Here is a 144,179-nt window from a genome sequence, read left to right on the forward strand (position 1 = left end):
ATTCTAATGTTCACTCAAGGCTGCAAAAGCCTGGTCCAAATCAAGACTCTTCATGACGCATCCACCACCCCCGACCATGTTTCTAAAACCCCCCAGGGATTCTAATCCACAGTAGGGCTGAGAACGGCTACTTTACGTGGGGCAAACAAACAAACCAGAAAAAACAGATAATAAGATAGCAGTCACCATATTATTATAATTTTTTTAAAGTCTATGTTTGCATAGGGGAAAAAAGGCGGAAACGATAGGCTCCAAAATGTTAACAGAATTCTTTCTGGGAGATGGGATTACAAGTCATTTTCTACTTATGTTTTCCTTGACTTTCCTAAGTTTTCCACCTAATTATTCTTGAAATCAGTGAGGAAAACATCCCAGCGAAATTGTTTTATAGTCAATACTAGAAATATCAAAGTGGAGAAATATGGCGCCATATTTTGCCCAAAGTAATGAATCTCTAAGCGTACAACTTCATCAGGATATCAAATTAAATCCTATAAACTGACTCATTGTTTGATACATAAGGCTGGCTTCATTTGCTATCTTTGTCTTCTTTATTAGACCCTCCAACATTATTCTGTTGATCGTGCCCTTCTTCTGCAGAGGTTCTCTAAAAACTATTACTTGAAGGCATCCTCAGTCACTTACTGCTAAGGGATTTGATGACATTACATAAATATGCATTTCCCTGCAAAGAGAGACACTTACCTCCGAAATCCAAGCATCGTCACTTCCCAGGAGAGCACAGCTAATGTGGGGATTTTACAAATGGCATTTCCTTTATGTCAACACAACCTCCAGCTTCCTTTTCTGAAAGATAGTCTAAGCTCCAAGCTGAAAGCGGGCGGTGCTCTGAGACTGACTTCAGTACGGATATTTTACGGTTTAACGCTAAACGATTTTGACGGGATAGATTGAAATCATAGAATTTTCTCCCTCTGGCTTAAAAAAACTACTCAATAGGGTGCAAACAAATAACTCCAGACAGCACAATGTGTCGGATACTTGATGATTCTAGATAAGTGGGCAATTTATTTAATTAACACTATAATGTTTTTCTTTTTATTGAAACAGAAAGTATCCTCTTTCATCAAAAGGAGTTGGTCATGGAAAGTTGGATACCTTCTATTTTGTACTTAAACTGCATTTAAAAAGAATTAAAAATTGCTTTGCTCTTACGCCAGGCCTCAGAAACCTTTCTAAATATCGGCATACTTTTAGCGAGGTGGTTTTTTTATTGCTTTGGTTCTTAATACGTAACACAGGAAAACACCTACATGAAGTTAGGCCATCTCAAAGGTATGCGTTAGAGTTTAATTCAATTACTTAGCACGTGTCAGGGACTGAGCCAGTCTAAGATGACTCCTGGATCCCCGAGATACGGGAATCCAGAAGTCATTTTTAAGGAATTTACAGGTTGCAGGGGAGATGCATATACATCACTAAAAAAGCCAATCATTAAATGAGAAACCCAAAGAGGCCACGGTATACAAACAAAAATGCTATGCAAACACAGAAAAAAAATGGATAAAATAATCTAAGCCAGAGAGAAATACAGAGTTGAATGGATACTGCCGGCAGCTCTGGGGCTACCTCTGAAGGGAAGACTGGATTTCAGTAGTCAAGAAAGGGGGGGGTGGGTGGGAAGTGGGGAGAAAGGGCAGGAAGATATCCCACTTCGACTGAACAGGGGAAATACTGGTTCATGGGCAGAAAAGTACACAACATGTTCAGACCTAAGTAGATAGTTAGATGGAGCTGGTATCCTGAGGCATGGAAGGATTTGGACCAGCTTGTGGATGGTCTTCAGTAGTGAGCTGCGGAGGCTGAATGTTAATCTGTGGGCAGTGGGGAGCTGTTGAGGGTTTCTGAGCACGAAGAGGGTGTGATCAGGATACAGCTGCATTAGCTGTGCTCTGGCAATGGTGTGAAGGCTGCGCTGCAGTGAGGAGAGACAGGAGGCAGGGAGACCAGGTGAGAAGCTGCTGCCGTGGACGGATGTGAGGTGATGAGGCTCTGGGTTTGGGAAGAGCAGTCGAGATGTCACCATACATGCAGTCGGAAAAAGATGCCCACAGCTGGCTCCTGTGACCACTGCAGCACTCTCCTGGTGACACTTCACTCGGCCTTTTCTCACTTCTTGCTTTACTTTTTCCCTTCACTCTTGCTGCCCTGGAACTGTACCCCGTACAGATTGTAAACCGTCTATGGCACACAGCTCATAGACTATTCTCTGGAGAACTTGAGCTAAAACGAGTAGCTTGTGATTACTCTTTCTGTGTTACATCTACAAAACAGAACCCAACTCCTTTCTCATTGCAAAAAAAAAATTCAAGTTGATAAAGAGCAAAGACCTACTGTATAGCACAAGGAACTATATTCAATATCTTGTAATATCCTATAATGGAAAAGAGTCTGAACAAGAATAGATATACATATATATTTGTATAACTGAATCACTTTGCTGTACACCTGAAACTAATACAACATTATAAGTCAACTATACTGCAATGAAAAAAATTTTTCAAGTTGAAAAATCTGACCCAAAAGTACACAGAAATATCCCTTTTAGGATAAAGGGCAAGTAACATGACTTTTTACACTGTTAAAACTTAGTTGGCAAGAGGAACTGTGAACCGAAAGGGATAAAATGCATTGGCTCCTCCATAACGCCTGTCCCACAGAACATTGCCTTCCCCAGGCCCCATCCGCCAACGTACAGCCCTCCCACTGAGTTCCAGAGTGGTGAGAGGAGCCAGAGCCTCAGTTAGACCAGGTCAGTCTGGCACTGAAGTGGCTCAACTTCCCTGCAAGTGGGACTGAGAGGGTGCTGGAATACAAGGCAGACACGATGGCCTTCAGCCTCTCCATTAGGCTCTTAGCCAAGGACCAGTGAGGAAGGAGAGGTCAAGAGAAAGTGAGGAGGTACATAAATTAGGTGAGATACAACACCTTTCACCCAAGAATACATTTTAGTCCAGAATCTTAACTCTTTACCAAACTTCGTGCTGTCTTCAAATAATGCAAAAATCGATGATCAAAATTCTGCTTGGTCGGAGAAAAAGAAGCCGTAGGAGATTCTAGATCTTGGGCAACCTTGTGAAAATTGGATACATCATGTACCACACCATTTCCAAATTTCAGAAATGGTTTTCTCATCTGTTGCTCGCAGCACCTGTGCTGCATGGTAAAAAGCTAGGATTGAGGTGCTAAAGTACACTCCGGGACCTATCATATTTCAGGGATTCTGGACTGCATGCACAGAGTCACTTACTTTGTGTGAACAGCAAACACTTTACATGTATGTATTCAAATTCTTCCCAGACCCCCATGTTAGGTACTGTTATCACTCCTATTTTACAGATGAGGAAACTGAGGTTTAAGGTGATGAAGAAATATACGCAAGGTCACATAGTAAGTAGCATAGTGGACATCTGAACCCAGATCAGATTAAAGTCTGTGTGGTCTGCAGATTGGCTGCCTTTTAGCAAACTGTTATTGATCTATGATGAGATCAGGAGCTTGGGCCAGAATATAAGTTCAATACATGAATAAGAACATTGTTTAATTCATCTAAATTTTTTGGTATCAAAATTTTCTCAATAAAGTAAGCAGAGCATTGATTTACGTTCTGGTGCCTGTTTCTTATCTTGTCATGAATCAGCACATTGCACTAAAACTACAATGACTCCTAGAAAGACAGGGTCTTAGTTTACTGTAGAGCCTTTCTTCTTTCACATCTATGCGGGAAGAGTACTAAAGTGCACTTAGTTTGTCTTGAGACAGAAGTAACTCAGAGGATCCCAGCTACTACTCTAGGCAGTCTGCTCCAAGTTTTTCAAACCTCCTGGTCATTTTGAATATTCTTCTTTCTGACTCCCAAAGAAACATACATTTTAGAGGAAACTGGCAGTCTTAAAATTGGCCCAGGGAATTTTTTGTATGGTATCATTGCCCAGGACAACCGAGGTGATCGGGACCAGCTCTTCCTCCCTATTGGCACCTGTCAGCATCCATTCCTATATTCAGGGGCTTAACCAGTTGCTTCCTTTCCTCACATGATTTTCTGCCCTCATTTAAGAAAACATATTTCTAAACATATGCCTGCTCTGTGATCCAGCAATTCCAAGAGAAATGAGTGTATATGTCCAGGAAAAGATGTGTATAAGAATGTTCGTAGCCACTTCATTCATGGTAGCCCAACTGGAAACAACCCAATGGCCATCAGAAGGACAGTGGATATGTAAATGGTACATAAATTCAGACAACAGACTACTATATAGCAGTTATAAAGAACAAAGTACTGATATATACACAACATGGGTGAATTTCACAGGCGTGATGACGACCACAAGTAGCCATACACACAGAACTATGAATCTATTCATAAGAAGTTTAAAAACAGGAAAACTAATTTGTGGTGATGGAAATTGGAGTAAAAGTTACTCGTAGGGTGTGTGGGGTGGGTAGAGATTGGTAAGAGGCACAAAGGAGCCTTCTGGAGGGTTGGAAATGGTCTATATCTTGATCTGGAAACTTCGAAATGTGAAGAAACCTTTAAAAAATACTCCAAAGGGAAGAAATATTTAGAGGATTTGGGGATTCAGTTAAACCCAAAATGTACACATCCACTGACTCAGCAATTCCACTTCGAGAAATTTCTCCTAAAGAAACTGCCACGAATATGCACAGATTTAGCATCAACATACTTGCAGAGCCCTGTTTATAACTGGGAAAAAATGGAAATGACCTCAATTTTCGACAATAGGGACTTGGTTAAAGAAATTATGATTAAAGAGGAAAAAAATAAATTATGATATGGTCATACAGTGAACTACTGGGAAGAAATAAAAGATGAGTTTGTAGACTGGTGGTTAAGAGTGGCGGAGGGAAGCGGGAGGGGCAAGAGAGGGGGAGGGGATTAAGAGAGACAAACTATGTGCAAAATAGATAAGCTACAAGGATATATTGTACAGCACGGGGAAATATAGCCATTATTTTGTAATAACTTTAAATGGAGTATAATCTATAAAAATATTGGATCACTATGTTGTACACCTGAAACGAATATAATATTGTTAATCTACTATACTTCAATTAAAAAAATAAAAATAAAAAAATTTTAAATCCTTTTAAAAAAAAAGATGAGGTTGTAGAAAATATTCAATGTCATGAAAAATGTTAATACTTTGCTAAGTGAAAAGTGGTAGGTTACAGAACAGCATGTAAAATATAAATCTATTTGTATTTTCAAAGTTTGTATGTATACATACATTGTAACATATATAAAATACATATATATGTATTATGAATATATATTGATATTATATATAAAACACTGAATATAGATTCACCCACGTGTTAAACTCTGAGGTTATATTGATAGTATGGATAATAGTTCATTTTCATCTTCGGACTTTTAAAATTTTTTTCACGTATTTTCAATAATGAATATTTATTACTCATGTCATCAGAAAAACATTAAAGTCTGTGGGCTGTGTGCCCATTAAATAAAGTCTGTAGGTTTCTAGCAATATGAAATGCAAGTGAGGTTATTAGACAAAACCAAAATTGCATCATTATCTGTGAAAGAACGTAAATCCATCAACCAAATATCAAATGGGTAAATTAAACCACTCTGAAACCAGCGATTATACCCTGAGTGACCTCACAGTAGCATACCTTCACCAGTTTGGAATAATAATAAATATCTAGCCTGGTGTCAGTAATTCTCTGTTAGAGGAACCTGGAGCTGAACTCACTTACTTAAAAACCATCTACGATTCCCAGTTGCCAATGCTTACTGAAATTTTTGATAGAGATGAATAGCGATCACAACACAGTTTTAAACCAAGATTTTTTTTCCCTTTGTCACTTTTACCTCAAAGTTGTCAATTAAACCAAAGGGAAATTTCACTGCTCTGAAGTTTCACAAAGAGTTTCGCTCCTATCAGTAGTTTCAATTCTGTATTGTCAGTTTCTTCCACTCATCACTGAATACTCACAGACCTTAAGACAGAGATTTCTGTTCTTTTAAGAATATAATGGGAACCTAGTGGCAAGACGGGAATAAAGACACAGACCTACTAGAGAATGGACTTGAGGATATGGGGAGGGGAAAGGGTAAGATGTGACAAAGTGAGAGAGTGGCACGGACATATATACACTACCAAACGTAAAATAGCTAGCTAGTGGGAAGCAGCCGCATAGCACAGGGAGATCAGCTCGGTGCTTTGTGTCCACCTAGAGGGGTGGGATAGGGAGGGAGGGAGGGAGACGCAAGAGGGAAGAGATATGGGAACATATGTATAACTGATTCACTTTGTTATAAAGCAGAAACTAACACACCATTGTAAAGCAATTATACTCCAATAAAGATGTTTTTAAAAAAATGTAACTCAGTCTAAAAAAATTCTAAAAAAAAAAGAATATAATGGGAATAGGGATACCAGCTGTAGCAACACCACTGTCAGTGTATTTTAACAACTCCAAGTTAATTTTCACCGATGCCACAGCATTCTGAAGTTATCAGATAAAACCAGGCCTCCGTGCTCGGTTACAAAATCCCTACGAGGGATAGCTGTAGACAGTTGAATTTTTTCTAGTGGGAGAAAGGTAACTACGGTAACTATTTTTATCTACTAACATTATAATTTCATGTTGGCTAAAGCTGCCTACAGCTTTATTTGTAATACTCGTCTATTAAGGGAATTCTTGAGAACACCGTTCTAGAAGCACTGGTCTCTCTGTTCTCCCTTTACCTGCTACGTAGTCATTAAAAGAAAATCACACAGGCAAAATAACCCAGTTAGAGTTTTCAGAGGTTTTTGAACCATTGCTTTAGCTGTTGGTGGGTGATTTGTTTTAATGTGCCTTACTTATTTTTTTCTTTTGCAAAACAGACTTTTCCCAGACTGTACACACACACACACAAAATCATATACTATTGTGATATTTATACTATATTGTGTGCTCTATTTTTTTAAAAAATAAAATACATCAGGGGTTCCCTAGCTAGCTACTGGGCTTTGTTTTCCCTCAAAGCCTCTGGGTTGAATGTTGGGGTAATGAGTGTGGGGCTGAAACACAATAATACAAGCTATTTAGGTTGGAGGCAAAGGGAAGAAATGAACGGAGGTTACTAGCTGCCCTTCTCTCGCCACACAGAATGTCTGCGGAGTTGATGCGTTTGAGCATACAGGCACATTTGTGCATGTTTGTAGGGTGGTGATAGTGGGGGGAAGATGATAAAGGTCAGCCAGAAAAGGCTTTAAGATCAAACGGCAAACTGATTAATTTACTAGAAACTCTGGTCTTCCAAAAAAATAGCTAAACCAGGGGCCAGCAAACATTTTCTGTAGAGGCCCAAGTATTAGTTTCCTGGGGCTGCCATTAACAAATTACCACAGACTTGGTGGCTTAAAACAACAGAGATTTATTCTCTCACAGTTCTGGAGATCAGAATTCCAAAATCAAGGTGTTGGTAAGGCTGTGTTCTCTCCCAAGGCTCTAGGGGAGAATCTGTCCCCTTCCAGCTCCTGGTGGCTCCTGGCATTTCTCGGCTTGTGGCCACATCACTCCAATCTCTGCCCCCAGCCTTCACATGGCCTTCTCCTCCGGGTCCGTGTCTTCTCTTCTCTGTCTCTTATAAAGATTCTTGTCATTGGCTATAGGGCCTACCTTGATAATCCAGGACGATCTCCTCTCAAGATCCTCAACTTAATTACGTCTACAAAGACTCTATTTCCAAAAAAGGTCACATTAATAGGTTCTGGGTGTTCGGATGTGGACATACCCTTTTGGGGACCACTATTCAACCCCCTACAGGCCAGATAATAAATATTTTAGACTTTTTGGGCTACATGGTCTGTCGCAATGGCTCAACTCTTCCATTGCAGAGCAAAAGCAGCCAGGTACACAAATATGTACACAAATGCACGTGACTGTGTTCCAATCATTTTTTATTTACAAAAACAGATAGTGAGCCAGATTTGGCCCATGGGTCATAGTTTACTGAATCCTTGTCTAAAACTCCTTTCCTGGAATTCAAGACCCTTAACAGTCTGGTTCCCACCTGAAAATTCTGACATTAACTCATCCATTCCTGGGCATGCAAACTCAGTTAAAGTCAAATAAATTTGCTCAATGTCCTTGGAAGAGGTTTTCCTGGCTCCCCACATTTTTTGCTCACTAAATGTTTACCTCTTGTGAGTGTGGCCTCACAGTGGGGTGTGCGCTCAATGTGAGTGACTGTTACAAAGTACTTCAAAACTTAGGCATGCAGACAGTTGACAGTGGTTTTTAGGGCATGGCACACAGGGCCTTTTCACTTTCCGTTATACGTGTGTCCCTAAAATTGAGTATTTGCCTTAAGCAAGGTTAACAAGATGCCCAGTTAAAATGTGTTTTAGATGAACAGTGAGTAACTTTTCATTATAAGTAGGTCCCACATATTTTCTAGGGTATACTTACACTCAAACAATTATTCCTTATTTATCTGAAATTCAAATTTAGCTGGGCATTCTATGTTTTTATTTGCTACATCTGGCAACCTTAGCTCTGAACATTTCTTACTTTTGTAAGCAGAGACAAAAGTGATAATTAGAAAATAATAAAATATAAGATGTCGCTATTATTACTCTTTTCTTTACTCCTTTTTGTGTGTTTTAGTTGCACAAGTGATGCATACCTATACTTCCCCAACAAGGTATGAGAGTGCCTGATTTTCTACACTTTGGTCACCCCTGTATATTATTATTCTTTTGATTTTTGCTGACCAATGGCATAACAATGGTATCCTTATATCTAGTTTTTATGTTTGAACATATTTAAGTAACATTATAATAGAGGTAAACTTTTTATGCATATGGACCTTACATAATTATAAAACCAAAATAGACTTACAAACTAAATTCAAGCTGCTAGAAAAATTTAACTGAACGAGATTAAGTTAATACATGATGTAACTTTGCTGAAACATACATTTTAGGGTAGAAAGATGTATTCACATGTTTCCTGGTATACTGGTGGTCAACATGTTTTATTTTATTTTAAAGACGGTGGGCCATGACTTAACCCTTGTCAGCGTCATTAATGGTAATTTCCCTTTTTCACAACAAATGTGTTTATAATCACTAGTTCTGTATCCTTTTAGGCCAATTAATTAAATAGTAAAAGCCAAAAATACAGTTCTTTAAAAAGGCTTCTTGACAATTATTAACTACACATTTACTGTTATAGTTATTGAAAATAAACTTGTTGGTCAGCATAAAAAATGTGATATTCATATTCCATCTAGTCATATGACAACAAAGGTGCTTAGGATATGGTCTCTTTTGAATTTGTTTCACCTGTGCTAGAGAGAGCCATGCAATGACTCAAATATCCCTCCAGTATTCTTTAATAGCCCTACTGCAAGGCATTTGCATGGACACACACTGTGACATTACTGGGCAAAAACATGTCACTTTGGCCTTAAGTCCTCTTCTGTATGTTTCTCTTTATTTTATGACAATTAAAGTAGTATATTACTCATGTCTACTGTGCTGATTTCATTATATCAAGCCACTTTCAATTTACTAAATAACTTATAAAAAAAAAGTCTTATTCTATAGAAGTGCTATAAATGTAAATTATAACTGCAAAAGATGAGTTTCATCCTTGCCACTATAGATAGAATTAAACAAGGGCACAATGGTGGTCAGAAGATGACTGTTCTCATTTTGTCTTAAGAATATTCCAAACTGGAGGTAGTTAGATCTACTTATCAGCCAGCATATTAGGAGTTTAAATGCAAATTTAAACATTTTTGTTCTAGTTCTGTGAAAAATGCTATTGGTAATTTGTTAGGGATTGCACTGAATCTGTAGATTGCCTTGGGTCATTTAGGATTTTCTATGTATAGTATCATGTCATCTGCAAACAGTGACAGTTTTACTTCTTCTTTTCCAATTTGGATTCCTTTTATTTCTTTTTCTTCTCTGATTGCCATGGCTAGGATTTCCAAAACTATGTTAAACAAAAGCAGCGATAGTGGACCTCCTTGTCTTATTCATGATCTTAGAGGAAGTGCTTTCAGCTTTTCACCACTGAGTATGATGTTAGCTGTGGGTTTGTCATATATGGCCTTTATTATGTTGAGGTATGTTCCCTCTATGCCCACTTTCTGAAGAGTTTTTATCATAAATGGATGATGAATTTTATCAAAAGCTTTTTCTGCATCTATTGAGATGATCATATGGTTTTTATTCTTTAATTTGTTAATGTGGTATAACACACTGAGTGATTTGCAGATATTGAAAACTCCTTGCAACCCTGGGATAAATCCCACTTGATCATGGTGTATGAGCCTTTTAACGTACTGTTGCATTTGGTTTGCTAGTATTTTGTTGAGGACTTTCGCATCTATGTTCATCAGTGATATTCACTGTAATTTTCTTTTTTTTGATATCTTTGTCTGGTTTTGGTATCAAGGTGATGGTGGCCTCATAGAATAAGTTTGGAAGTATTCCTTCCTCTGCAATTTTCTGGAATAGTTTCAGAAGGATAGGTGTTAACTCTTCTCTAAATGTTTGGTAGGATTCACATGTGAAGCCGTATGGTGCTGGACTTCTGCTTGTTGGAAGTTTTTAAATTACTGATTTCAGTACTGGTAATTGGTCTGTTCCTGTTTTCCATTGCTTACTGGTTCAGTCTTAGGAGATGGTATGTTTCTAAGAATTTGTCCATTTCTTCTAGGTTGTCCATTTTATTGGCATATACTTGTTAGTAGCAGTCTCTTATGATCCTTTGTATGAAAACACAAAAGACCCCGAATAGCCAAAACAATCTAGAGAAAGAAGAATGGAGCTGAAGGAATCATGCTCCCTGACTTCAGACTATACTACATAATTACAATAATCAAAACAGTATGGTAATGGCACAAAAACAGACACATAGATCAATGGAACAGAATAGAAAGCCCAGAAATAAACCCACGCCCTTATGGTCAATGAATATATGACAAAGGAGGCAAGAATATACAATGGAGAAAAGATAGTCTCTTTGGCAAGTGGTATTGGGAAAACTGAACAGCTACAGGTAAAAAAATGAAATTAGAACATTCTCAAATACCATATACAAAAATAAACACAAGAATGGATTGAAGACCTAAACGTAAGACCAGACTATAAAATTCCTAGAGGAAAACATAGGCAGAACACTCTTTGACATAAATCACAGCAATATTTTTTTGGATCTGTCTCCTAGAGTAATGGAGATAAAAACAAAAATAAACAAATGGGACTTAATTAAACTTAAAAGCTTTTGCACAGGAAAGGAAACCATAAACAAAATGAAAAGAAAACCTACGGACTGGCAGAAAATATTTGCAAATGACGCTACCAACAAGGGCTTAATTTCCAAAATATAGAAACAGCCCACACAGCTTAATATCAAAAAAAAAAAACCAACTCAATCAAAAAATGGGCAGAAGACCTAAACAGATATTTCTCCAAGGAAGACATAAGATGGCCAAAAGGCACATGAAAAGATGCTCAATATCGCTAATTATTAGAAAAATGCAAATAAAAACTATAATGAGGTATCACCTCACACCAGTCAGAATGACGATCATTAAAAAGCCTACAAATAATAAATGCTGGAGAACGTGTGGAGAAAAAGGAACCCTCGAACACTGTTGGTAGCAATGTAAATTGGTGCAGCTACTATGGAGAACAGTATGGATGTTCATTAAAAACTAAAAATAGAGTTACCATATGATCCTGCAATCCACCCTTGGGCATACATCTGGAGAAAACTCTACTTCGAAAAGATACATGCGCCCCAATGTGCACAGTGGCACTATACACAATAGCCAAGACATGGAAGCAATTTTTTTTAACATCTCTATTGGAGTATAATTGCTTTACAATGTTGTGTTAGTTGCTGCTGTATAACAAAGCGAATCAGCTATATGTATACATACAGCCCCATATCCTCTCTCTCTTGCATTTCCTTCCCACCCCTTCCTATCCCACCCCTCTAGGTGGTCACAAAGCACCAAGCTGAGCTCCTTGTGCTATACAGCTGCTTCCCATTAGCTATCTATTTTACATTTGGTGGTGTATAATGTCAATGTTACTCTCTCACTTCATCCCAGCTTATCCTTCCCCCTCCCCGTGTCCTCAAGTACATTCTCTACATCTGCATCTTTATTCCTGTCTTGCCCTTAGGTTCCTCAGAACAATTTTTTTTTTTTAAGATTCCATATATATATATGTGTTAGCATACGGTATTTGTTTTTCTCTTTCTGACTTACTTCATTCTGTTTGACAGACGCTAGGTCCATCCACCTCACTACAAATAACTCAATTTCGTTTCTTTTTAAGGCTGAGTAACATTCCATTGTATATATGTGCCACATCTTCTTTATCCATTCATCCGTCGATGGACACTTAGGTTGCTTCCATGTCCTGGCTATTGTAAATAGTGCTGCACTGAACATTGTGGTACATGACTATTTCTGAATCATGGTTTTCTCAGGGTATATGCCCAGTAGTGGGATTGCTGGGTCGAATGGTAGTTCTATTTTTAGTTTTTTAAGGAACCTCCATACTGTTCTCCATAGTGGCTGTATCAATTTACATTCCCACCAACAGTGCAAGAGGGTTTCCTTTTCTCTACACCCTCTCCAGCATTTATTGTTTGTAGATATTTTGATGATGGCCCTTCTGACCGGTGTGAGGTGATACCTCATCGTAGTTTTGATTTGCATTTCTCTAATGATTAGTGATGTTGAGCATCCTTTCATGTGTCTGTTGGCCATCTGTATATCTTCTTTGGAGAAATGTCTGTTTAGGTCTTCTGCCCATTTTTGGATTGGGTTGTTTGTTTTTTTGATGTTGAGCTGCATAAGTTGCTTGCATATTTTGGAGATTAATCCTTTGTCAGTTGCTTCATTTGCAAATATTTTCTCCCATTCTGAGGGTTGTCTTTTGGTCTTGTTTATGGTTTCCTTTGCTGTGCAGAAGCTTTTAAGCTTCATTAGGCCCCATTTGTTTTTGCTTTTTTTTATTTCCATTTCTCCAGGAGCTGGGTCAAAAAGGATCTTGCTGTGATTTATGTCATAGAGTGTTCTGCCTATGTTTTCCTCTAAGAGTTTTAAAGTGTTTGGCCTTACATATAGGTCTTTAATGCATTTTGAGTTTATTTGTGTATACGGTGTTAGGGAGTGTTCTAATTGCATTCTTTTACATGTAGTTGTCCAGTTTTCCCAGCACCACTTATTGAAGAGGCTGTCTTTTCTCCATTGTATATTCTTGCCTCCTTTATCAAAGATAAGGTGACCATATGTGCATGGATTTATCTCTGGGCTTTCTATCTTGTTCCATTGATCTATATTTCTATTTTTCTGCCAGTACCATACTGTCTTGATAACTGTAGCTTTGTAGTATAGTCTGAAGTCAAGGAGCCTGATTCCTCCAGCTCTGTTTTTCTTTCTCAAGATTGCTTTGGCCATTCGGGGTCTTTTGTGTTTCCATACAGATTGTGAAATTTTTTGCTCTAGTTCTGTGAAAAATGCCATTGGTAGTTTGATACGGATTGCAATGAATCTGTAGATTGCTTTGGGTAGTAGAGTCATTTTCACAGTGTTGATTCTTCCAATCCAGGAACATGGTATTTCTCTCCATGTGTTTGTATCATCTTTAATTTCTTTCATCAGTGTCTTATAGTTTTCTGCATACAGGTCTTTTGTCTCCTTGGGTAGATTTATTCCTAGGTATTTTATTCTTTTTGTTGCAGTGGTAAACGGGAGCGTTTCCTTAATTCCTCTTTCAGATTTTTCATCATTAGTGTATACGAATGCAAGAGATTTCTGTGCATTAATTTTGTATCCTGCTACTTTACCAAATTCATTGATTAGCTCTAGTAGTTTTCTGGTAGCATCTTTAGGATTCTCTATGTATAGTATTATCATGTCATCTGCAAACAGTGACAGCTTTACTTCTTCTTTTCTGATTTGGATTCCTTTTATTTCTTTTTCTTTTCTGATTGCTGTGGCTAAAACTTCCAAATCTATGTTGAATAATAGTGGTGAGAGTGGGCAACCTTGTCCTGTTCCTGATCTTAGAGGAAATGGTTTCAGTTTTTCACCATTGAGAGTGATGTTGGCTTTGGGTTTGTCAAATATGGCTTTTATTATGTTGAGGTAGGTTCCCTCTATGCCCACTTTCTGGAGAGTTTTTATCATAAACGGGTGGTGAATTTTGTCAAAAGCTTTTTCTGCATCTATTGAGATGATCATATGGTTCTTATCCTTCAGTTTGTTAATATGGTGTATCACATTGATTGATTTGCGTATATTGAAGAATCCTTGCATTCCTGGGATAAACCCCACTTGATCATGGTGTATGACCCTTTTAATGTGCTGTTGGATTCTGTTTGCTAGATTTTGTTGAGCATTTTCGCATCTATGTTCATCAGCGATATTGGCCTGTAGTTTTCTTTCTTTGTGACATCTTTGTCTGGTTTGGGTATCAGGGTGATGATGGCCTCGTAGAATGAGTTTGGGAGTGTTCCTCCCTCTGCTATATTTTGGAAGAGTTTGAGAAGGATAGGTATTAGCTCTTCTCCAAATGTTTGATAGAATTCGTCTGTGAAGCCATCTGGTCCTGGGCTTTTGTTTGTTGGAAGATTTTTAATCACAGTCTCAATTTCAGTGCTTGTGATTGGTCTGTTTATATTTTCTATTTCTTCCTGGTTCAGTCTCGGAAGGGTGTGCTTTTCTAAGAATTTGTCCCTTTCTTCCACGTTGTCCTTTTATTGGCATATAGCTGCTTGTAGTAATCTCTCATGATCCTTTGTATTTCTGCAGTGTCAGTTGTTACTTCTCCTTTTTCATTTCTAATTCTGTTGATTTGAGTCTTCTCCCTTTTTTTCTGGATGAGTCTGGCTAATGGTTTATCAATTTTGTTTTTCTTCTCAAAGAACCAGCTTTTAGTTTTATTGATCTTTGCTATTGTTTCCTTCATTTCTTTTTCATTTATTTCTGATCTGATCTTTATGATTTCTTTCCTTCTGCTAACTTAGGAGTTTATTTTGTTCTTCTTTCTCTAATTGCTTTAGGTGTAAGGTTAGGGGTGTTTTTTTTTTTTGAGATGTTTCTTGTTTCTTGAGGTAGGATTGTATTGCTATAAACTTCCCTCTTAGAACTAACTGCTTTTGCTGCAACCCATAGATTTTGGGTCATCGTGTTTTCATTGTCCTTTGTTTCTAGGTATTATTTGATTTCCTCTTTGATTTCTTCAGTGATCTCTTGGTTATTCAGTAGCATATTGTTTAGCCTCCATGTGTTTGAATTTTTTAGTTTTTTTCCCTGTAATCGATATCTAGTCTCATAGCGTTGTGGTCGGAAATGATCCTTGATATGATTTCAATTTTCTTAAGTTTACCAAGGCTTGATTTGTGACCCAAAATATGATCTATACTGGAGAATGTTCCATGAGCACTTGAGAAGAAAGTGTATTCTGCTGTTTTTGGGTGGAATGCCCTATAAGTATCAATTAAGTCCATCTTGTTTAATGTGTCATTTAAAGCTTGTGTTTCCTTATTTGTTTTCATTTTGGATGACCTGTCCATTGGTGAAAGTGGGGTGTGAAAGTCCCCTACTATTATTGTGTTACTGTCGATTTCCCCTTTTATGGCTGTTAGCATTTGCCTTATGTATTGAGGTACTCCTATGTTGGGTGCAAAAATATTTACAATTGTTATATCTTCTTCTGGGATGGATCCCTTGATCATTATGTAGTGTCCTTCTTTGTCTCTTGTAATAGTCTTTATTTTAAAGTCTATTTTGTGTGATATGAGAATTGCTACTCCAGCTTTCTTTCGATTTCCATTTGCATGGAATATCTTTTTCCATCCCCTCACTTTCAGTCTGTATGTGTCCCTAGGGCTGAAGTGGGTCTCTTGTAGACAGCATATGTACGGGTCTTGTTTTTGTATCATGGAAGCAATTTATATGTCCATCGACAGATGAATGAGAAAAGAAGATGTGGTACATATATACAATGGAATATTACTCAGCCATAAAAAGGAATGAAATAATGCCATTTGCAGCAACATGGGTGGACCTAGGGATTATCATATGAAGTGAAGTAAATGAGAGAAAGACAAATATCATATGCTGTCACTTGTATGTGGAATCTAAAAAAATGATACAAACGAACTTATTTACAAAACAGAAGCAGACTCACAGACATAGAAAACAAACTTATGGTTCCCAAAGGGGATAGCGGCAGGGGGCAGAGATAAATTAGGAGTTTGGGATTAACATATATACACTACTATATATAAAATATATAACCAAAAAGGATTACGGTATAGCACAGGGAACTATACTCAGTATCTTGTAATAACCTATAATGGAAAAGAATCTGAGAAAGTACACACACACACACACACACACACACACACATATATATATAACTGAATCACTTTGCTGTACACTTGAAAGTAACAGAACAATGTAAATTTACTATACTTCAGTTTAAAAAGAAAGAGTTGAATACAGGCACTTCAGGCACTAGTGTGACTAAAAACACAAATGCGAATGTGGACTGGGCTCATTTATAATGTGATCACAGACATCGGGGATCAGCAAACATTTTCTGTAAAGGACCAGATAATAAATATTGTCCACTCTCTGGGCCACAGAGTCTCTGTCACAACTACTGAACTCTATCAGTGTAGCACAAAAATAACCATACATGGTACACATATGAATAATACGTGGCTGGGTTCTAACACAACTTTATTTACAAAACCAATAGTATTTCAGTTTCTAATACTGCTATGAATAAACTTTAGATTCTTTTTGTGTTCACTATTATATTTTCTACTTGGTGGTGGATGATTTGAAGGAAAGCTACTGATTTGCATATGTTGATCTTACATTTGGTTACTTACTGAACTCTAATATTCTATTAGAGTTTGAGTAGATTGAATAGGCTTTTCTAGGTGGATAATGGTAATAACTCCAAATCATGACAGTTTCTAATATTCATATATGTATCTTATTTATTTTTCTTGTCTAAGTGCCCTGTCTAGGGATACCAGAATAATGTTGATTGAGCGAATGAAAGCAGTCAAACTTGTCTTGCTCCTTTTTCAGTGTTTTGCTTAGTTTTTTTCTTTGTAAGAAACTTTATTAAAGTTTTCAAAAATTCTTCTGGGTCTTTGATACGAAGCAGACAATTAGGGCTCAAATTTGCTACCTGTCAGCTCTCTGGATCTAAGCCCTAATGCCAGTGGTTGCGGCTTATTAAAAATACTGGCACTGGACCAATTTAATTAATTTGCTGAAGGGCATATAAAACTCTTAGGTTACACATAAAATATGAGAAACTCATTTCTATATCAGTCACTAGCAAGGGGTATGGGTTTTGGCTCCGATAGATCACTAGGGACCACTGGATGATGTGGAGTCAATTAGCACGGCCATCCAAGTGATCTATAGGCAGTACTTTAATTTCCTAACCAACTCACACCGTAGATGGGGTTACTTCTGCAAACTTAAGTGCCAGTTGTTAAACTACTGTCCCCCAGTTCCAAACCTGCCCTTGTATACTCGGCTCTTTGATGCTGGGGCTGAGAGTCTGCAAAACACATTTTTAAGTTGCCAGCTAACGTCTGTTAGGCTCTCACTAGGGGATGCCAGTAATACAGTGTAAGGCCAGAGAAGGAAGAGGGGCTTGTTTTTTCCTGTTTCCTCTTTGTTTTCTATGGGCTTCCTGTTGGACTCTTGTTTCTATCATCACCCCAGTCTCACTTCTTTACCCTGGCTGTGGCAAGTCCTTGCTGTAGCAGCAGCTGAATTCAAATTTCACTTTGTTGTTTTTTTTTTTCATAACACAGGCACAGGCAGCCTCACTGCACTCCACCACCGGCCAAGCAGTGTGCCTTTCTCAGGGCTCAGAGTTTTAAATCCATGGGCCCCTCCTCCTCCAACCTTCTAAAACAGCGGTCCCCAACCTTTTTGGCACCAGGGACCGGTTTCATGGAAGACAATTTTTCCACGGACTGGGGGGAAGGGTGGTTCAGGTGGTAATGCGAGCGATGGGGGCGGCAGATGAAGCCTCGCTCACTGGACCACCGCTCACCTCCTGCTGCGCGGCCCGGTTCCTAACACGCCTCGGACCAGTGCTGGTCCGCGGCCCGGGGGTTGGGGACCCCTGTTCTAGAACATTACAATCCCAACCTCTTCCCTTTGTTTCCCCAGGGGTAACAGCTGCTTCCGGCAGTTGCTACTTCTACAATGCCCTTTTCAGTTACCTAGTTAACACTTTATACCTAGTTAACGGTTCTTTATATTAAATTCTCTTTATTAAGAAAGACAAATACTGCATATCACTTATACATAGAATCTAAAAAATGCAACAAACTAGTGAATATAATAAAAAAGAAGCAGACTCGCAGTGATAGAAAACAAACTACTGGGTGCGAGATAGACTCAAGGATGTATTGCACCACCTGGTGAATAACAGCCAATATTTTGTAATGACTGTAAATGGAAAGTAACCTTTAAAATTGTATACATTTTTTTAAAAATTAATTTTAAAAGATAATAATAAAAAGAAATTCTCTCTATTAAAATTGCTGGTGTGATTTTTGTCTTCTGACTGAGCCCTGATTGATACTTACCTACAGAGAAAGACTTCCTTACTGGTTGCATGGATTCATGTTAACTCTCATACCAAAGGGCTTTTCCTGACATTGCCCCTCATTTTGAGGAGCACTTTACTTTTTGAGAGCGGAAGGTTCTAGCTGATGATCACAAGTTACCCACGATTAAAATAGATAGATACATAGATACATAGATATCCTATTTAAAAATTAGTTTCATTTGTATCATGTTCTTCCCATTACTTTTAAGACTTTTCTGCCCTCTAGAAATCTGAACCTCAAATCATATTTTATGAAGTGCTCCTTTGAACAGCAATTGGAAAGCAAAACTAGGTTAGGCTGAAGGCAAATAAATATCAAAGTTTGCAGAGTATGAAAACTCAAAGACTGCTTTCATCAACATCATTAAGTTTTGTCCACCAGAGAACGTCATTTGAGGAGAAAGAAAATTGAAGATTCAGGACAGAACACATTACATTAGTGATCAAGAAGGCAAAATGCTGGAAGCGAGAAAATTTTTTTTACCCTGTAGAAGTAAAAGTTCTTATAGTTATATATATCATTGTCAACATATCTAATAATAAATATGTTGAGCAAAATCACCTTTGTGTGCAAAAGAAAATAATTTGCTCCCATGGGGTCGGGAGTATGGAGAAATCATTGAAAAATAATGCAATTAAGTTGGATGAGAATGAAACATCAGCACCCTGGTGGGTGTTCCCAGCTTGCCTCAGGCACCAAGACACAGGATGAAATTTGAAAGTAATCAACTTAACAGTTAGAAAGACCTGGCATTGAGAGCAGTCAGTACTTATAACAAGTTTAGGTTCCCATAGGGAAACCCAGCACACATTTAAGTTGATGGGGAAGGGAGAATTTCCTTCCCCCTGTACACTGACATAATATCTGAGCCTGTAGACCTAGCGCCTCCTAATTCTCAATGTCATAAAGCACCTAAATTGGATGGGAGGACCTAGAAAATTGAGCAATGTCCATCTTACCTCCATGCAGTGAAGTAAATAACAGTTTAGTTTGTGTTTGTTAATTAGTGGTTCGATTCAATTCAACAAGCCTTCTAATATATAGATATAGATAATGTGTGTATTCGTACACACGAACACACTTCTGTCTTCTAAGCCTTTCTGTCCATCCGTTCATCCATCCATCATCCATCCATGAGCCAGGCACTGAAGTGCCAAAAAAAATGTGTCTACCCTCATTCCCTTGTCCCCCCTTCCTTATACTTTGCTTGTGGCACCAGGGATAAGAGGGAGAGTAAACTCTGCATGGAAACACAAATATTCTGCAAAAAGTGTTTTGCACCATTCTCTTCTCCACTTTAAGAATCACTGTTTAGGGACTTCCCTGGTGGTCCAGTGGATAAGACTCCGTGCTCCCAATGCAGGGACCTGGGTTCAATCCCTGGTCAGGGAACAAGATCCCACGTGCATGCCGCAACTAAGAGTTCACATGCCGCAACTAAGGAGCCCAAGTGCTGCAACTAAGGAGCCTGCAGGCCGCAACTAAGGAGCCCGCCTGCCACAACTAAGACCTGGCGCGACCAAAAATAAATAAATAAATATTAAAACAAACAAAAAAAGAATCACTGTTTAAAAGTCAGGTAAAAGAAAAAAAAAAAGACTTGATACTCTTTCAAACTACATGAAATTCCCCTCCTCAGAACCTTTAGCTCATACTTTTAATTGTGCCTAGAATAACCTTCTTTGCCTGGCTAATGATTACTTATGACTCAAGATTCCATCCATCCTGTGCCCCAACAGGTCTTTCTTACAGCACATTTCATATTGGAATAATCCATTATTTATATATTAGAATAATCCTTTTACATTAGAGTAGTCCATTTAATTGTTGTCTTCACCTATAGACCAAGGCAAGGACTTTGTCTGATTTGATTTTATATTTCTTGTGCTTATCTCAACCCTTGGCACATAATGCGTGCACAATTAGTGTTTGCTGTTCTGAACAAGTTCACTGGCAAGTTGGAGATTAACACATGCAAACATGAGGACGTCATCAGAGTTTTCTGCCCGTTCTTCTGTTTTACAAACCTATGTCCTCTTTTGCCAACTAGATTTTAAAGTGCTCCATGACAGAGACCCTATCTAGTCATTACTTTATTCAACATTTTTCTTCCCTATTTCTTGCCAGTGCTACTACAGTGTCTTTCTAGAAACTGAGCAAATTTGAGAATTACAATTTTTCATTGAGATAACATGGTTGTAAGCTTTTTTTTCCAATCATACCCAAAGATGAATACTTTTATTTCCCTAAAGCAAATACCTCGCATTGTATAATGAAACACGCTGTTGAAGCCTCTTTCTCACCCAATGGTCCAAGTCCTTATTCATACTCATTTTTGAATTTCAACAGGTTCCCAGAAACAACAGCTAATGTTCCCTTCTGGGATATAGCAAAGCCTTCAAGGCAGTTTCAAACTGCCACTGTGTGCACAGAACAGGCTCTTTAGCATAGAAAAAGTTAGAAATAGAAATCCAATGAGCTGAGTTCAATCAACATTTCTAACTTTTATGGAAGCAAAGGAGTTCATAAGAACTCATGTATTTCCTTTGGTTGCAGGTGGATTTCCTTCTACATTTCTTTCTCTTGAATTAGCATCACCAGCCAGTACTTTAATAGGAAAGGAAAGGTCTGGAAAGCCAGCAGCCAGAATAAGTAACAACAAGGAGTGTCTCGGGGGGAAAAGTGGAAACATGGTAACTGTGTGGCCTCCTTTAAGCTTCTTAAGGGGCCATACAGCAAGCAGGTGGCATAGTCTCACAGGAAACGTTTATTGTCAGATGCTCATCCTCAAATTCAAGGCTAACCGTTTCCATCCCTACTTATATCCCACAGGGCAGGAAGCAGGTTTAAAACAGCCCTGAATACCAATATATGTAATGTGAATTTTATGCATGGTAAAACTGTTTAGAAATCCATTTGGCTGTCCTATTCCTCTGCTACAGGTATAAGAAATAATAAGAATGTAATCCCCAGGAAAAATATTTTGATGATTTATAAAAACATACTGGTCTTATTTTGTCTAGAAGTATAAGGCATTTTCAAACACACAGTTACAGTACAGAAAATCATATAATATACCTTTGCTTCTACACCAATATTAAATAAATGCAAATGTCTTACCCTTTTTAAAATCTTTTTTTATAAAGTGTTAAGAGATACGGCAGTAACCACTCCATTTTGTCCTCATTCAGCCGGAAGCTGATGTGTATTCTTCTGTATGATTTTAACTTTAACAACATAAGCATATATCCATAGGAAATTACATTGTTTTCTTCTGTTTTTAATTTTTACATAAGTGATGTAATGATGCATACTGTGTTCCTTGCTACTTTCATTCAATGTTACGTTCGTTCGATTTATCCAGATAATACATGCAGACTTAGCCCATGCATCTTCACTGTTGTATGATAGCCATTTTCTGAATACTACAGCTCCCCATTATTCTATTGAGGGATAGAGTTAGATTATCTCCAATGTTCCACTAAATTATCTTGTGCTTGTCTTCGGGTGCACACGTGTGAAAGTTTCTTGAAATGGAATTGCCCAGTTGATGTGTATGTTTATCTACATCTCTATTAAATGTTGCAAAAATGCTTCCCAAAGTAAGTAATCCAATTTATAGTCTACCACCAATGCCTTTGACTTCCTATTTCTCTATGTTCAACTCTTGCCAACATTTGGTGTTTTCAGACTTGAATAATATGTGCCAACCTGAGAGTGGTGGAATGATATTTCATTATTATTTGAATTTTCATTCCTCTGATTATAAATGAGGCTGAGGAACTTTCTACAGGGCTTGTCAGCCATTGAGAATTTCTCCTCTCTGAATTATCTGTTCATCCTTTGCCCATTTCTCTTTCGGGTTGTTTTCCTTTTTAGTAAAACTTGCCTGTAAAACCACCTGGGTCTAGTGCCCATTTTATAAACATATTTTAGATTACTGATTCTATTTCTTTAGTGGTTATGTTTTAATTTTTTTTCTTTTGGTCAATTTTATAACTTAAATGTTTGAGTAAGAAATGAACCATTTTTTTTTCTAAGTCTTCATTCTGTCCTTTATTTTGAATGCTATTTTAGCTGGGTGTGAAATTATAGGTGACAGTTAATTTCTCTCATTATTTTCAAGATATTATTCCAGTGTTACTAGGTCTATATTACTGCGCTACAAAACCTACTGTCTTACTGTTAGTATAGTGGATAATCTGGTTTTTCTTTTTGGCTGCTTTTCAAATGTTTTCTTTGTTTCTTTGCCTGCAGTTTCACTTCCTATGTCTAGATGTAGGCATGTTTGCTTAATCCTACTCAGGACGTGTTGTATTTTAAAAATTTTAGGAATTATGTCATTAATCCATTATGAAAAATTATCAGTTATTATCCTGCAAGTACTGCCTCTCTGCCAATCTCTTAATGTCTCTTAACCCTTCTTTCATATTTTCCATCCCTTTATCTCTTCATACTTCATTCTGATCAACATATTCAGATTTACCTTCTTGGTGACTAAATCTCTCTTTAGCTACGTATAATTCACTGTTTAATTTGTCCAATAGTTTTAAAATTTCAATAACCATTTTTTTTTTATTTCTACAAATGCTATTTGGCTATTTTTCAAATGTCTATTCTTTCACTGTAATTTTATTTCTTCTGCACCGCGCGGCATGTGGTATCCTAGTTCCCCAACCAGGGATCGCACTTGCGCCCCCCGCATTGGAAGCGCAGACTCTCAACCAATGGACCGCCAGGGAAGTCCCTCATTGTATTTTTTATGATTTTGATTACTTCTTTTACATCTTTAATTATGCTAAACATATTTTTTATAGTCTCCACTAAATTGTTCTATTTTTTTAACTTTTTATTTTATATTGGAGTGTAGTTGATTAACAATGTTGTGTTAGTTTCAGGTGTACAGCAAAGGGATTCAGTTGTACATATACATGTATCTGTCCTTTTTCAAATTCTTTTCCCATTTAGGTTGTTACAGACTGGGTTGGCCAAAAAGTTCATTCAGGCCTTTCCGTAGGCTGTTACAGAAAAACCTGAATGAACTTCCCGGCCAGCTCAATAATATTGACCAGAGTTCCCTGTGCTATACAGTAGGTCCTTGTTGCTTATCCATTTTAAATATAGCAGTGTGTACGTGTAAATTGTTCTACTATTTCAAGTTCTTTGAGTTCTAATTATTCTATTTGTTAGGTCCATGGACTCTTGGCTCATGGTGGATTTTGTCCTCAATTATTATCATGAATATTAAGTTTTTAAATTATCAATAATATATCAGTTAAATTCCTGGCAGGAAACAGACGGCATATCAAATAGAGTAATTGTGGAGAGTTTAATGAAAGGACTATTTCAAAGGTGTGGGAGGCGCTAACAGAAGCCAAAAGGTAGTGAAATACGAAGCTTTTGCTACCCCAAACCTGAGTGGCACAAGGAGGAAGTGAATATCAGACATGTAGTCGGAGGACAGGGTTGCCTGACAGGAGCCATGTGGTATTTGGTAGAGGCTGGCTGACACTGCCAACCAGCAGCCCAGTAGCTGGTGGAACTAATAACATGACCTTACTAATCTATTGTTTTTCAATATCCTGCCATTACCTCCCACTGGCTGAACAAAGTGAAAAGCCAGGAACCAGATTTTTTAAATGGGCAGAAGGCCTGAATATACATTTTCCCAAAGAAGACATACAGATGGTCAATAGGCACATGAAAAGAGGCTCAACATCACTAATCATCAGAGAAATGCTAATCAAAACCACAATGAGATATCACCTCACATCTGTCAGAATGGCTATCATCAAGAAGTCTACAAATAACAAATGCTGGCAAGGATGGGGAGAAAACGGAACCCTCAAACACTGTTGGTGGGAATGTAAATTTGTGCAGTCACCATGGTAAACAGCATGGAGGTTCCTCAAAAAACTAAAAATAGAACTACCATATGATCCAACAGTTCCACTTCAGGGTATGTATCTGAAGAAAATGAAAACGCTAATTCTAAAAGATACATGCACCCCAATGTTCATAGCAGCACTATTTACAATAGCCAAGACATGGAAACAACCTAAGGGTCCATCAACAAATGAATGGATAAAGAAGATGTGGTACGTATATACAATGGAATACTACTTAGCCATAAAAAAGAATGAAATTTTGCCATTTGCAGCAACATGGATGGACCTAGAGGCCATTATGCTAAGTGAAATACGTCACACAGAGAAAGACAAATACTGTATGTTATGACTTATATGTGGAATCTAAAAAATAAAACAGACAGATGAATATAACAAAACAGAAACAGATTCACGGATATAGAGAATGAATTAGTGGTTACCAGTAGGGAGGGTAAATATAGGGGTAGGGGAAAACGAGGTACAAACTACTATGTATAAAATAAGTAGACTACAAGGTTATATTGTACAGTACAGGGAAATATAGCCATCATTTTGCCATAGCTTGAAATGGAGTATAATGTATAAAAATATTGAATCACTATGTTGTACACCTGAAACTAATAAAATATTGCAAATCAACTACACTTCAATAAAAGAAAAAAAAAAGAAAAAGAAAAAGAAAAGCCAGGAAGCCCAGGTGATTCAGTCTACACAGGTCAATCTGCTGGGGGAACAAAGCAGAGTGGAGAAGGATGGAACAAAGATCTGCACGGCCAACTGGAGAACATTCAGCACAACTGTAAGCTCATGATCAGGGTTGCCTTATCTGTTAGAAGCCCCTATTGCTTAGGGGGGAGGGCAACCCCAGCCAGAGAAATTTTATAATTGCTTTCTGATACCTTAAGTTTATCACTAGCTTGGACTCAAGTTCTGTGTCAATTTCCAGCTCAAGCATTCCTGATCCAGAAGAATAGCTTAAAGTCTAACCCTAAATCATGTGAAACACACATCCATAATTATAAAACCTAAAAGGACTCAATTTTTATTTCTACCCAAAGCCCATTCATGGGCAGAAAAGTTTTTTTGTTGCCTTGTTATACTAATGGATGAAACTTTTCGACTCCTGCCCTATATATGCAGCACGTTAAGAATCTTGGCTTTTTGCAAGGATCTTGGTTCCTATTATCTGCCTTGCATAAACTGAAGACCTTGTGTTCACTCCCTGCATGGGTGGTAAAACCCAACCCCCCAGCTTACCACAACTGAAAACCTCCTTAACCCCCAGTTAGAGGCTATAATTTCCATCACAGACATACAGGGGGAAATATGAGATCAATTTATGTTATTTTCATCTGTATAAGAAATCAAGCATCACTAACATTTTATACAAATACTGACACTGGCATGTTCTCTCAATTGTATGCCAGATGGTCACAATTAGTCCATCAGATGTCCCAAAGGAAGAGGGGGACATGAAAATGTGGAGGGATTGACACTCTTTTATCCAGCATTGGCACTTTGTGACATTTCAATTCACATACTACAAGATGTCATCAAGTTTTCTTTTCTAAGACCTTTAAACAGTAGATTCTTTATAAAGTCTTGTAACAAGATGGTATACCATTCCATTGTGTTTGCTACAGAATTTTCTGGCTATCTTGTGGCAAAGTACTTAAAATAGTTACTGACTTAAAGATAAGTTAAATATTTTTCTTTCATAAGAAGGCTAGTTTCCTAGTTTTCTGGCAAAGAAGAGAAGTTTTGCATGAGGACAAGTGGCTATCAGTAGTTGGTTACTTAGAATGAAACAAAATTAATGCATTTATGTGTCTTCAAGGTACATATTAACATTTTAGCAAAATTTGCAAAAGTAACACTTTTCGAAGAGAGCATTTTCAAAATAAATGTTTGGGAAATTTTCCAGCATTATGTAATTTCTTACCAAAAATGATGTAAGTATATCATTTATAAAAATATTATCATAAATATATACAGAAAAGCCTTGAAATTGAATATTCTAAACCGAAAACTCTATTTAAATGCAAAGGCTTACTGGCTTTTAAACCCATTAAAATAGATTTAAATGCGAATGTTGCATCAGTTTGCAAGAACAACTGATCTGTATCATGGAAAGTGGAAATTAATAACCAAATGTCAAACGGAAACTTTGGCATACATGGTGAGTGGGATTTTTAAAAACGAGAATCATGAAACAGAAGCAGTAGGCAATGAAGCTCTTCTTATAAAATGTGGTGATGCATTTCAGAGAGCAGAAGCTGGGGCCATCACCCTCTGCAGTTGAAGATCTATCTAAGAGGAGTATCTTCATGGTCGCTACGGCAGTACAACAGACAAAGCTGCCAGGTTCTATGTTAGGTTCAGAGCCAGCAGGACAAGTGAAGTCATTCCTGCCTTTCATCCAATTGTAAATAAGCTTGCCGACACCAGCCTGCATCAGCATCTTCAGTGCCTACACACCAGCCCACCTACCCATATGCTGAGTATGGAGGGATATGGCACACCACACAGTCTATCAACAGTGAAGCCTGACAGGGCGCATCATTAGCCCGCCGTGGGATCAATGGGAAGCTGCATAGAAGAAGGAAAGTCCAGTTGTACAGATATTCTCTCGGACAGAATGCTCTTTTATAGCATACTGGGCTGTTTTCCAAATCCTTGACCAAACACGATGCTTGAAATAATGAAGTCACCTCTACGAGGTGTTTCTGCTGGGAAAAGGTTGTTTGATGCTACATCCCACAGTTGAATTTTTATTAAATTTTATCCCACAGGCTATGCTCTAATTAGCTCCCACACAAATTTCCTAGCTCTGACTTCATTTTGTTGATTAATGATTCCAACTTTCAATTTAATTACCAAGTGTGTTGATATGAGACTTAAAAACACACACACAGAAGAAAGTCTAAAAATCGTTCGCATCAACCATTTGCTAAAGTAGAGATTCCCAAACTTTACGAAATATTGACAGGTCCTAATACTGTAAGGATGTTGGATTTCCTAATACATAGCCTCTACTCCGCCCTCTCCACCATTTAAAAAATCTATTTTGTGTTAGCATACGGTATTTGTTTTTCTCTTTCTGACTTACTTCACTCTGTATGACAGTCTCTAGGTCCATCCGCCTCACTACAAATAACTCAATTTCATTTCTTTTTATGGCTGAGTAATATTCCAGTGTATACGTGTGCCACATCTTCTTTATCCATTCATCTGTCGATGGACACTTAGGTTGCTTCCATGTCCTGGCTATTGTAAATAGAGCTGCAATGAACATTGTGGTACATGACTCTTTTTGAATTATGGAATCTAAAAAAAAAAATGGTTCTGAAGAACCTAGGGGCAGGACAGGAATAAAGACGCAGACGTAGAAAATGGACTTGAGGACACGGGGAGGGGGAAGGGTAAGCTGGGACAAAGTGAGAGAGTGGCATGGACATATATACACTACCAAATGTAAAATAGATAGCTAGTGGGAAGCAGCCGCATAGCACAGGGAAATTAGCTCGGTGCTTTGTGACCACCTAGAGGGGTGGGATAGGGAGGGTGGGAGGGAGGGAGACGCAAGAGGGAGGGGATATGGGGATGTATGCATATGTATAGCTGATTCACTTTGTTATACAGCAGAAACTAACACACCAGTGTAAAGCAATTATACTCCAATCAAGATGTTAAAAAAGAAACTATTTTGTGACACTTAACTTATTTTGAAAAGTAAATTTATTTTAAAGTTATATTTTTAACATTTGATTAACCCTTAAAATAATCAAAGATAAATGAAGGTATATAAAAAACAAAGGCCTAAATTAAAGGACAGGTACACTTATGTTGCTTTCTTGTGTCAAGTATAGTATAGTACTAAGGTAACCCCATAGTACACTAAACTATTAACCTACTATTATAACTCTATACTATATGGACTCATATAGGGTCCATATGTTAGTTAATATAATGCCAGCTACTAAAACAAATAAATGTTTAAACTGTCAAAGGCATAAAAATCAGACATTTATTTTTTACTCAGGTACAGTCCAGTCAATGGCCAAAAGGAAACTTAGGCCAATGATATAGTGATTAGGAAAGTGGTTTTTACAGGGCGACATCTGTGTTCAAAACCTCAACAATATCATTTAATAAGTGTATAACCTTTGGCACGTTACTTAACCATTCATTCTGTGTCACAGATTGGCAGAGACTAAGGAGCTACGATTAAATCTAATGTGAGATCCAGGACCAGAAAAAGGACATTAGTGGGGAAATTGGAGAAAGTCACAAAAGAGCTGTAGCTTGGTGAACAGTGCTGTGCCAAGGTTAATTTCCTGGTTTTAATCATTGTACTATGGCCCTGCAATATCTAATCATTAGGGGAAGCTGGGTAAGGTCTTTATCTGGAAACTCTCTGTACTATTTTAGCAGCTCTTCTCTATGTTGAAGATTTTTTTAAAGTAACAAGTTTCAAAAATAAATATTTAAAAGACGTTTTTGTGTAGTGGCATTTTATCTGACATTGGCCTTGTAATCCGGTAGGAATGCTATGGGCATGATACCTAACCTATAATTATCACTTAGTCTAGTTATTGGTTAGTTCACAACAAGTGGCCTCGGTTACTCTGGCACTTCCAAGCTTTGCAACTGTTATCCTCAGGCATGGAAAGATCTTCAGAATACGTGAAGGAAGAGGGGTGAATGGCAGAAAATGTGCGAAGAAAGAAATGATGGCTAACTCCTGTCCCCTCACAATCCCCCAAGAGAAAGAGGACATAGAGGACATCTAGTTTCTTTCACAGCAGGGATTAGAATTTGATGGGATTGAATTTGATGCCACCATCATTATTATTAACAACAGCAAAAACAAGAAAATGCCTAGATCCCCCATGGAGACATTTTGAAAAGGTACTTCTGGGTTCACAGGTGAAGCGACTTGACCCGGCTGGTGATCTGTAGAGTTCTCTTCCCCTTCTCCTTTTATGCCATCTGCCTGGCATGTCCTGAATACCTGGGCTCTGGAGTGCTGCCTGAGCTGCTCTGGTGTCCCTGCTGTGTGGCTTTCAACAGAACAATGGAAAGGGAGAGGCAGAAGTAATTGGTTTGTCTCACGTTTTGACAGAGACAGATCTATTCTCTGCTGTTCTCCACGTGAGGCTTCTCCAAAATGTGTGGCTTTGATGTGAGATTCATCTGGCAGCATAGCAAAGACTCCAGGGAGGTTGGAATTTATCAGCACAAAATGAACTGACATGAAAGGGTGAGTAGAGAAAGAAGGGATGCAGTTAGAATACAAAGCCAAGCTGGGGCTTAACTGCTTCTCTAGACCACCAAGGTTTTGCTTCCTCTTCTGACACCAGAAAAATGAAGAAAGCATTTCCTGCCTAGTCTGTTTCCACTTGGAGTGAGTGATGCTTTCCGACCCTAGGGATTGCCTTGAGATGTGTTAGTTGGGTCATCATCTGTGCCTCAGTTTCTTAGTCTAGAAAATGGGGATGGCAAGAGGATACAGGCCCGTTGGAAGGATAAGTGAGTTCACTTAAAGCAGTGCCAGTCACCTTGTAAACTCAGTCGCTATTAGCTGTTGTTCATGGGGAGGGGGCTTTCGAAGTGAAAAGAATATAGGTTTGCATTCAGAATATGTGGGTGTGAGTACCAATTCCAGCACTCACTAGTTGAGTGATTTGGGGAAAAATAAGTCTCAGTGGCCTTAACTGTGAAGGGATCAGAGTGTCTTACACCATGAGGTTTACAGGAGAAAAAGGACAGATTGCTCAATAGAAAGTCATCATTATTTTTACTAGCATTAAATCAGTGACTGGCAGGACTTAGTGATGTTTTGAGTGTGGTCACCTCAAAGGCCACATTTGTACCTGCTGAACGAGCAGACGGCCTTAGACTGCTGTTGGGCAGTAAGCCACACCCAAACTTCACTGAGGTCAAGTTTCTCCCAGTTTCTGAGATGAGGCTGAACCCTAGTAAACAAGGACTGGCAAGGTGGTTGAAGTCATTTGGGGTCCAACTAATAGGATTTGCCCAGCTGTGTTTGTTTACACAAACTAACCACTCTTATTTAGAGATTGTCATCTGACACCTTTGAAGGGCACACATAAATGGAACAGTGGAATTAGTACCCTGACACTGTGAAGCCAAGATTATAGCCTTTCTCGTATGATTTCATGCCAGGGGTCAGCAAACTATAGCTCTGCAGGCCAAATCTGGTCCACCTTCTATTTTCGTGAATAAAGGTCTATTGGAACACCAGCAGCATGCTTATTCATTTACGTACTGCCTACGGCTGCTTTCACGCTATAACAGAGGTGAGTAGCTGCAGCGGACACTGTACGGCCCGTAAGGCCTGAAATATTTACTGTCTGGCATTTTTATAGGAAAAGTTTGCTGACCCCTGGCCTTTGCCGTCTCAGGCCACAAACTAATGTACTGATAGTAGACAACGGCATTAAACACACCATTTGCTCAAATGAGTGCCATTAAAAAAAAAATGCGGACACCAGGCTTAGAGAATGTAGCATAAAAATCATAATTCCCAATACTTCTTAAAAGATGAATGCCACTTGGTAAATTTTTTTCTAACATCTGTGCAATAAAAAGAAAATCTGAAACAGCTCAAATATTCCTGTCCATTCTGAACACCCCCAAAATGTAATAAAAATAAAATAAATAGTTGTGAATTATTTCACCATCCTTGCAAAAAAAAAGATACTATTAAGAAGCACAAATAGGTCAACAGGCCACGTGTCATGTGCTTCAAAGTAAAGTGTCAAATGCCAGTAAAGGTATTCTCTCATAATTCTCTTTATTACTAAACATCAAAAGATAGTGGAAACTTACGAGCATAATGGGATGGTGTAGATGCCTGGAAACTATCATGTCAGAGAAACAGGGTAGGTGTTTCTTTGATGATTACCATCCCCCTCCTCAAATTTACACAGAAATTTTAGTAAATAAATGATTACAATCCTCAATTTAGCTACTAAAAAGATAGCTAAATAAAACAACATAATCTCCTAAAGCATTCTAAAACTCTACCCAAACCATCCGTCTTTCTCAGATAAGCTCTGAGTTAAGTGCTCCACTTTGACAGAGCAAAAATATTTTTTTATGTTTGTACAGTTATGAAGGTAATGGTCATTTTCTATCCTGATCAGGTCGAATCCTTCTGATTCGTGTGACCTGTAGGAAAGGTCCTGGTTACCACTTAGATTTTAAAATGCTGCATTTTCTCCCTCAAACTTCTCATTCACATGTTAATTTCCCAATAAACTTGGGGCAAAAAGAGGAAATTAGACTAATCATCTAGTGCCATGGTTGACAGGTTGGGCTCTAGAGTGAGGCAGCCCTGGTGCCACATACAAGATGTTATGCAAACCAAACTCCCCGAGGCTCAGCTGCTCTATCAGTAAAATGGATACAATAATAGCACTAACTCATAAGGTTTCTGTGAAGATTAAATGAGATCAAGTATAAGAAGTGTGTAGAAAAGTATCTGGACAAAGGAAGACAGTGAATACAATACTTTTAACCGTTCGAGCATTATCTTTAGCCTCATTTTAATAAAGTTAAACTTAATACCATGGCCATATTTGTAGTAGGAAAGTATGAGATGACATGTTGAGGGGTGTGTATGTATTTGTGCATGCACGTGTGTGTGGGTGTGGGTGTGGGTGTGTGTGTGAGAGACAGAGAGATAGAAATCCTCTGTCTAAACAATTTCTCTAATCTTGTTAAATTTTACTGGATTTTTGACTACACACTGGGATCACCTGGGGAGCTTTAAATATCCTGAGACCTCACCCCAGACCAACTCAATCAAAGACTCTGAGTGTGGAGTCTGAAGCATCAGAATCTATTAAAGTTCTCAAGTGATCCCATTGTGAATCCCAAGATTCAGAACAACTGCTCTAAAGTGACCTTTCTCCCAGGGAGTTAGGGGGATGTCGACATTACAATATGGCTCTTAGCTGAGAAACAAAATGGAATCCAACTCCTCCATCTTCCCACAAACCCCCTAAAAAACCACCCCAGACTTTATTATAAAATCCAGCTCTTACTTCTGGAATTCCTGTCATTGAATGACACCACCAGGGTCAGGCTCAATTTCTTCTTCTTCCTCACCCCTCACTCTTTGAGGCTCCAAGTTCCATCAACTGGTATCTATCTTGGTATCTCGTATGCATCTCTCCCACTCTACCACCTCAGCCTCTTGTGAGGTTCAGATCGTTATCCTCTCTGTCTCAGACTGACACGATTATCTCCCAATTCGTCTCCATATCCCTGGTGTGTCCCTCTTCAACTCCTCTGTCTTAGTTTAGGTTCCTCAGAAGCACATCCAGAGACAAGGACTGAAAGGCAAGTAGTTTATTTGGGAGGTGAACGCAGGAAATATCAGTCGGGCAGTAGTTTTAACCCGTAGGGAGTGACAATTTAGTCCCCCAGGGATATCCGGCAATAGATGGAGATATTTTTGGTTGTTACAGTTTGGGGGGGGTGGTCAACGGACTCTAGTGGATAGAAATCAGGGATGTTGTTAAGCATTCTACAAGGTACAGGACACCCTCCCCTGGGCACACACACAACAACAGTGAGGTATTAGTCAGCTCTGAATGCCAAGAGTGCCCACGTTGAGAAACCCTGCAATGGAGAAGTACAGAAGTGAGACAGGAAAGAGAAAGAAGCCAAATAAAGGTACATTATCAAGCTAGTTAGCACTGTGGGCACCCACAGCTCAGTTCTGCTACTTTAGGAGAGAGAACAGACCACACGCCTCAGTGTTATCCCACCCAAGGGGTGTGGGAACTAGGGTATTTAAACAACATCCTCTGTAAGTCAGTAGTAGCTGCTGTAGCAGTGGAACTGTGAGTTGCCTAATTATCCCATACTTCTAGTCTGCTGTACACAGGAGCGGAGAAAGAATACGCTTCCATCACTCAGAGAATGCCAACAGGCAGTTGGTGGGAAGTCTACAATGGTAAATTCCAAGGTATTGGAATATATGGGTGGGACAGCATCTGCTAAACATCCTTCACACATATGCCAGAGGAATCATTCTAGAGCTTAATCAGCTCATTCTTTCATTGGTTTCCCAACATCTTTAAGATAAAAGCCACGTTCTATAAGATGATGTATAAGACACTTCATGACTGAGCCCTATCCATTCCACTGGCCCTGAATCCGCAGTATCGAACAGAATTGGACTTTATAACTCTAGGTTTCACAATGGAATTACCTCTAGAACAGTGATTCTCAACTTGGATGCATGTTAGAATTACCTAGGATAATAGGTAATTAGAAATACTTTTACTGAGGCGCCACCCCTAGAGATTCTGATATAAGTGATATGACCTGGGGCGTGGCCTGGACACTGGCATTCTTTACAGCTCCTCTGGTAATTCTAAAGTGCAGCCAAGGTTGAGAAACAATGTATTATACTAGAATGCTGTTTCCTGGGGACAGGACTGTCTTATTCATCTTTGTATTCTCCCCATGACCTTCCACAGAGTGAATCCCATAACAGATGCACAACCAATGTTTGCTGAATTAATATAATAAAGAGTAAGAGAGACCAGGCTTGTGTGAAGAGGGGCAAAGCTTAGAATCAACACTGGTTGAGCATCTACTATGATTATTAGCACTTTACTTGTTTTAGTACTTTTATTCGTTGCAGCAGCTTTGTGTGAGATAGGTGTTATTCTGCTTTATTTTTTCAGAGGAGAAAACTGGTATTCAGAAAAGTTGACTCACTCAATATCGGAGAGCAGAGCCTTGACTCAAACACTGACCTCCCTGACTCCAGAGACCTGGTCCTTTTCAGTACACGATCCTGTTTCAAATAGGAAATGGGAAGTGGGAATCCCATAAGAGTGTGATTCCTTTCCTATTACAAGGATCTGAACGGGGTTCCCAGGAGACTCCTGGAAGCAGCAGAGAAGCATCAGGACGCCCTCGTGGTTCTGCTGCCAGAAGCCACTCCTACTGACACCCTATGTATTCGAAGGTACAGATTATACACTGAGCACTAGTGCCATGGTAGGCAATGGAAAATCAGAAACCACCTCCAACAGAAGCCACTTCAGCATTACTGAGATATGACCATAGGATCTTCTTTAGTGAAACCCAAGTCTTCTTGTGCAATTGCTTTCTTATGGTTTGGGCCATGGCAAATGCTGGGATGGACCAGTAAGCAAGAGGGAGGCCAAATAAGTCTATGGCTTCAAGCCTGTGAATCAGAAATAATACAAGTAAAAGCCTCATCAACCAGAAATAAGTTTGCAATGATTGACAGGTAGGCTGAGAGAATGCCTAAATAAACAGGTGATATTTCCTTTTCGGAACATCAACAGTTTAAAAAATAAAAACATGACAGAGACTGTTATGCCTCTGGCTCTTCCCATTCCAGAGAAGATGGTGAGGAAAAAAGCTACTCATCTACATTCATACAATTAAACTACAGGTTTCTATCAGTCTTGGCATTAATTTTTCCCCCATCACATCCCCGGAAGAATTCATATTAATGGATAGGGCTTGAGTAGCATGGCGCAAGTCAAAAATGTAAACTCTAAGTGTATATTCACTGGGTTACAAATTTCCAGCCATTGTTCAATACATCTTTTGGGGAAGGCAAACAACAGTGAAAGCATGCTGCCTTTGGTTTCAGAGACTAAATATGGTGATGTACAAATGCAGACGCTTTGAACAACATAAACACAGCCTGCCTGTTAAGTGTAATACTAGAAAACACTGCTATACCTTTAAATACAGAGACTTCTCCCCACTGACACTGCTAAGCTTTTCTTCCTACAAAGTCTGGGAAACAAAGACTTGACATGTCTGAGAGGGACTCAGAAATGCTACGTTCCATCTCTAAATTTCTGTGTCTCCTGACTTGCTGACAAACTTTTGATGATGTGTGAAGTAGCAAATCTAAAACGCATGGTGGATTTCACAAATGCAAGGATGCTCTCAATTTGGCCCACTTTCAGGGGAATATATCTATATGAGAGCTGCAAGGGCAACTGGATTTGTATGTGTAATTCAATAACGTTGTGTTACAGAAAGAAATGTAAAGCTTCATGTTATGACACTGTCATTATCTTAATGAAGTGAGAAATACAATGTTTAAAAAAACAGAAGATAAAAAAGAATGTACATATATATGTGTGTATAACTGAATCATTTTGCTGTACAGCAGAAATTAACAGAACATTGTAAATCAACTACACTTCCATAAAAAAAAAAAGAAACATTAACACACAGCCAAGAAAATGGTAACTTTTAGGTCAATGCATAACCATGTGTCCCAATTCAGCATTAATTTGTCCATCAGAAAATCCTCACATCTAAGGTTAATTGTACTGTGCTTGCTGGCCCACTATGTATCAGGGAATCCAAAGAATTCAGGCATGGTAATCAACACAAGTTGGGTTCCCTAATCAGGCTTTCAGTGAAGACCAAATTCTACCCACGTCTCTAGTTATGTCTATTTCTGGTGGCAAAATCCAAAGACCAAAATGCTGTAAACAACTTGTTGAGTCTCTCCCAGCACAAATGGAACACAGAGGACATTTATCATAACAGATATGAATAAATCACTCTCCCAACTGTCTCAGGTAGGCAAGCCAAAAAGAACTTCACTTTCCAGTACTAAAATGTCTGCTATGAGGGACTTTTTTTCCCCATTTTCCCAATCTGTATTTTTAATTTACTCTTTCACTGAAAGAAAATATCAATGGGAGGTAAGAATAGCAATCAGTCATAAAGTATAAAGGAATACTTATGCTAGAAAATCCTTGGTGTTTGGAGCCAAATTTTTGAAAATTAAATTTCACAGGGAAAAATGTGAGTATGAATATAAAAATCACTTTGTTCATTTGTGACACTATTTAAATAGAAAAACTGATGTTTCTAGCCCAATAGATTCTAGAGAAAGGAAAACAGAAGACTCCAGCTTGGTCATTTGGGAACACAAAATCGATAAGAAAAGGAAAATTGGGGATCAGGAAGGTATTCAGAAAAAAGAGGCTGGGAAGCAAGGCAAGATGCCCTTTGGATGCCATTAGCCTACCTGGGAGTTTTGTGGAGAGCACAGAGCTGCCCTTTCCCAAGGACCCACATCACCTCACTCCTTGCTTTCCCTCCAACTCTTGTTTTCCTTCTGATCTGGCAAATCTTCATCTAGTCCGCTTGGCAGGAAGCCTGGCTCTGTCTTATCACAGTTTATTTTGTCTGTGCTCTGAGTCCCCTCAGGACCTAAGCTTAGGACACTCATCTTTTTTCCTATGCCACACCCCTCATTGTAACAGCCCTTTCCATATGATATAGTTGCTCAAAGGATCAAGATCGCCAAAGAAGATAAGGAATAGACACGAAAAAGAAGGGGATAAGCTGGGATCCTGGAGCACAGCTGCCTCTGTTAACTCCTATCCATGGACGTCTGGCCACCGCCTCGATCATGTCCCATGTGAAATCCGTGAGACTCACTGGATACCCCTGGTCTCTCTCCGGGTCTGTCCCTGGTAGTGAGAAGAAGGGCTTCCCTTGTAAAATTTTATGTATGGACTTATTTCTTTGTTGGCTTTTACTGGGGTGTAAGAGCACGCACACTAAGCTGTATAAAGTGTACAAAAATGTATCATTCAAAGACGTTTTACCAGTGCATGCACCGTGTGATCACCACCCAAATCAAGATCTGTAACACTTCCAGTGCCCCGTGAGGCTCCTACATGCCCCTCCCCCATCAATACCCCCTTCCCTTCCCACGCCCCAGAGCAGGAACCACTATTCTGACTGCCATCACTGTAGCTTATTCTGACCTCATCTTGAACATCACATACAGCTTGCACCCTCTGTCTGGCTTCTTTCATTCACCATGATGTGTGGGACAGTTATCCATGTGGCTGCATATACGGGCAGTCCTTTTTTTTTTTTTTTTTTTTTTTTTCCATTGCTGAGGAGCATTCCATTGTATGAATACGCCACAATTTATTTTCCATTCTACTCCTGGTGGACATTTGTGTCGTTTCCAAGTTGCTCCTATTATAAATGAAGCTGCTATGAACCGTCTTGGCCATGGTTTTTTTTGTTTGTTTTTTTTTTTGATTGTCATAAGCATTCATTTCTCTCAGGGATATACCTGGGGGTACAGAATTGCTGGGTCATAGGATAGGCATTTGTTTACAGTTAGTAGACACTACAGGGCTCCCTTTTGAGAAGTTCAGACGCCTCTGTAGTGAAAGGTTATATCTCTTTACAAACCTCTGGGTCATTTGACTTCCTAACGCTACTGCCAACAGTAAAGACTTAGATAGTTATGGCGAATCCTATTAAATAGAAACCAGGCAAGAGTATCATGCACGTTTCTTCCAGAAAGTAAGCCCTGCTTACTGTCCACCAATGGCACACATCTACAGGTTTATCCCGGAGAAGAAAAATTAGAATCTTAAGCATCGGGGATTTTATCCTCCCCAAATTTCAAACTAATTATGCAGTATACCAAGCTTGTAAACAAGTTTCAGCTACTTGCCAGTTCACCAAGACATTTAATTAGCTGTTTCTGTTCTCACTGCCCTAGTCCCTCTGGAGATACAGAGGTAATAAAATAAATGAATTAAACATTTTTTTCAACATTCACTTGGCAAAATGTGTCATTCAGCCCGTAATTAAGTGAACGGTTACATCTGAGACTGGCCAGCTTATACATATTTAAATTCTTCCCTCCAATCAGTTGTTTCGTCGCACTATGGAGTACAGACTTCTCGCTGACGCTGGTCTCATGTTTACGTATTTGTTTTAGGTTTCTGTAATTCTATGTGGGATGGAGGCAGGAAGGAAGGAAGGAAAGAAGAAAGGAAAAGAAGGAAAAGAAGGAAGGGAAGGAAGGGGGAAGATAGAGAGAGGAAGGAAGAAAGGAGCCATTTTACACTCACATTCCAGCCCAGGCTGCCTCCACCCTCACTGCATCAGTGTAACGACCCACGTGATCACAAAGGTTGAAAAGACCACGTTTGTCATTTCAGGTATCCCCCGTCTTTCGAAAATTCCCTTTACGGCCACTTTGCTTTTACAAAAGACCTACACTAGCACCTGTTTTTGCTAACTAAAAGAAATCTGAAGAGGACTTTCGGTTTTACAAGAAAAGGCGAAAAGGGAAAATAGCACTCAGCATGTGTTTTGCAGGAAGCTGGTTACAGAGGCAGCGCGCGTCCCGAGAAGCGAGAGTGGCCCCGCCAAGCTCCTTCCTGGGGACTGCGCTCGGCATCTCAGCATCCAGCCGCCATAGCTCTGACCTGTGTCTGTGAGCACCTGTGCTTTATTTCCCATTTATTTTGTGCATCCCTTAGCAAGATGTGTCCTAAGGTAATTGCTTCTTTATTCCATTTCAGCTTCTCAAAGGTTTCATAGGAATCACTCTACTTTCAAATAGTGGGGGAAACCTGTAATAAACCTTGTCCTCAGAAATCTCAATAGCTTTTGACACATTGTGAGCAGAATCACCTCCCCCATGAATTCTAAAAATATTGCTAAATGGATATTAGTTATCTCAAAATATGGAAGAAATACATCAATAGATAAGACAAATACTTGACTTAAATCCTACATATCCACCCAGGGAAAGTGAAGAAATGTTTCCATGTAGAGGTGGTGTTGATTTTTGCGGGCTCACACTATTCAATAGATGCAGAAATATAGGAAGCTCACAGAGATAACAGCTGCAACTCACGTAATAAAAAGCGATATCCTAGAAGCTGTGTCAATTTCATAAGCCAAACAACAAGAAATACTATAAGCCAGGTGATTATTAGAGCTGGGTTTGCACACGGTAGGATACAGAAAAAAATGTCAAATCATAGGGCTCAGAAAGACTTTAGACATCACCAGAGATGAGAAAATTCTTGGCTGGAAGGTAAAATAACTTGCCTAAGAGAACAGGGAGAAGAAAATTAATACGAATTGAGCAGCTATAATGGCTATTATATATCACACATGATATGTGTTAAATATTTCTGCATATATGTGGAGGTGGGGGTGTGTGTGTATCCTGCTGTACAGGTATATGATTATTCCCAGCTTACAAACTAGGAGACAGTTAACAATAGTTACTCCAGAGAACAGGGGGCAGGACTGGGGTATGTAATATTAAATTTTTACTTTATAAACCTATTTATTTTTGAATTGGTTTTTTAAAATGATTGCTGGAGGACAATAATAATGTATTATTTTTAAGTTAAAAACTTAATGAGCTTGAAAGAAAGATACAAAATAAAAAATTATTAAATTTGACTATTAAAAAAATCTTCTGCATGGGAAAATTACCAACAAAAGACAATTTTGTTGAGGATTTTTGCATCTATATGCATCAGAGATATTGGCCTGTAATTTTCTTTATTTATAGTATCTTTGTCTGGCTTTGGTAACAGGGTAATCATGGCCTCATAGAATGAATTTGGGAGTGTTCCCTCCTCTTCAGCTTTTTATAACAGTTTGAGAAGGATAGGTATTAGTTCTTCTTTATATGTTTGGTAGAATTCCCCTGTGAAGCCATCTGGTCCTGGATTTTTGTTTGCTGGGAGTTTTTTTTTAATTACAAATTCAATTTCACTACTAGTGATCAGACTGTTCAGATTGTCTATTTCTAACTGATTCAGTCCTAAAAGGTTGCATATTTCTAGAAATTTATCCATTTCTTCTAGGTTGCCCAATGTTTTGGCATATAACTATTTGTAGTATTCTCTTATGTTTTTTTGTACCTCTGTGGTATTGGTTGTTATTTCTCCTCTTTCATTTCTTATTTTGTTTATTTGGGTCCTCTCTCTTTTCTTCTTGATGAGCCTGGCTAGAGGTTTATCAATTTTGTTTATCTTTTCAAAAAACCAGCTCTTAGTTTCATTGATCTTTATTTCTATCGCTTTTTTTGGGGGGGGGGGCATCTGTATTTTATTTATTTCCTCTCAGATCTTTATTATTTCCTTCCTTCTGCTGACTTTGGGCTTTGTCTGTTCTTTTTCTAATTCCTTTAGATGGTAGGTTAGGTTGTTTGAGATTTTTCTTGTTTCTTGAGGAAGGCCTGTATCGCTATAAACTTCCCTCTTAGAACTGCTTTTGCTGCATGCCACAGATTTTGGAAAGTTGTGTTTCCACTTTCACTTGCCTTGATGTATCTTCTTCTTTTTTTTTTTTTTTTTTTGGCTGAGTTGGGTCTTCGTTGCTGCGCGCGGGCTACCCTTCATTGCAGTGTGCAGGCTTCTCATTGCGGTGGCTTTTCTTGTTGCAGAGCATGGGCCCTAGGCACACAGGCTTCAGTAGTTGTGGCACGCAGGCTCAGTAGTTGTGGCTCGCTGGTTCTAGAGAGCAGCCTCAGTAGTCATGGAGCACAGGCTTAGTAGTCGTGGCACACAGGCTTAGTTGCTCCGTGGCATGTGGAAACTTCCTGGACCAGGGGTTGAACCCGTGTCCCCTGCATTGGCAGCTGGATTCTTAACCACTGTGCCACCGGGGAAGTCCTTGATGTATCTTCTGAGTTCCTCTTTGATTTCTTCATTGATCCATTGGTTTTTTAGTAGCGTGTTGTTTAGTCTCCACATGTTTGTGCTTTTCCCATTTTTCTTCCTTTAATTGATTTCTCGTTTCATACCAGTGTGGTCAGGAAAAATGTTTGACATAATTTCTATCCTCTTAAATATCTTGAGACTTGTTTTGTGACCTCGAATGTGATCCATCCTGGAGAACATTTCATGTGCACTTACAAAGAATGTGAATTCTGCTGTTTTTGGATGAAATGTCCTGTAGATACCTATGAAGTCCAACTGGTCTATTGTGTCGTTAAGACCACTGTTTCCTTGTTGATTTTCTGTCTGGATGATCCATCCATTGATGTAAGTGGAGCGTTTAAGTCCCCTACTATTATTGTATTATTGTTAACAAAGTGAATATTTTAATGCAATATTTTAAAAAATCAAAATAAATGCCAAAAAATCCATGATGAAAAAATATCAAAATTTTAAATAAAGGCAGGCTGTTGTTTGTTTCATGACCTGTCATATTGGGCAATATTGTTTTTATAGCCTTGGAAGATAGAGATAGTGTCTCCCCTCCAGAACAGGTAGCAAGTTTGCTTGCTGTCCAATATAATGAAGATAACGTCTCCATCTGGGGCGAAGTTCAGGCAGGTTTCCTTGCAGCCCATTATAAAATATTTTCGTTTCTTAAGATTGCAGTTCTTCAGCCGTGACACAAACCTACTTTGTGGGCAGCATCCGCCTGGGCCGCTCCATGTTGCCTTTGTGGGACTTGGCAGGCAAGGGAAAGTGGCACAAACATGAACCTCATGCTTCTTGTTGTGCTGTGAGTAATAAAGATCTTTGTCTCTGACTCAGTTTATTTCGTTCTTCTGATTGCATCCATGAAATCCACGCTAACTTGTTAGGTTGCTAGTAGGGTAAAAATTACAGACCCTTTGCAATTCTTGACAAGAAGAAGGTTTCTTTTCTCCCATTTCAGGAAAAAGGAATAGTTCATGTAAACATTTGGGGTTCCAAGAGAAGCAAAAGCTGGGGTTAACTTCAAAGGTAGAGTGCATAAAGAGAAATAGCTGGAGATAAAGACAGAGAAGGGGATTGAGGCTGGCCCTTAAAGAGTCTTCTGTGCCAGGCAAATGATTTGAACTTTGGGCCATAGGCTTCATGCAGCCAGTAGAATGTTTTAAGCCAACATACAAATTGCACATTTGTTTATTAGAAAGATCACTCAATAGCAAAGTGAGGTGTTGATAGAAGTCAGGAGGAACCATTAGGAGGCTGCTGAAATAGTAATAAAAATAATTAAAAGTGCGAACATGTACTGGTCCCTGAGTGCCAGACGCTGTTCAGGATCCCCAGTTAGTATTATATTCTTTATTCCTGTTAGAAAAGAAATTATTATCTACATTTTATACATGAGAGAAATGAAGCGTTCAGAAGTAAATTAACTTGTCCAAGTAAATGGCAGAAACAAGATTGAGATCCCAAGTCTTAAACACAATCTGAATAGGGTTTTGATTAAATATGTTCAACTACTGACACTTAAATTCTTATGTGGTGATCTTCTGTCCAACACGGACTATAAGCTCTTTATATCACACTGAATGTTTACTTCTGCCTACATTTACCCTGTAATTTCTAGCTATCTTTGGCCACACTACCTTTCAAGTAAATTTTGTCATACTTATTTTATCTCCTCCAAATACCTTACCTTGTCATTTAACAGGTTAAATTCCCCATAGTTTGATTCTTGCCCACATCAAATCAAATTCTCTAGATCTATTTTTAAAACTTTATTGGCCTTCCTAGTGTGGGAAAACTTTCTAATTGGGTATCAGTGTAAAATTTAATGAGCCTGCTGTTTATTCTCTCTTCCAGGCCATTAATGAAGACTTAAAATAAAATTTCTTCTCTTTCTGTGCCATCATGTGTTACAAATTAATGCAATCCTCAGAATGCTAGGAGATTCTATTTTTATTAAGAAATGTAAGTAGAAAATGCTAATTAGGCATGCCTATAAAAGATTACCAAACCTAACACATATTGATTGTTTCATATGGATTGTTCTAGTAATGAATGATATCAATCATCCTTACATAATCTGAAATTCCTAGCATAATATGAATGCAAAAATGGAGAAATGGTTTACATTTCAGTTCATTTTTGTCAACTCATTATGATTTATTACTTTTATTATTTTTTTCATACAAGAGGAAGTTTCCGTGATACAGAACGATATACTCTAATAAGAAACAAAATGGGGGGGGGGGAGGAAAATTAGATGGAGATACTCAAATCTTCATGGAAGAAAATATCAAATGGACTATTTTATGAATACATAACTCCATTTTCTACTTCATGGCTGGGACTGTGAACCATTAGTTTATTTGAGAAATCGGACTATTTGATGTTGGTAGATATTCACTCTTCTTTTATAACAGCTTTATTTAGATACAACTAAATTCACCCCCCTTTAAAGTGTACGATGCAATAGTTTTTAGTACATTCACAGAGTTGCGCAACCATCACCACAATTTTAGAACACTGTCATCACTCCAAAAAGAAACCCCATACCTTTTAATCACCTCTTGATCCCCACATGCCCTTCAGCCCTAGCTAATCACTACTACCTTCTGCCTCTATAGATTTGCCTGTTCATGACATTTTATATAAACAGAATCACATAATATGTGATCTTCTATGACCGGCTTCTTTTGCTTAGCATAATGTTTTCAAGGTTCATCCATGTTGTAGCGTGTATCACTGCTTCATTTCTTTCTGTGGTAAAATAATATTCCATTGTATGGATGTGCCACATTTTGTTTATTCATTCATCAGTTGGTAGACATTTGGATAGTTTTCACTTCTTGGCTATTATAAATAATGCTGCTATGAACAGTTGTGTATACATTTTTGTGTGGATGTGTTTTCATTTCTCTTGGGTGTATATGTAGGAGTGGAACAGCTGAGTCAGAAGGCAACTCTGTATTTAACTTTTTGAGGAACTACCATACTGTTTTCTACAGTGGCTGCACCATTTTACATCCCCACCAGCAGTGTATAAAGGTTCCAGTCTTTCCACATCTGTGCCAACATTTGATTTTTTTTTATTACACCCATCCTAGTGGGTATGAAGTGGTATCTAATTGTGGTTTTGAGTTCCATTTCTCTAATGACTACTGATGTTCAGCTTCTTTTCATGTACTGTTGGCCATTTGTATACCTTCTTTGAAGAAATGTCTATTCAGACCCATTGCCCATTTTTTAACTGGGTTATTTGTCTTTTTACTATTGAGTTGTAAGAGTTCTTTATATATTCTAGATATAAGTCCTTTATCAGAAATGTGATTTGCAAATATTATCTCCCATTCTGTAGGTTGTCTTTTGACTTTCTTGACAGTGCCCTTTGAAGCACAAACGTTTTTAACTTTAATGAAATCTAATTTATCTTATTTTCTTTTGTGTTTGTGCTTTTGGTATCATATCTAAGAATTCATTGGCAAATCCAAGATCACAAAGATTTGCTTCTATGTATTCTTCTAAGAATTCTTCTAGTTTTTGCTCTTACATTTAGGTCTTTGGTCCAACTTCATTCTGTTACATGTAGCATCCTTCTCAAAGATCACAACGCCTACATATTTACTTTTAAAGTAAACTGCCTATACTTATGTTTCTTTTTTGTCCATAAAGTTTTCTTTCACCTTATTTCTGGTAACATTACTTTGATTTTTTTCTTTCCTTCTTCGCTTGTGGCCTTTTAAGGGAAGGAGGCACAATCATGATACATACTTTATCCCTGGCCAATCAAAACATTTCATTTCTTCAACCACAATGATAGGCATGTGACTCAAATGACGCCGACAGTTCCAGTCAGAGTCAATCCCTGGACTTGGTGGGAGCTATGGAAAAAATGTTTTCCTTTGGATTTGAACCTGGGATGATGAAGACCTGGAGTTTTTGACTGCCACAAGAACTCTGGAAATAAAGCCAACACAAAAAGTTGTACAGCCAACGGATAGAGAGAAAGTAAGTCCTAATGATATGACTTGAACCCCTGGGTCAATCTTTTCCTAGTGCCAGTTCTCTGGACTTTTCAGTTAGGTGACTAATAGGCTTCTTCTTAGGCTTACGCCACTTTGAGTTGGGTTTTCGCCTCTCACAGAAAGAGTCCTAACTGATACATAAGCCAATTGGCCTTTTAAACACAGAGCGGAAAGAGCTTTTGTCCATCCCTTCTTCCCTATGAAAAGGCCAGTGGAAAATTTCAGGGGCTTCGTATGTCCCTTAACAGAGAGAATATAGGCAGGCACCATATATATTCAGAACCACCATGACTCAGGCTCCTTATATGAAAGCAGATTAATGGTCCTTTAAATTAAAGAGTAGAATTTTGGTTTTCAATGCCAGGTAGTATTTGCGTATTTTGCAGAGTGTCTACCACATGATAGGCTCTTGATAAAGATAATGGATGGGTGAATTAATTGAATTAATTAATTGAATCCTCTCTCTTTGTAATTTCTTGGCACAAAGGTACTAATCCCATCCAGTTCTTCCCAGGACCATGACCCTGTCTGTGTATGGCCCCATTTTGGTTGTATTAGTCAGTTATTGCTGCATAACAAACAACCACACTCACGTGTCTATGAGTTGACTGAGTTTACATGTTCTCGGTTTGCTTCTAATAGGTTGTTCTGCTTCACAGGCTTGCCTTGCTGTGGGCTGGGTTCTGTTCTGCTCAATGTGTCTCATCCTTCAGCCCAGGCTGAAGAGGTAGCAACTTCCCAGGAGAAGCTTTTCTCATGGTGACAGCAGAGACACAAGCATGCATGCCCAACTTCCAAGTATGCTTGAACACTTTGCTTGCATCATGCTTGCTAACATCTCATTGGCCAAAGTAAGTTACACGACTGAACACAACATCAATGGAATAGGAAAATGTATTCCTCTACTGGAGGTGGGGAAAAGGAAGACTATGTTATGAACAGTAATTCTACTACAGTGTTGAGAACCATATTCATGTCAAGAGTTAGAGAGTTCTTTTTCTTGGAAAAAAACCCACCTTTGATTGAGTCAAATTGTTTCATTCATTTATGTGTTCATTCATTAAAAAACAATTTACTGAACATCTACTAATGCTGTATGTGTGTATGTGTATGAAATGGGAAGGCGGAAAGGACTTCTCAGAATAAATCTACAACTAGATTCCGAGGTTGACCTTTTTTCTCAAGGACAGTTCCAACACATCCTGTACCATCCTCTCCTGGACAATGATCCAGCATCCTGATGACCCTCAAGGAAGAATATAAGGAAAGCAGGGGAAAACGTGGGTGGGATGACAACACGCTTTGTTTCCCCATCATTATACATTTGAATTATCCCAGTGTTGATCAAGCACTACCTAAATTCCCAAACTAAGCCCTTATTGTGTTCAACTGTGCTGCCAACATAATCCAGTGTGGCTCCTTTGTGTTCCACAATACAGAAAGGCTTCCACAAATCCACCCTCTTGCAAGGGGAAGCCGCAAGAGCAGATGCACGGTCTGGGGTGGCTTCCAGGAGTTGACAGTGCTGAGTCGGCAGCAGCTCCTGCTGCCACCAGGAGAGGTCCACCTAATAGATGCAGTCGCCTGTACTCCCACATCTTAACCACTGTTCATGTCCACTGAAGCACAGGGGCTTGACTCTTCTACCTAGCAACTCGTCCTGCAAATCTCTCCTCTGCCATGAAGACTGGAGTTTCCAAATTATGTGCCACTAAGTACATGCTGAATTTGCCTTACACCTGGCTTGTGAGGGTCAACAGTTAAAATGTCAGGAATTGAGAGTTGTTAAACATAGCCTATATTAGAAATTAAGTTATCTAAACTTGGAGTTAAATTATTTTAAAAACAAAGGTAAGGGCTTCCCTGGTGGCACAGTGGTTGAGAATCTGCCTGCCAATGCAGGGGACACGGGTTCGAGCCCTGGTCTGGGAAGATCCCACATGCCGCGGAGCAACTGGGCCCGTGAGCCACAACTACCGAGCCTGCGCGTCTGGAGCCTGTGCTCCGCGACAAGAGAGGCCGCGATAGTGAGAGGCCCGCGCACCGCGATGAAGAGTGGCCCCCGCTCGCCGCAACTGGAGAAAGCCCTCGCACAGAAACGAAGACCCAACACAGCCATAAATAAATAAATAAATAAATAAATAAATAAATAAAACTTTAAAAACAAACAAAGGTAATACTCAAAACTCATCACTTTCTAATTATTTGGTACATTATACGATCACGCTCTTGAGATCCACCACATCTATTGTGTCTGTATGTTAGAAATACCATACAATGGGGGGCTACTGCTCCTATCTCTTCCCAATTTTGCATTCAATGACGCTACATCAGTAGCTTGAAACCTGCCACGGTAGGAGTATTTACATCACAAGAAATCAGACCTTTTTAAACATTTTTTCCTAGAGAACTGGTTATTCAATGTCTACAAGCATGTAACTAATGAACTCCATCATCTACTTTATTTAATAAAGGCATATTTATACTTAACAAATATTAACCCCTTTTAATCTTCAGAGCAATCCTATGAAATAGGTACTATTGTTGGCCTCTGTTTGCTGAGGCACAGAGAGGTTAAGTGACTTGCCCAAGCTCACACAGCAACTAGGTGGGCATTTTGGTTCCAGGCTCCATGTTCTTAATCACTGTGTGTGCAGCCTTTCCTTTTGTGAAAATACAATACATTCTGGGGAACACTCTACCTCCACCCAGAATTAGAGCTTGAGTTGTTTTCATCATCTCCAGTCTCCTTAACATGCTCACCCCTGGTCCCAGGCCCACTCTGGGAGCTGGCATCAACCTACAGAGTTCAAGGCCCGGATCCAGGTGTGGCCACCCGGGTTCCTACGTGCAGTGGAATTCCTCCACCACCTCCCTCTTCCCCTTCTCATCCCTTGATGCCTGTCTACTTTGCCAACATTGCTACTTTCTGTTACTTTCACTTACTAGCATTGTGATCCTTGAAAGTGTTTTAAAACTGCCTGGAGTCTTAGTTTCTCTATCCAGACACTGGGGCTCAGAATGGCTGGTAACATATATGCAAAAACCTTGCTCCGTATCAAGCGAATGTGAGCTGAATTTGAATGAGCTCCTGCTCACCTTCACGCCCACTCCCCTCCTTAGCTTGTGCTGCAGGGGTCCATCCTGCTGACTTCATCCTGCCTAGAATGCTTTCTCGAGTCATCAGGAAAGTGATGGAGACCTGCTTCTAGGAAGGATTTCTTAGAGAGTAATAATTCCTGCTAAAATGCAGGATTGCTAGATGGGTCTGCGTGATCAATAGCAAGCCTTGCTCCCAGCAGGAATTCAATCCATTTTGGCTGCTTCGATGGGGCCTCTGGGGCTTAGACACTATGGAAATGCAATTACTGACTTCCATTTATTGTAGCTCTCTGAGTCCCTGGCTGGCTCAGTCCGTTATCCCCGCCTCTCCAAGTTCCTTCTGCTGCAAATCAGCCTCTTCCTTCCTCTTAGTGACAAAACCGCCTGTGGGTCTTTCAAGGCCACAATGCCCCTTTTTCTCACTGTGGGTTTTTTAACCTCCGATTCAGGGCTCCCTCCCCCGCTGGCCACAGACACAACGACTCCCTTGTGTTCTGCTCAGCTCAAACTTGGTAGCCCAGAAAAAGATCTTAGAACAGCTGGAATTAGCTACTCAGCGGGAACTCAAACAGATCAGGACTTGAGCCCCTCAATTCCTCTACAGCACAAGTCAGCGAACTTTCTCTGGAAAGGCAGAGAGTAATTATCTCAGGCTTTGCAGGCCACACAGTCTCTGTTCTAACTACTTCACTCTGCTGTTGTAGTGGGAAAAGAGCCACAGACATGTAAACAAATGGGCGTGGCTGGGCGCCAATCAAACTGTATGGACACTACAATTTGAACTATATATGATGTTCACATGCCACCAATATCATTCTTCTTCTGATTTTTTTTTTTGAGCTATCAAAAAATATAAAACCCTTCTTAGCCTGTGGGCTATAGCAAAATGGGCTGCAGGCCACATTTGCCCCTTGGGCCGTAGTTTGCTGACCCGCTGCTCTGAAGGAAACCTTCAGTGGAGCTAGAGTCTGGAGGGGCTTAACGTCGCCATCCCAGGGTACAAGGCATTGGGATTTAACATCTGTGCCTGAGCCAACCTAAGCGGGTGTCTTTATTCATTGCATGGCGTCAGTTTTGGGCAAGTACCTCTTAATGGCCCTTTTAAGTGTTTGAAGGGCAGAGCAGGTATTTTTACCAGATTTAAGTTAATCAGTTAATTATTCTTAAAATGTTTACAGAACAGAGATAGACTCACAGACATAGAGGGCAGACTTGTGATTACCAAGGGCGAAGGTGGGGGAGGGATAAACTAGGAGTTTGGGGTTAACATATACACACTACCATATATAAAATAGATAACCAGCAAGGACCTACTGTATAGCCCAGGGAACTGTATTCAATATCCTGTAATAACCTATATGGAATAGGATCTGAAAAAAATATGTGTCTGTGTGTGTGTATAACTCAGTCACTTTGCTGTACACCTGAAACTAAGACAACATTGTAAATCAACTATACTGCAATAAAAATTTTAAAAAAAAAAAGTTTTACTAACTGGTCGGTCACTGCCAAGCTGCGATCTTAGAGTGGATTCCCTAGAAGTCAAGCCTGAGACAGAGTTTTGGAGGTATGTGACTTATCGAGGAAGAGCTATCAAGAGGAAGGGAAGGATGGAGACAGGATGGGGCGGGGGGAACGGAGAGACAGCGCGGGCTTGGCTAGAGACTAGCTTCAATCTGATGCCATGTGAGGCTCCAGAGCATAAATAACACCACGGAATTATGCACTCAAGATGCCCGAATAGCACCTTGAGGCAAGGGGACTGGCCTTTTGTGTTCCCCGTGCCAGTAAGTCATTAGCTCTGGACCCCTGGGGGTGGGGGGAGAGGGCCAGCTTAGCTCCTAGGCGAGGCAGCCGCCATTCAATTGAGGACAAATCTTCAGAGAAAGGGACAGCCGTGAGCTGTTAGGGGTCAAGAGGCACTGCATCTGGGGGACTGGAGCCCTAGCCCAGGAAAAGGGATCTGGCTAGGGCACCTGCAGCGTTACAGCACCAAGAACACGTAGGTTGCCTTTCCATCCTGGCTCCTTCCTCGCCACAGACTGCCCTCCTGAAGTTCTCACTGAATCTCCCAGGAATGAGAATGGACGGGGTTGGACGGAAGTGCTGTACCCCTCACACTCCCGAGAGCTGCTGGCTACCGCATCTGCGGGAAGACCTCTCCCCTTCTGAAGTAGGCGGCTCATAGGCCAAGGTCGGGGGGAAATCAATTCTCCATTTCAGCTGCCACCGCCAACTTAGAGAAGATGCCATGTTGCCCGACCTCCTGCTCCAGCTGTCTGTGCTTCCAGCCTTTCCTGGGAGCTGTTTCTAGCCACTCAGCCTAACTCTGAGACACTCAGATGTCTCTCTTAGGTCCCCCATAATGCCTTTTTTGGATGAGTGACTCTTCCTTCTGTTTAGCCTCTTATTGGGGACATACTTAATGATTCTCTTGGGAGTAGGGAATGGTTCAGCCGCAATGAATGACAGATACTTAAACTTTTCTTGTAAGCAGAAAATGAGTCGAGGTGCCACAGAAGGTTTCAAAACCCCGAGGACATAATAACTGATTTAGAATTACAGCTGAATCTCATTTTTCTAACTCGCTAAGTGCAAAATCACAACCCTAATAGGCTTATCTTAAGAAGAAAATCTTGTCGTGCATGTAAAAGCAAATTAAAAGTATAGAACACAATCCCTAACCCACCCCCGGGGTGGGGGGAGCGGGGGTGGGGGGGGGGAAGCCCAATGACTGTCCTCTCCTCAAGCCTAAGGGCACAGTGTGAATATTCCTAGAATGTGAATGCTACAATCCCTGCCTTAGATTCTAGCGTAATAGTTACAGGAAATGTTTACAAGACACTGGCAAACCTATGTTTGCTATAGAATTTCTCTAAACATGCACTAAGGGATGTTTACAGAACTTATAAGAAAAGACAATAAAAATCTTTTGACTGGTTTTGCCTTCTGCCGTCTCATCCCCCCACCTCTGTACTTGCAGCCACGAGGGGCCTCTGAGTACACAAAGCTGGTCATGCCACTTGTCTATTCAGCATCATTTAGTGGCTTCCTATGCCTCTTAAAATGAAGGCCTGAATCTGCCCCCATGAATCCCAAGGCTCGATCTAGTTCAGCCCAGCCCTCCTTTTTGCTTTTATCTCTCACTTCTCTTCCCCTCACTCTCTACACTCCAGCTACAACGACCATAAATGAGACACAGGGCCTTTGCACATGCTTCATACTGCTCAGGATACATTTGCCACCAGGTTTCTCCTGATTATTGCTTACTCATCTGTCAGATATCAGCTCAAATGTCACATCTAATAGGAAACCTTCCAACATAAACTTTGCTCTCTCGGACAAGATCAGATCCCTATTCTATATACTCTTATAGTCCTGTGTATCTTTCCTTCATAGAGCACTTATTACCGTGTGTATTTACATTTTTGTTTCTGTGATCATTTGATTCTTGGCCTCCCTCACCAGATGCTTGGGATTATGTCTGCTTTAATCACCACTATTCCCAGCACCTAGCACCATGAAATAATTTGGGGAAACACAGAGGTAAAGAGGAAGATGTGAGTCACATGGGGCAGAAGCAAATCATCCTAGCCAAGCCCATTCTAGATCTGCAAAGCCGCAGACAGCCAGCTAAATAAATGTTTATTTTTTTAATGCCATCGAGATTCTGTGGATGTTTGTAACCCAGTATGGTCATGGCCACAGAGGACAAATATGTAGACATTTTCAGAATTTTTACTATACTCATGAGCATAGTAAATCCCCAGGAAGGAATTAAAATATATGGCATTCTCCACTTATTTGACCATGAACTCCTTTTTTTTTTTCTCATAAACCATGTTATGGGGCTACTTTTCTGAGAACATGATATGGGAAATGCTGTTATAAGGATTTTCCCAGCTCTAACATTAATTCTGTGATTAATAGAGACCACATAGCTGAGTTCTTGGGCTTAACCTTTGGTCCTTTTTTATTTGGATAGTTGTAGACGCACGTGAAACTAGAAGAAATAATACAAAGAGATTTCATGTATACTTCACCCATTTTCCCCAATGTCAATATTTTGCAAAACTATAATTAATATGATAACCAGGATATTGAAAGTGATGCAGTCTACTGATCTTATTCAGATTTCCCGAGTTTTACTTATAGTCACGTATGTGTATTAATTCTATACAACTGATCACAAATGTAGGTCCACCACCACAGTCAACATGCAGAATAGTTCCAACAACACAAGTGCAAGGATCCCTTGCATTGCCCTTTTATAACCACATGCAAAATTAAGCTAACTCAAAATAGATCACAGACCTAGATGTAAAACACGAAACTATTAAACTTCTAAAGACAACATAGGAGAAAATCTGGATGACCTTGGGTTTGGCAATGACTTTTTAGATACAGCACCAAGGGCATGATCCATCAAAGAAACAACTGACAAGCAGGACTTCATTCAAACTAAAAATTTCTGCTCTGCGGAAGACACTGTAAGAGAAAGAGAAGACAAGCTATAGGCTGGGAGAGAATATTTGCTGAAGACACATCTGACAAAGAACTGCTCTCCAAAATATACAAAGAAGGCTTAAAACTCCACAATAAGAAAACGAACAACCCGGTTTAAACATGGGCCAAAGACCTTAACAGACACTCACTAAAGCAGCAACGAAATACTACTACACAGCTATCAGAATGGCCGAAATCCAGAAACTGACAACATCAAATGATGGCAAGGATGTGGAAAAACAGGAACTCTCATTCGCTGCTGGTGAGAATGCAAAATGATATAGCCGCTGTGGAAGACAGTTTGGCAGTTTCTTAGAAAACTAAACATACTCTTAGCATACAATCCAGCAATCACGCTCTTTGGTATTTAGCCCAAGGAGTTGAAGACTTATGTCCACACAAAATCCTATAAACATGGATGTTTATAGAAGCTTTATCCATAACTGCCAAAACTTGGAAGCAACCAAAATATCCTTCAGGAGTTGAATGGACAAATTAATGGGGGTACATACAGACAATGGAATATTATTCAGTGCTGAAAAGAAATGAGCCATCAAGCCATGAAGAAGCAGGGCAGAAACTTAAATGCATATTAATAAGTGAAAGAAACCAATCGGAAAAGGCTACATATGGTTTAATTCCAACTATACGACATTGTGGTAAAGGCAAAGCTATGGAGATAGTAAAAAGATCAGTGGTTGCCAGGAGTTGGGGGAAGGGAAGGGTGAATCAGCAGAGCACAGAGGATCTTCAGGGCAGCAAAACTACTCCATATGATACTATAATGGTGGATACAGGTCATGATACATTTGTCCAAACCCACAGAAATGCAGTCTACCTCTCCCTTCCTCTCTCTCTCCTACCATAGTATACCTGTGGTCTCTCAGCACTGCTTCTCTATGCTCATGTATTTTATTCTTTTCTTTCTTCTCTTAGTTATCTTTGTTTCTTTATGTTTAGAGCTATCCCTTCACAAACCCTAAATTTCCACATCTTCAGTTCAAGCCAGACACGGAGGATTCCTGTCATTCTCTGAATCCTGATTCTCAAATCCTATGACAGAGAATCTGGTTGCCCTAGCTTGGAGCATATGCTGTCCTCTAATAGTCAGCAGTGGCCAGTGGCTGGCAGTGACAATAAGGGACTTGTCACAGAGAACGGATATGGCTGTCACCCTCGTGGGGTGGATCTTCACGGGCAGGTCAAATCTACCATAAGCCGTCCCCTAATTGGGTCATTATATGGCATTGTGTTACAACCTGATCATCTCTCCTCTAGTGGATTTAAATGTTGAATTTCAAGTTGAAATGAGGATGTATTTGTGTTACAGCTTAAAGTGATGAAATCCACATAGATACATTGTACTGATATCACTCTTAGAATCTACCTGTATCCAATTTGGGCCTTTGGGAGGGTGGCGACAACAAAGCAGAAAGAGGTTAGGACAGCCCCACAATCTATCCCAACCCTCGATATTATGGCCAATACATCTTTGGCCCACACATTTTGGGACATCTTTGGATAAGGATGGGGCACTTCAGTTTAGCGCACACCTCTCTTACGATTTGTAAAAGACAAGAAACAAGGGCTGGAGAAGGGCATCCAGAAACATTTGCTTCCTATTGCCTAAGCTTTTATCCATGTATGAGTTCCCCCAATAAACAGATTTAATAATAATAATAGTTTTTCCTGAAGACTAAATGAGATGACACACGTAAAACACTTAGATCAAAGCCTGGCACTGAGTAAGAATTCCGTAAATGTGAGATATCATGTGGAAACTTCTCAGCACCATCAGTCACCGAGGGGAGCAGCTGAAGTTTTCAAGGAGCAAACCGGACTGGGCTTGGAAGGGGTCAGTAAAGAACCACACTGACTTGTATTGCTGTGCAGTGTGGTTTGGTCATAGGTAGAAGTGGCATCATTGAAGAAGTGACAGGCTTCCATATGTATGGCTATGTTAAACATAGATTTCAGGACCAGTCATTGGCTTCCTTTACATCATAAAAAGGAAACAAAGATATTGAGAACCGACCACGAATTCAAACTCCAAAATAAAATAAAATGAATGTCAGTAAAATTCCTGGGCCTCTTCATTTTCTTTCATAATATATGGATGAAAACATTTTTAGAGAGAGCTGCCAATTTTTAAAATTTCGTCTATCAGCATGTTGGTAAAAGTGTTCTTTCTTATTCACTTAAATTTTCAGGTTGTATTTTTGGCCCTAATTTATATATTCTGACAAGAGAAATCTGGGTCTGATTTGGGGGAATGAAGTAATTTTAATCTGATGGGACCCTAGGGAAGAAGACACCACATGTGAATGGTATTTTTTTCAGAGTGTAGTTATCAGTGTTTACCTAAAAAAGAAATGAGAAAATAAATCTTTTCTCCACAATAAATGGAAATAGATTCTGGTTGTATAATGAGGGTCAGGCAAAAGGCTTTTGGGTATAGATGTAGGTATTGTTAGTTAAAATTGAGTCTTGCTTTTCATTGTTTGCTATTTGGGGAGCTCAATAATAGCCCAATTATATCCCAAAGGGAGAGCCACAGTCAATTTCATTCCAGTTGGATATTCTAAGTTCACTGCTGACTTTTAAAAAGAAAGGCTCTGATTCTTTTCTTGTCTGTTTCAGTTACCCAAAATAATTACATAATTTCCTCATTGTTATGGCTATACTATAGTTCCTGGGATAATAAGCACTAAAACAAACCAAGAAATGAAAAACAAAATCCCAAAGTGGTGGGAAAAGTCTACTTAACTCATAAACCCACAGAAGGTTTAAGCCAGGCCCTCTCTGAAAAAAGAGGTCAATATCTCCCTTCTTCAATGAATCTAGGAATTCGCAAAACTGTTAGGAGAGCCTAAAGTTAGGGTTATGCAGCCCTGAAATAATCTCTCAGAACAGTGAATAAAGTATGGCAGATGGTGTCATTGGTACACAACAGCCATCCCAACCCTCTTCTCCCTTGCCACTTTCTATTAAAGAGGTTAAAAAAAAATACTTACATTCTTGGTCTCTCCTATAGCTACGGGTGTCCACGTGACACAGTTCCAGTCAGCTGGATGGAAGAGGAAGTCTGCTGGGAACTTCTGGAGAGGATCTTTTTTCCTTATGAAGGGACAAATGTGCAAAGAGTACTCTCTGGTACAGCTCCTTCACTCTCTTTACTGCCTTGAATGTGGACATGGGATGCTCTGATACCTAGAACTGCAGCAGCCACCCTGTGACCTAAGGCAGAAAAGCCAACAGGCTGATGATGACAGAACAGAATGATAGACCTTGCATCTTTGAAGCTTTCATCAAGCCATCACATCAAGCCTGGGACCACCAAACTTCTTGCTGTATAATATAGCTGAATTTCCTTATTGTTTAAACTACTGTTAGCTGTGAATTCTCTTACTATAGCCAAAAGTACTCCTAGCTGATACAAAGAGGGTAGAACTAAGATCTTGTAATATACTAGCCCTGGTTATATTCAGAGACTAGGAGACTACAGTAATGCCTTTCAATCCCTTGTGCATAAAATTAAATAAGAAGAAATAACTTTATCCATTCATAAAAGTGAGGGAGAGTATATTCTACAGAAACTCTGCTGAGCTCTAAGAATGAGTAATAATCCTGAAACATACTGGAAGCAGTATTAGCACGATGGTTATAACAGACTGCATCATGGGCCCCGATCACCCTACTCTATATCTGCATCTTACGCCCTGTGTCTTTGTAGTAACCCTCACCTCCTTCCGCAGCCCTTGACATCAGGCTTTACAGAAAATGCATCCTATGTCATTAATTATTCTTCTATAATTTTTATTAGCTGCATAGTAATGAGTTTAATACATATGACAATTACTTCATCCCTCTCATTGGCTATCTAAGGTATTTTAAATTTTTAGATATAATTTTAAAAACCTATATAGAACACCTTGAGCATTATATGGTTAAATATTTGTGAAGATTAATAATTATTTCCTCAGGAAAAAGCCCTGGAAATTGAATTGTTAGGTCAACAGATATAAATGTTTAACAAATTCCCCATACACAAAAGTTGCATTAATTTTCACTCTCACCAGCAGTATATGAAAATATCTTTTTCCACACTGTCCTTACCACTGAAAATTACTAATCCTTTCAACCTTTTCCAATCTGATGGGTGAAAAACAGTATCTTTCTGTAGATGTAATTTGTATTTTTTAAAATTTGGCAAAGGTGACTTCTTAAAATAGAGGTACATCTTTTTGGTGACTTTCTTATTCATGTCTTTTGTCCTAATTTTCATTAAAATTGTTTTGGCAGTGTTCTTTATATGTTAATACTATTAATTCCTCTATTATACATGTTGCAAATATGTTTCCTAATTGATCAAATGCTTTAAAAATTTGCTTTAGCGTTTCTTCACAAAGCAAAGGTTTCTTTTAAATTTGTTTTTCTTTATGAAGTTAAATTAATCTATGTTTTAAAAATTTATAGCTTCTATCTTTGCTTTCATAGATAAAAATGCAACAGAAACTGTAATTTTTTTATGCCTTATGTAGAATAGCAGAGTGAAACTTCTCATTTAATAAATATAAACAAGTCAAAGAAGGAAAAACAGAAAGTATTACATGTACTTAAATGTTGTGCACAATTCTAGATACTTTCTTATTCTTTAACATATTTAACCCTTACACTTTAGAGTGTGCTATGATTGGCCCCTTTTTACAGATAAGAAAACTGGGGCTCAGGAAGAAAGTATGTATTCATCTTATAGGATCTGGAAATGAATTTTCTATTTTATATTATCCTAGAAATTTAAATCTGTTTCTTAATTTTGATGGTACTTTTCCAGTCATATTTATTTGATAACATGGGTTTGATCACAGATCTGACCCCAGCTATAAAGTTATCTCTTAGAACAAAGCTGGCCTCCTGGACTTTTAAGAGAGCTGAAGAACACAGTAACACAAAAACAGCAGAATACACATTCTTTTCAAGCGCACATGGAACATTCTCCAGGATAGATCACATGCTGGGCCACAAAGCAAGTCTTGGTAAGTTTAAGAAAACTGAAATTGTATCAAGCATCTCTTCCAACCACAGTGCTATGAGATTAGAAATCAACTACAAGAAAAATTGCAAGAAACATAATAACAGAATCTTCCCATCTATGGAGAAGTTACCTCAGTGCTTAACATAAATGCACATTCTTAGGGATGGGCAGCAAAACTCCAGGTAACTCTAATTGCAACATCAACGTCTACCACTGAGATGGAGAGAACTGGGTTTAAATGCATTTCTTTTATGAAGTTAGGACAGAATAACATTCTAGGGAAACCCCAGAAGAAAACATCTGGTATTTCAAAGTTCTAAAGAGTTTGTCCTCTGCTGAGTTCATCTATAAAGAGCAACCTGGAAGCAAAGTGCCTACATTAACCAAGAAGTCAATGTTTATACCATGTGATGGAGCCCCTCTGCCCTCAGTATTCCTGGGATGCCAGGGCCTCAGTCAACAGCAAAGCAATCAACAGGTTCTGCACAGCTGCTCAGTGTGAAAGGTTGTGCTGATGAGGAAAGCTGCTAAGTGTCAAAATGGCAAGTGCAAGGAAGGCATGTGTTCTCTGAAAAGCAAAGGCCTTTGGAATTCCCTGGACTGACTGAGCCTGCATTTTGAGCAGTGTAACTGTGCCCAAATCTCAGAATTCTAGTTTCATAGAATCTTAGGCTTGGCAGATCCCTTAAAAAGTAATGTAAGCAGATTAACGGTTGCTTGGCACTTGGGCTGGGTAACTAGGATTGACTGCATATGGGCATGGGGGATACTTTGGAGGTGATGAAAATGTTCTAAAACTGAATTGTGGTGGTAGTTGCTCCATTCTGTAAATTTACTAAAAATTCAAGGAAGACACACAGATGGCCAACAGGCACATGAAAAGATGGTCAATATTGCTAATTATTAGAGAAATGCAAATCAAACCTACAATGACATTATTGCCTCACACCAGTCAGAGTGGTCATCATCAAAAGTCTACAAACAGCAAATGCTGGAGAGGGTGTGGAGGAAAGGGAACCCTCCTACACTGTTGGTGGGAATGTAAGTTGGTGCAGCCACTACGGAGAACAGTATGGAGGTTCTTTAAAAAACCAAAAATAGAGTTACCATATGATCCAGCAACCCCACTCCTGGGCATATATCCAGAAAAGACAAAAACTCTAATTTGAAAAGATACACGCACCCCAGTGTTCACAGCAGCACTATTCACAATAGCTAAGACATGGAAGCAACCTAAACGTTCATCGACAGATGAATGGAAAAAGAAGGTGTGGTATACATATATACAATGGAATAATACTCGGCTGTAAAAAGGAATGAAATAATGCCATTTGCAGCAACATGGGTGGACCTAGAGATGATCATACTAAGTGAAGTAAGTCAGACGGAGGAGGACAAATCTCATATGATATCACTTATATGTGGAATCTAAAAAAATGATACAAATGAACTTTTTTACAAAACAAAAATAGACTCACAGATACAGAAAACAAACTTACGGTAACCAAAGGGGAAAGGGGGGAGGGATAAATTAGGAGCTTGGGATTAACGGATACACACGACTATATATAAAATAGATAACTAACAAGGACCTACTGTATAGCACAGAGAACTATATTCAATATCTTGTAATAACCTATAGTGAAAACGAATCTGAAAAAGAATGTATAAAACTGAATCACTGTGTAGTATCCAGAAACTAACACAACAATGTAAAACAACTATACTTCAATTAAAAAGAAAAAGGAAAAAGGCCGGGAGGTACGCAGCAAGTGATAATGATTATTAACAGAACTAGTTAAAGGCAGTCTAGATGTTAGCTCAGAGTTATGAAATTTCTCTACAGCCCCTCTTATTGCCTACCATTTTAATCATGGTAGGTTAAGCTATACAACAGTAATAAAATAACTCTAAAATCTCAGTGGTCTATTGCAACAAAAGTTTACTTTTTGCGGTTATCACAGTCTGATGATGGTTGGGGGTGGGGGGGGGAGGACTCTCTTTGTTGGTTCTTGTCAGAACCTAGTCAGATATCTTCAGATAGCTCTAAGGAAGGCTGTGTACCCAGAAAGTGAAACAGGATTTGGTTAAGAGAGCATTCTCTCTGCCACAGTTCATACACCTACTACTAGAAACTCATGAGTTTTTATGTTTTGGCTCAGTATTACCTTGTTTTTCTACCTTGTTTGCATCTGTTCTATTCAAATGAGACACTTACAGATATGTCTCAACGTCCTTCAATATTGAGAATGTTCTTTCAGTCAACAACCACGTGTCTGTCCCTATAAGCTTGGTGTATGGTCTCTGCCCCTTTTCATACTGGAAGGTGTAATTTATTCCAGTTCAGTCTTTATTGACTGATTCTTCTGGTGCTGGTTACAGGACACACAACTGCCCACACTCCCCACTTAGCAGCCTGCACGCTGCCGAATGGCCCGTTTTTCTCTCACTCTGAGTCACTTTACTGCTGTTCATATTCATTGGTCATACTGTTATTTCAAAATTCAAAATCTAATTCCACTTCTATGTTTATTCCCAACAGAGATGTATATATAGTCACGAAAAGATGTCTCTGAGCGTGTTCATAGAATACTATTTGTAATCAGCAAAAACTGGAAGCCATGCAAAGGCCCATCAACACTAGAATGGATAAGTTGTGGAACAGTCACACGATGGAATACTATATGGCAATGAGAATAACTGATCGACAACTATGTGCAACAATATGGAGGAATCTTACCCACACGATGTTGAACAAAAGAAGCCAGAAAGAAAAAAACAGGACATATTGTGTGATTCCATTTATATGAAGTTCAAAAACATGCAAAGCTAGTCTGTGGTATGAGAAGGGTTGCCTTTGAGTAGTTACTCCTGTGGGTTACAAGGTGGAGGCTGTTGGCTGCTGGTAATGTTCTGTTTTCTTCAGCTGGGTGCCAGTTACATGGAAATTTGTTCAAATTTGTTTTCAGCTGTACAGTTAGGATTTGTGCAGTTTTATGCATGTATGCTATGTTTCAGTAAGTAATTTTGAAAGAAAAAAAAAAGCTCAGCATCTATGCTACCCTGCTTAACATTTTTCTTCAGTAAGTTCTCACCATATGCTCCTTAAGTGCAAGGATTTCGTTTTATTCATCTTCCTCTCCCAAGCACACAGTACATATCTAATTAATTTTCATAAAACTGAACATAAAATTATTCCATTCTGCTTGGGTCAGCCCATCATAGCTCACTACTGCAAAAAAAAATCAATTAGATTCAGTTTTACTTAATTCAATATCTAATTGTTAAGCTGTCAGATAACTTACAACCTAGCAAACAACTATATAGTAAAAATAATGTTATAATAATATCGTAACAATAGCTGACTTAGTTGAGTGCTGGCTTAATGCCAGGCACTGAATTTAAAACTTATAAAAATTATGTAAATTGTATTTTAATTCTCATTTTATAGATGAGGAAACTGAGGCACACAAATTCTCAGCCCAAGGTCCCTGATTAAAACAAAGTGAGTGGAATTCCAGAACTCCTTCTTTTTATCACTACCTATATTAGTTTTCTATTGTTGTATAATAAATTACCACAAACTTGGTGACTTAAAACAACATGCATTAATTATTTTGCAATTTTGCAATTTCCGTGGCTCATGAGTCTAGGCATGGCCTAGCTGGGTCCTCTGGAGTCTTAAAAGGATGCAATCAAGGTGTTAGCCAGGCTACATTCCTACCTGGAGGCTTGACTGGGAAAGGAAACATCCAAGATCTTCACACTGTTAGAATTCATTTCCTTGCTGTCATATGACTGAGGTCCCCATTTTCTTGCTAGCTGTTAGCTGGGAACCACTCTCAGCTTCTCAAGGCTGCTCTCAGGTCGCTGCCACATGGTCACCTCGTCACCTCCATAGGCCCTCTCACAACATGCCAGTTTACTTGCTCAAGGCCAGCAGTAGAACCTCTCTGACCTCTACACCCTCTTTTTTTTTTTTTTGAGCCCTGCGGGGGCCGGGCCGGCCGCGCCTCCCACGCCCCCCGCCGCAGCGGGGTCCTCCAGGCCTAGACCCTCTTTTAAAGGGCTCACCTGATTAGTTCAGGCCCACTCAGGATAATGATCCTTATCATTAATTAATTCAAAGTTAACTGAGTAGGGGCCTTACCTTAGTTACATGCGCAAAATCTCTTTACCTTTGCCACGCGATATAAGCTCATCGTGGAAGTGACAGACCATTATATTCACAAGTCTTTCCCATTCTCAAGAAGGGGGGCGGGGTGGTGGTTACACAGGACATGTACACCAGGTTCCAGGAATCTTGGGGGCCATTTTAGAATTCTGTGTACCATGCCACCCTATTTAAGTACAAGCATGTTGGATGTTAGGAAAGAAGATGTTGGAATATCCAATACTAATTCATCCTGGAATCACCTAATCACATCCCATGGCGAGAGTTTGGTAATGAGGGCATGGAGGCCAAGAGAGAGTCTCTGTTCTGGAATGATGGTGCCATTGCCCACTTGGCCCTCGCATGCCCACTGTGTAGCAAGGGAGACACTGGTGAAAACGCAGAAGTGGGTCACGGCATCTGCTCTTAAGTTCGCCCCATCTTTTATATCTCCCCCCCACCTCCTCAGGACTAATGCAACATTCCGGGAACCTGGAAGTGTTTTTAGAACCAGGTGGAACAGATGCGGTCAATGCCCTGCTCTATATCCCTGAGTGCTGCCGCTGAGGGAGAGAGTTCCTGGCTGGCTGACAGCTTCTCTCCTTGAGCACTTGCATCTCACTTCTACGTCTGAGCACTTTCTCTGACAGTAGGGGAGCTCACTCAGCCACGAGTGCCTAACACAGATGCACAGGGGAGCTAGTGGTCCCAGGGAAAACTATACAAGGAATGGAGCTGGTGCATAAATGCTCTGCCTTCTCATCATCCAATGAGACCACTGTGGGGTGTGTTGCACACAGTTCCTCAGAAGGCCCCAATGGTGTTGAGTCCGAGTTGCTCCCCCGGCAGTAACCTGGCCATTAGTTCACCCCGTATTGGCTCTTCTTTCTTCCCAGGGTCATATCCCCCTTTCTTCACTCATACTTTCCGGGACTACCTCCCAAAGAACTGCCAGCACCCAAGCCTTTGTCTCCCCTGGGGGATGGGGAGATAAACTGAGACACCCCTTCCCTCCCTTATGCCTCATATTTAAATAATACCCAACCTCCTAAGTTCTTCTTGCATCCCTAACAATTTCCCATCATTTAGGCCTGCGCTGTTCATTGCTAGAATGAATGCACTAAACTTCCAATCTCTCTCTCTCTCTCTCTGGGTTCCTTGCATCCATCCTTCCTTTGGTTGCCAGCATGCTCTTTCTAAAATGCAAAATTGATCTTGTCAGTTTCCTTGCCCACAATTCTGAAAGGGCTCTTCTTTGTCTAATACTTAGAATCTAAATTCCTTAGAGAAATATACAAAGTGACTCATCCATTTATTCAGTGAGTAGTTACTGAGTATCTCTTTGCTGCCAGACACTCTGCAAAATGCTGGTGATGAAAGAGGCAAACATGGTTCTCCCATCAGGGAGCTTAGAGTTTCAGGAAATGGACATTAAACAACCACCCATACAAGTAAATATGTAAGGACCATGGTAAGAAGTGGTTTGAAGGACAAGTGGCTTGAAGGACAAGGTTTGAAGGCCCATACAGTAGCCACAGGGCCCATGTGACTCTTTAAACCAATTAAAATTAAAAATTCAGTCCTTCGGTCTCACTAGCCACATTTCAAGGGCTCATTAGTCACATGTGGTGTATTGAGCGGCACATACATACAACATTTCCATCATCACAGAAAGTTCTACTGGACAGTGCTACTAAAGGCCTATCTGAACAGGCGACCTCATCAAGACTTGGAGGTGGGGAGACCTGTGCCTTTTATTAGAGCTGAGTATCGAAGGGCTGTAGGAACTGGCCAGGTTTGGGGGGATGAGGGGAGAAGTAGGCAGTGAGGGGCCTGGAGAATCCACAGAACAGATGGAGCCTGATGATTGAGGGGCAGCATGGAAATATAGACGAAGGCTGGAAAGCAAGCTGGGAGCCAGGTAGGGAGGGTCTGTGCGGGCCAGGCCAAGGATTTTGAACTGTTTCCTAAGAGCAACATGAAGACATGGCCCCATTCTAAAGCATGGCCAGGTTCTTGTTTTTAAAAGGCCACTTACTCTATGTGCCTATGGGGGAATGAGAAAAGACCATAAAGGTTCTTTTCCAGTGTATTTTCTTAACTTAATATTGCATTTTCAAATATATATCAATAAATACAGACTACATTTACTCAGTTTAACTACAATAAGGACTCCATTGTATGAATAAACCACAGTTGGTGTACATTTTAAAATATACAAAGCAATATATTATGCTAAGCCTCTATTCATAGAAATAAAAGCATACATGCACTTATAGAAATAATATACACCACCTTCAGGGAAAAGAGGAAGGAAAAAAAGATGGGCGGGGAGAAGGAGATTTCATCCCATTTATACTATTTTATTTCTTTTAAAAGAGATCAGTTACACACTACTATATATAAAATAGGTAAACAAGGACCTACTATACAGCACAAGGAACTATATTCAATATCTTGTAATAACATATAATGGAAAAGAATCTGGAAAAGAATATATATATATACATATATATATATATATAACTGAATTACTTTGCTGTACACCTGAAACTAACACATTGTAAATAATCTATACTTCAATTTAAAAAAGAGGTCTGAATCAACAAATGAAAAATGTTTATCTCTGTAAAATCTCTGTGAAAATATATTTATCCCTGTAAAAGAGTGGTGAGTTATATTTTTCTGAGTTATTTACAGAAGTGTCTGTTACCTTCTCTTTATTAAATAGTTCATAATTAATATGTTAACAAATTAAAGATCGACTTGGGGTAAGAATGGTCCTGGGCACCCAGTAAGGAGAGTATCGCCATGGTTCAAGCAAGAGTTGATGGGCACTTAGACAAGGACGCTGAAGCCAGAGAGGGAAAGAAGTAGGTGGACTCCAAAAACAGAGTCAACAGAACATGATCGATTGAACGCAAGATGGCAGGAAGGAAGGAGCTAGCAAGAATGAATCTCAGGTTCATAGGATGAGAACTGGGTAGATGGCAATGACACGGCTCTAGACTCGTGATATTAGAGAAGTTACAGAAGGGGGTGGAGGTGGTGAGAAAGACTGATGATTCACTTTTGGAAATGTGAGGGTTTCTAATCCCTCTGAAATAGCTCAATTGAGATGACAGGTGTCAGATGGCAGCATGAATTTGGATCTTAACAGAAAGGTCTAAGCTGGAGATATAAACGTGGGAGTTACTAGATTGATAGATAGATAGATAGATAAATACATCTTAGGTTAGGATGAAATAACTTATAGAGAAAACATGGGGTAAAAATAATGGCGGGCTTCCCTGGTGGCACAGTGGTTAAGAACCCACCTGCCAATGCAGGGGACACGGGTTCGAGCCCTGGTCCGGGAAGATCCCACATGCCGTGGAGCAGCTAAGCCCGTGCGCCACAACTACTGAGCCTGCGCTCTAGGGCCCGCGAGCCACAACTACTGAAGCCCGCGCGCCTAGAGCCCGTGCTCCGCAACAAGAGAAGCCACTGCAATGAGAAGCCCGCACACCACAACGAAGCATAGCCCCCGCTCGCCGCAACTAGAGAAAGCCCGCGCGCAGCAACGAAGACCCAACGCAGCCAAAAATAAATAAATAAAATAAATAAGTTTATTTAAAAAAATTAGGGGCAATTGAACCTATATAGGATTACTTCTCCACTGCTCCAGCCATACTACTTTGTTCTATAGTGAATAATATTAAAATAATTATACTATTGAGAATGCTAATTACTAGTTTCTAACTCTTAGAATCAACCTGTAGATAAAGGTTCTCAAATATTTAAATCAGCCATTTAAAACAGGTAAAGAATTCTCTTTTTGGATTTGAATATTGGCTCTGCCACTTACATGCTGCATGATTTATGATGAATTACTTTACTATTGTGACGCTCAACGTCTTCATCTATAAAGTGGACATGACCAGAGTACCCCTTCTCACAACATTTTGGTTATGTGAGCTAATGCACATGACTTGGTATACTAATAAGTTCTCAATAAAATGACATAATAATAACAATAGCAGTAATAATAAACTTACTGCATGGTGGAATGACATCAGCAGAAAATATCTACCAAATATATCCTAGACGCTCATATACACAAGAGATATTTCTAGATGGGATGTCAAGTGCAATAATAGAAGTATTACTTTCATAAGCCTTAAAATGATCGGGTTTTGGTCATTTAGTATTTAAAAGCCGAACTACTAACATTTTGCAACTAAACTATTACAACCCTGATATAAGCAATGGTCCTCATTCTGAAATTTTTTTTTGATATGAAAAATTCCTTATAAAAACAGCAATTCTACTGCTCAGAGCAAAAACCATACTCTTGTTGCCAATTGCTTTTTCTGATAAGATGAAGTAGTTGGAGGCATGGTGGTTAAGTTTGCTTTTTCTGAATGATGCTGGAACACTCCATGCCTCTTGCTCCATACCATGAGTACTCCTGCGTCATGGACATTAAAGACTCAAACAATAGGAACTGTACTTTTGAATGTAGCATTTGGATTGCCTGAGATAAAAGGTGGGATGCGGGGCTTCCCTGGTGGTGCAGTGGTTGAGAATCTGCCTGCCAATGCAGGGGACACGGGTTCGAGCCCTGGTCCGGGAAGATCCCACATGCCGCGGAGCAACTAGGCCCGTGAGCCGCAGCTGCTGAGCCTGCGCGTCTGGAGCCTGTGCTCCGCGACGAGAGAGGCCGCGATAGTGAGAGGCCCGCGCACCACGATGAAGAGTGGCCCCCGCTCGCCGCAACTAGAGGAAGCCCGCGCGCAGCAACGAAGACCCAACACAGCCAAAAATAAATAAATAAATAAATAAATTAATTAATTAAAATAAGACAAATGCTAAACTACCACGAGAAATCTGTAAAAAATTCCCGTTTAAAAAAAAAAAAAAAAAAAAAGGTGGGATGCAACTGTGAATGTCCATAACCTCTAAGTTATTAATATTAACAGACTGACTTTTTTTTTTTTTTTTTTTTTAGCCACGCCACGCGGTTTGTGGGATCTTAGTTCCCCAACCAGGGATCAAACCCGGGCCCTCGGCAGTGAAAGCGCAGAGTCCTAACCACTGGACCACCAGGGAATTCCCCCCGGTCCAATGTTAGAATGTGCCTATGAACCTCTCCATTTTATTTGCTTGCAAAATGATTTTCACAAAACTCAGAATATTACACTTATATGGCCTATTTATTTCACTTGAAATTATCTTTTGTTCTCCTGTTGACCTATGAAGAAAATAACACCCATGCATGGTGCTTCTGATTCTAAAGGTCCATAGAAAACCTTATGGGATATGTTAGTATCACAGGATGAATGAGCAACTTTTTAAATAAGTTAATTATTTCCTCTTCAAGAGCTCCAATTACTTTTATCATTCTACACTTTCCTATTTATCAGAATTTTTACAGACAAAAACTTGCTCTCTCCTCTAAAAATATCAGAAAGACTTTTTGTATTTTTTGGCCATGCCACACGGTACGCAGGATCTTAGTTCCCCAACCAGGGATCAAACTGGTGTCCCCTGCAGTGGAAGGGCGCAGTCTTAACCACTGGACCGCCAGGGAAGTCCCTTAAAAATACCAAAAAGACTTTAATGAAGCCCCTGCATCTCTATCAGAGAGGTCCCCAAGCATACATCCATCTGGGCTCTCAGGGATGTCAGATCAAGCTGTTTCCCAGCCATTCTTTCCTTCCCACCACAGCAATTCTCCGGCCATATGTGTGGGTATCCTAGGCTGTATTCTCGATAAATGGACCCTGAGACAAGTAACACATTGGGGAGGCATCCCCCGGAAGTGCTAGTAGGCGAAGTACAGAAGTGTGACAGGAAAGGGGAGGAAGCCAATGCAGGGTGGCCCACTGGGGGGATGACTGCTACGGGCAACTGGTCTCACCCCAGCTGCAGACTGCTGGAGATGGCCTAGGACGTGCCTCAGACTTGTCCCAGCCGAGGGGCCAGGGAGCAAGCACGTTCATCCTATCAGTCAATGGTTGCGGGTGTTCCTAGGGGCTGGATTACCTGGCACACATGGCCTGCCCAGTGCATGAACAAGCCTGCTTCCACAGCCAGAGAAAGCTCTCAGACCTCTAGAGAGTTTAGGATCTGCAGTAGAAAGCCTTTAGGAGGTGTACTAGTTTCCTATTCTCACCACCTTAGTGGTTTAAAACAACACACCTTTATTATCTTATGTTGGAGAGCAGAAGTTTAAAATTTGTTGGTAGGGCTGCATCCCTCCTAGAAACTCTAGGGGAAGAACCTATTTCCTTGACTTTCTGAGCTTCTAAAAGCCACCTGGATTCCTTGGCACAGAGCCTCTTCTATCTTCAAAGCCAACAGCATAACATCTCCAACCTCTGCTTCTGTCACCGTATCTCCTTCTCTGATTCTGACTCTCCTTATTCTCTCCTAAGGACCTTTGTGATTACATCAAGCCACACAGATAATCCAGAATAATGCCCTCATCTCAAGATTATTAACCTCATCGAATCTGCAAAATCCCTTTATCCGTGTAAGGTAACATATTCACAGGTTCTGGGGAGTAGGACATGGACATATTTGAGGACCCATCGTTCTATGCCTAGCACAGAGGATGTGCGGACCATGTCATGACAGTGTTTCCTTCCAGCTAAGGTAGGCCTTGGCAAGATAAATGTGGTTAATTAGTCTCCAAATACTTTATGGAAAGAAAAAGTAGGTGCTGCATAAATGTTCCTTTTATTCAACTAATAAAGACCGATGTCCTGTGTTGCAAAACCCTAATACACATAATATCAAGGGAGATATCAAGTTGTTATTTTAGCATTAGAGTTAACAGATTTGGAGGCCCAAGATCACATAGGAAAAGAGAATGCCTGAATTTCTATTTCTTGTCAGTTTCATGGGGGGGGGGGACAAAAAGCCTCAAGATAATCTCATCTTATTTTAGGCGCCCAACTAATTTCAAGGAGTTTCATCAAAAGCAAAAAAAAAAAAAAATGTGTTTTCCTGGGGAACGTTTGTTGTTCTGTTTATGAAAACAAAAACAGCAAGCGTCCACACAGGTGTTGGGAAATACAGAGAGATGAAAATCAGAGTAAAGACGTTGCCTGCCATGGTGGCCTTTTGCAAGAGGAGCCAATAGCTTCAAAACCAAGGAAACTTAACACTTGCCAAAAAGAATGAGGCTGAATAAAGGAGGAGGGGAAGAAACCCTACAAGAGCCACCAACAGAAAAGGATGGCTGTCCCTTGCTGTTCTTTCTCTCTCTTTTTAAATGGGGCTTTGAGAGAATTATGTCTATCTTTTTGTTGTTGTTGTTCCAAAATAATTTACTGAGTTTTTCTAGAATAACTTATTGAATACCTCAGATAAATGCAGGTCTTATGCTAGATGTGGAAATACAGAGGCAAATAAGAATTGGGCTCTATCCTCAAGCTGATCAGTCCAGTTTGGGTGGATACAGGTAACCAAACAATACAGTACACTGTGATACTTCCTACTTGTGGAATATTGAGTTCTTTGCCCCTAATTCTTCACTCAGCTGTAGGCACATAAAATATCCACATCCTTCTCAGATCTTCTTAAAGGGCGAGTTACTTCTCTGATCCCTTGACTTTGAGTTTGGCTAAGTGATTTGCTTTGGACAGCAGGATGTGAGTGGACATGGTACAAACAGAGGCGTGAAGTGCACTTACTCTACTGAGCTTGTCCTTTTTTAGTATGGTGCAGTGCCATGAGAAGTACGTACCCCACATAGATATTGCCTCTTCATTCTGGGCCCCTGAATGGGATATGTTGAGTTCACCACATGCCCTGGGTAGCCTCTGGTCCACAGAAGAAGAGGCATGCCAAACAGAACTGTATTCAACCTGGAGTCTGGAACCTGAAATCTAGATCCTAGAGCCCAGACCCTGGAGCCTGGATACCAGCCTAGCCCCATGTAGGTGCACCCAAACCACAGACCTGTGAGCACCAGAATAAATGACTGTTGCTTAAAGTCACTGAGTTTGGGGATTGTTTGTTATGAAGCATTATTGTGGCAAGAGCTGACTGATACACTGTTATAGAAGCTGGGGATAGGGGATCCCACTAGGTGGAAGAAGGGAAAACTAATACTCAATACTTAGAGGGTCAAAGAGGTAGGTTAGAAACAAAAGCAAAAAGAAGGCCAAAAATAGAACAGAAAATAAGTAATTTTCCCATGGTAATGCCTTTCCTTTTTAATGAGCAGAAGATGTCTTCCAAGTGCCAGGTCATCCTGGGCACTGCTGATGTGAAAGTCGAGATGTAGTCATGACTTCTGCCCCTAGGGCCTCTCAGTGCGACCTCCTCCCTTCCACCTCTGCTCTGGCTCCCGAAGACCTTTTGCAGAAATCAACTGTAAAGAATTACAATCTATAAACTACACTTAAAGAAAGCCAAAAGTCATAGCTTTTTTATCCTTTAGCATCTTACGTGGTAATTTTCTCCTTATGAAATTTGAAAAAAAAAATGGCTCCTAATGAGAAAACTAGTTTGCTATAGCAACATGAGTCCCATATTAGGCACAGATAGGGGATCATATATTTTTGCTGCAATGAAGGATTCTCCGTCTCTCTGGACTCACCAGTTTCAATTTAAGATGTGGAAACTAAGATGGCAACCACTAAGAGAGAAAATGTTATATAGTCTTATGACTGGGTATAACCTCAAAACAATTTGGAAATCTCTTCCAAAGGCTCCTCAAAACACAGTATATAGGGATCTGTCATCCTTTTATAGGTTTTCTGCTGATTAGATTTCCAAGCGTCAATGAGGTAAGTATATAAAAATTCTTCTCAGGTAAATGTAAGTTGGTGAAGCCACCACAGAAAACTAGAAATAGTAATACCACATGATCTGGCAAAAAACTAAAAATAGAGCTACCATATGATCCAGCAATCCCACTCCTGGGCATATATCCAGAGAAAACCCTCATGCAGAAAGATACATACACCCCTATGTTCATAGCAGCACTATTCACAATAGCCAAGACATGGAAGCACCCTAAATGTCCATCGACAAATGAATGGATAAAGAAGATGTGGTACATATATACAATGGAATACTACTCAGCCATAAAAAAGAATGAAATAATGCCATTTGCAGCAACATGGATGGACCTAGAGATTATCATACTAAGTGAAGTAAGTCAGACAGAGAAAGACAAATACCATATGATATCACTTATATGTGGAATCTAAACTACGACACAAATGAACTTATCTATGAAACAAAAACAGACTCACAGACATAGAGAACAGACTTGTGGCTGCCAAGGGGGAGGAGGGCGGGTTGGATTGGGAGCTTGGGGTTAGCAGATGCAAACCATTATGTCAATATATAGAATGGATGAACAATAAGGTCCTACTCTATAGCACGGGGAACAATATTCAATATCCTGTGATAAACCATAATGGAAAAGAATCACTTTGCTGTACAGCAGAAATTAACATGACATTGTAAATCAACTACACTCCAGTAAAAAAAAAATTCTTCCCAGGTAATAATTCTGAAATACTCACCTTCTTCAAACCCACATTGCAAATACATTAAAAAATAAGTAAAGATGTCCATGCTAAGGTTGGCGTGCAAATATGAAGATGGGAGACTACGTGTATGTTAAAGTAAATCTATGTGCTGGGATTCCTGAAATATTTTTCTGTCCTAAGAGTTGAGTCTTGTTAAGCTCAAATTATAGTTTGTGTGTATGTTTGATGCCTTGGGATGACCAGCTTTTATCACTTGAGAGTAAGGTAGAGATTAAGAAAGTCTCCTCTATGACCCCCTCCCCAAAACACACACACACACACACACACACACACACACGCACACGCACACGCACACACACACACACGAGTTGGGCAAGAAGTCACAAAGAGTACTGGAAAAACTCAGCCTGATCAGCCTGAAGATTTTTTGGTGGTTGTTGTGATTTCCCCTCTACTCAGTGCCTTCCAAGCCCTGCACCAGAGGTCTGCATGCTTATCAAGTTTATCACACTCTGAAAGAGGTGTCAAGCCTTGCCCTTTCTTATCAAGCCTTCCAGCTCAGGTTCAGAAAGATGCATAGTACAGGGTGAGTGGAGAAAAGGTCATTTTGGCAAGGGTTTTAATCAAATATGCCACACCAACCACCTAGAGTCAAGTTGATTCCTGCGGGTGGATTACACAACCTTTTCTTTAGTTCTTTCCATTCCTCTTTTTTTCCGATAACCTCTTTGGAGCTCCAGCTGAGACCTTCAAGATGAGCCTTCGCTATTGAATCTAGCCTCTGACCACAACCGATATCAACAGGCAGAAAAATAGAAGCAGCAGAACTGACTCGACCTGAATTGACTAAATCTCTGGGAGGAAAGGTATTTTGATTTTGCTTTTTGTCTTATAAGAAAAATCAAACTTGGAAACGAAAAGCAGTTCTCAGCTGTGAAGGCAGCCCGAGGAAAGTTCAGGAGACTAGCCAAACTCGTATACAATTTAATATAAAGGGTGACTCCTTTCCGCCCTTTCTCACTTGGGTTCTTTGCTTCTGAATGAAAGCGCCTCTATTATGAGAGGTGAGGCCAGACCCCTAGGGTCTAAATAACTGAAAGTTGCTTGTGTGACCTCAGACAACTGTCTTTGCAGTATCTTCATTTGCTGTGGGGTCCACGGAACCTGGTTTCAGTGTAAGCAAATAAAGCCCAAAATGCAGCGAGCACATTTGGATGGGCAGAGTCTTGTATCACTGCAGGACGACGGCGCTCAGACCATGAAGAGGGAGATTCGCCCTTTAGCAAGGTCCCTGCCCCCTTGGCACCAGTCCCCATTCCTCCAGCGCCCCCCACCAGCCCCCTCCAGGAAGCCAGATCCCGAAGCTCCCTCCTGTTTCTGCTCTCAGGGATTTCTCTCCATTTTATTTTTAACCCAGGTCTATAAAATGTATCCTTAACTGAAATGCACCAGGGTCTCTCCCCCTCACTACTTTCTTATTCTGCATTTTCTGCTTATTTTTCCCCACTTCCAATCCACATATTTTCATATTTTGTAATAACCTATAAGGGAAAAGAAACTGAATACACACACACACATTTGTATAACTGAATCACTTTGCTATATAACTGAAACTAACACATCGTAAATCAACTATACTTCAATTAAAAAAAATAAGATACTTAAAAACAAAACACAAAAAATAACCCATCACCCTGGGATTGGCGAGGAGGTGTAGTAGACCCACAGATCCAAAGCCTCGCTCTGAATCTCACGGCGCCACCTAGTGGCCATGTTGTCCTTGGCAACTCACCTTCGGAATTGCAATTTTCCGTTGAAATACTCGGATAACTAATGTTGCCTAAGAGGATTATTTGAGGATAAAGTGAAATAATACATGTGGAATTGTTTTGTAAATTGTCGATTATTAATTTATGATAACTAGTAAATCTCCTTTTTATTGCCAGTTTGGTTTGGGGCTTCTCTTACCTGAAAATGTAAACATCTCAAACACTGCTTCTAATTGACATTCTCTAATCTTCAGCCGCTTCCACCCACCCTTTCCACCTTCCCCCAACCAGGGCTTAGCTCAGACCAAGATTCTAGAACAGAGCAAAGTCCCTAAATGGTAAAGACAAATCAGCAAATTGACTAACATTAGGAAGTGGGAAGAATCACCTGCTAGCACTGAACTTAGCAGTAAATCCAAAGAAAAGGTCTATTTAAAGGATTCGAGACTTGAGGATCCAGGAGCCAAAACCACCAACTGAAACAATGGGCATGGGAAATATAGTTTCAAACAGAGCCCTGTGGTGTGTGTAAGACCAACCCCGAAGACCTTGTTTTCTTAAGGACATCAGACTGGAAATTTATTTAGACTCCGAACGTTCTGTGAAAGTAAGAAAAGAAATGAATTTCTATTGAGGAAGAAGTACAATTCTGTAATTTTGTTCTGAATACGTTTTCTACCCTGAGATTCCTTACCCATCAGGGAAATAGATTCCTGTACTTTGAACAGCTGGCTGAGAGTCTGATGGAAAATTTATATAAAGCTGGGGCTCTGAGGAGACCTCAGAGAGAAAGTTATATCCCCAAGCCTGTAGTTTTATCAATTTTTATCTCTTGTCTGGTGGTTATGGATGCAACCAGCGATGAATACAAAAAGGCTTCTGTTTGGAGGTGCTTCTGGCACTTTCTCATAGAACAATTTTCTTTTTAAAAAATGGCTGACTGGTCTTCCCTGGTAGCGCAGTGGTTAAGAATCCACCTGCCAATGCAGGGGACACGGGTCCGATCCCTGGTCCGGGAAGATCCCACATGCCGCGGAGCAACTAAGCCTGTGTGCCACAACTACTGAGCCCGTGTGCTGCAACTACTGAAGCACACGCGCCTAGAGCCCGTGCTCCACAACAAGAGAAGCCACCGCAATGAGAAGCCCGCACACCGCAACGAAGAGTAGCCCCCGCTCACCGAAACTAGAGAAAGCCTGTGCACAGCAACGAAGACCCGACACAGCCAAAAATAAATAAAATTTAAAAGAAAAAGAAAAAGAAAAAAAATGGCTGACTCCTCACAAAGTTAGAATGTATCTGGTCATGGCCCTAGCCATTTGAGTCAAAGGGGTATGCTTCTGAAAGTCTCTCCATGTCACTTATGCAGTAATGCTCCTGGTTTGGCACACAATTGATTTGACCAAGTGAAGAGAATTGTTTTTAAGGACACCAACACCACTGTCTGTTTCCATAGCCATGCAAAACGTGTCCCTGGTCTTGGTGCCTCCAGGGGAATGCAGTTGTAAGTATTTTTAAATCACCTAGGAACTTCCTTACAGGTGGGCTAGCAGTCAAGAAATAATGTGGTTTCTGGTTTATAGATTGGGAACATGATAATTAAAGGTTTTTGGTTTTGTTTTCTTAATCAGGGAATCATAGCAAATTATTTGCAAGGGAATTGAACAGTATATCTTTCTTGAAGTAGAAATGTTTTCAGATAAAAATACTATTATGGTCTATTTGGGTAAAAATCCCATTTTCCTTCTCTCTAACCAAGATATCTTGTTTAGAGTTCTAGCAGTAATTTTAGTTTTTAAGCCCCACCACCACCAAAAATGTAAGCTGATGGACTCTAAACATCCCAAAAATATGAATTTATTGACTTTTAAACAGCCACATCCTATGCTAACCTAACTTGGGGTGATTCCAAGGTATCTATCTTCAATTTACATACGTAGAAAAGCACAAAACCAATAGCAGCACGAAGATCGACTGGAAAAGAACAAAATCACCTAGTGTTTCGCAATTTCTCTTGACGATGATATTGGGCTAAGTTATAGCTACACCAAGTAGAGATGAGAAATGTCAACTACCCCATCAATCTGCTCTCCTCCTTTATATAGTAAAGTGGATGCCATTTGCAGCAACCCTTGGACCAACCAGGAATTTATTCAACAGGTGATATGTGCCTGGCCCTGGAGACGAAAAAAAACAGTGTCTGTTCTCAAGAAATGCATAGCCAAGCAGACAGCCTTAATTGGACTTCATCTGTAAAATGGAGATAATACAACCTGCTTTAAAGATATCATAGGAAGATAAAATTAAACAATATGAAATGTAACCAAATGAAATAATATGAATAAACAAAATAATGTGACATATAAAACTAATGTGAAATCTTGTAAATTCTTCAGCTTAACAAGCTTAACACTTAACAGTGTTGGGTATCACTCCTGCCTCTGGGTGATGTTATGAAGAAACCTGGCCGGTGTTCCGGAGTGGATTACAGATGGCGAGGTTAGGAGGTTATTCTCTGTAAGGAGAATCTCCACTTGGCTTGTTTCTGTGAAGCTGTGATGACTGTATTAGGACAAGTCAGTGGGTTAACATTACCTACGCTGAAGTAAGCTCCAGCTAGACGTAAAGGATTAAATGTAAAACAAACTGACAAACAGACCCCAAAGAAACTGGGAAAAGACTAGAAGAAAACCTAGGGGTATATTTTTATACTCTTGAGGTGGGGAAAGCATTTCTAAACATGACAAACTCCAGGAGGAAATATCTGAATAAGGATAAGTTTGCCTTTATAAAAACGTAACACTTCCACATCTCCAAAAATTATTAATGTTAAAAGACAAACAACAAGCTAGGGAAAAAATATTTGTAACATGTATGAGACAAAGTTCTTTCACATCAAGAAGATAAAGATAACCAACTCAATAGAAAAGTTATCAAGGACATGAACAGACAGTGCACAAAAGAAAAAAAGACCAATAACATTTGAAAAGATGGTTAAGCTATGACTGATGAAGGGTGAATATTCAACAAACAAACAGTTCATACAACTCAACATCAAAAAAAAAAAAACAATTAAAAAATGGGCAGAAGAACTGAATAAACATTTTTCTAAAGAGGACATACAAATGGCCAACAGGCACATGAAAAGATGCTCAACACTGCTAATCATCAGGGAAATGCAAATCAAAACTACAATGAGATATCACCTCACACCTGTCAAAATGGCTACCATCAAAGAGAACACAAATAACAAATGATGGCGAGGATGTGGAGAAAAGGGAACCCTCCTACACTGTTGGTGGGAATGTAAATCGGTGCAGCCAATGTGGAAAACAGTATGGAGGTTTCTCAAAAAACTAAAAATAGAACTACCTTATGACCTAGCAATTCCACTCTTGGGTATATATCCCAGAAAAACAAAAACACTAATTCGAAAAGATACATGCGCCCCAATGTCCCTAGCAGGATTATTTACAATTGCCAAGATATGGAAGCAACCTAAGTGTCCATCAACAGATGAATGGATAAAGAAGATGTGGTACATAGATACAATGGAATACTACTCAGCCATGAAAAAGAATGAAATTTTGCCATTTGCAGCAACATGGATGGACTTGGAGGGCATTATGCTAAGTGAAATAAGTCACACAGAGAAAGACAAATACTGTATGATACCACTTATATGTGGAATCTAAAAAAACAACAAACTAGTGAATAAAACAAAAAAGAGGCAGACTCACAGATATAGAGAACGAACTAGTGGTTACCAGTCAGGGGAGGGGCAATATAGGGGTAGGGGATTAAGAGGTACAAACTATTAGGTATAAAATAAGCTACAAGGATATACTGTACAACATGGGGAATATAGCAAATATTTTATAATAACTATAAATGGAGTATAACCTTTAAAAATTGTGAATCACCATATTGTACACCTGTAACTTATATAATATTATACATCAACTATACTTCAATAAAAACATTTTAAAAAGAAAAGATGATTAAGCACACTAACAATTACTAAATTTGAAATAACAATAAGGAAGTGGAATGCCATATATCAAAAAGCCATATATAGCTTAAAGAGGTAGATAACGCCCCCTGGCACTTGAACAGTGTTTGGGAAACCACACACCTTCACATACTCTTGGAAGAAATGTAAATTCATATAGCCTTTAGTAGTTCAAGATGGCAACATATATAACCCCTTGGTGGCATAGTCTTTGACCAAGAAATGATCCTTCTAGGTACTTATCCTAAAGTAATATTTGGAATAATGCACAGAGAGATTCTTGAATATTCAATGCTACCATAGTAGATAAAATTGGGAATACTCCAAATGTCCGCCAAGAGAATTTGTTAAATAAGTTGTGGTACATCTATTTTCAGGCTTTCTCAACCCTGGCATCGTTGACATTTGCGCCAGATCCTTCTTGGTTGGGAGGGCTGTCCTGTGCATTGGAGGATGTTGACCAGCATCCCTGGCCTCCACCGATTAGATGCCACTAACATGTTCTGCTCAATTGTGACAAACAAAAATGTCTCCAGACGTTGCCAACTGTCCCCTGGGGAGCAAAACTGCCCCCCACCCCTTATGAACCACTGATTTAATAATGACATGGTCTTTGAAAAGAATGTATCAGAGATGCACTTACTGACATGGAAAGACAAGCATGGTATATTGTTAAATTAGATAAGTGATTGTGGAATTATATGTGCCGTGTAATCAGATTTACATAAATAAAAATAATTTTGCATAATTATCTGTACATAATGCTAATATGTCCATAAGAAAAAATCCCGGCAAATCATTGGTCAACAATGACAATCGTGAACCTCTAATCCTGGACACAGAAGACTGTGTTTAATATGAACAAGTCACATGACCTCTCTGATTCTCAGGATCTCTGCACAATGTCATTCAAATGATAAAAGACTCATGAGGAAGACATTCAAAAAATAACAGAGAATCATTTTGTGAAAATACTCTATCTCTGAAAAGGAGCTAACTTTGGCTTTGAGGCCATTGTTTTTAAGCTTTTCCAAAATAGATTTATAATGATTTCTAGAAGAATTTTCATGAGCGTGAAATTCCTATTTCAGACCCCACCAACTGATATTCAGCTCACCCCTCACCCCTGACCTTTCCCCAATGCCCTAGGCTTCCCTTCTGCTGTATTTACTTGGTATTTCTCTTTGTGGCAATTCATTTATTTTTGCACTGACCTTTTTTTTAAAAAAACAAAGAAAATGTGCCCTTGAAACTCTACAGAGACAAGCCATTTAAAACATGAAGTTCTCTAGTGTTTTTTTTTTTTTGGTCCTGCACTGATATCTATCTTAGGGACTATAAAGAAGAATAATCTTCCAGCCTTTCGCTGTTTAAAAATAGGCAATGATGATCAGAGGTCTTGGAATTAAAATGTCTGAAGCTCAGAGAATGATGGAAGTTGGGCAGCAAATATGCATTGTCCTTGCTGATCTTTCTCTAAATGAAAATAGAGAGGTGACCACATTAGCTGTCTAATTCTCTAGGTCTTGAGTGTCAAGTAAAAGAATTTATTTGATTGAGAGATTTCTTTAACAGGAGACCCCATCTGTTACAGAAAGAACAAAATTAACTGTTATGCTTCATTTGTTTTCATTCTCCACAAAACAGCATGTCGCTGAGATCAAACAGATTTCATTCTTTCCTTCTTAGTGCAGCTATATGGCAATCGTCACTGAGGAGAGAAAAATCTACTTCCTCTTGCAGGCCAGAGAGCCTACAGGAAGTAAGGTAAGGAGTGCATCAGATTTGGGATTTTAACACAAATTAGAGAATAGGATTGTATTTAAAGGAGAAATTGGGACTTCCCTGGTGGTCCAGTGGTTAAGACGCCACGCTTCCACTGCAGGGGGTGCAGGTTTGATCCCTTGTCAGGGAACTAAGATCCCGCGCAGCCAAAAAAAAAAAGGGGGGGAGGGGGAAATTGTTCAATAGATATCACAACAAACTTCTAGAAATGTCGAATGGAGAAGAGGCATTCCTGGCAATGATGAAAGATTAGGCTATTGAATGGAGGGAGATGAGACAAAAACTCCAATTACGTTCAAAACAGGAGAGTTATATTCTGCTGAAGTACATGCTCTCTGTACAAGCAATTGGGAATTAATTTCAGAGCGCCTTCCTTCAGTAAGTTGTGTTATTTCATACCAGAAGCAACTCAGAATAATTCGAAAGTGAGTTATAAAATAAGTAGCATATAGTAGATTTTTACTAAGAGGAGCTACCTTGAATAATAACCAGCACTAGGGGGTTCATCCTCTGTTCCCCCGACCCTCTGCAGCATTGAACTTCCCTGTGAAATCCTGTCTGCTCACTTCTCTGAAGTCTCCTCATCCACCTGCGTGGGTTGCAGGGGTTTTCACCTCCACTTTTTCCATCAATCCAACTCTATTTTTTAAACTTCCACATATTCCTCAAAATGTCTGATCTCACCGTAGCACCCAAGTCTCTTTCCAGAGCTGCCATGAGCTTATCAAAATTCTTGCAATTCTTTTGACACATCCAAGGAACTTTCGAGTGCAGAAGAGGGTCAAGTTTGCCCTCTTGACACAGAAAAAAGAAATTAGTATTTTGCTTAGCGCTCTCTTTCATAGAACAGACAAAGTCAATTGTGCTTTCCTAGTCCCCATAAACCTACAGAGCTCTGGTAAGCATGTCCCATGTAGACTTAAATATTTAGTATTTCCTCCTTGTTTATTTATTTCTTATCCTTTTTGTTTTCTCCTATATGAAAATTCCAAAATCCCCTATAGTACTTTAATTTTGAAGCTCCTTGTGGTAGGAAGAGAAGGTCATCTCTTTGGATTAATAAAAAATGTGCACAACTCTAATGATATTTTTCTATTAATCTTTAGCAAAGCATGAAATTTAATCTCTTCAGTGTGATAAACGTATGGAATTGATGAGCTCTGTCTGTGGGCCACATAACAAGACACAGGCCTCTATAAGCCATTATTCTGTGTGGAGAGTTTCATATTAATTTCTGAATTACTTGGGTTAGTGATAGTTCATTAAGAAACCCTTAACAAATGCAAAGTGTTCACTTCCATGGAGAGATTTAATGGGAACTTAATGGATTTATTCTATCACTTTGCTCCTTTAAAAAATACTCTTTAATTAAATATTACTATTAATAGAACTATTATGCACATTTCAAGGAGTCTCTCCAATTTTTCAGAGTTTAATCATTAAGATTTATCAAATCAGATGGAGGAAGCAAAGATGAAAACAGTTACATATTTAGATAAGCACCCTTGAATTTAAGACTGATGTTACAAACCAACAGCTGAGATTTTATAAGGAGGGGATATTCCAAATATATTTGTAAATGAAAAACTGATCATCCAAATTTTTCTTTTTTATATACAAGGGGTTAGTTATTCATTCATTTATTAAACAAACATTTTTTAGTACTAATGATGTGTGAGCTACAGTGATTTTTTTTAAAAAACGATAGAATTTCAGAATCAAATGAAAGCAGAAATAGACAATTTAAATGAGTAACTACACTACAATGTGGTTTGTGCTAAAATAAAGGTAAGAACAGTGTGCCAAGGAGCAAAGAAGGGAAACTCACCTGATGTGAATGAGAAGGGAGGAAGAGGTGTTAGAAGGCGACATTTGAGTTGAGTCTTAAAAGTTGATTTAAACACTAACCAGGCACACAAGATGCGGAAGGATACCATAGGCAAAGAAGATATCCTTCCGCACCTTGAAACTTGGAACACTGTGTGTTTCGGGAGGTCATGGTACACAGCAGGATATTGTGATAGCTTGAATTAATGTCGTGGCAGTGAGGATAAAGAGAAGATGAATTAGAGAACGATTTCAGAAAGCTTGACATGCCCTAGATAACTTATCATATGCAGAATGGGTTGATGGAGAGGGCTGCGGCGTTTACGAGATTTTTGACTTGGGTGATGGTACGTATGGTGGTGCCATCTACCCGTGGAGGGAACACCGGAGTAAGGGCGTCTAGGACTATGATGAGCACCGTCCTGGACAGGCTTTTTAGAGAAGCGCATAGGAAATCCAGATGTTCCAAGCAACCAGATACATTTGACACTCAGGTAAGAGATCTGTACCGAAAATAAAGAGTTGAGATCATTATTATCTGATCAAACTGTCGGGAGAGGTACAACTTTAGTTTTGTTGTTGGCGAAAAAAAAAAATGTGCTATTTTCAAAATTAGTATCTGGCATCATCACCTGCCATAAAACATGCAGACCTAGTGTGTAACTGGAGCTTGATCACCTGCACACACCCCTGAATTAGAGCCTCTAATGTTCTGTTGAGGACGGCATTCCTGGAACATGGTGTATAGAAGAGGATTTAGTTGGGCTTGGTATGATTGGAGAAGAGGAGGGGGAGGGGAGAGAAGGGGGGAGGAGGAGGGGAGGAGGGAGGGGAGGAGGGGGAGGGAGGGGAGGGAGAGGAGGGGGAGGAGGGAGGGGAGGAGGGGGAGGGAGGGGAGGGGGAGGGAGGAGGGAGGGGAGGAGGGGGAGGAGGAAGAAGAGAAAAAAGAAGAGAAATAGCAATCATGAGGTATTTGGAGATATTGTCAAGCACCTACCCTGTGTCTGGAACTTTATATCCACCTCTAATTTAAACCTCATAACAAACCTAGGAAGTAGGTATTCTTATCTCCACTAAACTTACAGAGATGCTCAGACTCGGGAAAGTTAAGTAATTCACCAAGCTCACATTGCTAAGGAATTAGAAGGCTATGTCTGCCTGGATCTTTCCAAAATTTCCACAAGCTTTATCTGTCAAGGAGCTTTGAGTCCCTGATGATATTCAGAAGAGAGGGGCAAAACCAAGCCTCAGGTAAAGAAACTAGATCAAGTAATATGGGGGTAGTAGTGTCCCTTAACAATAAGGTGGGGTCCTAGCCAGAATCAAGGGGAAGAGACTTGGAAGTAACTCAGTCCTTTGGGTTGGGGCAACATGGAGAAATGTAGGGTGGAAAGATCAAAGACCAAGACAAACAACCCAAGTCTGAAACAGCTTAGAGTTCAGGAGGATCGGGGGAAACATGAAGTTAACATTAAAGGGGCTGGGGACTTCCCTTGTGGTCCAGTGGGTAAGACTCTGCGCTCCCAATGCAGGGGGCCCGGGGTTCGATCCCTGGTCTGGGGGGGGGGGTGTCGGGGGAGGGGGGGACTAGATCCCGCATGCATGCCGCAATTAGAATAAAAAGATCCCGTGTGCCACATCTAAAACCTGGCACAGCCTAAATAAATAAATATTTTTTAAAAATTAAAAAATAAAGGGGCTGTAACTTTGGGGAATGTTTGAGTATTTCAGTCTTTTCTCTTAGGATACTGAGGTCTAGACCCAGTTTGCAGTGAAAGCAATTTCTATGAAAGAAATGCACAAGAGACCTATAGTCATATCTGGAGTATCAGGGAAGCGATTTAATTCCATGCCCCACCAGATAGAGGTGAATTTCAGTGCAGAGGATGTAGTGAGAGGTTCGGGCTAGTCCAGGCTGGGATTCACATTGTGCTGCTTCTTCTGGGCTACTGGCCCTCCAAACAATGGTCTGCCGGAGCCAGCCTGTATCAGCTTGCAAAGAGCTGACTGCACACATCTCTTCCCAACTCCACATTCCTTGATGTCACATTTGTAGTTTGTAATCATCCATGGTGGGAGCATTTATACCATGGAAACTGGCAAATGCTCTAAATCAGGGCTTCTCTTCTAAAGAGCAAGTTGTTAAACATTTACAGCTGCCTCTAGGTATTAGCACAGATGGGAGAGGGTGAGGGGACCTATGAGGAGGTTTTGAGCATCTGGGAGCGGAGATGAGAGGGACCAAGAGGCAAAGAAGATGGTATTATACCCATTCCCCAACCTGACCTGAGCGAGGAGATGTGAACCAAATAGAGGGAGCTCTACACAGCAGGGACATTGGGAAACAAGCAGCACCATGTGAATCTAAGCTGTGACCTAGAGCAGGGAGGGAGGATTTGTCAAGTGTTTCTGTTTGTTTTGCAAAAGATGGCTTCGAGAGGGCCAGAAGGACCGGAGGAAACTCCATCACTGGGAACACTTCTGACAAAGAGCACCGGTAGTAACGTCAGTGCCTCGGTACATTTCCTAAAAGCTGCAGCCGAAGTCCAGGGTGGGCTGATGCATGAGACTATGTAAGAGACTCTTCGTGGACTCTCAGAACTAAACAAAGTCGACTTTGAGGGAAAGCCCAGAGGCATGGTGTTAGCAGGTGGGGCCTATGATCTGGCTATATTTGGGCATTAACAACAATGTCACCTCATTCGTACCCCTGTTTGTGAGACTTGGGGGATTCGGGTTACGGCTATTTTGTCTGCCCCATCCGATCTGGTTCGCATTTGTCCGTGTGATAGGCAGACTTCTAAGATGGTCCCTGATGATTCCCACCTCCTGGTATCCACAGTCCTGCATAACCCCTTCCTGTTAGGTGTGGGCAGGACCTAGTGACTTGCTCCTAGTGAATAGAATATGGTAAGGACATAGGATGCCGCGTTGGTGACTAAGTTACAAAAGACTGTGACCCCATCCTGCTAGTAGACTGTCTTTATTGCCTTCTTAGCTCACACACTTTCATAAAGCAAGTTGCCAGGTTGGAGAGGTCCACAGTGCAAGGAACTGAGGGCAGCCTCCAGCCAACAACCAGCAGGGAACTGACCCCTCAGTCCAATAGCCCTTGAGAAACGGAATCTTGACAACCACCAGGTGAGCAAATTTGGAAGTCGATCCTTCCACAGTTGAGCTCGATAGGAGACCATAGCCTTGGTGATACATTTCTCACAGTATTGTAAGAGCATCAGAGCCGGAGGGCCGACACATCTCAGCTATGCCTGAATTCGTAACCCACATAAACTGTGAGATAATGAATGTGTGTTGTTTTAAGCTGCTAAGTTTTGGGATAATGTGCTATGCAGCAGTAGATAACTAGTACCGGTTGGGATAATACGGGCTGGGAGGCCACAGATGTTTGTACAATCAGTTTCAGGTGGGCATTAACACTCAATCATAAATCCTACTGCAAAAAAATAAAAATAAAAATAAAAAGGGTAGTTAAAAGATGGCAGGCTATTAACAAAAATAATACCCGAGGGTGTAAAGAGATACAGTAACAAGCAGATAGACTTTGGAAAGTCAGGTAAACCTATTATAATTTCAAATTCTGGTTGTCAAGCATAAGGCAAGGCCAAGCCCTGACAGATTTGGCCAGTAAAGAAACATGAATCCTTTTTAGATTCAGACAATTTATTACACAGATACTGAAAGGAAGACTAGCCAAAGATGTCAGCTCCCCACGGTCCTCACTCAGGGAAACACTGAAATAAAAGGGGCTACATGACTACAACATCAATGATTGGACATTTTCGTGTGTGTAGACAAGAATTCTTTTGCATTGCTCTCAGTTATCTACAAGTTAGAGTTGTACATTTCTCCCAGAGAACCAGAAGCAAATAAAGGGGGAGAGTATAGATCTCCACTAAAACACACATTTCGCATTACATCACTGTTCCAAGTACTGTGAGGGTATTGACTCATTTAAGATTGACAATAACGATGTAAGAACGGTAATATGATTATCAGCGTTTTGTAAAGAAGAAATCCAAGGCAACCAGGAGTTAAACTGAGCCATTCAAAGTCACACAAAGTGAATGGCAGAACCAAACTTTGAAGTGAGTCTATGCTCTTAGCCACCGTGCTCTCCTGCCTCTCTGTGGCAAACCAGTTAGCTAGGTTGGACAAAGGTCCCAGGGAAGGAACTATTGAAAAAGTGAAGCTCCTGAGGTCAGGAGCTCTGGAGAATCGAGAAAGGATGAAATTTAGAGATCAGGTTGTTCTTTATCTTCCAGAAGCTGCGATACTTGTTGCCCTCTAAGAAGGACAAAAGAAACTAAAAGCAAAACAAAAGGAAGCTTCTGTGAGGGGCAGTGTTCTCTTCCTTGTGTAGACAAGAAAACCAAGGCACAGATCAGGCACTGTTCCTGAGACGCTGGCAACCTGAGAATAGTTCAACAAACTACTGAGAAGGACCTTTGTCATGTGGTAGCCACATTCCCTCTTAGGACAACCAAGTGGGCATCCTCAGTGGCACATACTGATGAGCTTCTGGTGCTGGCCTGGAAGCTTAGAGACAGAAAACACTGGAAACCTCCACTTGGCACAGAATACGCCTTCTCTCTCTAAAGCAGTGCTTCTCAACGTGGCAATTCCACTCCCCACCCCAGGGGACTTCTGACAGTGTCTGGGGTTTTGCGGTTATTATAGCTGGAGCAGGGGGTGCTACTGGCACCTAGCGGGTAGGGGTCAAGGATACTGCTCTACATCCTACCATGCACAGCACAGCCCCACAACAAAGAATAGCTGGGAAATCCTGCCCTAGAGGAAAGCGTGTGTTGAGTCTCTGACCACCCTGAACATCTGCAGGAAAAGAAGAGCGTGGAGAAAGAGGGAACACGTTGATGAGTATAAAAGCAAGCATCACCTGCATTATCCTTTGGTGAAATGGGTCCCTTAAAAAGCCAACAAAGTGGATCAATGGAGCCCTAAATTGGTGTCTATTTTCAATTATTGGCTTTATACATCTCCTAGAAAATCATATATCTGGCTCATAGCTGGAGCCAATAACTGAGAATCATGCCCTGAAATTCAGTCTAAGTAACCTTTCTTCCCAAGCCTGCAACATACTCAGTCAACAATTAGGATCATCAGGCACCTTGTAAAATGCCTGGCTGTCCATTTTTCTGGTTTCCAAGTAAATACAGAAATACGGAAAACCTGAGGTGCTTCATTATTCAGCAACAGAATTGATTCACTGAGAGCCCATAAGCATAGCCACTTTAACTGAACTGGTGCATTAGTATAATTTGAAATGCATGATGGCAAAGCCAAAAAGCCATTTGGTCATTGACAGATACACACAAGCCCAAGAAATTTAAAAACAACAGCCTTCCCAGAATAAAACCCAAACATATGGCCGAGAAATAAAATACCCCAACCAACAAAACACCCTTTTGTATCAATACAGAAAAGAGACGGAACACAATTTATTAAAGGGCAAGCACCACCAGATCTACGTGCATGTAAGTGAGCTCAAAAGTATCTGCAAAGCCCAGACAGAATTTTATACAAGTTTCTACAGTGAAGTAGAAGAAAGAATAATTCAATCTTCTCTTATCTCGTTGAGAGATAAATGGATTCACCTTGTGATAGTCTCCTGTACACCTCAGGAGAGAGTTAATTTTGGAGGTGCGTGTTATACAACGCCAAGGATCAGACGGCCCCTGACGTTTCGTTATAAAATTAAAATGTCAGTATCATATGGTATCACTTATATGTGGAATCTTAAAAAAAGATATAAATGAACGCATTTACAAAACAGAAATAGACTCACAAACATAGAAAACAAACTTATGGCTACCAGAAGGGATAGGGGGGTGACAAATTAGGAGTTTGGGATTAACATATATACATTACTATGTATAAAACAGATCAACAACAAGGACACCTACTGTACAGCACAGGGAACGATATTCCATGCCTTGTAATAACCTGTAAGGGAAAACAGTCCGAAAAAGAATATATAAAAGTTATATATATATAACTGAATCACTTTGCTGTACACCTGAAGCTAACACAACACTGTAAATTATACTTCAATTAAAAATGGTTATTAAAAAAATTAAAATGTTAGCCCTCTTATTGGTACTATAATGTTTTCCAGGAAACACTCTAAGGAGAGGAGGGTGGAAAAGCAGTCACCCCTCCTCCATCCAAGAAAATTCATCATTTTACCCTTATTCATACAGAGAGAAGACAAAGGAATAAGTATTTGGTTAGCTCCAACTAAATACCAGGCCTTTAAAGTACAGTCAACTCTTGTTATTCATGGTAGTTATTCATGGTAAAGTACAGTCAACTCTTGCTATTCAAGAGTTTCAACTCTTGTTATTCATGGTGGTTTCTGGTCTATACAGTCACCTAAACAGTGGATTAGCAAACACTGAGCCTCTGCTCCTGGGGAAATACAGCGTTAGGTTTCTGCGAGCCTCCGGTCCCAACCAAGAATCAATCAATACGTAACCTTGTTTTATGTGTGCTTCTATTTAAAGACGCCTTGTTGAATGTATATCGCTGATTCATTAACACTGAAGTCACGGCCAGCAGCAGTGTAACTCAGGCCTGAAGGAAGCGTCTCTAACACACGTACGTACTTTCTCCATAAGGCCCCTCACAGCCTTCTTGCCCTTAGGAACACTGGACAGCACTTCAGCACTATGCCTGGGGGGCATTTAAAACACCGAGATCACCAACAGTACAGTTGACCCTTGAACAACACAAGTTTCAACTGCACAGGTCCACTTATAATGTAGATGGTTTTCAAGAGTAAATACTCTAGTACTACCCCATCCTCGGTTGAATCTGCGGATGCAGAACTGCAGATCCAGAGGGCCAACGTTTTTTATATGCAGATTTTCAACTGTGCAGGGGTCGGAACCCCTAACCCCCTTATTGTTCAAGGGTCAACTGTACAAAAATGCCAAACCTGTGGCACTAAATAGACCAAAAAAGGGACACTTGTTTACCGCATGAGAGATGAAACAAGAAAGCAGAGCATTGTCCTGTTTGACCTCAGCTGGGAATGTGTGTCTTGGGGGATTCCAATTTTTTGCCACTCTGCCCATCTCTGTGAATGATTGCGAAAGAGACATAAGTATTAATTTGGGGTTACAAATAAATTTCAGCAAGCAGGCAAATTCACGAGTACAGAACTGCGAAGAGTGACGATCGACTGTGTATTACCCTGTTTAAATCTGATATGACCTTGCAAAGTAGGCGCTGTAATCTCTATTTTACATAAAAAGAGCAGGTTCAGAAAGGCTAAGTAACTTGTCCAAGATGGCAAACTAAGAAGTGATCAGTCTGTTGTGAACAATTCTTGGGTTTCCATTGCCCCGTGCAAGTAAGACTTGAAGTCCACTGAAGGTCATCCAACATCAGTAGTCAAGCAAAGCAGAAAACACCAGTGGACTTAAAAGTCAAGACACATTCAGGAGCTGTCCTTCAGCTCCTATTAAGACTCCTGGGGCTTCCCTGGTGGCGCAGTGGTTGAGAATCTGCCTGCTAATGCAGGGGACGCAGGTTCGAGCCCTGGTCTGGGAAGATCCCACACGCCGCAGAGCAGCTGGGCCCATGAGCCGCAACTACTGAGCCTGTGCGTCTGGAGCCTGTGCTCCGCAACAAGAGAGGCCGCGATAGTGAGAGGCCCGCGCACTGCAATGAAGAGTGGCCCCCGCTTGCCGCAACTAGAGGAAGCCCTCACACAGAAACGAAGACCCAACACAGCCAAAAAATAAATAAATAAATAAATAAAGAATAATTAAAGGTGCTAATAATTAAAAAAAAAAAACTCCTTCTGAAGTAATGCAGTCAAATACACCCTCAAGTTACCACCTTTGCGTGCTCTTACCTACCAAAAGGAGCAGGGACACGGGCGCTGCCTTTCTGGAAAAACAGTGAAACGACACCTAAATAGGAACGTTGAGGCCCTGCCGGAAAAGAACTACTTCACAAAAACTGTAAATGCGGGGTCAGAAACTATTCCTCCTTAGCCAAACCTCCAAGGTACCAATGAGGTGACTCTGAAGATTTCACTGTTATTAGATCAGCTGGCAGAAAGGTGAGCAGTGTTCTGTAACTTAATGCTTCCCTTAACTCATACAAATGGGTCAACTCAGCCTGACAATGGCATATTTACCTCGTCTGACTTTTCTGAAACTTCCATTGAGGGTCTCTGATGTCCCAGGGAGCATTTTTCAAAGACCTCAAGTCTTGTGGCCCATTGCATCAGTGGTCCAACGACTGCTTTCCCTTGTATGTGGAGTCGCAGTCTCTCCTGCTCTGAAGGTCAATCCATTGGTCCTTTATCTTCTACAAGCTTCCTCTCATCTCTCCTCCCACTGTACTAATTCTCAGGCATGTAAATCCCCCAGAGACTTCCTCTACAATCCCAAGTGAAATAACAAGAGTTGTATCACTGAGGCTACTAAGGTCCTGTGCTCCAGCCCTTGCACCCCCCCTCCCCTCCTCTCAGTGAAGTGACTGCCGGTACTCCTGGTCCCCAGCTTGAGAAGGCTCAGTTACCTGAGGCTGGCCCCTCCCATACAAGGGTAACAGGAAACTTCAGGACAGCAGCCTAGAGCCCAAGGAGTCGGCAATTGAAATGGCAATTTGAGGGAAGAATTGGTTTTGTCAATTCTGGGTGTGGGATGAAGACATACTGCTTTATAATTACTACTGAGACCCTACTTTGGGACCAGGCCGGGTGAAACATGGAACACGTGAATTGGGTCAATAATTTACTCGCCAGAGCTCATAGAAAGGTGTTCTGTTATACTAAGTCTAAATACGGCACCATGTCTTTTCTCTCCTCTAGAGAGGACTGTATCTGTGTACATCAGCGCTGAGTTCTATGAGTGATATATTCCCATGGGCACTCAGGGATATCTTAAGATTATAATACCTAGCCTTAGTTGAGGGGCATGGAAAATATTTAGTATTGGCATTTGACGCCCACATTTCAGATGAGACTTCTTATAACTTATAAAAGCATTGGTAGTTTAAAGGAAACTGGGGCTAATGGAGACGATGGATGCAAGGAAATAAATTCAAAAGACTGCTTAATATCCTTCAGATATTCTTGTTTGACACCTGGCTGAGAGTAAATTATACTTTTTTATTTTAAACCCTATAATTTAGAGAGTAAGAGGTTTCCATAAATACCTACTGCAGATCTTTAAGAACGTTTTGAAGCAACTTCAGTGACAAATAAAATAAAAACATTCAGAAGGAACTAAATAAACCTTATTTTTTCAAATGTTGATGTTTCCAACTCGATCACTATCTAGAAATTCCAAGCTTAAAAAGCAGAAGATTTAAGAAGAGAGGTCTTATTCTTCATTTTTTAAAGAAATCAATTTTTTTCAGGAGTGGGAATAAAATGAGATATTTTTTAAGTGGGTAGCGTTAAGTATCACATAATGGTTTTCCCATAGTACATAGTGGCTCTTGTTAGATATCATCCTTTGAGGAACTGCTGTAATTGAGATCACAATAAAACAAGGTTTTTGTTTTGTTTTGTTTTTAGAATATAGAAACTAAGCCAGCTTTAATGGCTCCTAGGAAAATTTCATGCTTTGTTTAAATACCTGCCTATGAGCTATTTAGTTCCATTTAGAAACCTGTAATCACTAGAAAGAGACATGTTCCCTTTTGTCAAAGCCAGGTTGTAAAACTGCAAGTAACATAGACTGGTTGGTCAGGAGACAAATTGCATGAAGCTCTAACTCTGGCTTATTAGGGCCACGTCTTATTTGTGAATCAACCATGGTGCCTAGAGCAACATTTTACTCCTAAGTGGTGTATAGTAATTCTTGCCGAGTGAATTAATGAATAGGTGATTGCACTGGAGATGCGCGCTGGGAGGGCGGGGGTGGAGGGTAGCGGGTAGAGGGGGCAGATGAGGCAGGGAATGACAATCTCACCAATGATAACCCACAGGAATATGGAGCTCAATAAAGTTACTACTGCCTCCCTTGAATCTGGCCTTTTCAGAAAAATTCAACAATTTCACCTCTTCACTTTCTGGTATTACAGATTTACTGTCTCTTTTCTTAAGTAGGTATGCCAACAAGGCAGATTCATTTTTATCTGGGAGAAGGATAAACTCTATGGGAGGTAAGAACTGGGGCAGTGAAAATCTGTGTTGCCGAGTTGTCTTAACAAAGCTGGTCGTGGATAAGTAACTATGATATGTCACTATATGCTAGGATATTCTACCACTGTGCCAATATTGACTATACTTGAATATAATGACACCATTGCCTTATCTCTCTATGTACTGTAGTAGTACAGATACTCAGAAGAGGAGTTTAAGACAACTCTTTCATGATGCCCTTAATGTGCCATAAATTTGACTATAAGGCTTAAAGTTCGATGTTTTCCTGTTTCTAAAAAGCTTTTAAGCTATGGTGGATGAAGTACCTTGTGCTTTTTCAGTGTGATGGCTAACCCTTGAAGGGAAATCTGAAAGCCAAGAGAATATCATTGCTGTTACCACCCATCGATTCAGCAAACATTTGCTGGGCTCCTGGTATGTGATTGGTTGTGAGCTGGGTGTTAAGGATACAGATGAATAAGCTATGGGCCCCACTCATAAGCACTTTTAGTCTAGAAATCATAAACAAACATCAATGTGAACAAATAACTCTATAAAGAAGAGACATAAGCTGTGATAAATGCACGCACAGTGTATAATGAGACCCAAAGGAGACCATCATCAATTCTTCCTAGAAGATTAAGGAAAGCCTTCACAGAAGAGATGAAATTGAACCAAGCCCTGAGTAACGAGTTGGTACCAAGGTAGCTCAGCCTCTTACAGTGAAGTGGTATTTTTCAAACTTGAGTGATAAAGCGATAGAAAAAAATGGCTTGGCCTCTCAGAATTGACTTTCAGCATTTTTTACTCTAATGATATTTTGAAATGTATACACATAAAACTGGTAAAAAATCTTTACGCTTTTATTCTATTATAAAATCAGAACAAATTTACAAAATAAATATGATCAAAGCTCCAATACCAATAGACTCCAAATGAGCCACATTTCACTTAATATAATGGATGATGTTGTTTTCCTGAAACCAAGCTGATGTTGCTGACGCTGCATCTTCTGTTTCTCTGGCTTATCAAACTGTTTAATATGTGCAAAGTAATACACTTAAAAACACAGTAGTAGAAAAGAATTTCTGATGAAAAACTGCAGCTGCCTACCTTGGGAGAAACCACTCTTTCTAATTATGTTTCTACGATAGGCACTGCTTTCTCAGTCATTTGCTTATACTGATATTTCATTTATGTATCAACCTTAAGCATTTTGTATCAATTTCTTGATTTTTAGATGTAGACTTAACCCACTTATCTACTCTTCACTTCTCCTCTATATTCCAGCCAATAAACTGACAAGAGTGATCACCTCTGCAACATGAAATAGCATTTTAAATCTCCCTGTCTACAACTATCAAACATAGGCTCTCTTTCTCTCATTGTGTTAGTCAAGGATAGTACTATCCCATCTTTCTTTCTTTCTTTTTTAATCTTCTTTTTTTTTGGACGGGGGGGGGGTGCCCACACAGCATGTGGGATCTTTAGTTCTCCGACCAGGGATTGAAACTGTGACCCCTGGGGTGGAAGCACGGAGTCTTGACCACTGGACCACCAGGGAAGTCCCCCCATCCTTCTTTCTATGTCTCCTCCCTCCCTTCAATCTCCCAGCTATTGTCAATTATGTCTTTCTTTGCATGACAACATGTATATCCTGACTTGTAACCATAGTCAAGTCTCTCGTGATTTGTCTATAGATTGACCCTAAAGGCTAAAAACCTATAAGCTTAGTTAACATCGGTTTGACCAAACATTGTTCACCCTAGAACCGAACAATGTTCTCTGGAGGCAGACTGCCAGAGACAGATGGTTGAAATCCCAGTCTGCTTGTACTATCTGTGTAAACTTGGATAAGCAATTTCACTGTGCTTTCGTTACATCATCTGAAAAATATGGAATAATAATTTTATCTACCTCATAGGTTTGGTATGAATATTTAAGTGAATTAGTAAATGTAAAATATATAGTGCCTACAGACACTTGTGGTTGCCAAGGGGCAGGGGGAGGGATGGATTGGGAGTTTGGGATTAGCAGATGCAAACTATTATATGTAGAATGGATAAATAACAAGGTCCTACTGTATAGCACAGGGAACTATATTCAGTATCCTGTGATAAACCATAATGGAAAAGAATATGAAAGAGAATGTGAGCGTGTGTGTATATATGTGTGTGTAACTGAATCACTTTGCTGTACAGCAGAAATTAACACAACATTGTAAATAAACTATACTTCAAGAAAATAAATTTTAAAATATATATATAGTGACTATACATAGTTACTCCTCAGTAAATGTCTGCTTTTATTATAATACATTTTCTTCCCGTGGCTTTCAGAGGAGAATGTCCCTAGTGCCAGGTTTAAAAAACTTCCTGCTCTCCATTTTCCCTATCCTCAATTTCTTTAATTCCTAAGTTTCTGATTTAGGTGACTGAGAGGATATTTGGGTCACTTACCAGAACGTGGAATACAGAAGGAGAAGCAGATATAGAAGAAATCAGTTTTGGACAAATGTTTTGCCTGTGGGACATCTAGGTAGAGATCAAATTACATGCTCTCTACTCAGAAGGTTCTCCTCTCCTTTTATCTATAATTCTCTAAGAATTAGGAGTATGTCTTATTTGTAGTGTTTTGGGGGAAAATATTCACTTGAGAAAAGGATATTTACAAAAAATCTCACGAGTCAAAAAATATGTTTTCTCAGTTATACCAAAGGTCTCAGGACAGGTTAACATTTTCCACTTCCTAGAATAACCAAACAATAACATTCATGATAGGTAGGGAAAAATTAATGCTGATTCCAAAGGGACAAAACTAGCAGCTGGGAAGTAGAACTGAACAAGATGTTTAAAAAGCATATCTCTTCCATCCTTTTCCTTTCCTTCCCTAGTTTCTTCCTTCTTAATCACACATTACCAAAACATTTCAGCTCTCACATTCCAGGGTAACTTGTAAGGCTTGGAGTATGGTAGAAAAACACTTCCAAGGTCAGAAGACATTTCCAGTTGATTGTGCCGCTTGAAAGAGAGAAGAGGCTCGAGAAAATGAAATATTAAAACGCCTCTCCTGAAACTCTCTTGGAATCCTGTGGCTGCCACTGAACAAAATGTTCCCTTTTAGCACCGGAAATCGGAGCCTTGGGGACCCCAGCAGTTGTTCAGTTCATTTAAGCATTTAGCCCACAGGCGTTTTCAGATGGTTCCTGAGGGATTCTCCTTAGCTCCTTCCCACTGTTATTTCTTTGACACAGTCTGGTCAGACATATATGCTAGAGAGGTAAAGCAGGCTCCGATCTGGCCAAGGAATCGGTGGGTATTAGGAGGACCGTGAGAACGGGTTGATTCAAGAGACTGTTGAGAGTTAGAAGTAGGATACTGATAGCAGAACACCATCTATCTTGCATGAGACAGAACTGCTGACCCACAAGAGAGATTTCGAAGTCAAAAAGGAAGATATGATTTCCTTTGTGTGATGGAAAAACTTCTTATTGTAGATCCACAAAGGTCAGGAATATTGGTGAACACTATCATGGACTGCCCAGATATCCCTTCAGGGATGAAGGGCTTACACCTCCAGATGCTGGGAGTGTTCACCGGGGAATGCCTCAGTTGAATCTAGCAAACTGGATCAAGCTATGTTCTCTTGCCAGGTCAGCCTCATCCAATCATTAGCAATACAAGTGGCATAAAGGCCTAGACCCTGGGACATCCCTGGACAAGTCTGAAGGGCCATCCTAGCTCCAAAGTCCCCATGGGATCTGCTGAGGCCTTGTTTTCTTTTAGCAAGCAACCCAGCTCAACTTCTCCCTAGCCCAATCACGCTTCTTTCCCCTCCCTTCCATAGGTGCTAACCCCAAACACTTTCTAATAAACGCCTCAAATCTTAATTCTAAGCACCATCTCCAAGTCTGCTTCCTAGGCAACCCAACTTGTAACAAATGGAAAGTGCTTAAGGGCAAGTGCCTTGCCAAAATGCATCTTAATACCTCCAAGTCTGTGGGAACAACATCTAGATGTTTGTGTGGTGTTTCAAAGATCCAGTAGTGGGACTTCGCTGGCGGTCCAGTGGTTAAGACTCTGCGCTTCCAATGCAGGGGGCACGGGTTCAATCCCTGGTCGGGGAACTAGGACCCCACATGCCGTGCAGCGCAGCCAAAAAAAAAAAAAAAAAAAAAGATCCAGTAGTGCTTTCATCTCATTAGAGTCTCAAATCTACTTTGTGAGATAGGGATAATTCCATCTCTATTTTACAGGTCAGGAATGTAAGTCTCAGAAAAGGTAAGCAGTACATAGTTCGATTCACTAAACCATGGGTGGGAATCCTAATGATGACGGTGTAAAGAGTGGCCTTAAGGTTGGGAACTGCTATGTTTGACTGCTACCTCCTGTATTCGTTTCCCATTGCTGCCATAACAAATCACTGCAAACCTAGTGGCTCAAGACAGCACAAACTAATTATCTCACAATTCTGTAGGTCAGAAGTCCTGGCGGGCTTCGCTGGTTTCCCAGCTTCATGTTTCACAAGACCAAAATCAATGTGTTGGCTGACTGGGTGCTTTTTGGGGGACTCTAGGAAAAGTCAGTTTTCAAGCATATTGAAGTTGTTGGCCGAATTCAGTTCCTTGGGGTTATAGGACTGCAGTTCTCATTTCCTTACTGGCTATCTTTGCTCCTAGAGGCTGCCCACATTCTTTCTTACGCTTTCTGGGTGCCTCCCCCGACTCCCACCAGCAGGTCAAGTCCTTCTCATGCCTCAAATATCTACAACTGTGTTTCTGCTGCATCTCTCTGACTGTCTCTTCTGCCTTCCTCTTCTGTCACATCTCTCTTCTGATTCTGGTCAGAGAAATTTCTTTGTTTGTAAGGGCTCACGTGATTAGATCGGACCCATTGGAGTGATCCAGGTTAATATCCCTATTTTAAGGTTCAATAACCAGAATTAGATCGGCAAAATCCCTTCACTGCAATATCTAGATTAGTGTCTGACTGAATAACCAGGGGATGGAAATCCTGGGGGCACATCTTTGGAATGCTGCCTACCAAATTTCATGACTTATATACCTAAAGCAGATGGCAGCCTCGAGGCCTAGAGAGTAGACTGTGTCTGATACACTTGAGCTTGCTAACTTCGATCATGGCTTCTGAGAGGCTGACACTGCTGAAATGAGGAATGGTGGAAAAACCAACCAAATTACACAGCACCCTTTACACTCACAGCCCCCATCTCCTTCACCACTCTATGGTCCAAATACCACTGTTAGTTCTTTATGGGCAGGATTTCCCAAATGTTTCTAATGATAGCATTTACCTGTTTCCCAGGACTCTCCTCTCTAGATCCCACCCCAGAAATTCACACTTTTTGAAGTACCCCCAGGTCATCTTATCCTAAAGGAAGATGGAAACACACTGTCATAAGAATCAGGCCCTTTCCTTCCACTAGGCCTTTGCATTTGCTCTTCCCTCCGCCCGGGTTATACCGCCCCCCGGTCTTCGCAGGTCCAGCTCCTCCCCATCACTCAGGTCTTGATTTTCACGTTCTCTTCTCAAAAGGATCTTCCCTGACCACCCCATCTGCTTGAGACTGTTTATCTGTAGTTATATTTCAGCCCCTCACTGTTTTCATTTCCTGTACAGTGCTGATCATAATCTGCACATATTTTATTAAAGAATTTACTCATTTCTTATCTATCTCCTAAACTAGCGTGTAATATTGAACAAGGCAAGGACCATTTTGAAATCTCTTATGCTGCGTACACTGCTAGATGCCCAACAGGTGTTCATTGAATAAATGAATGAACAAACTTCAGCAAACTCACGAGCACGGGGCCATACTCCAATAAAAGCCAAAGTCCCCTAGGGCAAAAACATTTCCCGGAGGCTGATCTGGTGATCTCTCCATTTTCCGAAAAAATATTTTTGTCCAATTTGAATAGCTTAAATATGTACCCAAATGTGTACAGACTTTCATATAAACACTAGTGGATAATCTAAACTTTAGGCTAAAAACTACTTTAAGTGTTCCTCAACTGGTTACTGTAAGTGCGGGGTCTAAGTCCTATCTTTTGGGGAGCTAAAGCTCCCTTGAAACTGATTTTTCTTGTGTATATTTCAGAATTGATCCACGAGTGAGTAAGCAAAGTGAGGACCTCCCTCTTCCTTTACCAGCCCTTAGATTTCTCCTCCATCTCTCTGTCCCTCTGTGTGCCCCAGGAGGCTGACTTCTACAGACTGCATTACTCAGACCTCTGGACCGCTGGCTTCTGGTTGGGTTTAGCTAATGGGGGTCACCTGGAGAGTGATCACAGCACAGGAGATTTGAAAAAAAGGTGCAAGTAATTATTCCCCTGGCTTTCTCCTAGCTCCATACAATTCTTCTGTGATGACATTTCCTGTGGGGGGCAGAAGCGGGGGTGGCTCTTCCACGGTTCCAACTATCACTGTACCTGGTAGCTCTGTTTATTCTCTTGCCTCATCAGGCCTGATGTTCTACTCTGGTGCTCCAATGTCCCTTAATGGTTCCCTTAACTCTACCTGTGCCTCTAAATATTTCCTTCACTAAAAAGATCTCTTCAAAACTCCCAACTGAGTATTCTGTTTTCTTCTGGGACCCTGACCTATATACTCATTTTCCTTGGCCAATTTCCCATTTCACTTGTGTGATTACAAAGCTAGAGAAGCTGAGAAAGCATTCCTAGGATATCTTTGGCTCCTGCCTGTTATTTATGACTATTCCGGATACTAGGCAACTTTCTTCCACCAGTCTTTTTTTCTGCCTTCATACTTCTGATGTCTTAAAAGACTGAGAAAGGCAAAATAAAAATAGCTCACAATTGGACAGGGATTTTCTTTTCTGCTTAGTAGAAATGAGAGCTAAAACTTTAAAGCTAATTTGAATTTTTTTTAAATGAGGAAGCCGACCTTGAGTAGTTATATTTGAAAGCTTAATTGTTCAGCTTTGGAGCATTTCCATTAACTTATGAGTGATAATAAATCATTTGAGTGGCCTATTTTGTTTATAAAGTGCTTCATTTGGCCGTATTTCAAGAAATGCAATATGGCAAACAGTACTTGTAATATGAATGGTTCAGAAAACAAATAAAGAGCTAATAAAGTCTCCATTCTTTGACTCACTGTAAATGGGTCCTCGCACTTGAACAAAGCTCATCTAAAGAATGTTTACCATTTTGACTAACTGCAAAGGGGCCACTTTCTACAAATGGGTTGTAAAATGCCCGATGCCTAACTGTGCCACTGAAGTTTTACACAAATAATTAAGGTATTACAAGGAAAATGCTTTGGATCCTAGGTGGAAAGGAGACACTGGTGTTGTGGAGACAGTGGGCTGGAATCTATTCCTAGCTAGGACACATCCTAGAAATAAAACTTTCAACGTGCTGCTTCACCCATCCATGCTTCAGCTTTCTCATCTTTAAAGCAATAGTAATAAAACCTTCCAACTTCATAAATAATGAGTAAATATATTAGTTTGTGTTCCCCCCCCAAAGCAGAGCCCAAGACAAGAACTAGAAAGCAGGTGGTTTCCTTGGAAGGTAGTCCCAGAAAGCAGGGGTGAGAGAGCTGGAAGAGAGAGACAGGGAAGGAGAAAAATAGAATTAAAAACTTCAGGAATGAGCTTGTTACCACCATAAGTAACTTGAACTCAGACCCACCGGGGACTCTCTGAGCATCCACATAGAAGGATCTTCAGTGTTGTTTCTCTGAAAGAAGAGAAGGGGGGCAGTGGCTAAAGCATTCATCCAGAGGCTCTGCACTTGTTGGTGGCCTGCCACCAGATGTTAATCCCCTAGCACTTCCAGCTGTGCCTGCCCAGAAGTTAAGGGGGCCTCTGGGGCCCTAGGGCAGAAAAGACAAGCAATTCTGTTTGTCTTCGAGGTTGGATAACTTTAGGGTATGTGGAACTGTCTGCCTCAGAGGTGCTGAAATCAGAGGGATGTGACATGGGACAAAAAGATGTCTGTTACAGAAAGTATACTTCAAATGCTTTTTGTTCATGGCCTGAATTAAGGCAGTTGTGGTGGGAAGAAGGAGGGAGTAAGGTTTCAAGAGACATCTGAGGTAGAAATGACCAGGGTCATGACTAGTCAAATAGAAAAATCCTGAATGAACTTGATACTGCAAGCGTGGAAGGCTGGATAGATAACTGAGTTAATCACTGAGGTAGTAATATGGGGCCAGGTAGTAATATGGTTTCCTTTTGTTGAAGGAAAATAAAGAGATCAGGGATACCCAATACCTGGTTGAAGATAAGGAATCAGTTAGCTTTCTAGTTTCCACAGTGTTTGGAGAGGCAACTCTCTTACCATCATGATGTCATTCCAGACTTCTGTAATTCCTTGTGGCAACAGCATTCTCAACCCAGGAAAGTAAGTAGGAAACTAAGGGAGCTTCCTTTTCTGTAGCAAAGTAGGCAGTAAGATGAATTACTGAAGAGGTTTCATACTAAGTGATACTGGGGTTGGGAGTATTTAGTCCTGTCTGTGTCTGATGTTTCCTTCCACATGGAAAGATATCCATCTGAGAATGACTTACCTATTGGGTATGGGATGATAAAATAGGCTTCCATAACTCTGTTCTTCCCTCCTCCTCCTCTCTCAAGTCAGCCTACCTGCAGAGCAGGTTGCTTTCTCTCAGCCCTCCCCTTGTATAAGAGGCTTGCGGTTTTCTCCGGATGCTGGTGACCTGGTACAGTAAGTCTGATTGATTCTGGAGATCAGTGTTAAGAAGCCCACTTGTCCACAGATATCAATCACATTCCCCAATATCCTAAATGTTGGCTTTCCTTGTGATTTCAGAGCCCAGATAGTAAAGAAGAACCACCAAAGTCCTGCCCACAAACTGCAGCTCATTCCAGAAAGGCCTTTGTGGTAAACAGAGAGACTTAACAATTACTTAGGTGTAGACTAGGTTTTGGAAATGAAATAAGAGAGCACACATTTCCAGGAATTTAACAAAGGAATAAGCCAGAAATCTGGACAGAGTTTTGACTTTGAATGATCTCAACTGACCAAACATACAATTATGTATGTAATCAGAGTGCATAGGTGCAATACCCTGGAATATTAGAACTATAAGGGATGAAAAAATTGAAATATTTCCTTTTGGAACAGAATGTCTTTATAGAACATACTGATCTAATTTACCAGAAGGGACAGCGTTCTCTGGTTATTTCTCTTTCAGGGTCAGACAGCCAATTTTCCCTGTTACCAAGCATCTTGGCAGAATTATTATTTTTTTGTGCTCGAAAGAGCCTTAGCAAATTAATCCAGCTCTCTTATTTTGTGTCCCCTCTAAACCAGGATGGACAATTTTTTTCATAAAGGGCCAGATAGCACATTCTTTGGATGCTACATGGTCTTTGTCACAACAACTCAGCTCTGCCACTGTGGCCCTGAAAGCAGCCATAGACAATATGTAAGCAAATGGTACACAGCCATACCTGCTCTAAACCAGTGCTACTTAAAATACGGTCTGACGACCAGCGCCCAGCCAAAGCGCATGTTTGCCACGAGTCCACAATGAGATAGGTAGAGAAATCGACAGTGAGCATTTCGAAACCCATACTGCTGTTAGACGTTGCCAATATCCAAGCACACGATTATTTTCAGCAATTCATTCTTATTGTATTTAACAAAAGCATCAATTGATGATGAAATGGAAATAAAACACCTGATCCTTCACCCATACAGTTTGAGAAGCAAGACTCTAAATTCCAAGCTTGTCTTCATTTTCCAGATAGGTAAGGAGACTCAGAGAATGGCGCTGTTCAGTGTCATCTAGCCAGTTAGGGGAAGAGCCAGGATACAAACCCACGTTTCCCGACCCCTAGTCCAGTGATGTTTCCTGATATGGTACAAATTTCACGGTCTGTGTTAATGACTTCACACCTTAAAAGTTTCCCGCAAAGCTACAGCTATAGCTTTGAGCCCTTTTGTCTGCTCAGCAAGTTAGATGATCACATGCCAAGTGATTTTCTGTCAAGGTAGAGAATAGAACCCTTCAGCTTTTGAACCCCTAATCCTGTGTCTGATGTAACCTGGGCCAAGGCTGTTGCTCCCGGCTGGCCTGCCCTTTCTCAATGATTTAATTAAGATTCTCACTTCCAGGCTAAATAGCTATAAAGAAAACCTTCTCTCTTTCATGCACGTTCATTACCCATAACCCAGCCACTTTGCACTTTCATGCAAAGTGGCTGGGTTATGAGGAGGGCTTTATGGTTCTCAATCAAACCAAAAGCCATGTTATTCCAAATATTCTGCCCCCCTCCTATTCCCCACCATCCACCTAGAAGATTTTCAACCCTTACTTACATGGGAAAAAATAATAGCTACTTATATACCCTCAAAGAGTCCAGATAGCTATTAACAATACAGTGAGTAATAAGGGGCAAATGCAGTGTCGGTGGAGGATGGAACAGCTGACATAACTTGTGGAGGGCTCTTTAAAGGCCTACAAATCTAGATGATGCTAAAGATCCACCGACCGTGTCAGCAAGATCAGCTTAAAGAATGGTTACTTAAAAACGAATGAAAAATATTGATTCAGAAATGAAAACAATGACTCCGGCTAACATAATTCAAGGATAAGATGGCCACACTATGGTAGGTCAAGGATCAGTTTTAGACACAACTGCTTGAATTTTATTTAGAGGACATTTAAATGCATAACAGTCTCAATTTCAGATTGCACTGACTTAACGTCATTGGTTGAATGATTTAAGACTTGGGCCAAAGTTCGCCTCTTCTGAATAAACTCTACATAGGTTGGAGACAATTAATATTAGATACTTGTTATGGACTTGATTCATACTTATAGACTTATTTCTAGTTTGACGCCATTTTTCTCTGTTCCTTAGATAGAACCCTGAAGAGTCTTCACTAGGTGACATAGCAAGCTTATTTGTTTTATTTTGTTTCTAAATATCTGTATGAAACAAAAGGTATTTATTTTAAAATATCCTATAATTCATATGTTCTAATGGTTCTGATGGGACTTTTCTTTTAATTAATCCAGATTAGTGTTGACTGGGACTTTTAGAATCGCTATATCATTGATCTACCCAGAGCAATGAAAACATTTAGGCTCATAGTCATTCAAAAATGCTCACCAAGAGGGAATGTAAAATGGTGCAGCTGCTATGGAGAACAGCATGGAGAATCCTCAAAAATTAAAAATGGAATTACCATATGATCCAGCAATCCCACTTCTGAATACATATCCAAAAGAACTGAAAGCAGAATCTCAGAGATATTTGCATACCCGTGTTCATAGCAGCATTATTCACAATAGCCAAAAGGTGGAAATAACCCATCGATGGATAAATGGATAAAGAAAATGTAGTATCAATAGTCTTACAAACTGAGTATATCATAGATGAGGGAGCTGAAGCTTAGAACTTTACCTTGCCTGACACAGCAGAGCTGGAAATGAACCAAGGGCTGGATTTGAACCTTGGTCTACCAATGCCACAGTCCACGTTGTCTGCCCACTATAGCACACTGCCTCTTCAGCCTTCGTGATGACATACGTAAAGATTAGGAAGTATTTTTTTTTTAACTAAAATCTTAAATTGTGGTAGAACACACACACAAGTTACAAGCTTAACCATTTTTAAGTATGCAGTTCAGTATTGTTAACCGTTCTCCTGTTACTATTCTACTTTCTGTTTCGATGAGTTTGACTACTTTAGATACATACAATGGAATATTATTCAGCCTTTAAAAAGAAAGAAATCTTGTCATGTGCTACATCATAGATGAACTTTGAGGACATTATGCTAAGTGAAATAACTCACAAAAATACAAATACTGTATGATTCCACTTATATGAGGTATCTAAAGCAGTCAAACTCATAGAAACAGAATAGTGGTTGCCAGGGGCTGGCAGGAGGCAGGCAGGAAAGGGGGAGCTGGTGTTCAGTGGGTGTAGAGTTTCAATCTTACAAGATGAAAAAGTTCTAGAGATCTGTTGCCCGACAATGTGAATAAAGCTAACACTGCCGAACTGTACACTTAAAAACTGTTAAGATGGCCAATTGTGCGTGTGTTCTACTGCAATTTTTTAAATTAATTTTTAAAGTATTCACTACTCTTTACGTATGTTGTCACAGAGGCCGAAGAGGCAGTGTGCTGTAGTGAGAAGACAACGTGGACTGTGGCATTGGTAGACCAAGGTTCAAATCCAGCCCTGCCCTTTACCAGTTCTGCTGTGTCAGGCAAGTTGAGGTTCTAAGCTTCAGCTCCCTCATCTGTGATATATACACTCAGCTTGTAAGACCGTTGATCAGACTAAAGGTCATCATCGATGTAAAGCTTCTATTCTGCTCAAAAAAATAGTGGCTATAATGATGGTAATGACAATGATGATGGTGATACTGTCGTTGTTGCAAGGTACCACAGGAGGGGAAAAGAAGGAAAGAGAATTCCTAACCCTGAGGGCCTTTTCGTGATACTTAGGTTTTTCTCTGATTTCCTCCTATCCAGAAGATAAGCAACACCCTCCAGTTTTTCTTAGGATGCTGTAGGAAGCCAGGAGCAGTGGCAGACTTATTCACTTATTTTATAACAGAGTCATTTAAATGATGGGCCCACACCCTCTCATTATTCCAAACTCTTCATTTCCCAGGAGCAAAATAACCTTCTCAAGTAACGCTCTGCACCTGGCTGCCACTAAGTTTTGCAGGCATTGACTAGGAGAGAGACAGTCTGTGCTCAAATGCCAGGAGGAAAGCACTCCACAGCACACTGCACCTGCTCTGTCCTTGGATGAATTCACCGTGTGCACATACACGGTCGCTGTCATGCAGCCTATACATTTTATGGCTGAGAGTCACAGATTATAATGCCATGTATTATAGCTACTCCAGCATTTGTCTGCAGTGTGGATTAGTTTTAGGGCCTTCCTTTTGAGATTTTCATCTTAGGAAAACCTTGCCATGGAGCGCCATGATTTTGGCTGTAAAGAATTTTTAATACAGCGTACTGGGTTCTCATGAAATGTTAATGAGTAGAAAATAAAAAAGGGCCAGACAGCTGAAGAGTTGTCCAGGTTTTTTTTCATGTTAAGTGATCAATAAAAACAAATGAAGTTCTTAAACAGGTTTCAGATTTTGATTATCTAGGCCAGGGGCTGGCAAACTGCTTCGGTAAGGAGCCAGAGAGTAAATATTTCAGGTTTTGCGGGCCACACTGCCTCTGCCACAACTATTCAGCTCTGCTGTTGTAGCATGAAACAACCGTAGACAATACATAACTAAATTAGTGTGGTTGTATTTATGGTCACTGAAATGTGTTCCAATAGAACGGTATTTATGGATACTGAAATGTGAATTTCAAATAATTTTCACTTGCCATGAGACACTATTCTTCTTTTGATTTTTTCAACCATTGGAAAATGTAAAAAATCATTCTTAGCCTACAGGCTGTACAAAGATAGGCCACAGGCCAGATTTGTCCCATGGGCTATCGTTTGCTGATCCCAATCTAGGTAAATTGTCCTTTGGAATGTTGTCAATATCAACAGGGGTCCTAAATGTCCACAAAATAAAATGCAAACATCTTACTCTAGCATACCAAGGCTTTTGTTACCTGACCTGAACCTCTTCTCCCACTACCATGCTCCAGCTATCTTCCATCCAGGGGTATCCAGTTTTTCGTCATTCCAGAATATACCACGGCCTGGCATATTACCATGCATTTTCCTCTCCCTGCTCTTTCTCAACCAGTTCTACATGGTAAAAGCCATCCATGTCCTAAGGTACAGCTCCTGTGCCATGTTCTCCATGAGAAATTCCTTGAAGACTCTTCCCCTAGTCAGAACAAATCGCTCACATCCTTCTGATTCACGGCCTTTTTTGTATGTCTCACCTGTGCCATATAGGTCAAAGTCATCATATTTTTGTCTATATTCTAACCACATGATCACCTCTGTGAGGACAGAAAAATGTGTTTTATTCATGGCTGTGTATTCCCTCAAAGCCGATTCTTAGCACGATGCCTTATATGCAGCAGGTGTTTAATAAATACTTGTTGGTGAATGGAGTTCTTACTATATTCAGACCCAAGATCAGAGCAACTTTAAAATATGCCAACACACCTCTGTCTCTGTTCCCTTTGAGCCCTGATGGGGAGGAGATGGGGAAGAGTCTTCCTCTGAAATGGGGACAATTCCTGAAGAGCTATCAAACCTTTTGGACTACTTGCCATCTGAGCCCCTACACATCCTGGCACCAGGGTGGCAGAGCTTTCATGGCTTTGAAGGTAAGAACCATATCACAAGGGAGTATTTCATAGACTCTTATAAGTAGTGCTTTTAAGGAAACTGAGAAACCACCTAATCTCACCAATCCTTGTAAGATGAGAAGGTGGCGCTCAGAAAGATGACAGAACCCACTGAAACCCCCAGAGAGTCAAGGCTGGGACATAGCTCTGAGTCACAGTTGGTTCAACTCCACTTTGTTGAATATACATTTTCATTCCTTGTGGTTAAATACCTAGAAGCAGAATTGCTGGGACAAAAGTAGGTGTGTGTTTAACTGTTTAAGAAAAGGAAACTTTTCCCAAGTGTTCATACCATTTCACATTTCCACCAGTAATGTATGAGAGAATTCAGTTCTTCCACCTCCTTGCCAACACGTGGTACGTATGGTCAGTGTTTTTCATTTTAAGCGTTCGGTGGGTAGCAGTATCTCCTGGAACCATCTCAGAGGTTCCAGAAAGCACCTCACACGTTTAAAAATTGTATATAATTTGCATTTTCTTGTTGACTAATGATGTTGAAAACTTTCTCATGCGCTTATTGACCCCTCATATATCACCCTTATTGAAATGTCTGTTCAAGTCTTTTGCCCACATTTTATTGAGCTCTGTGTCTTTTTACTAGGCTACAGGAGTTCTGGAGCCTGCCATACCTTAAAAAGAGCCTTGAAAATAGTTTTTAGAACATTTGACCAGAATAGATGTATTTTGGCTCACAGTGTTTCATTAAGGCCTCACCCAGGTATACCATTTATACCCCACATCATATTCCTAAGCAGTGATAACAACTTGTATTTCTTTGCTGCTCACTAAACTGACTCATACTTTCAACTTGCAGATGAAACACTCAATTTCTGCCACAGGTGCCCACAAGAAGCCAGAATATTCCAATCCAATATATGAAAATAGATGTAGAGTAAATTGAATTTCTCATATTGTCATCAAGCCTGTTGACCAAAAGCTATTTGATTTGCAAAGCCTTTCCTGGGTAGATGGGTCAGTGTCTATTTTCATGGATTTTGCTGTTCTAAATCAAATCAACCAATCAACAGCTCTTTATAGAGGGCTCTAAGTCATCTCTGTAAGGCATTTCATGCATTACACATTAAATTCCAGTTCACAAATCCAGTTCCTCTTTTTTGACCTAAGTTTTATTTGCTTTCTTTTGACAGCCTGTATTAAGCCTTTTCATCATTTTTAGCAACCAGATATCCAGGTGGGAAAGCAAATTATTTCCCTGAAACTTGACATCATCATGATTCCAGTACAAGTAACAATAATAACACTAATAAAACCTTAAGTTTTCAAAACTCATAGCATGTGCACACAATTCAATTATACCTTACTACCACTCCATAGGGTGGAAATTACTGCTCTCTTTCACTGATAAGGAAATAGTTTCAAGAAGTAAAGAAACTCATCTGAGGTCACATAGCTGTTGAATAGGAAGGAAAAAAAATCTGAACCCTTGTCTCATAAAAGAGCTCACTGATTTTGCTACACTGTGAGGAATATTTTCCAAAGGTGAAGTCCATTCCAAAATTAAACATGAAATAGCAAATGTAATTCCTGCTAAGTGCTGCTATAAATCAGGTAACCTGGGAACCTGGCTCCTTTTTCAGCCCATGTAAAAATATTTTAACAACGTATTTTCATTATTTAAAAAGAAAAGTCAAAGAATCAGAAAAGCACAAAGAAGAAATTAAAAATCAGCTGAAGTCACGCCACAGTTAATTATTTGGAACATTTAAACATCCTTCCAAATTGCTTGCTGTCAATTTCCCCTCTACTTTGTCTCTCATGGTACACACACACACACACACACACACACACACACACACACACCCATGTGGAATTATTGGGATCATGCGCCTATATATCTTTATCGTCAACGGCTCTCCACCAGTCTCATGAGAGGTTCCCGGGAGCACCTCACACTTGCTGGGGAGCACACTCCACGCCAGCATACCTGTTACACGGCCAACTCGTCGCCTCCACCCCGCCCCCTGCAACAGAGCGCTGTGAACTGGGTCCCGGCTCTGCTGCAGGACGCTGCTATCCTTGCCAGGTGACTGCTGCAGCTACGTCCCTCTACCTTCTCACAAGGGACACTACTATCCCATCACTGTCTTCATCACAAGTGAAGGATATACCCTCTTCCATATCTCTCATCAGCATAACACAAACCAGGGTACGCCTTTTTACAAGACTTTCCTGTGAAGCTGGTGATAATAATTTTTAAAAAAATAAAAAAAACCAGGATGGTCTGATAACAAGACCCAAATGAAGACCCATCTTTAGGGTCCCTCGGAAGAGGATTTCTCAGCCTTGCTCCCAGGCTCCTCGTGGCAGATTAGCTCCCACTCTTAAGCACTCGTTGGGCTTCCTGTCATCCCGACTCTGAGTTCCAGAAAGAGAAGAATTCCTTGCTCCGTTATAGTGGCCACCTTACCAGCCCGCATTTCACATGCCAAACTAACCTCCTCACAGGGCGATCAAGAGGGAGAATGATGACAAGCTGTCTAGGTACAAACGCTTAATCTACTACAAAGATGTGGTCCAGTCTTAACGGCCTCCACAGAGGTCAGATGACAACTATTAATGGAACAGTTTATTAGGCACTGAGTGTGAGAATAGCAGCGCATCTTCTGATTGACCCCGGGCCCGCTAGAATCTTAAACAACCCATCCCAAACTTGTTTGAAACCAGCTTCCCGGCATCAGTGACACAAAACTTAAAGACAACCTATCACAAGGAGCCTCCTCCCGCGCCAGCCAGAGAACTGTACTCATGACTTGCCCAATGTGGTGTACATCTTCCTTTTTGCCCTGTATCTCACTCTTCTCATTTCTGTTCAGAGAGATGCACTGAACTCACACCCGAGTGACACAGCTTTCCTTTTATACGCAAACAACAAATTCAGTTCCCAGACTACTTTGATTTTTTTTTACGATTTACCACGTAAGTTCAATTCCCAACATTCCCATTACTCAGTCTTAAATAAAATCGTATGGAAGAACAAAACTCAACAATCCATTTCTGGCCTGCTTCACCAGACTTCTCAGGTGAGTTGCTTTTTTAAACACTTTCTCACTGGTAATTAAAAATTATACCTGTATATATACACATATACAGTTGATCCTTGAACATGGGTTTGAACTATACGGGTCCATTTATAAACGTTTTTTTTTTTTCCCCAGTAAATATACAGTGAGCCCTCTGAATTTGCAGGTTTCACAGTCGTAGACTCAACCAACCGGGGAACTGAAATGTCCATCCGCGGTCGGTTGAATCCATGGATGCGAAACCCAGGGACTTGGAGGACCAACCGTATTATGCCATTTTATATAAGGTACTGAGCATCCGCAGATTTTGGTATATGCGGGGGGGCTCCTGGAACCAATCCCCTACGGATCCTAAGGATGACTCTATATACATATAAATCTATGTATATGTGTTATTTTACTTCAATGGAATCATACTACAAATACTGATTATTTTCACTCAATAATGTGTCATTAACATCTTTCCATATCAATAAATATAAATCTATAATATCCTTTCTAAAAGCTGAACAACTCTCTATTGCACATGTCTGCCATAATAGTTTTAATCAGTTCCAGTCAATGTACATCGAGGCTGTATATCAGGATTCTTTTGGCCACAAGTGACAAAACCAAACTCAAATTAGTTTATGCAAAATGGAGAATTTGTTGGATAATATAACTGAAAATTTAATGGCTAGATCAAGAATGACGATCCTCAGTTGAACTATCACCAAGGACTGACCTCTATCCATCTCTCACTTCTACTCATCTCTGCTTCTCTCTGCTTTCTGGATTTATTATCTCTTCTCCCATGTTGCTAACGAAGCAGTGCCAATATACTGAATCTTAGGAAGATGATGATTGGCTTATTTGGGGTCATATACTGGCCTATAATCACGGTGGTCAGAAGAATAGATTAATATGATTGATTACCCTGAATCTCTTTCTCACTGAGGTGGAAGAAAAGGATGGAGAACCATTGTAGAGAGCCCTTCTGGAATCTTAGGCATGGGGAAAGGGAGTTCGCCAAGATAAGATCATACTGCGATTACCAGATAAAGATAAAATAATGATACCAAAAGCTGAAAAAGAAAGCACTGTAAAACTATGGCTAAATCTCTTCAAATACCAATGTAAAAATATTAAATAAAATGTCCTCAAAAAATCTACCAGTATGTCTAGAAATATGCCATCTTAACCAGTTTCATTCATTCTAGAAATTTGTTTTTTCAATATGTGGATATCAACAATTATGTTACAATTATCTTATTGATAAGTCAAAGAAGAAAAATACATATTAGGTCAAGAAGGAGGAGAAAAACAGGACAAGAAAAGGGCACTGGCCTCCTATCTGAGTCAATTCCCTTTAAAAAAAAAACCAATAACTTTCCTGGGAAACTGGGACCCATGCACACTGTTGGTGGGAATACAAAATGGTGCAGCCACTATGAAAACAGTATGGAGGTTCCTCAAATAATTAAAAATAGAACTACCATATGACCCAGCAATCCCACTTCTGGGTATTTATCCCAAAGAATTGAAATCAGGATCTCAAAGAGAGATTAGCACTCTCATGTTCATTATAGCACTATTCATAATAGCTAAGATATAGAAACAACATAAATGTCCGTCGACAGATTATTGGATAAAGGAAATGTGGTATGCACATACAAGGGAATACTATTCAGCCTTGTTACAGTAATTAAATAAAGAGGCAGACTTGGCGGCCTATATAAGCAGACTGAAACCTAAACCAGAGTTAATTCCTGTAAATGCCTCAAGGTTAAGGACTCAAAACTTAAGAACCATCAATCACAAATAGCCAGCTAGGCTTTCCCAAATAAGGCAACTGCTTAAGCTAAAGCCAATCAAATAATTTCCTTGCTTTGTTTCCATGTCTGCTCTATAAAAGCCTTTCCCTTAGCTCCTGCTGGTGGAGAGCCCCTAGCCACTTTCACTTTGACACTGCCTGATTCAAATCAATGTTTGCTCAAATAAGTCTTCAAAAATTTAATGTGCCTCAGTTTATCTTTTAACAAGAAATTCTGCAATATGTGACAACATGGATGGACCTTGAGGACACTATGCTCAGTGAAAATAAGCCAGATACAGAAAGACAAATCCTGCATGATTCCATTTACATGAGATAATTAAAATCGTCAAATTCATAAAATCAAAGACTGGAATGGTGGTTGCCAGGGGTTGGAGTGAGGGGGGAATGGGGAGTTATTGATCAACAGGCATAAAGTTTGTTAAGTAACATAAATAAGCTCTAGAGATCTGCTATACAACATTGTACCTAGAGCCAACAATAATGTATTGTACACTTAAAATATGTTAAGAGGATAGATCTCATATTAAGTGTTCTTACCACAACAAAATTTTAAAAGTATCTTTTTTAACTTTCCAGGAAATCTGACCCAACAATTTCTGCTTATCTCTCATTAAGTCTTCCTCATCTTCAAGGAACACTGAAAATACAATTTACTTGAGAGTCTGGGCACATTGGTGCTCCCAATAAGAAGAGGGTTCTGTTACTAAGAAAGATAGCAGACTAGGCAACAACAGATGGCTGCCCTTAATTTCTTTTTATGTACTTTATCTGTCAGAGACAGAGATGTATGGGACACTCTTCCACTATTACTCCATTTCTTGCAAAACATTTTTTGTCATATTTCTTACTATGTTCATCGGGATTTAACGGCTTCTGACAGTTACATCTTTGTTGTGGATTTTACCCTTCACTGTTTTAATGTGACACTTTCTGTCCTCCTTGATGCTTTTTAATCTCTAATTAAACCCTTATTTGTTTTTATTTGCCTAATATATTTCCCATATTATCTTATTTTTAATCATTCTAAGTTTTTCTCTTATATTCAGCATACATTTGTATTATTGTTTTTTTGTACAGAGCATGCACTTTTGTTTTTGAAATACCTATCTTAGAGCTTTGTCTTTTAATGTATAAATTTATTTATATTTATATATTTATTTATATTATTTAATGTATAAATTTACTCTTTTCCATTTAATAATAAAACAGATGATCACCAATAATCTTTCCATAGTATTTATTTTTTAAATACTTTTTTGAGGTTTCCTTTATTTTTTCTTTTTTACACAAATGTTTCATCAACTCTCAGCTCCTCTCTGGTAAATTTATAATTGTGTACCTTATTTTAAATTGTAATTTTGATTAACGTACACACAAATCACCTATTTAAAATATATTAATTTTAAAATTTTTAAGTGGAAATGGAACAATATCTACTAACAATTTTACGGGAGATGAGAGAAAATTCTGACTTTCCTCATCTCCCAGTTTTGTGGCTGCGTCTGTGATTTTTAATCCAATTACTTATATTAAAATTGTTTGTTTATATCATTGCATCACGTAAGTTTAGATTCAGCTGCAAACTACAGACTCCCAAATAATGGCTTAAACAAATTATGCTCATCAGTCATTCTTGCTAAAGCCCACTCACACCTCAGCCCTGCCCTGGTCCTCAGAACCTTTCTCGCTCACCTCCAGTAACTCTGCACCTGCCTCACATGCAGAAAAGTTGCTGTGAGTTGCAAAGTCCTCTCTCAACTTTGACTAATTTTATTGTGCCTAACCATTGCTTTCCAGAGACTTGGTAAAAAGTGAGAGTCTTTCCTAGCTTCCTTGTAAGCTTTTATTGGTTTTTTAAAAAAATATAAATGTATTTATTTATTTATTTTGGCTGTGTTGGGTCTTCGTTGCCTCACACGGGCTTTTCTCTAGTTGCGGTGAGCGGGGGCTACTCTTCGTTGCTGTACGCGGGCTGCTCATTGCGGTGGCTTCTCTTGTTGCAGAGCACAGGCTCTAGCCGTGCGGGCTTCAGTAGTTGTGGCACGCGGGCTCAGTACTGTGGCATGCGGGCTCAGTAGTTGTGGCACACAGGCTTAGTTGTTCTGCGGCATGTGGGAATCTTCCCGGGACAGGGATCGAACCTGTGTCCCCTGCACTGGCAGGCAGATTCTTAACCACTGCTCCACCAGGGAAGTCCTCCTTGTAAGGTTTTGAATTAAAATTTTGTTCTCTGGGTACATTTTGGTAGATATTTATTGGAAGGTGGAGGTATATATGCTTATCCTAATGCATGTTCTTGACATCAAACTCAGTTTATTTTTTATAATGTATCTTTATTGTTAAAAATTTGGAAGATACTAAAGTCATAAAAAAGAATATCAAATTATTTTTGCACGTTAGTATATTTCCTTCCAGTAATTCATATATGCGTGTGTAAATGTGAGGGAAGGAGGGGGGATGGAGTGTTTGGTCCCTGCTATTTGTTTTTGTTTACAAAATTGTGATCATAATTTATATCTTCCTTTTTTCACTTAATTCAGTTGAAAATTTCCTGTGCCATCATATATTTCAAAATTTTTTAAAGCTACATAGGATTTTATTATATAGATGACCATAATTCATATAACCAGTTTGTCTTTAAAGCTCTCTTTTATTTCTAATTCTTTGTCATAATAAACAGTGCTACAATGAATATTATTTCCCATAAGTCTGTGCTCACATCCCAATTATGTCCTTAGGATATATCCTTGGGAATTGAATATCTAGCTTTGTGATGTGCATTTCCAATCTGTCCTCCAGAAGGGGTGACGAATTTGGACTCCCAACATCTATTTCATTAAGTGATTATTTAACCACACCCTTACCGCTACCAAGTACTGTGTGTTAGGGGAAAAAAAAAAATCACATTTTTGGATAGGCAAAAATGTCCTCATTATTGCATAAATTTCATTTACAGCACTTAACCACTAATAATGTACATATTTGCCATTTGTATTTCTTGTTTTCTGATTTTTATTTCTAGTGCCCATATTTTCTATAGGGATTTTAATGATTCATTGATTTCTTTCTTTAGTCTTTTCCACCTTCGCTCTTCAAAGGTAAAGTACATCCAAATTGCATGCTGCAAGAAAACCTTCAGTATTTTATTTTTTAATCTAAAGAGGGAACAGAAGACAATCAATTTTTCAACAGCAACTTTTCTTATTCTTTTCCAGAGCCAGAGGCACATTACCATGAAAACCGTGTAGTCTTTATGAAAGCAAAATGTGTTCCATCAGTGGACACAAGGGAGAAGCTAATTAGCTTGTGCTAGAAAACAACTATATTTAATCTTCTTGGATAAAATTATATGAACTAAAGTCAATCAGTTCATATTTGCTCAGAAGACTCCTTGTGAAGTTTTTAATCACATGAGAAGTTTGTTCTTGCTTATCTTTATTTGAAAGGGATTCCAACATGGACAGGGATTGACTTGGGAAATGAAATCCTGTGCCTTCAAACAGGAATGATAGTAAAAGTATTTCATGACTAGTCAGGCATGGGGACCAACCGATCAAGATGGATGCCAGCTGTAAGTAATGTTTCCAGCCACGTGGGCGTGCAGCAGCTGAACAAAGGGTCCCACCAATGAGAAGACTTTTCTCATAGAATGAGACACATCCAGAGGCCTTTAGCTCCCTTCTCTTTCTTTACATCCTATGATTCTTCTTCCAGTTGGTATTCTACCATCAGTTTTAAACTCCCTAAGCAAATATAAAGAAAAGTAACTGGAATTTATGGGGAAGAAATTAGAAGGATGGAAATAGAGGAAATAATTTCACGCAATTATCCAAATTCAAGAAGTATCTATAACTGAAGATCTGTAAGTGTATAATTACTATAAAAGTTTACACAGAGGCCATTACCTAGAGACTGGAAAACCAATTGAAAAATTCAAGGGTTACAAGCTCTGTGTAGTGGTCCATTAGGGGAGGTTAACTATTTAAGAGTTGGCTAAGGACTCATGGCCATGAAAACTAATGGTTTCCTCTGCAATTAAACTAAGAAAAATTTCAGATTGTCAAAGAAAAAAAATTTCCTGATTGAAAAAACTGAAACAGATGAACCTAATTATGTATCAAATTGGCAATATAACCAGAGAAAATTATTTCAGTTGTTTCTAAAACACAGCATTTTTACTTTGCATCCTTAGAGCAAACATTACAAGGAAAAAAGAAGTGCAAAAAAAACCTTTAAATTGTATTCAGTAGTTTTATGGTTAGTGGTAATACCGTATTGTCATTTTGAAACCATTTTTGTATATTAAAGAATAAAGTAAAGAGATGACAGAAGCCAAGACTTTTCAGGGTAAGAGAAAAGAGCCATAAGTATAAAACCAAATAAGTGAGAATGCTGTAAAAAATCAACATAAACTCATTGTGTGTGTGTGTGTGTGTGTGTGTTCTAAGCCTGTCTACCTATGGCACCTGGAAACAATGACATGCCAGAAACTGATTCCTAAGTGCCATTAACTACTAAAAAAAAGCAGGGGTCTTTGGAGAAACAGCTGTTATTAGACATGGGATATGGAAAATGCTAGGAGAACATGGGACGACCTGATGAGCCGGAAAGCAAGGAAAGACTCAAAGACTATTGGGATTGAGCCAAAAGAAGCTAGCTCAAAGGAGTTCCCACTGTCCAAATTTGGGGCTATTTAAGAATCAAATAGTATAATGAAGGTTTATACTTAAAGAATGCAAACTAATTTTCATAATATTCCAATCAAAATTAGCTGGCAAGTTTATAAATCTCTGCTGCTATAAAGAAAAATCATATGCCTTCCAAAAAATACGTATATGACTATTGTTAACTGAAATTCATTAACTAAGAAGAAAACAACAACAAAATACTCATTTGCCATCACTGGAGGAGATTATTACACCTACTCTTTACCCTAGAATATGTATTGAAGAAAAAGAAACATTTATCCTGGTTTGCAAAAGGAATTATATTTCAGAGTAACTGAATTGACGCAGCTGATGGGAAGGCTCTTTCTCAAAGTAGAACGACAGCTGATAAATGTAGAACAAATGATAGAAAACACCAATCGGTAGCCTCTTACGTAGTCCTTCATTAGGGCAAGGATTATCCACAGATGTTAAAATCATTAGGTAAGGCTTCCCTGGTGACGCAGTGGTTAAGAATCCGCCTGCCAATGCAGGGGACACAGGTTCGAGCCCTGGTCCGGGAAGATCCCACATGCCATGGAGCAACTAAGCCCGTGAGCCACAACTACTGAGCCTGCGCTCTAGAGCCCGCGAGTCACAACTACTGAAGCCCGCGTGCCTAGAGCCCGTGCTCCGCAACAAGAGAAGCCACCGCAATGAGAAGCCTGCACACCACAATGAAGAGTAGCCCCCGCTCACCTCAACTAGAGAAAGCCCACGTGCAGCAACAAAGACCCAACACAGCCAAAAAATTAAAAAAATTTTTTTAATTAAAAAATCATTAGGTAAATTGTTGACGTGGAATTGGATAAGCACATGGTATCAAAGAATCACCCCAGAGATTACGCACTGCGTGCCAGGGGGAAAATCTAACTTTACAAGAGCGGGATCAGGCTGTCACCACTTTAACCCAGTGATCAACCAGCATTTTCGCCACTAATGGAACAATCAGACCTTATGAGGCCCCTGAGGTGATGTGGTAGGAAAGACACACCATTGTGATGAAGTACTCCTTCCAAGGAATGTTTAATGTGAACTAAATTGAGCCTGGAGATCTGACTTCCAGTTTACGGAAAATACAGGGCATATCAGGACAAGAAAATGACCCCACAAGGTAAAACTTGAACAAGTCCAGGAAGTGGAACAATTCTGGAGTTACGGTTTGAAGCAGAGCTTCATGTTGAGTCCCACTGATTATCAAAGGCTTTGGACAAACACCAACAATCTTTGCACAGTGTAGGCCGGAACTCACAGGCAGAAGTTTCTACAGTAGGATGCGTGCTTTCTACAGAAAGCATCATGGGGGATGTTACTAAAGATGGACTTTCACAAGTGACTTTGCAAACAGGGGAATCCTGGACTCAGGAAAGTGGTAAACAACTATTGTGTAGTTGGATGCCTCTGCAGATAACACCTGGCAGCCTTGTGGGAAGTTGCGGCTATGTACAGCAATACTTGCTGGGGTGGAGGGAGAGCCGCCAATCCCGGGGAGCAGGAAACCTGGAGATAACCAACAAGTGCCATTCAGTGGACAATTCTACTTGTCTCCTTACAGGGATAATCCCCTGTGGGGACTTCAACAGGTCAATGTTGGGGCCGTGGGTGTTGGGCGGGGATGGGACTTCCAGTTTCTGGTTCTGTGTTTGAGGAGCTTGGAAGTCATCAATCTATCCTAAAAACAAGTACAAAACAGAACAAACTGAAAAATCAACAACTCTTCTTAGATCCCTAAGAGAAGTGAGGTCACAAGGCAAACTGCTGCTCCCCCAAACTGGAGAGACTGACAGGCAAACACAGAGAATCATGGCTTACCAGAGCAGAAACTGAAGAGCTGCAGCCTCCGGGGGAGCCAGAACTGTAATGGAGGAATTGCTGTAGGGCTCAAACTGGACAAACCTCGGGCTCCAAGTGGACGCGGTCATAGAAGGGCCTCCACACTTTTGTGAGTTTTAACTCCAGGAGCTCCAGCAGGATCTCAGGAAGTACCGGAGACAAATCCCCTCGTGCTGCTGACGGGAGGCGGGGAAGAGGAGCTGTTTTGATAGAGAGCAGAGCACTGTTTTTCTTAACAAGGTCTGCCCTCAGGAGAAACTATTTAACCAGAGCCTAAGTGATGTGGAGGAAGGGAAATCCGCAACCCCAGCCCACTCTAGCCGTCCTGTTCCACCTGAGAGGGGGGAGGGAAACTGAGGAGCGCCTGTGAAATTCACAATCCAGAGGCACAGGCTCGATAAAAACTGAGACCTTTTTTTTTTTTTTTTAGGTGGGGTGGTACGGATTTAATATTTTTTAGTATTACAATATATTCTTATAAAAAAAGGTGCAGGCAAAAAGGACGCTGCAGATTTTGTACATCAGCCTCATTTGTCGTCTGCAACAGCTGGTGAGAACGCCCTTGGCGTGGAGGCGGGAGGAGGGGGGAGATGGTCACGGCTCCCCCAGGGGGTGGAAAGGGGATGGGGGCGGGCAAGAGCCCGGACCAGACCCTTCCCCATCCACCTGGAGAATTTTCTCCTCCCACCGCCCTAAATACACGCCACTTCCATCGCAGGGGAGGCGGAGCGGGTGCTCCTGCTGAGAAGGGGACAAGTTGCATTAGGTTAAATGAAGGTTAACTCTCTACCCCCTCCCCAAAACGCCTTATCACCACATTGCCAAAGGCCTATTTATAGCAGTAACAGGATATACCATACATCCCGTCTGGCTGTCAAGAAAAAATAACAAGGTATACTAAAAGGCAAAAAAAAACCCCCACAATTTGAAGAGACAGAGCAAGCATCAGAACCAGACACAGCAGGAATTTTGGAATTAGCAGCCCATTTAAAACAACCATGATTAACATGCTAAGGGCTCTCATGGATAAAGTAGGCAGCATGTAAGAATAGATGGGCAGTGGAAGCAGAGAGATGGTAATGCTACAGAGAACCAAAAACAAATGCTAGCGGTCAAAAACACCACAGCAGAAATGAAGAAAGCCTCTGATGGGCTTATTAGTAGACTGAACACAGCTGAGAGATGCATACTGCGCTATTTAGGGGTGAGTTATCACGATGTCTGTACGTTACTTTAAAATACTTCAGACAAAATAGATGAAGCAAATATGGGAAAATCTAGACAATGGATGTCCATTTATTTCTATTTATTTGAAAAGTTGATATGCATTCCAATAAATGTTGAATGAATTAAATCAAACCAGATTTAGTTATATGTTTTAATTAAATACACATCCAATACAGGCATACCTCGTTTTATTGCACTTCACAGATGTTGTGTTTTTTACAAACTGAACTCTGCATCCAGCAAGTCTGTCGGCGCCATTTTTCTGACAGCATTATGTTTAAATTAAGGCATGTACATTGCTTTTTTTTTTGACCACATCGCACAGCATGCAGGATCTTAGTTCCCCGACCAGGGATCAAACCCTCGCCCCCTGCAGTGGAAGCGTGGAGTCTCAACCACTGGACAGCCAGGGAAGTCCCTACATGGCTTTTTTAGACATAATTCTATTACACACTTAGTAAACTACAGTCTAGTATAAACATAACTTTTATATGCACCGGGGAACCAAAAAATTCATGTGACTCGCTTTATTGCAATGGTCTGGAACCAAACCCACAATACCTCTGAAATATGCCTGTATATAATAAATATATTTTAATTACATTTATATTATATTTAATTATGTATAAATAAATATGAAAGGATAGTGTTTACTATATTACCCTATTCTACCAAGTACTAAATGACTGCAAGAAAACTGAAGACTTTAATTAAAACAACATGTTAGTAGAAGTCTAAGCAGGACCTGGATTAATAAATGTGCTAATTGGATAGTCCTGCTGAGAAACTTACCTCATTTGGATTTAACTGTGGCATACATTATTTCTTTTCTTTTTTTTTTTTAAACATCTTTATTGAAGTATAATTGTCTTACAATGGTGTGTTAGCTTCTGCTTTATAACAAAGTGAATCAGTTATACACATACAATATGTTCCCATATCTCTTCCCTCTTGCATCTCCCTCCCTCCCACCCTCCCCATCCCACCCCTCTAGGTGGTCACAAAGCACCGAGCTGATCTCCCTGTGCTATGCGGCTGCTTCCCACTAGTTATCTATTTTACATTTGGTAGTGTATATATGTCCATGACACTCTCTCACCCTGTCACATCTCACCCCACCCCCTCCCCATATCCTCAAGTCCATTCTCTAGTAGGTCTGTGTCTTTATTCCCGTCTTGCCACTAGGTTCTTCATGGCCTTTTTTTTTTTTTTCCTTAGATTCCGTATATATGTGTTAGCATACTGTATTTGTTTTTCTCTTTCTGACTTACTTCACTCTGTATGACAGACTCTAACTCCATCCACCTCATTACAAATACCTCCATTTCATTTCTTTTTATGGCTGAGTAATATTCCATTGTATATATGTGCCACATCTTCTTTATCCATTCATCTGTCGATGGATATTTAGGTTGCTTCCATGTCCTGGCTATTGTAAATAGAGCTGCAATGAACATTTTGGTACATGATTCTTTTTGAACTATGGTTTTCTCAGGGTATATGCCCAGTAGTGGGATTGCTGGGTCGTATGGTAGTTCTATTTGTAGTTTTTTAAGGAACCTCCATACTGTTCTCCATAGTGGCTGTATCAATTTACATTCCCACCAACAGTGAAAGAGTGTTCCCTTTCCTCCACACCCTCTCCAGCATTTATTGTTTCTAGATTTTTTGATGATGGCCATTCTGACCGGTGTGAGATGATATCTCATTGTAGTTTTGATTTGCATTTCTCTAATGATTAATGATGTTGAGCATTCTTTCATGTGTCTGTTGGCAATCTGTATATCTTCTTTGGAGAAATGTCTATTTAGGTCTTCTGCCCATTTTTGGACTGGGTTGTTCGTTTTTTTGTTATTGAGCTGCATGAGCTGCTTGTAAATCTTGGAGATTAATCCTTTGTCAGTTGCTTCATTTGCAAATATTTTCTCCCATTTTGAGGGTTGTCTTTTGGTCTTGTTTATGGTTTCCTTTGCTGTGCAAAAGCTTTTAAGTTTCATTAGGTCCCATTTGTTTATTTGTGTTCTTATTTCCATTTCTCTGGGAGCTGGGTCAAAAAGAATCTTGCTGTGATGTATGTCATAGAGTGTTCTGCCTATGTTTTCCTCTAAGAGTTTGATAGGGTCTGGCCTTACACTTAGGTCTTTAATCCACTTTGAGTTTATTTTTGTGCATGGTGTCAGGGAGTGTTCTAATTTCACACTTTTACATGTAGCTGTCCAATTTTCCCAGCACCACTTATTGAAGAGGCTGTCTTTTCTCCACTGTATATGCTTGCCTCCTTTATCAAAGATAAGGTGACCATATGTGTGTGGGTTTATCTCTGGGCTTTCTATCCTGTTCCATTGATCTATATTTCTGTTTTTGTGCCAGTACCAAACTGTCTTGATTACTGTAGCTTTGTAATATAGTCTGAAGTCAGGGAGCCTGATTCCCCCAGCTCCATTTTTCGTTCTCAAGATTGCTTTGGCTATTCGGGGTCTTTTGTGTTTCCATACAAATTGCGAAATTTTTTGTTCTAGTTCTGTGAAAAATACCAGTGGTAGTTTGATAGGGATTGCATTGAATCTGTAGATTGCTTTGGGTAGTAGAGTCATTTTCACAGTGTTGATTCTTCCAATCCAGGAACATGGTATATCTCTCCATCTATTTGTATCATCTTTAATTTCTTTCATCAGTGTCTTATAATTTTCTGCATACAGGTCTTTTGTCTCCTTAGGTAGGTTTATTCCTAGATATTTTATTCTTTTTGTTGCAATGGTAAACGGGAGTGTTTTCTTAATTTCACTTTCAGATTTTTCATCATTAGTGTATAGAAATGCAAGAGATTTCTGTGCATTAATTTTATATCCTGCTACTTTACCAAATTCATTGATTAGCTCTAGGAGTTTTCTGGTAGCATCTTTAGGATTCTCTATGTATAGTATCATGTCATCTGCAAATAGTGACAGCTTTACTTCTTCTTTTCCGATTTGGATTCCTTTTATTTCTTTGTCTTCTCTGACTGCTGTGGCTAACACTTCCAAAACTATGTTGAATAATAGTGGTGAGAGTGGGCAACCTTGTCTTGTTCCTGATCTTAGTGGAAATGGTTTCAGTTTTTCACCATTGAGGACAATGTTGGCTGTGGGTTTGTCATATATGGCCTTTATTATGTTGAGGAAAGTTCCCTCTATGCCTGCTTTCTGCAGGGCTTTTATCATAAATGGGTGTTGAATTTTGTCGAAAGCTTTCTCTGCATCTGTTGAGATGATCATATGGTTTTTCTCTCCTTCAATTTGTTAATATGGTGTATCACATTGATTGATTTGCGTATATTGAAGAATCCTTGCATTCCTGGGATAAACCCCACTTGATCATGGTGTATGATCCTTTTAATGTGCTGTGGGATTCTCTTTGCTAGTATTTTGTTGAGGATTTTTGCGTCTATGTTCATCAGTGATATTGGCCTGTAGTCTTCTTTCTTTGTGACATCTTTGTCTGGTTTTGGCATCAGGGTGATGGTGGCCTCGTAGAATGAGTTTGGGAGTGTTCCTCCCTCTGCAATATTTTGGAAGAGTTTGAGAAGGATAGGTGTTAGCTCTTCTCTAAATGTTTGATAGAATTCGCCTGTGAAGCCATCTGGTCCTGGGCTCTTGTTTGCTGGAAGGTTTTTAATCACAGTTTCAATTTCAGTGCTTGTGATTGGTCTGTTCATATTTTCTATTTCTTCCTGGTTCAGTCTCGGCAGGTTGTGCATTTCTAAGAATCTGTCCATTTCTTCCAGGTTGTCCATTTTATTGGCATAGAGTTGCTTGTAGTAATCTCTCATGATCGTTTGTATTTCTGCAGTGTCAGTGGTTACTTCTCCTTTTTCATTTCTAATTCTATTGATTTGATTCTTCTCCCTTTTTTTCTTGATGAGTCTGGCTAATGGTTTATCAATTTTGTTTATCTTCTCAAAGAACCAGCTTTTAGTTTCATTGATTTTTGCTATTGTTTCCTTCATTTCTTTTTCATTTATTTCTGACCTAATCTTTATGATTTCTTTCCTTCTGCTGGCTTTGGGGTTTTTTTGTTCTTCTTTCTCTAATTGCTTCAGGTGCAAGGTTAGGTTGTTTATTCGAGATGTTTCCTGTTTCTTGAGGTAGGCTTGTATTGCTATAAACTTCCCTCTTAGCACTGCTTTTGCTGCGTCCCATAGGTTTTGGGTCGTCGTGTCTCCACTGTCATTTGTTTCTAGGTATTTTTTGATTTCCCCTTTGATTTCTTCAGTGATCACTTCGTTATTAAGTAGTGTATTGTGTAGTCTCCATGTGTTTGTATTTTTTACAGATCTTTTCCTGTAATTGATATCTAGTCTCATAGCGTTGTGGTCGGAAAAGATACTTGATACGATTTCAATTTTCTTAAATTTACCAAGGCTTGATTTGTGACCCAAGATATGATCTATCCTGGAGAATGTTCCATGAGCACTTGAGAAGAATGTGTATTCTGTTGTTTTTGGGTGGAATGTCCTATAAATATCAATTAAGTCCATCTTGTTTAATGTATCATTTAAAGCTTCTGTGTCCTTATTTATTTTCATTTTGGATGATCTGTCCATTGGTGAAAGTGGGGTGTTAAAGTCCCCTACTATGATTGTGTTGCTGTCGATTTCCCCTTTTATGGCTGTTAGTATTTGCCTTATGTATTGAGGTGCTCCTATGTTGGGTGCATAAATATTTACAATTGTTATACCTTCCTCTTGGATCGATCCCTTGATCATTATGTAGTGTCCTTCTTTGTCTCTTGTAATAGTCTTTATTTTAAAGTCTATTTTGTGTGATATGAGAATTGCTACTCCAGCTTTCTTTTGATTTCCATTTGCATGGAATATCTTTTTCCATCCCCTCACTTTCAGTCTGTATGTGTCTCTAGGTCTGAAGTGGGTCTCGCGTAGACAGCATATATATGGGTCTTGTTTTTGTATCCATTCAGCCAGCCTGTGTCTTTTGGTGGGAGCATTTAGTCCATTTACATTCAAGGTAATTATCGATATGTATGTTCCTATTCCCATTTTCTTAAATGTTTTGGGTTTGTTATTGTAGGTGTTTTCCTTCTCTTGTGTTTCTTGCCTAGAGAAGTTCCTTTAGCATTTGTTGTAAAGCTGGTTTGGTGGTGCTGAACTCTCTCAGCTTTTGCTTGTCTGTAAAGGTTTTAATTTCTCCATCACAACTGAATGAGATCCTTGCTGGGTAGAGTAATCTTGGTTGTAGGTTTTTCTCCTTCATCACTTTAAGTATATCCTGCCACTCCCTTCTGGCTTGCAGAGTTTCTGCTGAAAGATCAGATGTTAACCTTATGGGGATTCCCTTGTGTGTTATTTGTTGTTTTTCCCTTGCTGCCTTTAATATGTTTTCCTTATATTTAATTTTTGACAGTTTGATTAATATGTGTCTTGGCGTGTTTCTCCTTGGGTTTATCCTGTATGGGACTCTCTGTGCTTCCAGGACTTGATTAACTATTTCCTTTCCCATATTAGGGAAGTTTTCAACTATAATCTCTTCAAATATTTTCTCAGTCCCTTTCTTTTTCTCTTCTTCTTCTGGGGCCCCTATAATTCGAATGTTGGTGCGTTTAATGTTGTCCCAGAGGTCTCTGAGACTGTCCTCAGTTCTTTTCATTCTTTTTTCTTTATCCTGCTCTGCAGTAGTTATTTCCACCATTTTATCTCCCAGGTCACTTATCCTTTCTTCTGCCTCAGTTATTCTGCTATTGATCCCATCTAGAGTATTTTTAATTTCATTTATTGTGTTTTTCATCATTGCTTGGTTCCTCTTTAGTTCTTCTACGTCCTTGTTAAATGTTTCTTGCATTTTGTCTATTCTATTTCCCAGATTTTGGATCATCCTTACTATCATTATTCTGAATTCTTTTTCAGGTAGACTACCTATTTCCTCTTCATTTGTTAAGTCTGGTGTGTTTTGACCCTGCTCCTTCATCTGCTGTGTGTTTTTCTGTCGTCTCATTTTGCTTATCTTACTGTGTTTGGGGTCTCCTTTTCACAGGCTGCAGGTTCGTAGTTCCCGTTGTTTTTGGTATCTGTCCCCAGTGGCTAAGGTTGGTTCAGTGGGTTGTGTAGGCTTCCTGGTGGAGGGAACTAGTGCCTGAGTTCTGGTGGATGAGGCTGGATCTTGTCTTTCTGGTGGGCGCGTCCACGTCTGGTGGTGTATTTTGGGGTGTCTGTGGCCTTATTATGATTTTAGGCAGCCTCTCTGCTAATGGATGGGGCTGTGTTCCTGTCTTGCTAGTTGTTTGGCATAGGGTGTCCAGCACTGTAGCTTGCTGGTCGTTGAGTGAAGCTGGGTCTTGATGTTGAGATGGAGATCTCTGAGAGATTTTCGCCGTTTGGTATTACGTGGAGCTGGGAGGTCTCTTGTGGACCAGTGTCCTGAAGTTGGCTCTCCCACCTCAGAGGCACGGCCCTGATGCCTGGCTGGAGCACCAAGAGCCTTTCGTCCACACGGCTCAGAGTAAAAGGGAGAAAAAATAGAAAGTAAGAAAGAAAGAAAGAGGCTATAATATAGTGAAGTAAAATAAAGCTATTATAAAGCAGAGCTATACAGACAAAATCTCACCCAGAAGCATATACAGATACACTCACAAAAAAAAGGAAAAGGGGAAAAATTAATATATCCTGCTCCGAAAGTCCACCTCCTGAATTTGGGATGATTCGTTGTCTATTCAGGTATTCAACAGATGCAGGCACATCAAGTTGTTTGTGGAGTTTTAATCCGCTGCTTCTGAGGCTGCTGGGAGAGATTTCCCCCTCTCTTCTCTGTTCGCACAGCTCCTGGGGTTCAGCTTTGGATTTGGACCCGCCTCTGCGTGTAGGTCGCCTGAGGGTGCCTATTCCCCGCCCAGACGGGACGGGGTTAAAGGAGCAGCTGCTTCGGGGGCTCTGGCTCACTCAGGCCGCGGGGAGGGAGCGGTACGGAGGAGGCGGGGCGAGCCTGCAGCGGCAGAGGCCGGCGTGACGTTGCACCAGCCTGAGGCGCGTAGTGCGTTCTCCCGGGGAAGTTGTCCCCGGATCACGGATCACGGGACCTTGGCGGTGGCGGGCTGCACAGGCTCCCGGGAGGGGCGGTGTGGAGGGTGACCTGTGCTCGCACACAGGATTTTTGGAGGCGGCAGCAGCAGCCTTAGCGTCTCACGCCCGTCTCTGGGGTGCGGGCTGATAGCCGCGGCTCGCGCCCATCTCTGGAGCTCGTATAGGCGGCGCTCTGAATCCCCTCTCCTCGCGCGCCGTGAAACAAAGAGGCAAGGAAAAGTCTCTTGCCTCTTCGGCAGCTGCAGACTTTTTCCCGGACTCCCTCCCAGCCAGCTGTGGTGCGCTAACCCCTTCAGGCTGTGTTCACGCCGCCAACCCCAGTCCTCTCCCTGCGATCCGACCCCGAAGCCCGAGCCTCAGCTCCCAGCCCCCGCCCGCCCCGGCGGGGGAGCAGACAAGCCTCTCGGGCTGGTGAGTGCTGCTCGGCGCCGAGCCTCTGTGCGGGAATCTCTCCGCTTTGCCCTCCGCACCCCTGTGGCTGCGCTCTCCTCCGTGGCTCCGAAGCTTCCCCCCTCCGCCACCCGCAGTCTCTGCCCACGAAGGGGCTTCCTAGTGCGTGGAAATCTTTCCTCCTTCACAGCTCCCTCCCACTGGTGCAGGTGCCGTCCCTATTCTTTTGTCTCTGTTATTTCTTTTTTCTTTTGCCCTACGGGGGCAAGTACGGGGGGAGTTTCTTGCCTTTTTGGAGGTCGGACGTTTTCTGCCAGCGTTCAGTGGGTGTTCTGTAGGAGCAGTTCCACGTGTAGATGTATTTCTACTGTATCTGTGGGAAGGAAGGTGATCTCCGCGTCTTACTCTTCCGCCATCTTCTCTCGATCCTCCATACATTATTTCTAATAGGAGATTTAATATTTGTACAGCACTTCATTTTTATAGCTTTGTTTTAAAACATTATCAAAATACTGAAAAGTAAGTATTCCTTCTACCTTAGGCCCCCATTAGCCCTCCCAAGAAGGAAAACATCAGCAGGGTTTTTTTCCAGAATTTTTCTATGCAGATTCATTGTTAGATTACTACACTTATAATTATCCACCTTACATTTTCATTTTTGTTCTATTTAGTTTTTAACTTTTTAACTGAATGTTTCTAGCTTCAGTTTTTAACTTTCAGTTTTGACTTTTTCTTAGGGGAAATTTCACACACTCGTGTAGTGAAAGAATAGTATCGCTATATGATTCTTTTCATTAAACTCTGTGTTTCCATCATTCATCTACAGGGCCAATCTTGTCTTATCCATACTCTCCTTCCTTCCCACAGATTAACAGACTGGTAATCTTCATAATCCATAGATTATTATGAAGCAAATCCCAAACACCATATCATTTCACCCAGAATGTTCCATTATGTATCTTTGTAATATAACAGCTCTTCTTAAATAAAACTTCAACATCATTATCAAACCTAAAAACGTAACAATAACTATTTAGTATCATCAAAATAGCCAGTGTTCAAATTTCCCCAAATGGCTCATAAATGCACTTTTAAAGTTGATTTGCTGTAAGGATTCAAACAAGGTCCACACATTGCATTTGGTTGAAATGTCCCTTAGCCCCATCCAATCTATATGCTGTTTCTAATTAATAATGCCTCATAGAGATCATTCCAATGACCTATTTTTTCTTGCCTGCATAATTTGCCATTGTACCGGTGTCCCATAGTGTATTTTATCCAGTCCCCAGTGATGGATGGTGAGGCTTTTTTTTTTCAGCTTCTTACTGTTATAAACTATGCTGCAATAAATAGTCTCAAATATATGGCTTTATACATATATGCAAATGTATATGTAAGACAGATTCCTATGCAAGGGATTGTTGGGTTAAATGGCATAGGACTTTGTAATTTTGACAGAAACTAACAAATTGTCTTCCAAAGAGATTGTCCAAGCGTATATCTGTTTCCCCATACCACACACACCAAAACTGGGTACCATGTTGTGTGCCAACATAACAGATGAAAAATGGTGACGGATTGTTGTTTTATTTTCATTTTCTTAACTCGGAGCAAAACTGATTATCGTATGCCTTCTGCATATGTTGTCTCATTTGTAACAAAAAAGAGTAGCAAGAGTTGGGTAAGTAACTCCACTCACATCTTTCATCTTTATTGCGACCACTTGCCTGGTAAACACTATTAATATACTATCATGTGTTTCCCCCTGAATTCATCTCAGATGTGTTCCACAGGAAATGAACACTCTGGTCAAATAACTTTTAGAAATACTGGATAACTTCCTGGATGGTCTCTGTTTTCCCTTATTACATTCGGTGATGTCACTGAGAGTAATTGAAAGAATTGGTGAGTAGGGGTATTTTCTCCGAATATTAATAGAATTTCCAACAGTGGTTAATTGAGTAAGGCATTCAATGGTATTGGTTACCTAAAAAGTCTTTCTGAAACAAAAGCAAAAACAGTTTTTAATGGGAGAAGCTACAAGTCAAGCTTCTTTAGCCCCTTAATGTATAATACTGGATAACGGAAGAGATAATGTGGTCCCTTTTGCTGAAAAAATGGTGCTGAGAAAAAATGAGAAGTTAGTCAGAAGTTAAATGAGTTGCTCAGGGTCACCCAGGGAGTGAGTGGTGGAGCCAGAATTCATACCTAAATTTCACAGTTTGGACTGCAGCCACTATGCTGTGTTTTCCCGAAAGAATAATTCAGAAATGAGAGAGGATATTAACGTAAGGCAACTATACACTGAAAGTAAATTTGGGGTGTTACTGCTTCTGATTTATCTTGAAAGACAATAGTTTCTGCCTGTAATATAAACTACTTTGCCTATACAACCCATGAAGCATTTATTTATAAGTATTTGCTGGTTTTTTCCATGTCCTCTTCCTCCTTTCCACAGTTGTTGTCGAGGGGTCACACCACACCCTTTAAGCAACAGATGCGTGGTATCTACTTGTCCATTTGTTGAATGGACTCTTACTGCTACTCAGAATCTCAAAGGAAATCCAGTGGTTGGTCGTCACTTATGAATCTTGATTCTACATGCACACATATACGTAAGATGCCCGCATCAGGAAAATAGCCTTTTTACTGGGAAGATATCAAATGATTTGATTAAGGAAAAGTTTCCATCATTATATATGAAACTCAGAGCCTGAGTTAAGGGAATAAAACACAGAATTTCTTTTTTAATAAGCAAAATTAGGGCAACGTATAAATAAAAAGTAGAATTCTGCACCACCGAAGTATATTTATCTCTGCCCACTGAAATCTTATATGCAAACTATAATTATAACAACTTTTATTGAACATTCTCCATGCGTTAGGCACTGGATTAAGGCATTATTTGGATTGTCTCATTTCATCCTTATAACAATTTTTTGAATTATATGCTTTCAATTTCCCCATTTTTCAGATGAGAATACTAAGGCTCAGAAGCCAGGATAGACCTAGAACTCAGAACTAGGGTTATGCAATATTGACTGTCTAATCTCTCTCCACTGCTGAGTGCTGAAATGATCTGCTGGAACTTAAAGACCCAGCTTTGTCAATATGGCTCCTGCTTATCCTCAAGTCCATGGCATAAGTTAGAGAAGGTTTAAAGAAGGAATTTTACTTGAACTAAGTCTTAAAAATCCAGGGAGGGACTTCCCTGGTGGCACAGTGGTTAAGAGTCCGCCTGCCAGGCAGAAGTTGAGACACAGATGTAGAGAACAGACATATGGACACCAAGGGGGGAAAACTGCGGTGGGGTGGGGATGGTGGTGTGCTGAATTGGGCGATTGGGATTGACAATGTATACACTGATGTGTATAAAATTGATGACTAATAAGAACCTGCAGTATAAAAAAACAAACAAGCAAAACAACTAATACTAAACTTTCATTGGGTTATTTGTATGGAAATATGTTAATATAAATGTTTCAGACATTACATGAAATTTCTAAAAATCTTATATGTTCTGGTATAATGTTATAAGTCATAATCCTAGTTATTACTTTAAAATGTATATCTCAGAAATAACTAATTTTCTTGTCAACTGCATTATTATGAACTTTCATCGAATCTTTAACTGTGGTCATTTTAAAGTCTTTCGTCATTTACAGACAGTTCTGGGTGTACTCTGATGCTTTTGCAAATATGTTCCTATAAAAGGGTTTCATCTTCAAGAAGTTCATGGAAAAGACTCTGACAAGTACAGGTTTCTGGTAACTGACTATACTGCTGAACTGAATGAATAAGCATTTTCAGAACTCTAATGAAAAACTGATGAACTCATAAAAGTGCTAACAAAAGATCAAGATGAAAAAAAAAATTAATTACATGGGACTGAGTGAACTGATGAGGATGAGTATAATTTTTGTGACTTTCTGTTTGAATTAAAAAAAAAAATCCCACAAGGACTCAGAGGCAAAGAATATACAAATCAATTTTCACTGCAAAGTAAAGGAGCTGCTACAGTGGAGGATTACTGGACTGAATGTCAATATTATGACATAGTATGAGTGTGTTTCATGTTTGGTAATTGCAATCATTGTTGCTTTTGTTGTGGTCATCCATGTACAATGCTTGATGTCAGTCTATTTATCTCTTGTAAAAATAAAATACAGTGTGTGTGTGTGAAAAAAAAAAAAAAAAAAGAATCCGCCTGCCAATGCAGGGGACACGGGTTCGATCCCCACGCGCTGTGGGCTCTACGGCCCGCGTGCTGCAACTACTGAGCCTGTGCGCCTAGAGCCCGTGCTCCACAACAAGAGAAGCCACCACAATGAGAAGCCCGTGCACCGCAACGAAGAGTAGCCCCCGCTCGCCGCAACTAGAGAAAGCCCGTGCCCGGCAACAAAGACCCAGTGCAGCCAAAAATAAATTAAGTAAATAAATAAATTTATTAAAAAAATAATAAAATGACATGAAGGCTGTCATATGCTGTGTGTATCTTACTGCAAATTGCTCTATTTACCCAATGGTGTGTTTTGAAGATCTGCGTTGAAACACGTAGTTTATGTATTCATTCTAACCAGTTTATTCAATCTAATCACATAGCATAATGTATTTATAAATTCCTCTACTGGCCAATAATCTGGGTATTTCCCAGTTGTTCTATAATTACAAACAATGCAACAATGCACATTGTTCTACAACTCTCCTGACGCTCCTGTGCTAGACTTTTCTCTGGGGTTCACCCCTCAAAGTAGAACTGTGGACTTCCAGGCGGTGCACTTTTTTAATGATAATAAATATGGTCGAATTTCTCTCCAAAATGGTTATACCCATTTTCACTCCCACCAGCAGTGATGAAAGTTACTTCACCCCACATCTTTTCCAACACTTAGTGTTTATGGGTTTGAAAAAAGCATCTCATTTTAATTTCTGAGTTTGAGCTTTTTTTCATATATCCATTAGGCATTTATAAATGTTTCCTGCTCTGTAAATTGCCTGTTCCTATATGTATTATTTTCCTAATGCTACGGTATCAAATCACCACAAACTTAGTGGCTTAAAACAACACAAATTTATTATCTTGCAGTTCTGGAGGTCAGAAATGCAAAATGGTTCTCACTAGGTTAAAATCAAGGTGATAGCAGGGCTGCACTTCTGGAAGCTTTAGGGAAGAATCCATTTCCTTGTTGTTCTATATATTGGAGGATGTTTAGCAACATCCTTGGCCTCTATCCACTAGAGCGAAAGCAACTAGAGCCACCCCCCCCCACCAGCTGTGACAACGAAAAACATCTTCAGACACTGCAAATGTACCCCGGGGGCCAAATGACCCCTGGTTGAGAACCACTGGTTCAGAAGCTGCCTGCATTCCATGGCTTCTGGCGCCCTTCCATTTCCCAAGCCGGCAACTGCATCACTCTGCTGTCTCCTTCCATCCTCACGTCTCCATCTCTGATTCTCATCCTCCTGCTTCCCTCTAAGACACAAGACACTTGTGATTTCATTGAGCCCACCCAGATAATCCAGGGTCATCTCCCCATCTCATGATCCCTAACTTAATCACATCTGCAAAGTCCCTTTTGCCATGTAAAGTAACATATTTACAGACTGAAGGGATTAGGACATGGACAGTTTTGAGTGAGCCATTATCCTGCTTATCACAATATCCTTTGCCCATTTTTCTAGTGGGATACTTCACTTATTCTCATTTATTTACAGGCATTCTGTGTGCATTACTGATATTAATGCTTTGTCTATTGTATGTATTGCAAATGTCTTTTTCAGTCTGTTATTTGTCTCAACTTTGGTTAAGGGGTATTTTTTATATGGAAGTTTTAGATTTTATTATGGTCAAGATTATCCATGTTTTCTTTCCGGTTTGTGCTTTTTGTATCTTGTTTAAGAAGTCCTTCCCAATGCCAAAGCATAATCATGATGTCTTGCTTCAAAACCTCACACTGTTACTTATAATCTGTTGAGCCAAAATAAGTCACTTAAGTTCTGTAAGCCTCAATTTTCTTGTTCGTAAAATGGAAAAATAATTGCTACATATAGTCTCTTCTTTCCACTTAATTTGTAATTCTCCCTTAATCTCATATCAAGTTGGTATTTCTGTAAGAGTCTTTACTGGGGCTTTCTCTTCCATTTTCTACATGCCATAAAGATATTTTCTTTCAGTAGTTCCAAAGTTTTACTTTCCACATTTACATTTTCTATGTACCTGGATCATATGTACTGTGAGACAGTAATGTAATCTTAATTTTTTGCATGTAAAAAGCCTATAACCATGATCCTAGATCAGAGTTTTTGCACCTTGGCACTACTGACATTTTGGGCTAAATAACTCTTCACTGTGGGACCTGCCCTGTACACTGTGGGACGTTTAGCAGTATCTCTGATCTTTACCCACTAGAGCCAGTAACACCCTACCTCCCTAGCTGTGACAGACAAAAATATCTTTAGACATTACACATATCCCCTGGGGGCAGGGAGGCAAAATCACTCCTGGTGGAGAACCACTGATCTAGAGCCTTATATTTTGAATCATTCTCCTTTGCCTCCTATCATACTAACTGAAGGTCCTGCTAGATATAAGTCTGGATACAGAGAATGGAAAGAAAGACTCCCTATTATCTGGAAGTTAGAGTCATACAGGTTAAGTTAGACAAGTACACGTAAGCCTTCAAGCCTTAGCAAAATGAGATGACCTGCCAAACAAAAAGGTATAAAGGCAACAAAAACTTAAAACAAGTATGAAGTTTATATTCTAGATCATTTTATATTTGAGAACACAAGTGGAGATATTTCTAGCTATGCTTGGGAATAAGATTTCTACCAATACTTATGTTTACTAAGTTATTTATAGGTGAACATTGTCTCAATATGTCATATATACAAACTGAAGTAAAAGCCTCTTTTCCATTTTAATCTACTCTCATTTATATTAAAAAGAAACCATAATCACTTATGATGCTTACTGGACTAAATTAGGTTCTTCCAGATGTCACCATAGACCTGAAATTTAATGGAGAAAACAATTATGATTTGAACAGCAATTTCCATATAATTATGGGATATTTCTATAACCACCAAAATTTTTGCTTTTAAGAAAGCCCAAAACCTCTTCCCTGGTGGCACAGTGGTTGAGAATCCGCCTGCCAATGCAGGGGACACGGGTTCGAGCCCTGGTCTGGGAGGATCCCACATGCCGCGGAGCAACTAAGTCCTGGGGCCACAACTACTGAGCCTGCACTCTGGAGGCTGCGAGCCACAACTACTGAGCCTGCTCGCTAAAGCCCGCGAGGCACAACTACTGAGCCCGTGCGCCTAGAGCCCGTGCTCCACAACAAGAGAAGCCATGGCAATGAGAAGCCCACGCACCGCAAGGAAGAGTAGCCCCGCTCGCCGCAACTAAAGAAAGCCCGTACGCAGCAACAAAGACCCAACACAGCCAAAAATAAATAAACAAAATAAATAAATAAATAATTTTTTAAATCTAAAAAGAAAAAAAAAAAAAACCAGAAAGCCCAAAACCTTAGTTTGGTTTATATTATTAAATTGCCCTGAAGATCCGGGACATTTGTAGTTAGAATTCCTTCTGTCAGTTTATTTCCTCCCACACTTGAGTTGATCTGAAGGACCTAAATTGAGTCTCCCAGATAAATCTTTCTTTTCTAGGTCAAACTGATTGAATATTTTATGATTGTAAGATGTGTCCGGATAAGCCGTAGCCAATGTAATTGCATGCCCCATTCATGAACTCTTTGGCCATTCCTATCGATCACAAAGATACAAATTAACCCTAGGGAGTAGGAAAGGCAGGGCCTTAGTTTGAGGAGTAAGAGGAGGCATTGTGAGCAAGCTTGGGCATGCCTGGGAGGAAGTGAGAACTGAAGAGGGCTGGGAGGGGGATCACAAGCCTTGGCTTACGGATGAAGCCAGCAACTCCGGCTCCTCTCGGTTCCCACTCTTGAGAAACGCGGGACGAAAGGCCATGGAAAGGCATGGATTCCATACTGTTTGGCTGCGTGCACAGACTTGCCAGAGGACAGGAGCCCAGACTGCAAATACACCCAGATGTACCTTCTTTGAGAATCAGAGATGCCCTCATGTTGGGGAGAGGATGAAGAAGTTGGAGAGAGCAGACATGTCTTTGAAGAGCTTTTTGGTTTTCCAATTCACAAAGGGTGAAAGATCCTTTCTGAAATGTTGGCTCCAAGGTTAAAATTTAAACGTACTCCACTGGCAGAAACTATAACTCTTGCAAGGCCGAGTTATAGCATCTACCCAGAGCAATAATGTTTAATACATGTTAAATATTAATAATGTCTGATTTTGCCAAGGACTTCTGCCCAAGTTTCATTGCCTGATGAAACTACCCATTTTTCAAAGTCCACAGAGACAATTAAAATACTTGTTGAATGCCGCAAGGTTACGTGAAGAGGGCAGGAAGAAAAGAGACCATGATGCATTAGAGAAGGTTAAAATATACATATACATTTTTTATGGATTATTTTATCATATAAGTTGCTATAACTTACATTGTGATTTCTAATAGACTTTTTTTTTTGTTTTTTTTTTTTTGTTTTTATTTCCATTACTCTAGGAGGTGGATCAAAAAAGATCTTGCTGTGACTTATGTCAAAGAGTGTTCTTCCTATGTTTTCCTCTAAGAGTTTTATAGTGTCCGGTCTTACATTTAGGTCTCTAATCCATTTTGAGTTTATTTTTGTGTATGGTGTTAGGGAGTATTCTAATTTCATTCTTTTACATGTAGCTGTCCAGTTTTCCCAGCACCACTTATTGAAGAGACTGTCTTTTCTCCATTGTATATCTTTGCCTCCTTTGTCATAGATTAGTTGACCATAGGTGCGTGGGTTTATCTCTGGGCTTTCTATCTTGTTCCATTGATCTATGCTTCTGTTTTTGTGCCAGTACCATATTGTCTTGATTACTGTAGCTTTGTAGTATAGTCTGAAGTCAGGGAGTCTGATTCCTCCAGCTCCGTTTTTTTCCCTCAAGACTGCTTTGGCTATTCGGGGTCTTTTGTGTCTCCATACAAACTTTAAGATGATTTGTTCTAGTTCCGTAAAAAATGCCATTGGTAATTTGATAGGGATTGCATTGAATCTGTAGATTGCTTTGGGTAGTATAGTCATTTTCACAATGTTGATTCTTCCAATCCAAGAACATGGTATATCACTCCATCTGTTGGTATCATCTTTAATTTCTTTCATCAGTGTCTTATAGTTTTCTGCATACAGGTCTTTTGTCTCCCTAGGTAGGTTTATTCCTAGGTATTTTATTCTTTTTGTTGCAATGGTAAATGGGAGTGTTTCCATAATTTCTCTTTCAGATTTTTCATCATTAGTGTATAGGAATGCAAGAGATTTCTGTGCATTAATTTTGTATCCTGCAACTTTACCATATTCATTAATTAGCTCTAGCAGTTTTCTGGTGGCAGTTTTACGATTCTCTATGTATAATATCATGTCATCCGCAAACAGTGACAGTTTTTCTTCTTCTTTTCCAATTTGTATTCCTTTTATTTCTTTTTCTTCTCTGATTGCCGTGGCTAGGACTTCCAGAACTATGTTGAATAATAGTGGTGAGAGTGGACATCCTTGTCTCGTTCCTGATCTTAGAGGAAATGCTTTCAGTTTTTCACCATTGAGAATGATGTTTGCTGTGGGTTTGTCGTATATGGCCTTTATTATGTTGAGGTAGGTTCCCTCTATGCCCACTTTCTGGAGAGTTTTTATCATAAATCGGTGTTGAATTTTGTCAAAAGCTTTTTCTGCATCTATTGAGATGATCATATGGTTTTTATCCTTCAATTTGTTAATATGGTGTATCACATTGATTGATTTGCGTATATTGAAGAATCCTTGCATCCCTGGGATAAATCCCACTTGATCGTGGTGTATGATCCTTTTAATGTGTTGTTGGATTCTGTTTGCTAGTATTTTGTTGAGGATTTTCGCATCTATATTCATCAGTGATATTGGTGTGTAATTTTCTTTTTTTGTAGTGTCTTTGTCTGGTTTTGGTATCAGGGTGATGGTGGCCTCATAGAATGAGTTTGGGAGTGTTCCTTCCTCTGGAATTTTTTGGAAGAGTTTGAGAAGGATAGGTGTTAGCTCTTCTCTAAATGTTTGATAGAATTCACCTGTGAAGCCATCTGGTCCTGGACTTTTGTTTGTTGGAAGATTTTTAATCACAGTTTCAATTTCATTACTTGTGATTGGTCTGTTCATATTTTCTATTTCTTCCTGGTTCAGTCTTGGAAGGTTATACCTTTCTAAGAATTTGTCCATTTCGTCCAGGTTGTCCATTTTATTGGCATAAAGTTGCTTGTAGTAGTCTCTTAGGATGCTTTGTATTTCTACAGTGTCTGTTGTAACTTCTCCTTTTTCATTTCTGATTTTATTGATTTGGGTCCTCTCCCTCTTTTTCTTGATGAGTCTGGCTAATGGCTTATCAATTTTGTTTCTCTTCTCAAAGAACCAGCTTTTAGTTTTATTGATCTTTGCTATTGTTTTCTTTGTTTCTATTTCATTTATTTCCGCTCTGATCTTTATGATTTCTTTCCTTCTGCTAACTTCGGGTTTTGTTTGTTCTTCTTTCTCTAGTTCCTTTAGGTGTAAGGTTAGATAGTTTACTTGAGATTTTTCTTGTTTCTTTAGGTAGGCTTGTATAGCTATAAACTTCCCTCTTAGAACTGCTTTTGCTGCATCCCATAGGTTTTGGGTCGTCGTGTTTTCATTGTCATTTGTCTCTAGGTATTTTTTGATTTCCTCTTTGATTTCTTCAGTGATCTCTTGGTAATTTAGTAACGTATTGTTTAGCCTCCATGTGTTTGTCTTTTTTACGTTTTTTTCCCTGTAATTGATTTCTAACCTCATAGCGTTGTGGTCAGAAAAGATGCTTGATATGATTTCAATTTTCTTAAATTTACTGAGGCTTGATTTGTGACCCAAGATGTGATCTATCCTGGAGAATGTTCCGTGCGCACTTGAGAAGAACGTGTAATCTGCTGTTTTTGGATGGAATGTCCTATAAATATCAATTAAATCTATCTGGTCTATTGTGTCATTTAAAGCTTCTGTTTCCTTATTTATTTTCATTTTTGATGATCTGTCCATTGGTGTAAGTGAGGTGTTAAAGTCCACCACTATTATTGTGTTACTGTCAATTTCCTCTTTTATGGCTGTTAGCAGTTGCCTTATGTATTGAGGTGCTCCTATGTTGGGTGCATATATATTTATAATTGTTATATCTTCTTCTTGGATTGATCCCTTGATCATTATGTAGTGTCCTTCTTTGTCTCTTGTAACATTCTTTACTTTAAAGTCTATTTTATCTGATATGAGTATAGCTACTCCAGCTTTCTTTTGATTTCCATTTGCATGGAATATCTTTTTCCATCCCCTCATTTTCAGTCTGTATGTGTCCCTAGGTCTAAAGTGGGTCTCTTGTAGACAGCATATATATGGGTCTTGTTTTTGTATCCATTCAGCAAGCCTGTGTCTTTTGGTTGGAGCATTTAATCCATTCACGTTTAAGGTAATTATCGATATGTATGTTCCTATGACCATTTTCTTAATTGTATTGGGTTTGTTTTTGTAGGTCCTTTTCTTCTCTTGTGTTTCCCACTTAGAGAAGTTCCTTTAGCATTTGTTGTAGAGCTGGTTTGGTGGTGCTGAATTCTCTTAGCTTTTGCTTGTCCGTAAAGCTTTTGATTTCTCCATCAAATCTAAATGAGATCCTTGCCGGGTAGAGTAATCTTGGTTGTAGGTTCTTCCCTTTCATCACTTTAAGTATATCATGCCCCTCCCTTCTGGCTTGTAGCGTTTCTGCTGAGAAATCAGCTGTTAACCTTATGGGAGTTCCCTTGTATGTTATTTGTCATTTTTCCCTTGCTGCTTTCAATAATTTTTCTTTGTCTTTAATTTTTGCCATTTTGATTACTATGTGTCTCGGCGTGTTTCTCCTTGGGTTTATCCTGTATGGGACTCTCTGCGCTTCCTGGACTTGGGTGGCTATTTCCTTTCCCATGTTAGGGAAGTTTTCGTCTATAATCTCTTCAAATATTTTCTCTGGTCCTTTCTCTCTCTCTTCTCCTTCTGGGACCCCTATAATGCGAATGTTGTTGCGTTTCATGTTGTCCCAGAGGTCTCTTAGGCTGTCTTCATTTCTTTTCATTCTTTTTTCTTTATTCTGTTCTGCAGCAGTGAATTCCACCATTCTGTCTTCCAGGTCACTTATCCGTTCTTCTGCCTCAGTTATTCTGCTATTGATTCCTTCTAGTGTAGTTTTCATTTCAGTTATTGTATTGGTCATCTCTGTTTGTTTGTTCTTTAATTCTTCTGGATCTTTGTTAATCATTTCTTGCATCTTCTCGATCTTTGCCTCCATTCTTATTCCGAGGTCCTGGATCATCTTCACTATCATTATTCTGAATTCTTTTTCTGGAAGGTTGCCTATCTCCACTTCATTTAGTTGTTTTTCTGGGGTTTTTTCTTGTTCCTTCATCTGGTATATAGCCCTCTGCCTTTTCATCTTGTCTATCTTTCTGTAACTGTGGTTTTTGTTCCACAGGCTGCAGGATTGTAGTTTTTCTTGCTTCTGCTGTCTGCCCTCTGGTCTAGACTTTTTTTTTTAAGAGCAGTTTTAGGTCCACAGAAAAACTGAGCAGAAGGTACAGAGATTTCCCATATATCCCCTCCCCCACACATGCCCAGCCTCCCCCATTATCAACATCCCCACCCAAGTGGTACATTTGTGACAACTGATGAACCTACACTGACACATCATTATCACCCAAGTCCATAGTTTACATTAGGGTTCACTCTTGGTGTTGGACCTTCTATGGGTTGGACAAATGTATAATGACATGTATCCATTATTATAGCATCATACAGAGTAGTTTCACTGCCCTAAAAAGCCTCTCTGCTCTGCCTGTTCATCCCTCCCTACACCTAACCCCTGGCAACCACTGATCTCTTTACTGTCTCCGTAGATCTGCCTTTTCCAGAATGTCATATAGCTGGAATCATACAGTATAGAGCCTTTTCAGATTGCTTGCTTTCACTCAGTAATACCCCATTTAAGTTTCTTCCACGTCTTTTCACAGATTGATAGCTCACTTCTTTTCAGCACTGAATAATATTCCATTGTCTGGATGTACCACAGTTTATTTATCCATTCACCTACTGGAGGACATCTTGGGTACTTCCAAGTTTTGGCAATTACAAGTAAAGCTGTTATAAACATCCATGTACAGGTTTTTGTATAGACACAGTTATTTAACTCCTTTGGGTGAAGACCAAGAATCACAATTGCTTAATCACATGGTAAGAGTATGTTTAGTTTTGTAAGGAACTGCCTAAGTGTCTTCCAAAGTGGCTGTACCATTTTGCATTCCCACCAGCAATGAATGAGAGTTCCTGTCATTGCTCCACCTCCTTGTCAGCTTTTGGTGATGTCAGTGTTTTGGATTTTGGCCATTCTGATAGGTAGACAGTGGCGTCTCGTTGCTGTTTTAATTCGCATTTCCCTAATGAGATACGATGTGGAGTCTGTTTTGGTTGAAATATGTTTCAGCAAGGACGGAACACAGGGGTAGTGGAGAGAGGCGGTCTTGATAAAGGAGCACAGGCCAGAACTTAAGGAGTGTGACTGCTGTGGAGGAGGCTGGCTTGATCTGGAGGGGATGAAGAGTCAGGGAAGGGATGAGGGTGGAAGAGGGGATGGGAGGGATATGATCAGATTTGTTTCTTAGGCTAATCATTATGACTGCATGTAGAGCGTGTATTGACCAGTCAGAAGATAGGAGTCCAGGTAAGAGGTGATGGAGGACATGGAAGGGGGGGGTTGGAATTAAATGAATGGATTCCAAAGCTCTTTGGAGGAGGAATAGAAAAGGACTTAGACTGGAGTCCTCTCTTCCAACATGCCCTCCTTGATGGCCCCTGCCTGTAAGGCAACAGGCCTCCTTCCACTGTGCTTCCCAGAACCCCACTTAAGCTCCCACCATCCTTCCTCCTGCATTCAGCTTCAGCCATAGGTGGTGAGTGGAGTGCAAAGAAAGAGTCACAGATCGGGAGTCAGAATCCCTGGTTTTGAATTCCAGTTCTACTCATCAGCTCTGCCATCTAAAGCATATTGCTTAACTTTTCTATTGTCTATCTATAAAATGGAAAAATTTTAACCTTATACCGTAAAGTTGTTTTGAGATTCAAATATGATAGTGCTATAAAAGTGATATAAAAATCATAAACAATTGTGTTTTGCTATTACTGCTTTCATGTTTCTCTCTTACCTCCCCCAATTCATACATGTACAGAGATACATTACATGGAAGAGAACAGCTTGACGTAAAAGTAAATGATGTGAACTGAGAGTCCAAGGAGATTAAAGCTAACATTTTCTAAATAGAAGAAACAAGTTGTAACTCCTCTGCAATGGTTTAACTTATTTAATCCACACAACAATCCTATAAGGTAGGTACTGCTATTATTCTTCCCATTTTATAAATGAAGACACTGAGGCACAGAGAAAGTAAGTATTGTACTCAAGGCTATACATCTAATAAGGGGTAGAGCTGGGATTCGATCCCAGCCAGCCTGTTTCAAGAGCTCACACCCTCAACCACTACAGGGCCCTTCCAGCCATGAAAGTATGATTCCATGTTAGCACTCTGCAGGGTGATCTGTGTGTGGGTGTTCCATTCTCCTCTAGAGAATGGGTTATTTGTATTCTCCATTTTCAACTTTAGTTGTCTTTGGTAATTTGGCAACGTGTACATTTATCTCATTAATCTCCTGGACTAATCTTCCCATCAGTATTTCAAGGCTAGACGAACTCTCCCAAGACATGCTGTGAGTCATCTCTCCCTATTTCAAATTACTTGATGCTTGGTGACTTCAGCTATTTCTCTAGGGAGCCTAGTTCCTCATTTCATATCCCAGTAATTCTTTAAATGAAAGTCATTTCTAAAACCATCCTCTCAATTTCCTTTATCACTTGTTTGTGGTCACAAGTTTTACTTGGTCCTTCCTACGTGTTCTTAAACATGTGACCTAAGTCAGCAGCCCTTCATCCTGGTAATCCACAGCATTTCTCAATCCCTGTTCTAATAGCTAAAGGTAAATAGAAAAAGCAAACTTGTCTTTAATGAATATTTCATTCAATGAATATTTATTTTTTCATGCTCTGTCACATGCATAAAATGCACTGAATTCTGAGACATTTCCAAGCTCTTCCAAAACTAGACCTTGAGGCTCTCCCTCATGTTCTCGTTCTCTCTCTAACACACAGACACACAGACACACATACACATCTTTTAAACTCTTTCACCCTCATCAGAGACCAGTGAATGATTTTCTAAAACTCAACTAACACCTCTGACATCTCACCCCAGTGTTCACTCACAGCTTCAGTCATGATGGAAACCACAGGATAATGTATCCAAAAGTCTTCCTCTTGGGCTGGTGTGGAGCTCTGAACCTATTTATAAATAGCCTATCTTCTAATTGGGCACAATTTTTAAAGTAAGAAACAGTTAAAAATCTGTCCAATAGTCACTTTCAAAAACCGTGTTTAGATAGTATCTAACCCACTAGTTGTCAACCTGGGGTGATATGGCACCTCAGGGAACATTTGCAATATCTGGAGACATTTTTATTTGTCACCACTTTGGTGGGGGGGACTATTGGCTAGTGGCATCTAGTGGGTAGAGGCCAGCAATGCTGCTAAACATTCAACAATGCACAGAACGGCCCTCACAGCAAAGAATTTTCTAGCCCAAAATGTCAACAGGGCTGAACTTGGGAAACTCTTAAAACTTCTGTCAACATTTAACACAATTGACACTTGCACAATTCAACTTCCTAAAAATGTGCTCTCCTAACAATTACATAACATTTTAGCCTGCAGACACTTTGGGGCCACTAAAGTTCCCCTCATAAGTCATTCATTCTGGAAATAAAAGCATGGATACATTAGGTTATAAAGACAAACCAGGGCCCAAACCTTAAGTAACCAGCAAAATCAGCAATCCACAGTCCATTTTTTGAATGTTTCTAAAATTCTTCATTTTTTAAAAACAAGTATGCCAACTTTAAAAGCAAGACAAATTTCTTCTTGTAATTGAATTTCCTGTCCTCAGAATTTCAAGATTCTAAGACCTAGTGTCAATCTGATCTCACTTTTGCCTTAATTTTGTTTTCCTATGAAAGGCCACATGATATCAGCCCTCTTGAGCTTCTACATGGGAGAATCCAACGTTCTGACACATGACATAGCCTCAAAGTGCACCTCCAGATGAGATCCAAATCTGAGTAATTAGAGAGAGGCTATGCTGGAAAGGGTTGGGTCTTTTTAGTTTTCATACAGAAAAATTCTATTTATTCTTATCAATCTCATTTCCACAATGAGTCACCATTGAAAAAAATGGCACCCCCCTCATGGCCACAGTCTTCTAAACCCAGCCTAATGGCCCTTCTTTGCCTTGGCCCAGTGCCACCAAGGACTGTTGGCTTGCCCCAAAATCAATCCTCTCGGCTACTCTCTAATTTTCATTTAGTAAATTTAGAATTTTATGAAGAACCCTTCTAACCTCTCTCTGGGATGATTTCCAGGAGCCACTATGCCTAAACAAAGTCATCGATTTTAATGGAACAAATGAGAGAGCCAATTTGTATTGTGTGGCATACTGACAAAGATGGAAAAATGCTAGGACTCATTCGCCCCAAATTCTATCCCCAATTATAATAACAAGTCTGCAACCAAAGTGATCTTTCAAAAAGTAAATTAGATCATGTCAGTCCCAGGTTAAACCTCTTTCGTAGCTTTCCATTATTGTTAGGAGAAATTCCCAAATCTGCTGTACAGCCTGTGGGGCTGAGTATTTTCTAGTCCCTGCCTTTCTCACCAGTCTTAATGCATTCCCTCTCCATCAAATTCTGTGCTCCCCTCTGCTGGATCTCTTTAGTACTCTCCCCTCTTCCTGGAAAGCTCCTCCTCCCCAAGCCTGCCCCCTTCCTTTGTTTAGGTAACCCCTTCTCATCTTTTAGATCTTGGTTTTGATTCATTTCCTCAAAGAGGTCTTTTCTGCTTATATTACATCTGCTAAAAATTCCATCAGTCAAAGCCAGTCATATGGCCGAGTCTAAAGTCAAAATGGGAGGATATATATACTATGATAAGGCCAAGGCATGAGCATGGATGTAGGGAAGGGGGAAGAATTGGGGCCGAGAAAGCAATCACCACATTCCTCTTCCAGGCGTGTACAGGTGATGATTAGGTATGTGCCAGTGCTCACCTGTATGGTCAACTCATTTCTAGACTTGAATAGCTGTCTCTTTCGGGTTCCTCGTCTATGCTTGTTCTCCACCTGAAGTTCTATCACACCCTACAACACCCTAGTAAGAGCTGGTAAAGTTCTTCTTTCCTCCTAAGACCTCAACAGCTCATTCTTTCTTTGAAATTCTACTGAAATTCAATCTAATGGAGTAATTAAATACAGGAAGCTAGGGACAAGTCCTAAAGCCATCCTGAGCAAGGAGGCAGCCATGTGCCTGAGAAAATGAAAAGCAGCCCTACTGGAACCAACCCTGCTCTTCTCAACTGACCGTAAGCAAGGCTGAACGAAAATGAACTACGCCCTGCCAAGGCCACCCTGTGGCCATGTCTGGAACAAGGCCAATCCACAGCCACAAAAATGATGAAACACCCTTATCTTATGATCAGCATGAGTACCTGCTGCTTCTTTACCAATGACCACTCAAGCCTGGCTTTAACCCTCCTGCCTCCTAGATAAATATTATTAAGATACCCAATCACCAAATTGTTCCAGCTCAGTGATAACAGGCAAGTTAGAAGAGGCCCTGATTTCTTAAATCCTCCTTAGAGGATTTAACTCAAGCCTAAGCCCTGTAAGGAGGGCCCCCCCAGATCCCTCTTACTGAGATGTCCATGGTCTTCTGAGAGATGGTATTTCTTGTGGCAACAATCTCAATAAAACTAACTTTGGTTGAGTACAGGTATATTCTTGGGGTGTTCGTTCAGTGGCTTCATCTCACTCCTTTTGCTAGCTCATACCTATTCAAAAGGGTAAGTGCTCTGACATGGGTTTGAAACACACTGAATTTCAAGCCCAGCTAAGCAGCATTAAGGAGCCTTAAATGATATCACCAGGTGAATTTAGGATTTACCCAAGCTAGGCAATGTGCTAGGTTCTAGACAGATGCAGGAAGCAGTCACTGATAAAGTACAATGTTCCTTTTCTACAACTTCTGAAGAGGATAGTCAGTAATGTGTTCAGAGCAACTGAATTTGTTCTCCCATTAGTGCCTAGACTCCAACAAGAAAAAGTGAGGTTCTGTAGGATAAAATGGGTCCCCCTCACCCACATTAGCTCCTTATCAGACTCAAACCTACACAGACTAAGCAAAACTAGTTCTTACAGGGATCCAGAGATTCATTCTTTAGAGTTAGTGTGGCTCGAATTCCTGCCTCATTTACCGTCACATTTTTTCCAATGAGTATTTTATACTGTCTTATATGACGTTGCTTTCATTTGCAGTCACTGAAGAGTGGAAATGAGCAGTAAATTCTCACTTCTACCAATTTTCCAGATGCCATCAAAATCATACACTATCATATTACTAGAAGACACATGCACACCACTGTAAAAATATCATTAATCACAGTATTATCAGTAATTGGTATCTTTTCTTGAAATAAATTATTATTTGGAAAAAAATAGATACGTATTCAGTGTCAGCCTGAATACT

The sequence above is a fragment of the Eschrichtius robustus genome, chromosome X, assembly GCF_028021215.1.
Source record: "Eschrichtius robustus isolate mEscRob2 chromosome X, mEscRob2.pri, whole genome shotgun sequence".
Classification (NCBI taxonomy): Eukaryota; Metazoa; Chordata; class Mammalia; order Artiodactyla; family Eschrichtiidae; genus Eschrichtius; species Eschrichtius robustus.